The 143079-nt window shown below is 51.8% G+C and overlaps 2 protein-coding genes across 2 annotated transcripts; both read left to right on the forward strand.

Annotated features, from left to right (window-relative positions):
* The first annotated feature begins 5436 nt into the window (after positions 1 to 5436).
* Positions 5437 to 8169, forward strand: LOC105419298 (C-type lectin domain family 4 member M-like). Its single transcript, XM_029846893.1, has 7 exons — positions 5437 to 5510; positions 5651 to 5735; positions 5981 to 6082; positions 6156 to 7301; positions 7434 to 7576; positions 7656 to 7765; positions 7830 to 8169. The coding sequence occupies exons 2-7, from the start codon at positions 5663 to 5665 to the stop codon at positions 7963 to 7965; spliced, it is 1710 nt and encodes a 569-aa protein (XP_029702753.1). The 5' UTR covers positions 5437 to 5510; positions 5651 to 5662; the 3' UTR covers positions 7966 to 8169.
* A 6041-nt stretch (positions 8170 to 14210) lies between these two features.
* fat4 (FAT atypical cadherin 4) lies at positions 14211 to 85976 on the forward strand. The gene is given in 18 exon segments (XM_011611004.2): positions 14211 to 18812; positions 18814 to 20037; positions 50311 to 50442; positions 54360 to 54621; positions 54698 to 55048; positions 55922 to 56844; positions 57816 to 57990; positions 65673 to 65853; positions 67729 to 67979; positions 68154 to 72503; positions 73354 to 73458; positions 74696 to 75003; positions 76948 to 77033; positions 77562 to 77741; positions 78010 to 78134; positions 79275 to 79492; positions 81071 to 81332; positions 82869 to 85976. Coding segments are annotated over 18 exon segments (14922 nt in total). The 5' UTR covers positions 14211 to 14933; the 3' UTR covers positions 84779 to 85976.
* Positions 85977 to 143079: the final 57103 nt, after the last annotated feature.

A 143079-nucleotide genomic window follows, 5' to 3' on the forward strand; every position in this document is an offset into this window, starting at 1 on the left:
ATGTGAACGTGAGGTCTGTGTTACACCATATAGACCAGAGTGCTAGCGCCAACAGCTTTGCTAATATTTGCCAGTTCTCCAGAATTTACTAGCATTTTAATGCTGTCACAACTAGCTAATGCAGGCTAATTGTACTGTATGCTAATATTGACATGATGATAACGTTCTGTGAGCCTGACTCTGGTAGGCTCTGGGTAAACCTGTTTTAGGTTACGTACACGCACACACATGCAGGTCTCCGCTGTGACAACAAAGAGCAGTGAGTCCTCTCTCAGATCAGCTGTTTTGGTGTCTCCTGCTGCTGTTTGTACAGCAGAGTCATGTTTCCACTCTGTGGGACGTCCATAACGAGCCGGCGGCTAATGGCTGTTTTGATAGACTTGGGTGACTTGGATTTGATGAAAACGAGTGAAAGGCAGAAGATTTTCAGACCGACGTGAAGGCGATGAAGACGGAAAAGATAACACATCTAACAGAAGAAAGAATTTGGCTGGGAACCAGGACAGAACCGGAGATCCTCCGGTCTAAACCAGACCACACTGGCAGAGCTGAAGCCCCCAACGGGATCATCACGGCTGGGTGAAGATCCTCCCCCACGGCCCCTCACCCGCCTCAGACAGGAAGTCGATCACACCGTTGGCCTGCTAATGGGAAGGATCACACATGGCGGTACAACAAGGGTGGGACAAGCTGTCACCGCTTCTCTGACAGGTGCAGATTTCCCAGAATGCACTGCAGCCATCAAAGCCCCCGGATCTCCAGCTGCTCCCTGCTGATGAGCCAAACGAGTCTGTTTATCTCAAACTCAAGTGGTTTTTAGTCAGGCAGGCAGCAAACTAGGTTTCACCCCGCAGCTCTACCAGCACGACTGCTCTTCTCTGCTCGTAGCTCAGGGTTGCAGGGGAATCAGCCAGACCCCCCCACCCCCACCCCCCAGCCACTCCCAACCGGCTCCTCAGGTGAAACCCTAAAGGGCCACCCGAGAGATATCATCTCTCCCATGTGCCCTACTTCTCCCCCAGGTTCTCTGACTGGATGGACATGCCTGAATCACCACCCCAGGGAGGGCGCGCTGGCTCCAACCTCCCTCAACCGGCTCCTCTCAACCCGGAGGAGTAGCGGCTCTATTGTTACCTCTAAATGAGAGGCACAGATGGGATGGAATCTTGTTGTTTTTGGCCATTTTCATTTTGTGTAAACAGGCCCTAAAACTCGTCCATTAAGGGCGGTATCGCCGATCCACGGTGGGCGATCCACCCAGATTTATCTGTGTATGTCCTGTTACTGAATACGTGACAGCTAGCTAACATCCGTACCAGATTACTGTCACGACAAACATCCGTCACGTAAGTCACAACAAGTTTCTCAGTGTTTTCGTACACCTACAGTTGATTCACGGCCCTTCTCCTGAAACAGGCAAACGAACCAAACCATGCTAGCACACAGTCTCTGGTCTGATGAAACGGCGGGAAACCATCTCAGGCCGCGACGGTTGAGATTTATGCTTGTTTGGTGCAAATATCTCAAAAATTTGATAAATGTTACCGCGGACTCGGGTCAGTATTCGCGAAGTCCCGGGTGCGAACGGACTTGAGGCGAACAATATGGATCCTGGTTTATTTCCTGACACACTTTTCTAAACAGTGGACAAAGAAATATGCAGCGAGCGCACTCCCCCTCCTCGGTTTTTAGGGCCGTTTGACGTAAGTAGGGCGACACTTGACATTTTTCGGGGGGATGTTTGCGGCGCAGAAGTGATGTTTTTGTTTCCCGCAGCTGAAAAACTCGTAAATCTTGTTCCGTGTTTTATTACTGCGGCAGATTCATGGGAGCAAATTTGTGTTGGCTCGTATTTTCCTGGCCGGAGCTCAACAAATATCGTGCGAGGAGTGGAGCTGTCGTTGGTGTTCTGGTGGATTCTCCTCCAGCAGGCGGTGACAGTCGGTGTGTCGGTGTGCGCGAACAAAGAAATCGCTCTGTTTCTGTTGCCTGAACCCTCGTTGGCTCTCTTTCCGAGCTCTTTCTCTTTTTTGAAAATGTCTCAGAAAAGTTTCCGTCCGCTGCCGGATTTTTCGCAGCGTAAGCTTCAGTTTGAGCGACGACGTCGTCTGTGTCCGGCGGGGAAAAAAAACTTTTACGAAAACACTTTTCAGGCACAAAAATCTCTTTTATTATTCGCTCCGACAGCAGGTCTGAAAGAGTCAGTCTGAGGGAAATAAAAGTTGGGGAAACTGTCACAAAGCCTAAAGAAACGTCAGCTGTGAAGGGTGAAGAGGGCAAATAAAACCCTTTCATGATATATTAAGTTTATGTACGTCTGAGTCTAAAAAGTGACGATAAACTGGAATCAGAGTGGAAACTAGCGAACATGCGCTAATGCAACATAAACATTTGGACTTTTTTTTGTGTTTTTACACAAAGGAATTTGTGTTATTCTAAGCAACTGATGCGTTATAATCACTGAGATCAACATGCTAATCAGCTAGCTGACTCTGAGAGGCCCCAGGTGGGCAACAAGACCGTCATCCCCACCCCAAACGCCCAGTCTGGCTACGACCAAAGATAAGAAGCAGCAAGAGATTCAAAAACTCTCTGAGTTCCTAAATGATGCTGTAAATAAAGCACAGTCGAATTAAACCCGTTAGCTTTTAACTGAGCTAATACTGAGCTAAGCTACCATTAATGTCAGCAGGTCTGTTGTCCTTATGTATGTTCAGCTTGTAACAGATCATTTTACTTCCATCCCTACAGCTACGACTACTAAAATTAGTTCATTTTTAAAAACAAACATGACGAAGTAACACATGAAAAATCCCTTTTTTGGTGAAACCCTGAAGAGCGTGAGCGGCGTTAACGAGGACGAGCCGCTCTGCTGCCGACAGGCTCCATTAGGAGGCGGCTGGGCTGCAGATTGGGGTTAACTGGGGCAGATCGGCCCGATACGGCCGCTGGAGCGAGGAGCTCTATTGTCAGGAGAAGAGCCTCTAAAAGAGCAGGAAGATGGAACCATCCCAGCTCATCCCACTTTTACACCTTTATTAAAACGTACACACTCTGGTCACTCCGTGGATGCCGTGTCGGACCTCCTGCCGTCTCAAGTGTCAGGTTTGTTTCGCCACCTCGGAGTTGTTTTCCGCCGTTTTTGGGTGAAATCTGAGCCCGTGTGGTGGAGGCGGATTCACACTAAGCCCCGTCTTTACGCTCCGCTGGAAAATCCGTCAAAATCTGGCAGGACGGAGACGGTATCCATCAGAATTTTCCACAGACTTCCCGATTCCTTCTTCTCTCGCTTCAGGAATCCCAAATGTGAAGACCAGGTTTGACAAAAGCGTGTCAGAGGGATCCAGAACGGGTTATTTAGGACTCTGGGCCTCAGCGTCGTGCTAGCAACCGCGCAGCGATAAAGCTGCTGCTCTTTAACGCACTTCCCGACTCGGCCCAAACCTCAAAGGAGCGTTTACGTCCAACACAAAGAGATGAAAGAGCCCGATCGGTGAAACGGGAACCTTTGATTAGGATTAATGGAGATTTACGTCCAGCAGCCAGAGAGTCCGGTTGTCCTGGGAGGGACCCCGGTGTGTGCTAACGGAGGCTAACGAGCTAAAGGCGAGTCCCATCCATAAAAGGGTGAGTCGTCTGTGTTTCCGAGGTTGGACCGGCTCCCTCGCCGGCTTATCGCACTCTGGACTCGCGCGCTGATGAAAGCCGGCGGTCCTAATCGAGTTGTTTAGCGCCGTCAGACTGTCAATTTAATCCGGAGCGAGAGGGAGATTTTCGCAGGACGATTTGGAGAGTCGACTGATGGTTAATTACCAACGGGATCGTTTGCAGGCTGCTGGAGCTCCGGAGGCCGCGAGGGTCGCCGGGTTTGGGCTGAGTTTTGATGAACAAACGAGTCGTTCTGCACCGGCACTTGGTTCCAACAACCCGGAGAAGCCCTGGAAAATCATATTTTGGAGTAATTATTAATGTTTAGTTTGTAGTTTCACCCATGGGATTCAGAACATAATAAAAAAAACGATAACTTTTCTAATGGACTCTGAACACCATCGGGTCAAAGGTCACCAGCCAAGCTGGTTAACAATGGCAGAAAACAGATGTTTGTCTTCAGGCTGGAAAACAAAACACGTCCAGTTTTTAATAATTAATTCAATTAATTACAGTTAATGTGACACAGAGGGATTCCTCCCTGCCGTCTATAGAACCTTGTGTTGATGTCTCTCTGTCCCTCTGTCTCTCTGTCCCTCTGTCCTCTGACCCTACAGGTGACCTGCTGCGAGGCTTCCATACACAGCATGGCCACGCCCCCACCGCGTCGTTATCTCCGTCACCTTGGAGACGTCTAATTGGCCTCTGTGCCAGTCGCACCTCCCTCGGCTCGGGATGAACGACAGACGGAGGTCAACTCATAACCAGCCCCATGAATATGGACGAGGGCCTTCGGGGTTTTGGCGAGAGGACGGCCCAAAAGATAACGGCCCCTCCCCCGACTCCCCTGGGACCCAAGCGCTCACGGCTGTAACTAAAACAGACGCAGTGCATCATGGGAGTGGGGGCTGATCTCAAATCGCCTGACACGTTTGCCACAAACCCCCTCCGACGTCTCATCTCTCAGCTGCTTTTCTCCGGTTTGTTCCACCTTAAGATGAACACGGCTCTTGTCACTTGGCAACGATGAATGCTAATGCTACACAGCTGCTAACTGCTGCTAGTGGATGCGTTCCCTGTTTGACCGAAATAAATGAGCACAAATGCACCACTTTCACCTGTTTTGTTAAAGGCAGACGTGTTGACGAGTAGAAGCTGATTATTATGGGCTGCGCGGGCTGCGCTAGCCTGAAGGACGGACAGCCACTCTCGGCCATAGCCGCTTCCTCTTATCTCCACGGTGTCACCCTCTCCAGGGGTCGCGACCTGCTGCATTACAAAAACAATCAGCCGAGCGGCTGAGGCGACTCTGGCACGTCTGCGTCTGGGTTCGGGATTCTCCGCGATTCATGCAGACGTCCTCCATCAGTGGCTTAGGAGACTTTAAACATCTCCCACTTTAGCTCTGACCGGGCTAACTCTCTTTAGCATGTGCTTCATTCGCAACATTTTCCATAATTCCCTCCATCCCGCTAACAGATTAGCTTCAGAAACAGATGTCGGCCTTTCTAGGAATTCATGGAAAACTTTCATACCGAATAACAATTACACGTGTCAGTCGGACAATAAACCTCCGACCATGCTAACAGCTTTAGCCTGATCGTGTTTGGCATTCCCAGTCATCACAGCTGGGATGCGTGAGGTCCGGTGAGTGACACCAAGTGAGCAACCTTAAAGCCAGAGTCATGGAGTTCAAAGAAAAGGGAAGTAAAACCAGCAAAGCTGTAGATCTCAGGCCGCGGAGGGTAACGCCTGCCTGCCATAAGCAAAATTCCGTATCACATCCTGGTTTCTGCGCGATAAATAACGGAGCGTGATTTTAATGATGATGAATCCGACGCGGCGGCTGTGGTGGCAGCGGGGTGAGTGCAGAATTATGGATTTTACACTTCGGCTTCATTTTCTATAATTAAGTCACCGGGTTTGATGTCAGATTTATTGCAGAACAAATCCGCAAATGTCGGAATTAAACATCCGATCATCTATTTTTATTTAAAATTAGGGATTTGACAGGATGGACAAAATGGAAATAGATGACAGCGTGTATCAGAGGAAGAACCTGACGATGGAAGGCCTCATCCCCGAAGGTGCGTGATCACCTTCAGCAGAACCTGAAGAACCTTTTGCTTCTTTATCTTCTAGGATGCTTCTTTCCTGGTTTCAAAGGTTCTCTTTGGAACCTTTCCGGTTTACAGGATACAGATTGCAACAGATTATTGAAAGGAAAATGTTCTCATGAGGCTCAAGATCAAAGCAAATGCCCTTTTTTCATAGATCTGTGTCTAACTTTTCCAACAGAGATTCTAAATCTTTACCCTTTTTTTATTTTTAGGGAATATTCAGAGGAAAACGTCACCTTCCCGGTGCCTGAGCGTGTGTTTGTGGTTAACGTGCGCTCTCCTGCTGGCTGGAAACATCGGACAGTTCGTCTACTGTGAGCAGCTCTTCGTTTGGAGCCGGTAGTGATGAGAATCATCTCGCTCCTCATCAAATTTTCCCTTCCACAGATGAACTAATGGACCATCTCGCACCACCGGACCCGACCGCGAGCACCGTCTTGGGAACTCAAGAGAAGGGAGACCTTGAGGCCAGACTTGGAAACCTGACGGAGGAGAAGGAGCAACTACAGGAGACTTTGAAGGCGGCCCACACCGAACGAGACCAGCTCTCTGTTACCCTGGAAACCACCAGAGACCGACTGGAAGCAAGCTACAACCTCTCGAAAGAGGAGGTTGGAAGGTTGCGGACGCGGTACAACGATTCCCGTGAGGATCTGAAAGAGCTGCAGGCGAAGTTCAACCGACTGAAGACGGAGAACGACAGATCAAAACAGGAATTTCGGCAGCTCCAGGGCAACTTCTCCTCACTGGGGACGGAGAAGGACCAACTGCAGACGCAGCACAGGCAGCTGAGCGACGCTAAAACTCAGCTTCAGAGCAGCTACAGCTCCCTGGAGAAGAGGTTCACGTCTCTGCTGACAGAAAAGGATCAACTCCAGAGCAACTTTGCTGCCTTGAACAGGGAGAAACAAACGTTGAAGAGTAATTTAGATTCTTTGAGCAAAGAGAAAGGCCAACTCCAGAGCAACTACCAAAACCTCCAAACACAAAGTGACCAATCCAAGCGGGAACTTCAGCAGCTCCAGGGCGACTTCTCGTCCTTACAAGCCGAGAAGGACCAGTTGCAGAGGAACTACGGGGCTCTGAGCAACGGCAAGAGCCAACTCCAGAGCAACTTTGCTGCCTTGAACAGGGAGAAACAAACGTTGAAGAGTAATTTAGATTCTTTGAGCAAGGAGAAAGGCCAACTCCAGAGCAACTACCAAAACCTAAAGATGGAAAATGACAAGTCCAAAGTTGCCTTCCAGCAGCTCCAGGGCGACTTCTCGTCCTTAAAAGCCGAGAAGGACCAGTTGCAGAGGAACTACGCTGCTTTGGGCCACAGCAAGAGTCAACTCCAGAGCAACTTTGATGCCTTGAACAGGGAGAAACAAACGTTGAAGAGTAATTTAGATTCTTTGAGGACGGAGAAAAACCAACTCCACAGCAACTTTGATGCTTTGAACAGGGCGAAGACGGAAGTTCAGAGGCGCTACGACGACGCCGTCAAGGTCAGGTACCAGCTCCAGAAGAAGATCGACCAAGTCAGGAAAAGTAAATTGTGTGATGTTTTTGTCGCTGTTGTCCGCTGGTCGTGCGACGGCTGTGTGACGTGCGCGTGTGTGTGTGTGTGTGTGTGTGTGTGTGTGTGTGTGTGTGTGTGTGTGTGACGGTCGCTCTACGCAGAAATTGTTTGTGAGAATGGCTGGAAGAAATTTGACTTCAGCTGTTACTACGTTTCGACTACAACCAAAAGCTGGAAACAGAGCAGAGAGTTCTGCACCTCCAGAGGAGGAGATCTGCTCATCGTGAACAGCGGAGAGGAACAGGTGAGCAACATCACCTGTGGGCACCAGCACATCACCTGTGGGCCACTGTAACCTGCTCTTCTCTCTGGGTCAAAACCAGGCTTTTGTCAACACTCTGCTGAAGACGGACCAGAACGCCTGGATGGGCCTGAGTGACACCGTGACCGAGGGCAACTGGACGTGGGTGGACGGCACCAGGGCGACCACGACGTAAGAGTCCACATGAACCCTTGACCCTAGCTGGATCCGTTACCGATCGCCGTTTGTTCTGCAGGTACTGGCAGCCCGGACAGCCCAACAGCTACGGAGGGAACCAGGACTGTGGGGAGCTCCTGCACGACCTGTCGGGGGCGGGTCAGTGGAACGACGACGCCTGCACGGCCGAACAGACGTGGGTCTGTGAAAAATAAGAGCGGATCGGACCCCAAAGGAGGCGTGATCGGTCCGATTGGTATTGTTGGTGATTCTGGAGGCGGAGACTGAGGGAGGAAGGGTGGTCAGTCAGGTGTTAGCCCCACCCACGCCCCGCCCCCAGCTCATTGGATATGCAGAAGCTTGAGACCTGATCAACATTATTATTATTACATGTATTAAAATGTCAAATGTAACTTGAATCAAGGCTGTTTTGAGGTTTAATTGCTTCCATGTGAATTTTTTTTTTTTTACAATTGTTTGGTTTTTTTGCCTCCAAACACACGTTGAGAACGTTTCTGCTGAGTCGTGGCTCCCTCTGGTTAATGATTCTAACCCAGGAAGGTCCAAACTCACGTGTGAGACCGGAGACGACCCGTCTCTGAGGTCGCTCCGGGGTCGCGGAGTGGTTCGGGGACCCAGGTTGGGCGTGGCGGAGGTTAGCCCGGAACGCCACCGGTCTTCCCCTCAGCCATTAATCTGGACCGTTTCAGTGAGCGATGATGTAATGCAGCTGTGGTCAGGTGGTGAAGGAAGCCCCTCCCACTAACCTCGGCTATGCCGTGGTTACCTCAAACTGCGGCACCACAGAAGAAGAACCACCGCGGAGCATCTGCTACTGCTGTTCGGGGTTTACCCAGAATGCTCTGCTTCAGGACCAGCCAGCAGATCAAAGCTTTTCTTCACAGCGACGACCCCCCCCCCCCCCCCCCCCCGGCTGCTCATATCCACAGGTGCGTTTTCTGCCCGCAGGTGCGTCTGACTCAGCATCACGCCGCTGCATCAGGACGCCGCCGGCCCCCAGGACCACACAGCCTTGTTTACCGCATTCTTCTGCCACCTGGGGTGAACATGATTGACACCTGTGGTCAGTGATTCACCAGTACGGCTCCCCCTCGACCCCCCACCGACGCCGGGGGGCGGGGCTAACTATCTTGTTGCTCTTTTATCTCTCTTCTCTGATCAGAAAAGGCTAAAACGCGGCCAAAGATCTTCCATTTCATCTTAAGACTTTTTGTAGCACACGTAGCCAGCGTGCTAACATTAGCCAGCATGCTAACACAACACGGATAGATTAAAAGACTCGACACACCGAAATGTCACCATGAAGGCCTCATCGCCGCCGTTTGTGGGCGAGAAAGAGTTTAACGCGCCAAACGCCCCCTGGTGGTCGATCCTGGTAGCGAACAGGTTTATTTAGCAGTTAAACCGAAATAGAAGTTTAACCACATAATTAAGATGCGAAATATTCTGTTTTTAAAAGTACAAACAAGGTAAAACGGCTGCATTCCCCTTCTGCTGCGTGCAGCTTTGTTTCTGATCCAAACACGTGCAGACACGTCCGCAGCTGCCGAGTCCCGATTTCACCGAATTATTACACGTTTTATTCGTCAGGTGCGCTGCAGATTCACACCCGTCCATTTTCCACGTGCACAAGTATCACTGACGGGCTCCAGTAAATAGTGTAGTCACGCAAACGCACCGCGTCAGCGCCACTTAGTCAACACTCGTCTGTCCGCCGGCCTCCAGGAGGGAGGACACAGGTGATCCGACGCCCCCGCTAGGGGACAATCAGAGCTCCCACTCATCAGACGTTCCCGGCGTTCCCACCAACACTCACATCGTGTTTTTATGTAAACACCCTGAGAGGCTCGGCTTTAACCGCATCTGCAATAGCCAGGGATTAGCGTGATGACGGTTAGCTGAAAGAGCAAATGTGAGTCACCATTACGGAGGCTGAAGTTCATCAAAGACGTGTCGAACTGGTTTGAGTCATCAATCACCTGGAAGGTACAGACGTCACACAACGAGCCCATTCAATACAGAGAACACACCTGCTAACAGAGAGCTAACGGAGGGCGAACAGAGGGCTAACGGAGGGCGAACAGAGGGCTAATGGAGAGCTAACGGAGGGCTAATGGAGAGCTAACGGAGGGCTAATGAAGGGCTAACAGAGGGCTAACAGTGAGCTCCCGAAGGGCTAACAGAGGGCTAACAGTGAGCTCCCGAAGGGCTAACAGAGGGATAACAGAGGCCGAACAGTGGGCTAACAGAGGGCTAATGGAGAGCTAACAGAAGGCTAATGGAGAGCTAACAGAGGGCTAATGAAGGGCTGACAGAGGGAAAACGGAGGCCGAACATTGGGCTAATGAAGGCCTAACAGAGGGCTAACAGTGAGCTCACGAAGGGCTAACAGATCTGCCCCTCTGCTTTTACCATGGCAACCCCACAGACGGGTTATTTACTCGTCCCCACAGGAGTTGGAATTAAAACACAGCTCTGGAGATGGACACGGATCATTTGCCAGGCTGACAACACAAACTGGAGCCGGTCACAGGGCCCCGTTCCGTGTACGGAGGAACACGGGAGCGGCGGCGCTCCGACATCAGGGCAGATACGATAAACACGGCATTTCCCTCAGACGCCGCTTTTCAGCTGAAACAGACGTCTGAGGAGCAACAGTGTGGAACCACAGCGCATTATCCAGCCTGATGGAACTCCAGATATGCTTTCAGCTCAGGATGGGGGGGACACTTGAGACCCACAGCGTTAGCTTAGAAAGGCTAACAGCACAGGGATACAGAGTCATGTATTCATTTTCCTTTAAACATCAAGATAAGACACAGAATGTGCATTAAAAGCACAAAGCAGCACAATAAAAGCTGCACAGGTGACCCACAGGGGCCAACGAGGTACCCGTTGCTTCTCCCGTTAGCAAAGGAAGATGAAGTTCCAGATAAAACCAGTGTGCAAAACAAGCTAGATCACAGAGATACTGTATAAGAAGGTGATGGGAGAGATAGGACGGTGAAAGCTAACACCGCCTTATCGAGAGGACGCTAACCCACAGGAATGCTGCGTCGATAAAAACAAATTCATGGCCACATGTTCACATGCTCTAGCATGTAATAAATGCTAATGAACCCGAGCAACATCTAACAATCAACGTATTCCACATGAACAAAAGGTCACCTTTATTCATCCCTTCGACAGAAATGTCGCCCTCTGCTGGCGGTCAGCAGCAGTCTCAGAACCTAACGCTAACAACCTGACCAGCCCCGAGTGACATTCACTCCGCACAGATTAGCCTAGCATGAGTTTGGAAACTCCCTCCCGACCTCAGCGGAACCCTCTGCTTCCTGCCTTTTTTTCCGCAGATGTTCCCGCCACAGATGTTCTCCCGATTTAGCCGTTTTCCGTAGCTGAGCGTGGAGCTTCTGGCACCAGCAAGACCAAAGAACCCGCTAGTCCCAGTCAGCACGTTGCCGCACAGCTTTTCTTTCAACGCTATTATTTTCTGCCGCGACAACCTGAAATCGATCCCCCGGAGGCTTTTTAAGAGGCGTCTCATCGCACTGTAAAAGTCTCACGCCGCCGACGGCGCTTTGATCTTTCTGGAGCTCGGGTTCTCGCTTGGCTACAGAGGAGAACGTGCGCGTGTGTCGCTGTGCACGGAATGATAAGAGGAAGAGGAGGTTCCACCTCGGTGCTCGCAGGCTCATCATCAGCTAACACATGTGCGACTGCAGTTCCCGACAGATCCATCAGAACTCTGCTAGCTGCAGCTGATATTTAGCTTATTTTAGCATTAGCTGTGCACGCTAGTGGTGTTGCCCGTGTGTCTCTTGACTTCTAAAGTGTCGCCTCTGAACCAGCTGGGTCGGAGAATCGCCTGAATCTAAGACGATGTGATGGCGCACAGACGAGAGTCCCGAGGACGACTCGGCTCGATCAGGTGAGACGTCACCTGCGTCGGAGGAGCCGTCATAACGTGCTCTGTCGCTAGCTCCCTCATTAAACCGCCGTCTAACTCCTCTAACTACGTTCTCTACGATTCTTCTACGATTTTTCCGGCTCCAGCTGAGGTCACGGGACTCAAACTACCAACCCTGAGTCAAACGACCTGCAGATGTTGCTGTGACGGCCAAGGAACACGGCCGAGGTCAAAAGGTCGCTTGTTAGGCGAGAGGAGGGCGAGACCGGTTCTGAGACCTCGGGTCTGTCCCTGGACCTCCGGGAGAGACGGTGGAGGAGTTTGTTGTGTGGTGAAGATTAGCGCACGGCTCGCTGCAGCTAAGGCTAGGGCCTTATTTATCGCCGCCCTCCTCTGCAGCCTTTGTTTCGGCTTTCATCTGAACTTCAAAGGGATCCGAGGACGTGGCGGATGCAGGAGTTTAGAAATGTGATCCGGGAAAACTGTGGGTTCCGCGGCCGCATGGCTTCACAAAAAAACATGAAAGGGTGAAAGAGCGGCTTAGCAAGGATGCTATTTTTCAGTTCGTTCTCTTTAAATGAATCGGATCGACGCATCGGTTCTGAACTGCGATTTTAACCGGAGGTTCGAGTCCTGAAGCGGCTTCGACCGTGTTTCTTTAGGTGGCGAAACAGCGACGCTCAGCGGCCACAGTTGGTACCGCGCGTCTTTATCGAAATCGGATTTTTCTCCTTTTTCAAAACGTTTCTTTAAATTCGATTTAAATCCGAGCTCGGATCGAAAATTCGGATCGAAAATTCAGTTTTAACGGGTTCGAAATCCTCCAAACCTTCATCTGTTCTGGGACATCCTGCACCTCTGCAGCGGTACCGGAGCTTCACGAGTTCTGTACAGGAACCAGGTTTCAACCCAAAACCCAAAACAGATGCGCAGGAGATCTGCTGATGGTGTTGGTTCTGGTGCTGGTTCTGCTGATGGTTCTGCTGATGGTGCTGGATCTGGTGCTGGTTCTGCTGATGGTTCTGCTGATGGTTCTGCTGATGGTGCTGGTTCTGGTGCTGGTGTTAATACTGATGCTGGTTCTGGTGTTGGTGCCCAGCTACTGGTACTTGTACTAGTGCTGGTTCTGCTGACTGGCTCTGGATCTGGTTCTGCTGATGGTGCTGGTTCTGCTGATGGTGCTGGTTCTGGTGCTGGTGTTAATGCTGATGCTGGTTCTGGTACTGGTGCTGGTTCTGCTGACTGTATCTGGATCTGGTTCTGGTGCTGGTGTTAATGCTGATGCTGGTTCTGGTACTGGTGCTGGTTCTGCTGACTGTATCTGGATCTGGTTCTGGTGCTGGTGTTAATGCTGATGCTGGTTCTGGTACTGGTGCTGGTTCTGCTGACTGTATCTGGATCTGGTTCTGGTGCTGGTGTTAATGCTGATGCTGGTTCTGGTATTGGTGCCCAGCTACTGGTACTTGTGCCGGTGCTGGTTCTGCTGACTGGCTCTGGATCTGGTTCTGGTGTTGGTGCTGGTTCTGGCGTTGTCCCCATATGCGATGCTCACCTTTGGGGCGAGAGGTGGGCGGGGCTTACTGTCTGAGGTACTTTGTTGTGGGAGGGTCACAACCCGACCAGGTGCTCTTAACGAGCTAACGAGGCAGCTTTAGCTGTTGGGAGTTCTGGTTCTGCTGAGTTTCAAACCTGGGCGACGTGGGTCCAAACAATCCCAACGGACCTGGTGACCTTTGACCTCAGGTAAACTTCCTCAACAACCCGGTTGAAAAGCAACAAAAAACTGCCTCTAACAGGCAGAAACCGTGAGCGGAACCGCTTCGCATCAGTTGTGGAAGCTAAACCATGATGGTGCTGATGGGGTTTTTCTGTGGGCAGGTCCAGGTTCTGCGGTGCTGCCGCCCATCGACCCGGCTCAGAAAAATCACCAGTCGGCAACTGGATAGTTGTGCTTCAGCGCCCCCGCTGCTGCTACATCAGCTAACCTGATTAGCTGTAATCTACTTTGATGTTTCTGCTACTGACGCGTCCGATCCGGACCGGGAGCGGCTCCCACCGGCCCGACCCGGCCCGGCCCGGCCCGGCCCGGCCCGGCCCGGCCCACTCTGTAATTCAATCCCAAGGTCCACTCTCCTCCTTCCTGTGTGTGAGCTGATTGTGGAAGCCAAAAACTGTCCATTTAGCCTCTGGAACGATCTCCCATCAGCAACCTCCTCCTGCGCGAGCATCACATCTCATCATCGGATCCTTTAACGATGTTTTTATTTTCGTTTTCATTTAATGACGGATCGATCCACTTATATTAAAGTGCGTTACGGTGCAATATCGCGGTTTGACCGACAGAGGGAGCCACAGAACCACGTTTGATGAACCCTCGCGGCGTTCAAAATATCACCAGTTAAAATCTCCAAATGAAGCAAGAAAAACCTTCATTACAATCGATTTTTACTGTTCATCGATGTTTATTATTGAAAACGGTTACAATTTGGAAAAAAAAAAACGAATTTCAAATGCGCTTAAAAACGCACTTTTAACGGATCTTTCAGGCGCGTGGACAACATTCAACTGTTGAATGAGCATATTCATCGCATCTCGAACCCCACGTTTCTAACTTTTTATTACTCCTTTTGCCCCTTTAGGTGTTTACGTCTCTCGGCTGAAGGTAATCTATTACTGGCCGATGCCGCTGTTACCTGGACCGGAGCTGAGCTCCTCGTCCAGGCGGGGCTGCGCCGCGGAGCGGGCGGTGGGAGGGCGCGCAGGACCCCGCCATCCAATGGGATCGATGCTGGGAGGGAGTTTGTGCAACTCCAGCTTTGTTCTAACTTACTGGGACTCCTGAGCACAATATGCCTGCAGCGGCTGCACCGTTATTTCACGGGACGGTGCGTTCAGGCTCTGCGCGCACGCACTCCCAACGCAGCTCGGTCGCGTCCTGAACTTTCGGATTAAACTTTTTCCACGCAGGCACGAACTTTCCCCTCCGTTCGTGGATGCCAGGTCCTGCTTTTAAGCGCGGCGTGAGGAGTTAGAATGAAAGCGGGATTCTTTCTGAGGACTTCTGTGCGCCGACAAGCGCGATAAAGCTGCACCTCTGGAGTACGTGAAGAAGTTCTTGTTTGGATCCCCCCCCCCACCTCCGCTCTGCACATTTACTGGAATATAATGCTTCAGTTGCTGGTGCGCGCCCAGTGAAGTGGATGCGTCTGAGGCATGGACTCTGTCTGAGAACGGTGGAGTGGCTCAGTGACCATGGCGCTCGCAGGTAGGAGCTCAGGCCGCTTTCATTTAATTCTGCTGCTCTTGTGGACCCTGGGGCAGCATTCGACATCCAGCCAAGTCCGCCAGGAGTTTCAGGTGCTGGAGGAGCAGCCCGTCGGCACCTATGTGGGCACCATCGAGACCAAGCCCAGCTTCACGTACCGCTTCAGCGAGAGCCACAAACTTTTCTCCATCAACGGCAGCAGCGGGGTCATCTCCACCTCCGCGGTGATCGACAGGGAGGCTCTGCAGAGCGGCGTCATCAACGTGGTGGTCCTATCCAGCCAGCCCACCTACCCCACAGAGGTCCGGATCCTTGTTCTGGATATCAATGACAACTCCCCCGTGTTTCCAGACGCCTCCATCGTGGTGTCGTTTAAGGAGGACGCCAGTAGCGGCAGGCAGGTGATCCTGGACACCGCCACGGACACGGACATCGGCAGCAACGGGGTCGACCACACCACCTACAGAATAGTGAAGGGCAACGAGCAGAGGAGATTCCGCTTGGATATTACAGTCAATCCCAGTGGGGAGGGGGCATTCCTGCACCTCGTTTCGACTGGAGGGTTGGACAGAGAAGTCACTCCCTTTTATCAGCTGCTGATCGAAGTGGAGGACAAAGGAGAGCCCAAAAAGTTTGGCTACCTGCAGGTCAACGTCACCATCCAGGACATAAACGATAACCCACCTAGTTTTGAGCAAGATCAGTATCAGACCAGCGTGTTCGAGGACGCGGCCGTGGGCTCCAGCGTCCTGCAGGTCGCCGCTTCAGACGGGGACGAGGGGGCCAACGCTGAGATCAGGTACTTTTTAGACGAAGGCACGCCCTTTCAGATTGACCCCAAAACGGGTACGGTTGTCATAAAAGAGGGTTTAGATTACGAGAGTAAGAGGGAGTACTCGCTGACGATCCACGCGGTGGACAACGGCGTTCCCTCGCTGTCGGGCAGAGCCGAGGCCACCATCAAACTCTTGGACGTGAACGATAACGACCCTGTGGTGAAGTTCAGGTACTTCCCCACCACTTCCAAATTCGCCTCTGTCGACGAGAACGCGCAGATCGGCACAGTCGTGGCGCTGCTCACCGTTTCAGACTCGGACTCCTCCGCCGCCAACGGCAACATATCGGTTTCCATCCTGGGGGGCAACGAGCAGAGACACTTCGAAGTGCACACGTCTCCTGTGCCCAATTTGAGTCTGATCAAAGTGGCCAGCGTGTTGGACCGGGAGAGAATCTCCTCGTACAACCTGACGGTTTCCGTGTCGGACAACGGCCGGCCGGTGGCCAGGTCCTCCTTTGCTAGCTTGGTTATTTTTGTGAACGACATCAACGACCACCCGCCCATATTCCAGGAGACGGAGTACAGAGTGGACGTCAGTGAAGACATACCCAAAGGCAGCTACATTAAAGGGGTCTCTGCAACAGATGGTGACTCCGGGCAGAACGCCAACCTCCGCTACTCGCTGGTGTCTGGAAACGCTTTAGGCTGGTTCTCCATCAGTGAAAACAGCGGTCTGGTTACCAGCGCCGGGTTACTGGACAGGGAAACGACATCTGAAATTGTGCTCAACATCAGCGCCAAAGACCAGGGGCTGCAGCCCAGGGTCTCTTACACCAAACTCGTAATCAACATCACCGACGTGAACGACCAGGTGCCCACGTTCACCCAGAGCACCTTCCACGTCTCCCTGGTGGAGCACGCGCCCGCCGGCACCGAGCTGCTGGTGCTCTCTGCCACCGACGACGACCTGGGGTCCAACGGAACCGTGCACTTCTCCTTCGATGCAGAGACCCCCGCCTCGGCCCAGGAGCTGTTCCGTCTGGACGCTCTGTCGGGGCGTCTGAGCACAGCTGCCGAGTTAGACAGGGAGGAGCGGGCCTCCTACTTGCTCCACGTTCAGGCAGCAGATGGGGGCAGCCCTCCGCTGCGTTCCGCCGGGAGGGTCAACGTTACTCTGAGGGACGTCAATGACAACAGGCCCGTTTTCTATCCCGTGCAGTATTTCGCTAACGTAAAGGAGAACGAGCCCTCGGGCTCTTACGTCACCACCGTGTCGGCCACGGACCCCGATTTGGGTCGAAACGGCACTGTCAAATACATGATCACAGCTGGAGACACGGTCAAATTCCACATCAACGGCAACACCGGCAAAATCGGCACGCTGGTTCCCTTGGACAGAGAGGAAAAAACCACCTACCAGCTGCAGGTGGCGGCGGCGGACGGCGGCGGCCTGCGCTCGCACACCCAGGCCATAGTGACCGTGACCGTGATAGACACACAGGACAACCCTCCCGTCTTCAGCCAGAAGGTCTACAGCTTTGTCATGTTCGAAAATGTGGGCGTGGGAACGGTCATAGGGACGGTGTCGGCCACCACCGTCGACCTCAACACCAATATTTCCTACCTGATCACCTCTGGGGATCAGAGGGGGCTTTTTGGCGTGAACGGCGCAGGTCAGATCACAGCGTCCAGTCAGATAGACAGAGAAGAGCAGAGCTTCCACCAGCTCAAAGTGGTCGCCAGAGCCGGCGAGATCACCGGGGAGGCCTTCGTTAACGTCACGGTGAAGGACCTGAACGACAACGCCCCTCACTTCATTCACGCCGTGGAACACGTGAGTGCGGTGGAGAACTGGGGCACGGGTCACGTCATCTTCCAGGCCAAAGCTTCTGACCCTGATGAGGGCACGAACGGCGTGGTGGTGTACAGCCTGAAACAGAACCCCAGAGGACTCTTCCACATCCATGAGAAACACGGCCTCATCACGCTCACCGGCCCGCTGGAGGTCACCACCAGCTCCTACGAGGTGGAGGTCCTCGCTGAAGACCTGGGGGTCCCCAAGCACACGTCCAGCCTTGTCCTCATCATCAGCGTTTATGACGTGAACGACAACTCCCCCGTCTTTGACCAGCTCTCCTACGAGGTCACCATCCTGGAGTCTGAGCCCGTCAACAGCCGCTTCTTTAAAGTGGAGGCCACTGACAAGGACTCGGGTTTCAACGGCGAGATCATGTATGACATCACTGGTGGCAACACGGCCGACGTGTTCGGAATATTCCCGGACGGACAGCTGTACATCAAAGCCGAGCTGGACAGAGAGATCCAGGACAGATATAACCTGGTGCTGGTAGCCAAGGACCGGGCGGTGGAGCCGCTCAGCGCCAGCGTCAACGTCAGCGTGCTTCTGGACGACGTGAACGACAACCGCCCCCTTTTCAACAGCACCAACTACGTGTTTCATTTTGCCGAAGAGCAGAAGAGGGGCTCGCTGGTGGGCCGGGTTTTCGCCGAGGACAAGGACTTTGGGCCGAACAGCGAGATCAGGTACGCGTTTGAGACGCCGCAGGCCAACTTTGAGCTGAACGCCATCACGGGGGAACTGACCAGCACCGCCCAATTCGATCGCGAGTCGCTCATGAGACAGAGAGGCGCCGCCGTGTTCAGCTTCGTGGTGCTCTCCTCGGACCAGGGTCTCCCCAGGCCCCTCAGGGACCAGGCCAAAGTGCAGGTTTACATCCAAGACATCAACGACAACCAGCCCAAGTTCACCAAGGACATTTACCAGGCCTCCGTTTCAGAATCCGCACCGAACGTGACCCAGCTGCTGCGCGTCTCCGCCTCCGACGTTGACGAGAACAGAAACGGGCTGGTTCATTATCGCGTCGCCGAGGGCAACGAGGAAGGGCAGTTTATGATTGACGGCAGCTCGGGACAGGTCACGCTCGTAGGAAAACTGGACTATGAGACGACATCCTCCTACTCGTTAAAAATCATCGCTGTTGACGCCGGAGCCGAACCGCTGTCCTCCTCCTGTATGCTCAGTATCAGCATCCTGGATGAGAACGACAACGCCCCCTCCTTCCCCAAACCCGTCGGTGTCCGTGGACGTCCTGGAGAACATGAGGATAGGCGAGCTGGTGGCGTCGGTGACGGCCACGGACGCCGATTCGGGCCAAAACGCCGACATAACCTACAGCATCACAGCCACAAACAACCACGGCACGTTCAGCATCAGCCCCAGCACCGGCAGCATCTTCCTGGTTAAGAAGCTGGACTACGAGACCCAGTCCGTCTACAGGCTCAACGTCTCTGCGAAGGACAACGGCAGGCCGCCCCGCTCCTCCTCCATCCCCGTCATCATCCAGGTCAGGGACTTCAACGACAACCCCCCCATCTTCACCCCAGGTGACATTTTCAAGTCCATTCCTGAAAATCTGCCCGCTTCCACCTCGGTGATGATGATCACGGCTCACGACACCGACGCGGACATAAACGGCCAGCTGGAATACTCCATTGTCCAGCAGGTTCCGAGGGGAAACCACTTCAGTATCGATGCCAGCACGGGGGTCATCTACACCAACCAGGAAGTGGACCGGGAATTCTCAAATCTGTTCGAGCTGACGGTCAAAGCCACCGACCAGGCGGTTCCGTTGGAGTCCCGTCGCTTCGCCCTGAAAAATGTCACAATCTGGGTGACGGACCAGAACGATAACATTCCCACCTTCATGTCCCAGAACGCCCTCGTGGCCGAGCCCAACATAGTCATCGGCTCCATCCTGACAACGGTGGTGGCCTACGACCCCGACGAGGGAGCCAACGGGGAGGTGGAGTATGAGCTGGTGGAGGGCGATTCTGGTACCTTCATCATGGACCGGTACAGCGGAGACATCCGTCTGGCGTCCCAACTGGTGCCGTCCCGACTGCTCTACACCCTCACGGTGTCTGCCACCGACCACGGCATGGAGCGCAGAACCTCCAGGACCGAGCTGACCATCATCCTCCAGGGCCTGGAGGGGCCGGTCTTCTCTCAGCCCAAATACATCACCATCCTCAAGGAGGGCCAGCCGCCCGGCACCAACGTCATCTCCCTGGACGCCTCCAGCCTGCGGGGCTCCGGGTCCAAAGTGGAGTACTTCATCGTGGCCGTGCGCAGCGGCGGGAAGGCCGCGGGTCGCCTTTTCACCATCGGCCGCCACTCCGGAGTGATTCAGACGGCGGCGGAGCTGGACCGGGAGCAAGGCTCGGACCTGTACCTGCTGGACGTGTACGCCATCGAGAGCGACGCCAGCCAGCCCAGGACGCAGCGGGCGGAGGTGAGTACACTGCTGACTCGTCTGCTGCACGCAGGTACTGGAACGCCGCCCCGCTTCTGGCTCCGGCGGCCGTTTCGAGCGGTTCTGGCAGGCGCGGGGCATGAACTCACCCGCTGGCATTGTTGTAGACGCTTGGATGGAATAAGTGTAATAAGATCAGGCAGCGAAGTGGAAGAAAAAACAGGCGGATACTTTTCCAAGTCACACATAAATCAGAGGCACCTATTGCATCTGTCTGCTCGTTAAATAGAGTTTTAGATGCGTTCGGTCATGGTTTAGCTGCACGGTTATTGTTCTTTATTGTCCCGAATCAGCGGCGATACCTCTCGGACTCGCGTATCTGCCGCTTTCTTCACAACACACGTGATTCCAGGCTGTTGTTTCAGGCTTTGGGGCAGGAATGAGAACCAGAGCAGCACACAGGCTCTTCCAGTGCAGGTCTTCACCATCTGCTCCAGCATTAGCCGGAGCCCGGGGCCGTTTTGGTACTGGGGTGGTCCTGGGGTACCTTTATACCCCCAACAACTGCTCCAAAAGCAATAAGTGACCATTAAAGTCAGGTGACCTCTGTGAAAGAGGGACCAGGGCCGCACAGGGTGAAACCTAAGCCGGCCTCTCCGTGAGTTCTTTAGCGTTCTGTAGCTTTTTAGCCACCATCAGCTATTCTGAAAAAAAACCCGGCAAAATTCTCTGAAGCGTAGTTCTGGAACCCAAAACCAAGTTTTGGGTGGCTAAGGCTTTGCCGCTGGTCAAATCAAAAACACTTGTGAGGCTATATATGTTTTGGGAGTCTAACCAGCGCCTTAAATTGCCGTATTATTACAGGCTCGATGACACACTTATAGCATTCGAGCTGGACTTTTTTATAGCAGGAACTAAAATCTGACTTCCAGGCTCGACAAACGTGCTCGCTTTTGTCTTCAAAACAGGCGAAACCTGAAACGCGTACGGTTTGAAATGGAGGATCTGCTGGAGAAGTGGCCCGAGTTAACCTGGAGGCTTTTATCATCCAGGAGGGAATAATCACGTTTTCCTCGGATGAAAACCCGCCTCCCTGCAGACTCCGACCGTCCGCCGAATGACTCGACTCGGTACTCCGTTAACCTTAAACTCTAGATTAGCTTAACGCTGCGCTCCGACTTTCTCACCGCGCACAAATACGACTTTAGCAAACCAGCTGGGTTAAGTTTGAGAGGCGTGACACCCAAAACCACCGTCACAGTTTGGGCCCGTGTGTGTGTGTGTGCGCGCGCGCGCGTGTGTGTGTGCTCCGTCAGTGGGATGGCTCCATACAAAAGTGTAAACTTTCAGACTTGGACTAATGTTTTCCCAGTGCCCTGTTTATACACCAGATACCCAGTAGCAGCCGGGGGTTCACATCCACCCTCGGGGTCGTGACCCTCTCACATTCTCCATTTCCCATTTTCCCCATTGATTGGATGCACGAGGGAATGTTGGGACCCTCCCCCCACCCCTTACCTGATGTTTTGGAAGCAAAGAAAACTTGGCTGGTTCAGTTTTATCGATTTTCACGATGGCGGAACGTCAGGGTTCTTCTGACCCAGCCGATCCTGGATTAGATCCGTCGGTGGACGGCTGCTGGTGTCTGGGAATGACGTCTCCTTCCTGCTTGGCAGGAAGACGCTGCAGAAATGTAGGATTTGGTTTTTCCGTTATTTAGAAATGTTGAACAAATGACTTCATTACTCAGAAATCTTTGTTTCTTCCTCTGACTGCGAGCGGCTTGGCAGCAGGTCTGCCCATTGTTGGAGAATCCACATTCCATGGAGGATGTTTTTAATGGATCAGTCCATGTTCTGCTGAGGACTCGGACAGAAGCGCCCGGCCAGAACTTCTCCTCCCGATCTTAAGTGGCTCCACTTTTGGAGTGAAACACCTGAACCGAGGAGAACCGAGCTCTCCCAGTTGTTTTGGACGGACCGGTGACCTGAGCAGCACAGACACGTTCTTCCTTTAATCTTTCTCTTTCTTCCTTGCTTTGATCTTTTGGCTAATGCTACGACGTCGCTTTGCTCACTGCTGCTGCTGCAGCTCTCGTCATCCCTCCAGATGTTCCTCAGCTTCAGCTGGAGGTGCCGTCCTGGACCTAGAACGCCCCGATTGTCTTGTGGAACCTTCCAGAATAATTCAGCAGAGTTCTGAATTCTTTGGTTACTTTCTTCTCACCATTTCTTCTAAATTCCTTTCATTCATCTGCCTTCCCGCACTCCAACCTTCAGACTGTCACGCCTGTTTTCCTAACTTGTCTGAGAATTATGCTGGGGTTTTTTTTGGTGCCACATTGCCCCCCCCCCCCCCAAATTCATTGTTCCCTGTTTAAAGCAAACAGTCGGGGTTGTTCTAGGCCGCTCCTCTGGTGGAGCTTCACATCTGTCCGGACAATCGGATGCAGATGCTGCTGCTTTGGTTGCATGTGAGGGCACGAATAAACGTTAGCGTTCGACAGCTTTTGCTGGGAGGAAAGTTCAAACGGTGATCTCCCAGCCAACTCCAGCGGAAGTCCCGCGGAGTTTTACACCGATTTTTCACAAGCGCTGGAACGGGAACAGTGCAGAAGGGACTCTGATGTAATTCCGAACTTTTAACGTGGTGCTGAGAACGTTCGGTTCGGGCAGAGTTCCACGTGGATCCGAGCCTTCGAGGGGAAGGGAGGGTCTGGTAGGTGGTCGCTCAGGGGCCGACTGCTGTGTGACCGGGGTGGGGTCGTCCCAGGACCGCCGTTTTTGACCACGGAGAAACCCCTCGTGCGCGAGTGCAGGTATCGCCTCGTGCAGTTTGATCTTCTGAGCATTGGAGCTTATTCTTTAAGTGTTCTTTAAGAGCTGCGGGGTGGAATTGTTCCGCCGAGCCGTGTTCTATAAAGCTAAGCCCAGTGTCGCCTCGCTAATGAAAGAGCAAGTTTAACTTTGCTGCCGGCAACAACCCACAAAGGCCGTTAAATCCCACAATTCACAGCGTGTTTCACGACCGCGGCAGATGTGTAGATGTTCTAATCTACAGGATTTCTACGGGTTTTGTTATTGTGGTGCTGAAAACGCACAAAGATGAACAACTCTGAAGACCTGGACCACTTCGCTCCTGTTGAATTAGCAAACAGTGCTTGCTAAAAACAGCTAGCCCCGTTGCCTCCTACCCTACATTAGATGTTCCTCAGGTGGGTTTCTCTGGTTCTGAAGGGCCGGGATGAGCGGAAGCATGGTGAGGACTGTCCGGGGTGTCTTCCTGACCCGCGCCCCAGAGTTGCGGCGTTAGCCTCCGGTTAGCATCGTTAAACAAAAGAACATTCTTATTATTTGGAAACGAAGAGAAGCTGTTGCAGTATTTTCCATTTTCCTGTTGAATTCTGCAGCATCACCCAGGTCTCCTTAAATCAGCTTCCTGTTTTGACCCCGACCCCCCCCCCCTTCGCAGACCCAACGCGGGTTAAAACAATAAATGGATGCAGGCAGATTTTTACGCCGGTTTATTTTCGCACCAGAGATGCATTTTTCATGTCCGTTGACTTTGATTGTCACGCCTCATTTGGGAGTGGGGGGGGGGCGCACATGTTCGGACCAAATGGGCGACCGAAATAGTCTAAATCTCTTCTGGGAATTCTGGGGGAAAATATCGACGTTTGCACAGATCTAATATCGTCTCAAGGGGCGCCGGGATCCAGCTGGGTTTTCCGTCCTACCAGGCAGAAAACGCTGCACCAAGGAAAACGGAGCAACAGGTGGAGGCGCCGCCTACTGGGTAGGACGGGAAACCCGTCCGGATCGCGGCCCTCGTGGACTGGATCCGGGCACCCCATGACGTCAATCCGAGGTCGCATTCGTTCGTCTCGTCTTTCATTCCTGAAGTTCTGCAGAGTGGGGAAAAAAAAAAGTTCCACTGACTCAAAGTGCGAGGAGGAGGCTTAAAGGGTTGATTTTTGGCAAACGTTATCCGCAGTAAAAATGGCTCCGGGCCACGGAATGATTTGTTGTAACACGTGTCTCGCTGAGCTGCTAGCATCAGCAGACTTCCATCGTTCCCAGGGCTCCTCGCTTGACTCCGGAGACGCCGAACCCGCTCGCCCAGTTTGCGGATCCTCCCCAGCAGTAGCGGGACTTCCTGCTTCGTCTTCTTCTGCCACTCACTCGTGCTAGCGGTTTAGCTCGGGATCATAAAAGTTGGCCGTGACGACGTGCTAATCGGAGCTGTTGCTTGTCGGTCAACAAAACAATGCTGAGTCATTCCCGGAGGTCTGGATCTGATCTAAAGTCCAGCTTTTCCTGTCAGTTTTCGATTGTTTCTGCTGGTTCAAAGGTCACGGCGCTACACAAACGTACACAGAATTCCCAAGCAGGAGTGGGAATCTCCATCCGCTAATTTAGGAGAGGAGGCCGGGGGAGGTCCCGCTGTTATTTTCTTATTTTATGAGTTTTCCATCGGAGATCCTCCAGAGTCGCCGCCCGGCGTGCGGCGCTCGCTCCCGACTCCATCAGGAGGTTTGGCGGCGCCGCGAGCCGCACACGTTTTCCTACGCCTGGATTGCTTCGGCTCTGCAGCGCCGCCGTCCCGAGCCAAACCGCAGTCAAATTGCAGCTGTTTTCCATTTCGGAATTGAAATATTTCTGCCTTCAAAATGTCCCTGCTCGACTTTTCCGGAACTGTGTGTCTGTGCGCGTTGGTTAATTTTCATGCATGCGCTCGCTGGCCGTAACTCTCCCCAGGCTCTCCGCCTGACGTCTCTTTGGCCTCGTCTGCAGCCTTGAAGATGCTCTGGCTGATCCGGGCCGCTCTTAATGGCTGTTTTTGGCCTCATTTAGCAATTTTTCCTGATCACTCATTCTTTTTTTTTTCTCCGCGCGGAGGAAACTTTAGCGACATTTTCACACCATATAGTACGATTTGCAGATTTGCTACACAAACTGGGAGGCTAATCGAGCGTTAGCATAACGCGGCCCATAAAACGTGGAGCGATGACTCCGGTGGGCGCTGACGTGGAACTGTTGATCTCATCCCTGTGTTATTGGAAAACGGGCTAACAGGTGCTCCGTATCAGGTGTTCCCGCTCCGCCGTCGGCGCTGAAGCGCTCCACAAAGCCGCCCCCTCATTTAAACGGCGTGTCCACATCCTCCTCCTCCTCCTGCGGGCGGAGAGGCTGCGGTTCTTTGAGCACGTAGCCGAGCGGAACGGCTGCAGGGAAAATAGCCTGTGGTCAGCGAGACAATAACTGCAGCGCACGAGCCTCACGTCAGGGGATTAGCATCTCGCCCGGGGCTCTTTGTCAGTCCTAGAATATCAGAGAGGACCCCGGTGGCCTGCAGAACCATCTGGAACGGGAGTTCTCCAGGAATAGCCTTCTAGACCGGAGCGAATGGGAGCCGAGAAGGCTCCATGTGGAATGGAGGGTTCTCCTTGAGGAGACATGGTTGTCTTTTTATTTTGAAGAGATCCTGGTCCGAACCGTCCTTCCTCTCCCTCCGGACCCGTCATTGATCCAGCTGGCGCCGGTTCTGAGCGGCGGTCCGGTCTGAAGCCGTGACCTCCACCAGCAGACCCGAGTTGTGTCTTTATTAAAGCCGAGAGAGGGAAAAGATGTGAGACCGGACAAGAAAGTGGCAGCGCTGCTTCCAATTACACCCAACATGACAATGTGCTATTTTCTCCTCTTTTCTTCTTCTCCTCTCTCGTGTCTCCTCTGGCCCGATTCCTTTGATGCTGCTTCAGCTGCAGTTTAACTCTTTTTCATTCTCTATCAACTCCCAAGTGTTTCAGCCTCCTGCTGGAGGTCTAACTCGCCACTTCCTGCATTCTCCTAGCAACATTCCCGGCCCTCTCGTCACTCTTTTGGTGCAGTTTTCCGGCCCGGCGTCTCTGGTGCTGAAGCTCTCCGGCACAATCAGAAATCTAGTAAAGATTGTGGCAGCGGAATTCGCTAGCTTCCCAAAATAGCATCCACCTAAACATTTGATTCAGCTCGATTTGGAAGGTGAGCAGAGGCGCCGCTACGTGCTACATGGAGGAGGACCCGCTTTAAGGTTATATTCATAAAGCCACCTTTGCATATGAACCCAGACGTGATGGCTAGCAGTGGTTAGCTAGCGTGTTACATAAATTAGCTAGCGGTGGTTATCTCCTGTTTTAGCTCCGCCCCCTCGCAGGCCTGTAAAGGGGCTCCATCTCACTCATTGCTCTTTGATGGAGGAGCGGACCTGCTCGGTGACCTCTGACCTCACTCCCCAGAGCCTTTGAGCTGCATTGTTCTCTTCTGGCTTTGCGCATCTGAGCGTGCGTGTTGGTGTACATCCCATAATAGAAGGTGTGATTGTGTTCCACATGGCGGGCTCAGATGTGTGACTGAGTGGGCCGGTCCGGCAGAGCCTGGCAGCCCGCGTGTGAACTCTGCACGCTTCCTTTATTCCTCCGACGTCTGACACGGCCCGAACGCCGCTGGTAATGATGTGGTTATTACTTCCCATCATGCCTCACTGCGGGCTGGCCCGTAAAACAGTGTGGTGCGCCGCCTTTGTCCCCCCGAGACCGCCGCTCTGCTGAGCGCGACCTCATTCACAAAATCCGTGCGCGGCATTTTTTTCACCCGTCAGATGAAGTTTGAAGCGTTTTGTTCACCTTTATTGATGTTGATCCAACACAGAGCAGCTAATCGTTGCTAATGCTAATCTGTAACCACACTGGAGCTCTTGGTTATTGATTAGATAGAAAACTAGGTAGAAAATTAGACATAAACATTTCGTCCATAGTGACAAAAACCAGAGAAATAAAACATTTAAGTTACTTTAGCATTATGCTAACTAGCGTAATAGCCAAATTGTGAACTTTCACGATTAAAAATAATACAAATGCATTTTTTGGGGGGGTAAAAGGATACATTATTTAAAAAGGAAAACATAGTTTTTACACATAAATCATCATTTTGAAGGTAAATTAATTATAAATGAACTTTATTTTGTGGTTTTTTTGGTTTAATGGTTTTTGTTGTGGGGGGGTGCAGCCTTATCTCACAGCTTCTCCTTCTGAGCTCTGGATTTGCTCTTTAAATGTTCCTCCTGGAAATTAATGTGGCCCAAGTTTTAGATTTCAAACATCCTCTGAAACCCAAGAGTTGCCCTCAGGCTTTATGTGCAGCCCCCGCTGGCGTGCGGGGGCCTGTCGGGCGGCGAGGAAGCCGCGGTTTTGGCCCCAGCCAGCTGTGGCCGTATGGAAACGTTTTGATCCCCCGGCTGTCAAAAATGCCCCGACTGCCCCCTGCATGCGACTCCCGACGACTGTACGACCCCACTCCCTCCCCCACCTTGGGGGCGGGGCTCCGGTGACGGCGTGGTATTTCACCGGAGCCGTTTTCACCCCCACTTTAATTAAATCCACTTTTGCTCCCTCATTAGTTGCTCTGGAGCCCCCCCAGAATAAAATTCGTACCATTATGACACAAATTAGACGGCGCCATCATTAGCCCATTGTGGAGGCTTGTTTACACGCCGCCGCCACCGCCGGTTCCCTCCCGCGTTAATTAATTCGTGCAGTGAAGTTAACTCGGAAGTCCCGGGACGACTCGTTTGGGGTGGATCTGATTAGGACCGGCCCGGAAGATCAGAGGATCTTTTTAATCTTTCGCGCTGATGCTAATTCATCTAGCATCGACCTTCCGATCTGCCCTCCCTCTCTCCATTCTTCCCTGCCTTGTTATTCTTTCCAATCATAATTCCCCCCCCCCCCCCTTCATGGAATCTGTGTCAGATGGAAATGAGGTCTATCAGGTTCTGGGATGGGTCGGGGAGATGGTGGATGGAGGGGAGATTGCGCGAGTCTGGATCGGAGGCTGTAAGAACTCAAACCCTCCAATGGCAGAACCTGAGCCCCCCCCCCCCGGCATTGTTAGCCAGGGATTATTCTTTAGGTTGTTATCCTATTACCCTGTAATGGCGGCAATTTTCTGCTTTGGAATTCAACTTTCTCTTATAAAGACACACTAGAAAGTTCATAAAGTCCCACCACCATTTTCCTTTACGAGGGGGGGGCTCTTTCAAATGTTCAAATACTTCATTTATGTGTGTAAATAGTCTATAAATGGTTATAAACTGCATAAATGCGATGGAAAGCAGGTGCGACTGGAATCCTATTCCAAAATTTCCATTTCATTCAAATTCCAGGGATATTTTCAGTGGGACTTTTCAAAATAAAGCGCCCAACAGGTCATTAAGTTGTTTTTTTTTTCTCTCCCTCTAAACACTAAAACCTTGTGTCTTTCGGGTCTGATTAGTGACACTTTAATAAAGTCGTTTAAAGTTCAGCGGACTGAATTTTCCAGCTTTTCTGCCGTTTCCATGGTCACGAGGAGACGACCCGCATTCAGACCGGCGCGGAAATCTTTTAAATGCAAATGGCGGAACAGTAACTGTGTAATTCCGCCTGTGGGGACTCTCCTGACTTGGCTGCGGGGGAAAGTGTTTTCCTCTTTGTGTTTTCCACGGCTGTTTCCCTTTCTGTCCTCCCGATCTGACAGCAATTGACTGAGCCGGTCCTCAAAGTCGCCACAAAAGCCCGGCGAACTCGCTCTTTTCTCCGGCTCTTTGCTCCGCCCCCTCCCTTTTGGCCAACTCTCCTTGGATGGGCACAAGTGGCCAAAGGCCGTCTTCTCTTCCACTCCATTGGGTCAGAAAGCTGGAGATCCGCGTTTGCTCTGAGCATTCCCGGCATCATTTGGGAAGACTGTGTCCAATCGGCCACAATGGCGTCATTTACGGTGAAGCGGCGGCGGAGACGCTAATGCGTCTTATACGAGGATGCGGAATCTGAAGGAACATGTGGGAGAACTTCCTCCTGCTCTGTTTCGCCGTTCGGAATTATAGCTGCCACCCTGTTGAGGAGGAGGAACGCCGAAGGAAGCAGGTCATTGACTTGATTTTCATGGGAAGGCTGATTCAGGCCATTCAGGCTCTGATAGGTTCGGTATTGACAGCCCTTTTTCCTTGAGGGAGGGGGACATGCCGCCTTCATTGTGCCCATGGTTTGCCGAGGAAAAACAAGAGAGCGGCGGGGAGACAAAGGGCTGAATGGGAACAGTAGCCCCTGTGTCCCCCTGCCTCCGACTGCTGCTGGGAGGCTTGTGTCTCCCATTCTGGACTCAAGTGCTGCTCCCACCCTCTCCGTGCCCTCCCCAGGCTCCTGCTCTTTTCTCCCTCTTCTCCTTCACCCCCCTCAAGTGGCTGCAGAGGTGTTGCCGTTTCATTCCCTGACCCCCGACGCCCCTCCAACCCGCGTCCCCCGTCGTCGAGGTTGTTTGTCGTCTTCATTTGGAGGAGTGGGCCCTTCACCGGGACACTCCAGACGGGCGCTCGCCCTTCGCGGGGAAAATCAAAGCGGCTGTGTTACAGAACGCCAGGGCGGCGAGCAAATATGCTAAACGGGTTTAATATGTAGCCCGGTTACTCCGGGGGGTGGGGGGGGGGGCAGAGGGGTGAACCCTCTACGATCCGATTCCCTCTAAAAAACACTTTAGCGTCGTCACCGTAATCTGTGACCTCACCGAAGAGCCGTCTGAAAACGTTTAACAAAGGAACATCAGTCTGGACCCGGAGGCGCGCGCCTGTTTTCCCCCGTCGGGGCGAGCGCGCCGTAATCTGGCGGCCCGTCCTTATCGCGGCCCCTCTTTGAAGTGAGCCCCGGCTCGGCTCCGGCCCGATAAACGCTGCTGCATGTGGGCTCCGTCTGGGCGGACGTCCAGGGAGCGTGAAGGATGGAGTCGTTCCTTCAGCGCCGCTTCCAAAAACGCCGGCTAATATATCGCCGCAGATTGCCAAAAATAATCTTCGACCCGGTTTCTTTTCTGAAGAACGCTGAACCGTGTCGCTGGAAACTCTTTCCACTTGTTGAACCCCTCTTTTTTTTTTTTTTTTTTAAAGGAAAAAAACAAATACAGGACATTCGTTTCTGTTTCCAAGCATCTTTTACGACTCGGGGGTGAAAAATCGTGCAGTGAGTGTGTTTAGAAAAGAAAATGGCAGCAGCCGGGGTGGGGGGGGGTGAAGTCGGGTTTTTACTGGCCGGAAAAAAAGGAACACAACGGCATCGGTTGAACGTTGACCCCTCCCGACCTCCAGGAGCACCGTTCTGACCCCTCCCCTCTCGGCTCGCTCCCGGTAGCCACTGCTGCGGCCCCCCCGTCGGGGGCCGTGGGCGCCACGGGCCCGGTCAGGCATCACGCGGCGTGGACAGTGGGGCAGCACAGTCCATGAATTTCAGGCTTAAGATGTCAGGACGGCGATAAGCCCGACTGGTAACCATTAGGCCGTTTGAAACTGAATCCCTCAAAGAATTTCATCAACTCGCCCCAAAAAAACCTCCCCCCGTCTGTTCTCTTGGCGACCAATCGCCGTGGCGACTCACCCCCTCCTCCCACGTTAATACCACCTTCGTTTGAAGCGTGGATTTCGGAGAAGTGTCTCCCCGCCGCCGCACCACCCAAATCTGTCCATTGATGTATCGGGGACCCTCGATTCTGGGTCTCGCTGAGCTCTTTATGGTCATTTACTGTATCAGGGGGTGCTTCTCTCCTGGTATGTGGGGATTGAGTGGAACGGTCATGTGCTGGACTGATTAAGAAGTCGGCGGTGACCCGAGGTTAAACCCTCGGTGGGGGGGGGGGGGGCGGGTTAGAGCACAAAGCGGGCCAGGCGAGCGCAGGCTGGACCCGGAGTCCCGCTCGAGGAGTGAAACTTTGCAGAAACGGAGGTCAAGGATCGGCCGATAATGCCGCTAAAAGCCACCTCGGAATTGTCATCTTGTTTTGTTAAAGCCTCCCCCCTTATCGCAGCCCATTAACTGAAGATTACCTCACCCCCCCCACCCCCCGGCCTCCTCTCGGCTGCAGCCATCTCCCCATTCCAGGCACCAGCGGGCTGTTTTTGTAGCTGGCTTGTCTCTTCGCAGGACTGGAGTTGAACTGAATAGTGACAGCTTCTCCTGCCAGGCGAGCTGTATGGTGGACCCCCCCCCCCCCACACACACACTTCTCTCCGTGTATGATGAGAATCAGACAGATTTAGCCTGAGGCTGAACATCCCCGTGCTAACAGCGCCGCGGCCTGGCGGAGACGTCACCAGTCGCCCTTTTTGGTTATCAAACAATAGAAACGAGCGAACCGTCTCACAACTCTTGTCTCGTCACATTTTATAGCCGTTTACCGTCCCGGAAAGTCTGGCAACGACGGGAAATTGAAAAGTACTGACCTCTCCGGATGGTTAACCTGGCCCAGGTGAGCCGAGCTCAGTCCAGCAATCTGATGGAGCCGATTCCTCTGATATTATCTGGAAAGAGTGCGTTGGTAATGATTCCTTTGGGGTTTGATGGTCATAAGTTGGATGACAAACACTGGAACCTTGTGTGTGTCTGTCGGTCTGTCACTCAAAATCTGTCGCGCGTGTGTGTGTGTGTGTGTGTGTGTGTGTGTGTGTCTGTGTGTCTGTATGTCTGTGTGTGTTGCTGTATCCAGGTGATGACAGCACTTTTTCCTAGGAATCCCATTGTTATCTGTTTCTACATTTTTGGCCTTTTCGGGCATTAAAACCGGACACTAGGGGGCGTTTTCTGCTTCCTCCAGAGGTCTTCACAACAAGAAAAGTGTCGACAGACAAAGATGTCTCAATGCAGCCTTTGAGAGAATCTCTGTCAATTGCTCAATGCGGAGCGTTCAAAATTGCGCTAAGTGGAATTAATGAGCGAATTTTACCCCCGCGACCTTAGCCGCCTCCGTCTTTGTTTGTCCGATTGAATGTTTTCGCTGCCCCCTATTCGGCCTGGCAGGGGGGCTTGCCAAGATCTCTTGGTCGAACAGGTAATTCCCAGGCATCTGCGGAAGGAAAAAGTACCCTTTCTACCCATCCCTGTGTGTTAAAGTCATCAGCAGGGGCAAAAAAAAAAGAACAAAAAGGACCCAGAAAGTTGAGGTTAGTGTGTGCGAGAGGCTCCTTAATGCTCATTACAGCACTGAGAAACGATGTGTCCCGTCCTGGGAAACGTCTTAAAACAGACCCGGTGAAACAAAAAGGGATAAAAGAGGCCTGTCAGCTAAATAGTACTTTCCTTTCTGTATCGGTCAGGATACATTTAGCTCCATTTAATGGAATTAAAGTTTACTCGAGGAGACATGTATGTATTAAATACGAGCGTTTCCATTTGCTTCTGTGTATATAAGAAGAATAAATAGTTCTTTTTCTTCAGCTCAGATCCTTTTTCAGAGTCCTCGAATAAAACTGCCATTAATTTGATGTTGTCTCGGGAGTTTTTGTTCCCTTTTTGTGGGTTTTTGCTGCTGTATCAAAGTGTTGGCGAGAATGTGCAGTGTATGTAACATAAACAGGTTTGTGTGTGTGTGTGTGTGTGTGTGTGTGTGTGTGTGTGTGTGTGTGTGTGTGTGTGCAGCTTTGTGTAGCTTTGTGTCCCGTGGGGGGTGCCGATCCTCCCCGGCCCCACTGAGACAACCATAAAGCCTGGTGTGACACTGATTCGCTGGCCTTTCCACGGCCCTGAAAGGGACGCTCCCACTCTGGTGGTCTCGCCTTTGGCAGCGTCTAATAACTGTATTAGCAGCTAAGAGAGGCGCTCCGCGGCCGCAGACGGCCTCCGGCCCGTCCGCCGCTGGACTTAATGGGCCGCGAGATGACTTCATCGCTTCTATCCCTCATCCGTGGTGTTGGGGGGCTCCGGAGAAAGTCACGGGACCTAACGGGGTCGCCCGAGGGGGTTATTTTATCGGTACCGGGCGGGTGATGTGTGGCCCGGCGTGGGACCTCCTGAAGGATTGTGGGTAACGACATTAATGTGCTTCAGCTCTGACGCCCTCTCAGAGGAGTGTTTGAGTTCCAGTCGTCTTGTCTCCCCAGAACCGACGGGCAGAACCTACAGAACCTCCACCTCTTACATCCTAACCTGCTGCTGAAGGTTCTTCAGGGTTCTACGTTCCCAGAGGTTGAACAAATTAGCATCTTCATGCTTTTACCCTTCTAATTTTACATCTAATTTTATCTCCTTAGAAATTAAGGCTATTTATAAATCGGTGCCGTGACTTCGGCGCCGAGCCTCATTAATCCCAGCGAACGCGTAAACAAGCTTAAGTTCGAGTCGTAAAAGCTGCAGTCGACGTTTATTGCCCCGTTTTCTGATGCACGTGGGACGTAATCAGCTCCCGTCTGAGCGGGAAGAATAATGGAGATTATGCTGGTGCTGCGGAAAAACGCTTGTTCTGTTGGGAAAACCGGGTTTTTGCTGCTCAAAACCCCTCAGAAAGAACCGAATCCTGCAGGTTCTCCGGCGTCTGTCTCCTTCTCTGGTCAGTTTAGAAGTTTGAGGGGCACACTGACTCCTCTGATCCCCCCCCCACCGGTCCCACCTTCCTTTATCCCATCCTAATAGGAAATCATGGAGATTCATCCCCAATCCCCCCCCCCCCCTCCTTTCACCCTCAGAGGCCCATGACTGGAGATGTGTATGGAGGGGAGAAACCAGGGATGACAAATAAAGGCTGAACTCTTGAATGGCGAGGTTCTGCTTCCCGTGGCTCTGTTTGCAGCGTGGACCCCGGAGGCCGTAGCCCCTCCACCCGGGGGGTTGTCAGTTACTGATGGCACTGTTGTTGGTTGCAGTGTGAACGGGGCCGAAGAAGCCCCGCCACAATCCCACTTGTTAAATAGCATGAATTAATGAAGTGGCGGAGCTGGGAACTTCCTACCCCAGAGCGACTTGGAAGGAGGGGAGAGAAAAAGGGGGCCACTTCCTTAGCATTTCTATGGGCCCCCAACTTCTTTTCATCCTGTCGGCTCCTCTGTGAACCCCCCCTGCTTTATCCTCCGCCACCCTCCCACACCCTTAAAAACGTTTTTTGAAGTCCTTTAATCCTCCGGATTTATGCTGGGCTGGGACCAGCCGCAGATAACTGGCACCAATAAGCAGGAAGTCAGCGGCGTACGTCCATGCTAGCATGGTTGCTAGTGGCCAGGGAGGTTAAGATGGAAAGATATTTGGGTAAACTCCCGCTTTTGTCTCCGTCTGGCAGGTCAGGGGGCAGCTTTGAGTCCGGGCTTCAGATATCTGCTCGTCCGACCCGGCAAAAGCTGAAATAAAAATGCCTGATCAGCGGGACGCTTTTCCCATGGTGCAACAGTCTCCGCTTTTATGAGCGCCCCACCCTCTTAGCATACGCTATTTATGATGCGCCTTCAGATTGGGTTGCTGGTTTTATTAGCGCTCCGTTACGCTGGACATCAAACGTGCACGCACCTGATTTACAGACAGGTAGAGACTCACTAACACTTTTATAGAACTGTTAACGGTTCTGCTGACAGCGGCGGTCGAGCGGCGATGGTCCCACGCTGCCGGTGCTGCTGATACCAGCGCAAACAAATTATTTCCATGTGGTTTCCTCACTTCCTGAATCATCTCCAACTAAAGAGCCACATGTCCTCCCGCTGTCGTGAGGCTCACAGGGCGTGGTGATGTCATTTGCAACCATACTGTGTGGTAGTAGCCATTAGCTTAGCTGTCATGTAGCCGATAGCTTAGCCGTCCGATGTTTTTATCCCATTTAATCCCATCCAAACTGACTGGTAAAATTAGCGCATTTAGCTAAGATGGCAGGGGGAGACTGGAAGGGGCTTAATTCTTCCAGAGAGAACAACTCAGTTTTATGGAGACGAATTGGACTTTCAGGACCCAGCTGAACCAGAACCTGGCTCATCTCAAAGCTCTCCGCAGCCGTCTCGGCGGTCAATCATCTGGATGGGGATCGAGGCCGTCTCGCAGATAACGCAGATCCGTTTGAGGTAAAGGTTGGTCGGCGGCCAGCTCCCCTAATGGGAACGTGTTTATTCTGGAGGTTTTTATCTCCTGACAAGCGTCCTCCACCGTGCGCGGGATGGAGTTCCTCACGTAGAAAAGCTCACTACTGCCATTCCAGCACGTGAGCGTGCACGTGTAGTCGAGGTGCGCGGAAAGGCAACGCTATACTCGTCACATGCTAGAGCGAGAGAGCTTCTGATGCTATCTGCTCCCTGGTGTTCTGGCTGGCCTGACCTTGGATACGATGGCCAGGTTAGATACGGATGTTTCCGTGTTAGCATTTACACGGTGGCTTGTGCTAACTGGATAACTGATGTAGACGCCTCCGCGTCTGGCGACCTGCTTTCTGGCGCTCGTTTTTACAGTTGGTGACTTTGGGTTATGAGCAATTAATCTTTCGACAGGTCAAAGGTGGGAAATCTGTCTTCAGGCTAATGTAGCGTGAAGCTAGGCGGCCTCTTGGCGCGAGTGAGTTTGAAATGTTCGGCTTGCTGGAGAATATTCATAAGCAGGGTGACTGTGATAGAGTTCCGCCCTTTTCCTCCCTATCCCTGTCATCTCAGACGTGATTATGAATTTCTTTTTATGTAACTGCCAGTTTTATGCGGCGCGGCCACACAAACACCCACTCGGCTTGAACCGAATGAACTGGGAAAACGAGCCCGCTCGGAGCGACTTCCCGACCGCGGTTGCAGCCGCGCTATCACAGCAGCCTGCCGGACTCTCAGGCCACCACCAAAGACCTGCAGGTAGCGCCCCAGAACGGCCTTCTGGTTTTCCCGTCAGGAGGAGGGTGGGCTTGAGAAAACGCCCTGCGAGAACTTTATGAAATTAACCAATTAGGACCTGCAGGGTTGTGAGACGGGGACAAGAAAGGAGAAGAAAGAGCCTTCTCTTTTTCCTCGGCCTGTCCCAGAGCCCAGCGTGGATTAATCACTCTGTCTGGCCGAATGAATGCTCGTTCACATTGCCCAGGCCTGTTATTTACCATTAAGTAGTGGGACAATAAAACTCACGCCATGGAGTCTGCCCAGTCCTCCACGGTTGGCTCTCACAGCAGAACCTTCTTAATTCTTCTCCCCTTTATATGTTATCACATTTTGTTCCACACCACCGAGTAATTTCAGGGTCGTAAAACTGAAGCGAGTCGAACTTTTTTACGCTCTTACAGTTTTACCTTCTATATCTTTCATCTTTCTCATCTTTGTTTTAAGATTATGGGAAAAGTTGTAGCTCTTCTCTCTGTCCGCGGCCCGCTGGATGTTTTTAAAGCTCCTGACAGGAGGGAAATTAGTCCTCTGGTGTCCAGCTGTGCTGTCGGGGTGATGGATGCAACACGAAATGATCAGCTTCAAACCTAATAAAAAGTCGCTCCAGCAGAAGAAGAAAGACTCCTCGCTCTGTACGGCGCCACGTTTGAATCCAGCTCTGTGCTGCAGGTGGGGGCCAGTTCTTTTTTTTTTATTATTAAAAGACGAGTCCAGCATCTCTGGGAACAGCAGCACCGCTCACATCTGGGATTAATCCGGGCCCCTGTAACGTCCAGAGGTGCGTGCGGGAGCGGGCGCGATTAGATCGCTCCAAATTCACCATTAACTGCTCCTGAATGCACGGATCAGACTCTGGAAACAATGAAATGATCCCAGGAACACATGCCCTCCAAGCTGAGGACAGACGGCGACTTGTGTCCATCCCCCATCCCCCCCCCCCCCCGAGTCAGCATTTACTACCAAACAAATAACAGGAAGTTATGCTAGCTGCGCGGCGAGATTCCCAACAATCCCCACCCTTGTGTTCCGTTCCTTCCCCTCCTGCTGCTGACTTGACTTTACGACCTCCCTCGGTCTCGTGTCGCCCCGGTCAGATGTGGGCTGATGTGGTTTGACACCAGGCCGGCCCGCCGGGTTATTGTTCCCATCACATTGTGTTACTCCAGAGTTGTTTTTTCCTCCAGACCCCCGCCCCCCCTTCCTCGTTGAGAAGGCCAAAGAAGAGAAGCTGGTTGTTTCTATTTTTTAGGAATCGTTTTTTTCCCCCCCTGGCCGAGAGCCTTTTGGTAATTTGTTAAAGTGGTTCTGGCTCCGTCCGGAGCGTATTTGAGTGACGTCATGGTGAAGTAATGAACCTGTCGAATATTTCCTCCGCCAGGACATTCCTCTGATGGATGATTCAGACAGCTGTTGCCTCCAAACTTCCCCCGGATTTCTTTTTCCTAGAAGCCGCCTTCACAGCGGCACCTTCGTACAACCGCGGTCCGGTTCTGAAGCCCCCATACTGGTTGAAGGTTGGTTTGCAAACACGGTGGCCACGTCGTGCTCCGTCCTATTTGTCTTCCAGATCCGATCTGGACAACGTTTAATTAGCATCAATAGTGCTGTCATTATTCCCGTCGTTGGCGGCGTCCTGAGCAGCGTAATTCCACCGGTGGAATGCGAGCCGGTACCCTTAAATCTGACAGCTCCACCCTCGGCCAACCGATGACGCTCAGACGGGGAGTAAAAGTACGTTTTGGCTATTTAATCTTTACAGAACACAGAGCTGTTTAGACTTTTCTTCGTCAGGAAGGAAGTCCTGATGTTTCAAACCGGAGCAGGAACCAACTTTGTGTCAGCGTCATCAGGGTAGAAATAAACAGACTGGCCGGAGCGAAGGCGGAGAGCTCTGGAAAACTGATTACAGGCCTGTGATTTCTAACCCACACTGACCAGGAAAAAAGAATGTTTGAATATTTATTCAGAAACAGAAGAGACATTGGAAATAGCTCTGTTTACCCTTAATGTGACCAGCAATATCCCGAAAAATTGACTTTTTTTGGCATCTTGGCTAGTTTTTCTGCACTCGGTTTGACTCGAGGAGGAGAGTTGGCTTGTGTGATCTGTGTTTGTTTGAGTGTGTGTGCGAGCATAGGTGAGATAATGGGGATGACGTCAGGCCGAGCCAGATTAGGTCCAGGCCACGCTGACTGATGCATCACGGGTTATCTTAATTCATTCGGATAAGGTGGACGTACTACGACTCCCACACTCTTGCTCTTCCTCCGAGTCCACCTGACGTCTGGACGGAGGGGATATTTGAGTAACCGTAGCAACATCATTCACTTTAAGCACGCCCCCTTCCCAAGTGCAACTCTTTCCTGTCTTTCCTGAAAACCTCTCCCCGCCGGCCGTCCCCGCTCGCGGTGACGGACACATTCATTAGCGTCGCTGCGTTTGTCCGAGTCGTTTGGCCGCTTTTAGCCGGAGCAGACGAAGGCTGTCAGCGTCCCTAATGGTCCCTCCAGCTGTTGATGCATCAATTGTGCCAGGGGTCTATCTTGTGGGGGCCGTGATGGATCTATTAGAACAGTTGCAGGAGAGGCCGGTCCCAGATGAGGCGGCACATGCTCAGCCGGGGTTACCTCAGAGGGGCTTGCATATATCACTCAACATTTTTGATTAATAGTTTCCTTCCCTAAACACAGCTGCTCCGTCGAGTTTTGATCCCATTTTCCATCCTCTCTCCCCCCCCCCCCCCCCGAAAAAACCCAGGAGTTTGAGTATGGATGTTAGTCTCAGTCCCACCTGACGTTGCTCAATAGAAGTAGAGTGTGGGATGCATTATCCATGAGCGTGTCCGCCTCTGGAACACCGTTCCACTGTCATCAACTGTAAATTATCACACTGCAGAGGTAAAAGCATAGGATGGCTCCCCAGGAGAGCTGGAGGACTGGGAAGGTCAGCTTCAGTTCCATGAACAACTTCGCAAACGGTTGTAGCTACTATTCACTTTATATTTCATTATGGATCAGCTTTCGGCACCTGCCCCACCCCAAAAAAGTTACATACGAGACACAAACATCCAAACTGTGCAGTCCGCAAGCATGCTTCGCACCTAGCTAGCTTACAGCAGCACCTGGTAGTGTGGTTCTTTGTTAGCATCTTCGTTGGCTGTAGCTAAAATTTTAATAAAATGTAAAACATCACTTCTGTGGTTGAGGCACAAGATTCTGACTCCTGTATTATAGTCAGATGCAACGACCGCAGCATTCTTTACATTCTGAGGGTATTACTGCATACCGGAGGAGAGCGGCTAGCTAAGGTCCTGATGCCATTTGCTAGAGTTCAAGAAATGAATCCAAGTCACCGACAAAGCCCCTTTTATGAATGTGGCGCCTTTTTTATTTAGTGCGCCGTGCTGATATAAATCAACAGAAAAGCTTTTCCCCCACATTAATTACAAGGATAGCACCATTTTTCCTAAATACTGCAAACTTCCCACAAAATCCACGACTCAAAACCCCAGTTAGCATCAGCCGGCCGTGAAAACTAAATCGCTGGAATTTGATAATCTGGGATTTAGAGTTGAGCATTGCAAAATAAAGCTTGTAGATGGATTCTTTTGCTAGTTTATAGATTTTTTCATATATATTTAAATTGATTTTGAGGGAACCACCTCAGACTGAGCAGACAAGAGCAAAAAATATGTTTTAAATGGCCCCAAATCAACAAGATTCTGGTCCAATCTAACGGGGTTTTGATTTTGCATGTGTGACAATGACCCGCCGATTCTTTCTCACACTTTATCGGTATTCAGGCGTCATGCGAACCCACCAAATGTCCCGCTGTGCATTGATGTGCTGAACGCAAATCTTTCCGTGTCCCGGGAGAATGGGACGGTTGCCGGAGCAACGGGGAACCATCTACTAATTTTGGTCTGCGACCGCGGCTATAAACGTGCGCGATACTGTCGGAACGTTCAGGAGGAAGTGTTGAAGCTTTCTCCTGTTTTGTAATAATCTCCACCTGTTCGGATCCAAGCCTCAGGGTTCCGCACGGATCCAAGTCTCAGAGTTCCGCACGGATCCAAGTCTCAGGGTTCCGCACGGTTCCCCCCGTGTTCGGGTTTGCAGTAATGAGCTCCGTCTTTGAAAAGGTGCTCAGCAGGCAGGAGAGTCGTCGACCATTCCGTCCCCCGTCTGGCCTTCCTTAATCTGGATTAGTTGATTTGTTTCCTGGGATTAACAGTGTGGGGTTTAATCAAACATCACGCAGCCCAGTGAGTCTGAATGTTGGGATAACTGGATTCTGTGTGGAGCTGAAAGAGCTCAAAGTTTAGTGTTTCCATCACCGAGAGCTTCCACCGTCCACCCCGACCAGCTGGCCCTCACACTTTTATTTATTGACCCCTTCAGTTTTTCAATGCAGAGTAAATCCCAGGATGTTGGGGATTCGTGCCTAGCCGGTAGCTAAAGAGGCTAAAGTCTCCACCGCAACACATTCCTCGGAACTTTCCTCCGTCTGAAAGTTTTACATGTGACGACGGGGAGATGTTATAAATTGGATCAGCAAAATTAGTCTGAAGTCCAGGGAAGGCAACAAGAGTGGGGTGCTAACGTCCTTTTAGCTGCTTTAGCATGTGAAAGTGCTAGCTATGGCATTGGGAGGGGATTCTAGGACTCTTGTTACATTTTGGAAGAGCTAAGGGTCAAAGTTTTCATCCAGAGGGACACAGCTGCGAACAGAACAAACTAAATATGAAACACCTCCTCGCTAAATAGGACGGAACCTCCTCCCTGTAGCTAGCGGTAGCGGGCAGCTCTTATGTGTGAAACTACTGACGAACGACACTGAAACGATCTGTGATGAACTGAGCTGTCAGCAGATGTGGTTACGTCATTCCTTTTATGAAGAGATACGAGGAGGCGGCGGCGGCAGGTTAGCTAAAGAACTGGAGGAATCTGAACTAAAAGTGTTGCTTTTGGGTGAAGCCGACATCACTTTGGGGGAGGCGGATAAGGGTGAAGGATGTGAGCGACAGTGTTTATTAAAGGAGGACAGCGCCGATAGCAGCAGATCGCTTCTTCGTTATCGCTTCTCCGCAGAGAGTTTTCCACAATTTAGCTCTCGCCAGGTGCTAAAACGATGTGCTACACTAATGTCGAAAGGGGACTTCGGCCTCTTGCCTTGACGGACCAATCGAAGGAATAATGAATAATCCAGATTGATCACAGTGAGAAAGAGGGATTTTTTCAACCGAACGGCGAGTGTTGCTGCGCTAGCGGCTAAAAGGGTTGATTTGCTGTCATTCCCAAGTGAATTTACAATCTGGACAGTTTGTAACTGAAACCCTCTAATTATTTCTGCCAGATCTGCAGAACAAGCGCGTTTTCTTATCTGATTCGTCTGATTACTGGTAGGCTGCCAATGTTAGCAAGCAAGCTAATAGGCCGGGCTTTAGTTACAACAAACATCAACACGTTAGTGCCGAAAGTGGACGTTTCTCCCCAATAAAACTCCAATAACTGCATCTGATCCAGGACCAGCCTTCATGCAGCCATGTTGACTCAACTCCAATGGAATAAACATCTTGTTGGCTGTTTCTTTGGAGGCCTCAAACATTTACGGCTGGTTTTTGTTCTCCTTCACTTCTGGCTGAGCGTCGGTGTCGGTTTTTCTGTCGGTCTCGGGTTTCTCCGCTGCCTGATAGCGGAAAACGAAGTGAAACCAGCAGCGAGGAGCGTTTAATTCACTGAATAATCCCGGGAACGCACATCTGTCGCTAGCATAATTTATATCCTGGCGCTGCGCTGAGTGAAGCGCTAATATCTGCGCCGCACGTCAGTCGCACTTTGAATTACGGTGGCGAAAAAGCTGCAGCTGATGGGGAGAAAAAGAAGGGATCCGAGATCCGAGAGGCTCCGTGGCCTTCGGGGCCTCACTTGTCCTCTTCCCTGGGGGGGTGGATGGGTGGAGGTGGAGGTGCTGACGGGTCCTGTCAGGGACCAGATCATGTGTGACACCCTAAGTCCTCTAACCCCAGTAGATCCCCTCAGCTCTCGGCCCCACAGACGTCCTCCAGCGCTTTGAAGGCTTTTGTTTTCCACTTCCCGCCATCAACCATCCGTAAATCCGAGCTTTTTGCGGGACGGAGCGGAACGCCGGTCGCTTCTGTCCCCCCGCAGCCACCGTAGCTGGACGTCTCACCGGCGAAAGTTTCGGCGTCATCGGATCCCGGCGAGGATCCGATGTTCGTGCGCTCGCTCGCTCTTGTTTGTGCGCGTGTTTATTTTCCAACAAGACTTTGGTGTCATTCCCAACCGTTCCGGTTTAAACAGCACGCAGCTTTTCCCCCCAACGCTCTGTTTGGAACGCTGAGTAAATGTTGAAACGAAGCGTCGGCCGTCGCGGCTCTCCTCGCGTGTTTACGCCGATTTCAACCCTGCGTTGTTATAAACAATTTCCCGGCCCAGCGAATGCCAAGATTGATGGAATTTGGTGTTTTTCAAGCTCTTTTGTTTGGAAATCTGCTGACTCCTGCGTTCAGGCCGCGGAGCCTCGGAGCCTTTCAGAGTAAAAGTCCGCCGTCTTACGGGCACTTTTTTCCCCCCCAAATTAAGTTTTTAGGCTGGAATTTTAAAAGTAAATGTCCGCAAGAATATTTGATCTAAAATCCAATGGGTTTAAATATCGACGATATAAGTGCAGCGAGGAGAAACGACGTTCCCAAACGTTTTTCCTGGTCTGCCTGTCGGAGCTCGGCTAACAAATGGCAGCCTTGTGTTGAACCGGGGTTCTGACCCCAAAGTAACCACGAGCTCCCACAATGCAACAGCTCCCAGGAATTAATCGCCACCTTACGACCCGGCGCTCCGACCCCCGAAACCCTGGAGAAAACCTGAAGGTGTTATAGATGCTAGCAGAGGAGGGGGCGGGGGGGGGGCAGTTTCCTCTCTCCGGGGGTGTCCGGGGGGCTTTTATGAGTTGACAATTAATCGTCTCTGTTGGTTTCCTGAATGGCGAATTGGGAATTGTCTGGCCGCTATTCAGCTGCGTTCAAGCGTGTCGTGACACGAGGTTTAAAAAGAAGATGGCTGTGAAGCGGAATTACCCAGAAGGCTTTGTGTTCCCCAAGGTTCAGAGGCCGGGGTGAAGGGAACCACTTCAAACGCTGGTCCGGAATGGCCGCACGAGGTGGGAAAACACCCATTTTTGCACACTGCGGGAGATGTTGGACTTTTATTGGTACCATAAACTCGGAACAAGAGCTAATCGGACCCTGTAGCTGGCAACTGGACCAGCCAATCGGGGAGGGTTGCTGCAGGTGTTAGCTTCTAAAGCTACCATCGCTAATGGGGAGCGTTGGTGCAACAACTGAAGGGAGAAGGAAAGTCCAAACGGGCTCCGTAGAACCGCCACAACAAAGATCTCTCGGCTCTTCCTGCTGCGAGTCCTTCGTTACGGCAACGTTGACGAAAAGCAGATCCTATTGGATCCGACATTTGTTTGTTCATGCCTGACATCTGAAGGCCGAAATTATACGCAGCCATCTCGGTAGCCACGGAATAGCCGCTAGCCGAGCACAGACGGCCGAGCATTGATGTCCCGGCCGGTCCGTAAATCCCCCTGGGCGCCTGGAATGATGCGGCGCTGTGAAGGAGCGGAACGTGAGGCGTTCGCTGCGCGTGTTGATCTGTAGACTGAGAGGATGAAGCGCTGAGATAATGAAATGTGCAGAAGCCCATTGAAGCCTTTTGGGGTTTTTTTCCAGATCCGCTAATGATGTCTTGGAGCCTGTAATTCCTCTTTGGCCGCGGGATTTCTTCCCATGCTAGCTTACAAACGGCGCGCTAATTAAGATGGATGTTACCCCCGAAAAGGCCCATCTTCATGATAATAAGGGAGTTAAACGCGGAGCCTTGTAAGGCGTCCTCGGTGGGTGGAAGTGTGCGCGGAGGTATGCGGCGTGGGGGGAGGGGCGCGTCTGCCACCGCACACGTTTGAATGAGCGTAGCCGCCTGTGTGATTGGCGCGCGCTTGACATTTTCGCCCATTTGTGCGTGAGAAAGAGGAAACAGAGGTCTGGTTCTCTGAACGGCCTCAGCAGGGAAAAACTGTCCAACTGCTTCTCTTTTTTTTTCTTTTTTTTTTCTCAACTCCACCTCATGTTAAATTCATCAACTTTCTCTCCCTCTCTTTCCGCGCACGTAGCCGCTGAGGCTAAATCGACCACGATAGATATACGACGTGCTCGGAGAAGAACAGCAGAACTTTCTGTTTACGGCTCCCGAATGTGGCAACAATTAGCAGAAACTCTGTCCATCGCGTCTGAAGCGGAGCGGCACCATTGCTGTGGCCGCTCTCGGGGCGTTTTTTTTTTTGCTGAAGTGCTTTTGTTAGCTGGTGAGCCGGCGTGGGAACGCCGCCGCCGCCGCCGCGGCGCGGTTTAGGGGCTGCAGAATGTAGCGAGCTGAGCAAAATATGAGCCTTCGATTGTTCTGTGCTTTGGTTTGGAGCACAGAACCAGATCAGCGCTGACGTTAGCCGAGGGTTTAGCTTAGCCAGGCTATGATGCAGGCTAGCATGGTAGCTAGCAAAGGTAGCCTGACCTGCTGGAGCGTTCTGGGCTCTGCGGTTATTAAACGGTTCTTAATTAGCTCCAGCTGAACGCCGGCTCGTTTTCGTGTTTCCGCTCAGACGACAGAAACGAGCAACGTCGCCGAAGCTCTCGTGTTGTTTTAGCCTGATCAGCAGTAGTCGGACGGGAGCAGAGGTCAGGAGGTCGACTGCTCCACGATGACCCCCCCCCTCCCCACACACACACACACACACTCTTTAGCTCTCCTCCTCCACTAATGTGTGTTTTAAAGCGTTATTTCTGTGTTCGGACGCTTCAGCGTCTCTACAACAGTGTAGAAAATAGAAAACAAACGTTTATGTGGTTAAACGAGACAAACAATCTGTTTTGTTTTTTTTAAATTTTAGTTCTTTGGTGACATCACAAGTGTGTGATATGGACTCCTCTGTGCTTGAAAGAATATTTTCACTCCAGAAGACACCAGAAAAGTCCTGGAAAAGCCGAGCAGATGAAAAGATTTAAGGGAAATATCGGTTCATTAAATTCACTCCGTCTTTTTGCAAAAATCACATAAAACCTTAAAAACCACCTTAAAAAAAGGAAGCGTGCGGGAACCAGGTTTCCTCTGAAACACGAGCCACATTTATTCCAAATGTCGGCTTATTGTTTCATTTAAATTCCTCGATGGAGAACTGGGCTCACAGTTGTCGGGGGATGGGGTCAATAAGTCGGTCCGATCAGTGGAATTCTTCTATTTCGGGCCCCTCGGCTCCTGGAAATCTCACACATTTACCACAGAGTGACGACAGCTGCGAAGAACCGCCTTGATAGTCCTTGAAAAGTCCTTGAAAAGTCCTTGACTTTGGGATAAAACGTGGCTGCTGGGCCTCCTGAAAAGGAGTTAAAATCCGACCTGCAAGAATTAAAGAGACGTTTCGCTACGTGAAATTTAACGTTTGAAAATGTTTTTAAGCTGCTGCTTTTTCCGCGCTAATCTGGTAGCATCTTTCTTTCCTGAAATGGAAAAACTTTGGGAGCTTGTTGGTGTTGACTTGGCAAACTAGGCGATTATTTTTTACCTCTAGTTTTTCTCCCGGTGCTTTTAATCCGAACAACATAATGGCGGTAATTGAGGAGCGGCGTCGTGATAACGACACGGAGTCAGCGCGGCAGCGGCGCGGACGATAGCCGGCAGATACGGCTCCGGTCTGCCTGCGCTATTTAACACGCCGCTGATAACAAATCTTTTTCTTTTCCTCCGTCTTCAAAGCGCACTTTTCACAAATAGGCTCATTATGTTGTTTTTGTTTCTACCTTTCATCCCACGACGTGGAGAAAAAGCTTGTTTTGAAGCTAACGCTAACCTTTAAAAGCAGGGAGACGCAACCTGGCGGGATTTAATGGGTTATGCTAATGTTTACGCCGACGCCTTCGAGTCGTGGCGTTCGAGGTGAGCTCGCTCCCGCCGCGCCTCCGTTCGCTCTGATCTCGACGAGGTCTAAAACTTAAAATAGTATAAAATAAAAATAGTAAAATTCTGGAATTTTTGAAGGATCTCGGCGCCATCGGACGTTCTCTCAGCACGTGTTGCGGGGCACTGGGGACCCACTTAACCCGAGCCTCTTCTTCAGAACCACTCGGGTTACATTAGGCCGAGCCTGTTGATGCGTTGTGTCTCTCGCCCTCTCTCACTTCATTTCTGGGGGGGGGGGGGGGTCACGACTTCCCCATGTCCCAGCTCCCGTCTCCGGAGCCCACTTGCGCTTCTCCGAGGCCCGATGCCTGCGGTGGGAAGAGAAACGACTCTGCCGGCTTTTGTTTGACAGATCGAGCCAATCGCCATCCTACAGGCTTTAAAAACAACACGCGGTTCTGCCCCCCGACCCGGGCCTCATCGCTCAACCGCGCTTCCTCCTGTGGCCTCTCCTGCCCGTGTCCTTGACCTTTCCACGTCTGGAATTCCCAGAAATCTGAAACCAAGAGCGCTTAAGTGGGGCCGTTTTGACAGGAAATAAGGTCGACACAGGTGTTCCCGTTGATACTGATAGAGATTCTGGTCCGGTAGGAGGTTCTGGACCCCGTTGGGTCAGAGGAGACGGCGAGGACGCTCCTTTCCCTGCAGTTCTCAGGAAATGAAATGTGTTGAATCGCCTGTGATGGTGCCGCTCCAGCAGCTCCTCCCGCGGAGCCAGGCATCCATCAGCCGGGCCCGGATCGGGGCATACGGTTTTCAGATCAAGGAACCCAGACATGGGCCTGGGCTTTCTCAGACGGTCCGTAATCCATTCTTAAATTTGGTAGGATGACGGACTCCTCCGCTCGGAGCCGCGTCTCTCCAACGGGCTTTGTGGGAAAGTCGGATTCCAGCCGGTTCGGTCCGATGCCCACGGGAGGCTAACGTCTGGTCACGCGCACGCCCCGGCTGACCTGCAGGTACTGCGGTTCTGGTTGAGGTTCTCGATGTCAGGGCCTGGAAAGGATGTCACTTCTCAGGTTCTGTGATGAGAAACCTTTGTGGTTTCTCCTGAAATGCTCCATTAAGCGGGCCGAGCTGCCCGGACTTTGGCGCTGTCCTCACGTTACCGGGCCTGCTGGAGACATTAGCCTAGCGTGGAGGCGCACGGCACCGTCCTTTGACTCATTCATTCATCACGCCAGTGGAATCTCTTTTTTTTTTTTGGTGACTCTCATGTCAGCGCAGGTTCTCTTGAACCCAAGTTCTTAAACACGGTTCTGGCCCGGGTCCCTGATGAGGTGCTACATTTGGGTCGTCTCACGATGGCGTCGTTGGGCCTCCAGGGCCGCGTCTAATGAGAGCTGGAAGAGGGCGCTTCCCGTGACCCCTGACCCCGACTCGTCGACGGCATCCAATCAGATATCCCATAATTTCTCCTCGATGGGATGAGTTCGGCTCCCCGGCCAAATGTTGCATCATTCCCTTCTTCAAATGACGGGAATCTTCCCGGTGAACAAACCGGATATCGGAGCGGAGGAGGGCCGGTACGTCAACTTTCCTGATGTTGGAAAACCGTCACGACTCGCTCCGTCTGACGGACGTTTATTCCTAACCAGGCGCTGCTTGTCTCTCCGGGTTGGGAATGGCGTGACGCGAGCTTCCTGCTGTCTTCTCGGCAGCTGAGTCTTTTTAAAGACGGCTAAATGCAGAGCGGCGGCGGCGGAGCTGTGAACGAGGTGGAGGTTAGCGGGATTTTTGTCAGCGTTCCCAGAGCAAATTTAATTGCCACACGTTCCTGAACGTTTATCTCGCCGGAGCGTCGCACCTAAATTTCCAAACCACCTGCTCGTCTGTGGCGGGAATGCTGAGTTTGTGTTTTATGACAAAAGCGTCTTAGATTACACCACCTGATCCGAAAGGTCTGAATCGCCCCTCCGGACTTTTCGCGGAGTAGCGAAGGAGCTGTGGGAATTTCAGACGAATCAATTCCGGTGCTCGCAGTCGGATACCGTCCACCACAGGCGTGCTGGTGATGGGCGGCGCTCGGGAACGCCATGAATCATTCAGAGAAGCACATAAATAATAAACAGCTGGAGCTCCACCTGCAATCTGACAGAGTGGAGGCTGAAACTCGAGCTTTTACCTGGTAAACTAATGTGTTTAACCTGCCCCCCCCCCCCCCCCCCATCACACACACAGGAGCCTGGTTCAATGATGCATAATAATTAGCTCTCAAAACCCCAATTTTCCCCCTAATTAGCTCACTCCTCAGAAGTGGGCCGTGCATTATTTACACATCAAGGCGACGCTAGATAAATATTCAGTGTTGACTTTGCCCCATCCCTCAGCTGGGGGGGTGGGGGTCGGGGGGGGGCTGGGAGTCTCTGCGGATCCGAGCGACTTTGCTGGGCTCATTCCTGCCAGAACCACGTCCTCGTCCAGCAGATCAGATGGACGGACGACCTTGAGCTGACCTGCCGATGAAGGCCGACCCTGCTGGTGACAAGAGAAACGGACTCTTCGGACTCTTACGGAGCGTTTCCTGCTTCTGTTAGCCGCCACACGGATATTCAGGACGCACGCGAAGACGGTTTTCCTGTCGGGCATGAATAGGTGGCGACGCCGACCCCCCTCCCAGGTGGCCACACGGCCTTGAGCTCCATTGTCTGCTGTGAAAACGGCAACTCGGGGACAAAAACTGCTGCAGCCGTCGTTTGTTTTCAGACTTCTGTGCGTGTTTGTGGAGGAGAAGGTGGGGAAACGTCCCTCCCGGAGCCAAAATTACCATAATCACCCTCCAGATTAATGGCGATTCCATCGCTGGAGAATTTAAACACGGCTTTTCCATATTTATGGAGGCAAAAAAAAAAGGGAACGCGCAACAAAATAAGTGTTTACTGGCTTTGAAATGCATATTTGGGTTAGTGGATACGAGTGGAAACGTAATATCGCCGCACAAGAACATCTGAGACCATAAATGTCTCACTCCCGCCGTCTCCAAGGTTTCCACTTTCTCCCCAACTCCAGCTTATGTAACTCCGGCTCCGCCTCGCAGGGTTCTCCTCAGGAGGGTGCCTCAGGGTTCAGGGTTGAGTGTTTACACGTTCAAACAGGAAGCGGCGCCGCCACAAAGTTGGACGCGTGTATGTAAAATGCTGTATGGATTTACACCAATTAGCCTGAAAGTGAGGGCGGCGTTCCAAACAACGCGACAAAAGCGAGCCGTCCGCATACTTTCGGCCCGGCGGGGTAATTGTAGGTTCGGCTGGTGGTGGTGGTGAGCTCTGCAAATGAGGTGGAAGAACCTTCGGAGTCCCTCGTGGGGGCCGTATCTCCTCTAAATAAGAAAATGTCGCTGTGATTTATGTCGGATGAGTAATCACAGCTCTTTCTGTTGCCACGCCGCTAAATTTGGATCATCAAAGTCTCTCGACTGGGTCGAGATCTCAGCACGCCGGGGGGGCTGGGGGGGGGGTCTGTGGCCCGCAGGAATGTTTACTTTGGCTTCGGAGGACATTAAAGCGAAAATCCCTGGGCTCCAGTTAGTTTGCGCTCCCGTTACACTCACTGTAAATCTCTACGGAAAAGTGTCTCCAGCCAATTTGTGTATCATATACTTTCCATGAGCTCCAGTGACACCGAGGTATGTGAGGTCTACCATGGAGCCGCAATGTTGATCTGCAGATATGTTTATGGCAGCCCCACGGGGGGTGGGGGGGTCTCAGACCATCAGCTCGGCTCCTCGCTGCTAATATCACAACAAACAACTGTTTGACGATTTCCCTGTCGAACGACTTAAAGGCTGAACAACCGTGAAGACGGATGCGGTTGTGATAGCATTGCTAATTTTGCATCCTTGTCCTCCATAACTGCTGATTAGCTGCTGGAAGCTAATAGAAGATTGTGAGTCGAGGAAAATCCTTCTCGGAGAGCTGCAGTGGATGGAAAAGTGTTGGAAGCAACGCGCCGGCTAGCTCAGGGTTGAGGAATGTTTGTGCCGTCGGGGTCATTCCGAACTCCGTCCAAGCTTGTGTGTCAACAAATCATCAGTTTAGCATGTTTCAAAATAACCTGCAAGATGTCTTCAACTGTGAAAACCCGAAATATGCCGCGCTTGGCGAAGTCGTCGCGTCTGCTTTCTCCTTTAGTTGCAGCTTCTTAACAATAATGCCGACACTTGACGTGGAGGATCTTGTTCCCGCCGTCCGCGGCCGTCTTTGATGCTTTCCTGCCGCCACGTTTGAGTGCTACAATTAACCCCAAACGTTAGCTGGAAGAGACAGAACATTTTCTCCACCTGTCAAGACAGATTTCCCTGTTCCTTCGCTGCCTTTTTAACATTTGTACGAGTTGCCTCGGGGGTCTAATCCAGCGCTCCCGCAGGCCTGGATCCCGGATGTTCTCCACCCCTGGTGTCCAGACGCCACGTTTTAAGCGCTCTTGTTCCCACAGCTTTCACGTTGTACTTACATGCTGTGTCTCTGACAGATGTGGAAAGACCCAGATGTTTTGGCTGGACGAGAGAATATTCGGTCAAAATGAGTTGACTTTGGATAAAGTCGTAATTTGCCCAGAAGTTTCACCTGCTCTTCATCATCTCAGGCTTTTTGGACACCGACTGTTGTTCCCTCTCCCCACACAGGTGGAGATCACGCTGCAGGACGTCAACGACAACCCGCCCGTTTTCCCCAACGACATTCTTGACGTGACCATCGAGGAGAACGTCGGGGACGGCTTCAAGATAATGCAGTTAACAGCCACAGACGCAGACGAGGTAATTGCTCCCCGCCTTTCTCTTCTGTCTGACAGTGTTTCTGCGCTTCCCTGCGCCAGTTTTCCTCTCCACCACTTTCCAAATAGACGTCCCGGGAACGATTAGCATTAAAAATGCTCTAAATGTTCCCCCCAGTAAATTGAAAATCATTGTTTTAGGCCAGAGCAGATGTCCCTGTTGCGACGGAGTGCAGTCGATACGGTATTAAGTGTTTATTTTGGACCTTTCCGATGCCAAAAAATTGGGATATTAAGACAGAAAAACAACTCTGTGGAGGTTGTGGCAATTTAGTAGTAGCAAATATATCAAGGTAATTGAATTCTAATTCAAATAAACTGTAAAATTGTTGATAAAATTCATGTGCGTTTCAGAAATGTGCCTCTAACGTCGGTTCAGATCACGGCTGGACGATTCTTAGCACCTGTAAACGTTCCTCAACGAGTCGGGGACCAATAAATTCAATTAAAAGTGCAGAATTGGCACGATGAGAACATCTGCGGCTCTCCGTCGCCCTCTGGTGGTTGGCTGCAGTGCCTGATAAAGGCCTCGCCCCTCCCAGTAATCCTTTAGTCTTTGTTACCTGTCTCCATCTTCCATTCCATTGATATGGGAATGAAAAAGGTTGAAAGAGAGCAGATTTAACGCTAACACGTGAGGCTCTTTATCGCTCGGCTGTTAGCGCGGCGCTCTTTCAGCGGTGGGCGTGAGAGGATTCTCCCTCCTGGCTCATTTCTGGTATGAGATTATTACTTTGACTGTAAATCTTCAACCCATCTTTAAAGATACCGTTTGATTAGGTTCTATTTCCAGCGCCAAACCTTTCATGTCTTTGATCCTCAGAAGTTCAGCATATGGAATTGAACTCCCTTTTGTCTGCCGGCCTCAGCCGTGGCTGCGAGATCAAACTTTTGTCCTTTTCCTCAGAATTTATGGACACGAAACTCCCAAATGGTCAATATTAAAAAAAATCTTGTTAAGAAGCTGCATTTTACTGAAGACAAAGAGAAGAAACGGCGTCCGCGCACATTAGCATCAAAGGCCGTACACGTTCAGGAGCATCGGCGCTAATGTGGCTAAAGAGAAGCCTGTTCCTGACTCCAGCTTCTTCCTGCCAGATATGGTGCCAGCCAAGTCTTTGCCCACATCCTCCGACGGGAACCCTAAGTCGTGCTGACATCGAGCACGCCGGGCATATTTGGCGCCTGCGTTGGGAAAACCACATGTGGGAGCCAGCAGAGACCAGCCAGGAGAACAAGCTGTTGGCCAGCTGAATTCAGACATCAAAATCAGTCCCGTTTAACAGCTCCACGTGTGGGATTCAAGCGTCCGGGCATTAAAACTCCGCTTCGGAGCATCCGTTTTTATTTCCACCCCGAAATTCCATCCGCGTTTCGGGACAAAACTTCCCGCTCAGAATCTTTGAAATGGCAAAAGGAACTTTTAAGCACGTTTGTTGGTGGCGTTGACTCTAAAACCACCTAGGTTGAAGCTGAATGGGCTACGGGGGGGGTTCTAACGTGCTCCGGCCCGCTCGTCTATCCAGGAGTGTTGTGATTGGCCCGCTCATTTGCCGCCGTAGCGTACAGGAAGCCGGCCACTCCGCCGCCGCCGTCGGCTCCTCCCACCGTGCACGTGCAGCGTGCTTCCAAAAATCACTCATCTGCTCAATGAGTTTCCTCCTGCTGCAGTCTGGCGCGCCGGAACGCCACCATTTAATTGGCCCGCACAACAAACCCGGGGCGTCTTTGGAGGGCTGTAAAGTGGTCCGGCCCTCGAGTGCAGGTCAAGAGGGCGAGTGAGTGTTTGAGCGCGTGTTTGGGTCCAGAGGAGCTCTGTTACTTGTGTTGGCTCAGCCGGGCCGGAGAAGAGACGGAGGAATCAGTGCTCTTTAATGACAGTTAAGGTGTTTCTGAATGTGTGTGTTGGATCCGGGCCTAGACGGGCCCTCCTGCTCGGCCCCTGCCTCCTCCCTGCTCTGCCTTTGAACCCTATCAGAAAATAAATTGGCAAACCGTGGGTGTTGGGTTCCGGACCGCGGCCCAGGTGGCTGATGGGATTGCCAGACGTGCACGGCTGATTAATGACAGCGGGGTCCTTCGATGAGCGCAGCCTCCCTCCGCCGGCTGCTTTATTGGGCCCTGGCCTCTGCTAATGCAATGAGAGTCTGGGTCGGGACGGCGGAGGTTTTATCCTTCATACGGGAAACAGATAAGAGCGAGTCATGAACTCGGACTCCAGATATTGACTCTGCCTGAAGCCTTTGGCAAACGTTAGCGGCGCCCGTGTTTATTCTGATCTTCCCACCATTGAAAAGAGTGTAAAATTAAAAAAAAATGGTGCCGCTCTAAGGAACCCAGGCTCCGCTATGAGTAGGTTATTTAAAAAAACGGCTTGGTTGATTTTAAAAAAAGCTCAGTGGGAGGGACGACTTTTAATATTAGAGGACTAGCAGAAATATGCGCGACTGTGCTAACATTTATCGCTCTGCATCGCAGCAAAGAGGGTAAAACGTTCCACTGCAGAAGGGAAAAGCCGGATAGAGGATATAGCAAAGTTCAACGTGCACGTCGCGCACGTCAGGTCCACCAGGATATTCTACATCAGCATCGATCATATTAACCGAGGCAGTAAATTAGCAGCGCTGCTGCTCAGGAGCTGCGTAACAGAAAATACTGAGCGCCCCGGGCTTCCACGGAGGTCACGTGACATCCAGCGTTCCATTGTCTGAAGGATCAATGCGGCCGCTCCGTACGAGCCCCCCCCAAGATCAAAAAGCGGCACGGCGGACATCACAGAAAGTGTCTTTTAGCCGAGCTCCCGGGGAGCCGTAACCAGAGCTTCAGCTCGCTCGATGGCAGCAGCGTTTTGATCCTTTTGGGCAGAAGACGGGAGGAGAGACAGTCGGCCGCTCTCTTTGTCCCCGTCCTCGGGCTCTTTCCTCGGGCTCTTTCAGCGGCCCTATCGCTTTTTCTTTCTCCCTTTCTGACCTGCGCATGTGTCACGGCTCTTGTTCTCGGCCGAGGTAACAGAGGCTCCATTAGCCGCGTTTCTAGAGAAGCGCCAAAGCACCGGCAGTTCTGGGAGAGCATCCTTATTCGGCTCCCGTGTTCCCTTTTGTCCGTCGGGCAGCATTCTTTCTGTCGGAGCGAGGCCGTGAATGGATGTGCAGTTAAAGCGTGTGAAAGGTATTTTCTTTATCGGGCAGGCAGACTCGGCGGCTCCTGGACCAGGAAAAGTGATAAAACCCTTTAGTGCGTCAATCACAACCTGCCTGGGGTTTCCAGGTTGCAAGAAGTAGCAGAATTGGGAATACTGGGAATACTCAGCTGAGAAGAGGGGGACTCAGGTGCGACACATGCCTGAGGGAAAAGCAACCACGCGGCTGTGAAAGAGAACGGGAATGATGCCGGGCTGTTGCTTCCTATCTCAAGGGGAAGTCTCAGATCGCGCCCGCCGCCATCTTGGCCCCTGATAGTGTACGTAGCTGTTGGGAAGCGGAGCTGCGGGGCGGCGTTCCGCCCACATGCCGTCCATGAAGACGGATTTATGACTTCACATTAATTAAACCAAAGCACAGGAACCAGTCAAAAGGTGGCCTGTGTGTGAAGAGTCGCTGTAAATTGAATCACTCAACAGATTCAGATCAAAAGGAGACAGATTTCCTGAACCCTCGCGTGATCCCTCTGAACTTCTGAACTCCTCCTTTTTCTGGCGTGAAGAGGTGAACATGGACGGCGTCCTTCAGGGGCCTTTGATCTCCAGACATGCGCTAACCAATCTGATTTGCTGATGTCCTGGGTGGCTTTGATGCTTTTAAACATGGGAACGTGTCCTGGGAACGCTCGGATCTCGCCATCCCGCAGCCTTTTCCTTTGGAACTGAGAGGGAAACATGAGGTGTTTGTCTTTTCTTCTCAGGGTCCGAATGCTCTGGTGACCTACACCATCATCAGCGGGGCAGACGACAGCTTTCGGATCGATCCTGAATCCGGAGATCTGATCGCCACCAAGAAGCTGGACAGGGAGCGGCGCTCCAAGTACTCCTTGCTTGTGCGCGCGGACGATGGGAAGCAGTCATCTGACATGAGGCTGAACATCACGGTCAAGGACGTCAACGACCACTCGCCCAAATTCTCCCGGGCCACCTACTCCTTTGATATTCCTGAAGACATGGCAGCTGGTAAGTCCCGGTTGGTCGGCATCACCACGAAGGTCTTCCTAACCGGGTCGGTCAACTCACTTCTCGTATCTCGCAGGCTCCATCGTGGCGGCGATCCTGGCCAGCGACTCTGACTCGGGGATTAACGGCGAGGTCACGTACTCGCTGGAGGAGGACGACGAGGACGAGACGTTCCTGCTGAACCCGGTGACGGGGGTCTTCAACGTGACGCGGCCGCTGGACTACGAGGTGCAGCAGTTCTACATCCTGACCGCCAAGGCCCGGGACGGCGGCGGCCAGGCCAGCACGGTGAGGGTGTACTTCAACGTCCTGGATGTGAACGACAACCCGCCAGCCTTCAACACCAGCGTCTACAGCACGTCGGTGTCCGAGAGCCTCCCGGTCGGATCCAGTATCGTCACGGTGGGGGCCAGCGATGCCGACGACGGTACGTAAGCGAGCAAACACACTGAAACCTGATGAGGTCCAAATCTTCAGAAGTGGGGACCTGGCGTGAAGGGCTGTAATTGCAGCTTACTGGACCTAAGGTGGTTATCGTGACCTACATTCCTGGAAAATTCCCTGTTTCGTTCTCAGCCGGAGTCTGGCATGTCCCTCCGCCATCCACCGTATCTGACTGGCAGCGTCCTCGCTCACGTATAGTTTCCTCCGTTAAAATAAAACACGGCCATTGTTAGAGCTTCCTAAGCTCTGACCTCCCACCCCCCAGAACGCGACCCTGGTGGCGTAGTCCAAACTGGGATGGAAGTAGCTCTCAAGCTTCTGATAAGGGATTACTTGTGTACTGTAAATACATGTGGGAGTGTGGGAAGGTGCCGGAACGTTCCACTTGAATACCCCGTTGAGTTGAATTACCGACGCTCGATTTAAGCTCATTCTGGGGAGGGGGGGGCAACAGCAGCTTAGGCCAGATTTCAGCATCGGGCTCCTCAGGCATCCGCTTCATCTGACGCGGCCGTTTTGTTCAAATTAATGATGCGATCGAGGGGATTTTCTTAGTTCACAGCACAGAAACAACAGCAAAATATACAATTTGTGGAAATGGAAGTTGATAACGTGTTTAAGTATCTGATTCAGACACGGGCAGAAGATGTGGAACAATGGTCAACAAGCACTAAAAATATCACCACATGTCATCTGCTGCTTATCTAACCCACTTTTTTTAAAATCCAAGGTCATGAAACAATAATGCAGATACTGTTTGTTTTTGCTCCGGTGACGCGGCTACGATTTCCACCTGTTCTGAGTCCGAGCAGCGTTAATCAGAACTGACTTCCTGCTTATTTTCTTGGGTTTCCAGGTCCAAACGCGCAGCTCTTGTACAGAATTGCATCTGGTGACCCTCAAAGCCACTTTATCATCACCAAGGACGGAGTCCTCAAAACTCAGAAGGCCTTGGACAGGGAGAGCCAGTCCTTCTACAACCTCGTGATCACGGTCAACGACCTGGCGCCGCCGCCCATGACTCGCTTTACAAGCACCGCCCAGGTGTCCGTCATCCTCTTGGACGTCAACGACTGCCCGCCGACCTTTACCTCTCAGAAGATGACGTACATCCAGGAGAACACGCCGGTGGACACGGTGGTGTTTGCGGTCCACGCCTCAGACTCCGACAGCGGCCCCAACAGTTATGTGGAGTACTCCCTTCGTGGACCCTTCAGTAACAAGTTCAGCATTGGAACCATCGATGGAGATGTCAGGTTGGTTGGGGAACTGGACCGGGAGGAGCTCTCCAACTACACCCTCACAGTCGTTGCTACAGATAAAGGAGAACCTCCTTTGTCCTCAACCATGGACGTGACGATGGTGGTCCTCGACGTCAATGACAACACGCCCAGCTTCTCACAGAACATCTATGACATCGAGATTGAGGAGAACACCTTGACCGGGACTGATGTCATCCAGGTGTTCGCCACTGATGCGGACGAGGGAACCAATGGGCAGATCCGATTCTCCATCCCAGGAGGCAACACCAACTCGGACTTCAGGATTGACTCTGTCACAGGGGTGATCTCCGTTGCCAAGCAGCTGGACCGTGAGGCGCGTTCCTCCTACTCTCTGGTGGTCCAAGCCGCCGACCGAGGCAGCAGCCCCAGAACCGACCAGGCAACTGTCAACATTGTGCTGCTGGATGTCAACGACTGCTCGCCCGTGTTCGAGCTCTCTCCTTACACCATCGGCGTTCAGGAGAACTTGGAGAACCTGCCGACCAACATTCTACAGGTTAGATGTCATTAGAACTCACAAGGCAGGTCCACAACCTTTGAATGACAGTTCTCAGACCTCCAATAAGCTAAGACCTTAACCAAATTTCTCTAACAGTAACCTAATAAGTGCAGGTATGCGAGCAGCGGCGTTTGAGCGATTCCCACATCGGTCTTGCTTTGCGGGACAAGGGTAATGGGACCGAATCGATAAAGACGTGATATATGCGCCGTAATTTGCTCCGCACGATTAGAGCTTTGAATGAAAGTGGCTAAACTGCACGTCGAAGCAATTAACATTCCGACCACCCTGATGACTAAATGAGCCGTGCCGACGGAAAAGAGGGGAAAAGCTGATTCCCAATGACAAGGTCGTTTCTTATGCTTGTGCTAGCATACCTGGTGAGGAAATGGGTCCAGAACCAATGGGTTCCAGGGTGGCTAAGAGGCTGACTAATGGGTTAGGAGGCCCTGCGGCTACCTGGCATGGAGACGCCCGGCTTTTCTTACCATGGACTCCCTGGAAAAGTCTGATTGGGCGAGGGGAATAAACAACATTCTCTCCTCAACAATTACTTTCCCGATACTGCGGCAGTGGAAAGATGGCGGTTCTGCTGGGCTCCTTCCAGTTATATTTAGCTGCAGGAAGCAAACACGAGCTGGTGCGGGGAGGAAATTCAATTTTTGCCTCCCATATTTTTAAGTGATTACGCTACAATTTTATCCAAGAAAGACCCAAACGGACAATTTGAGTTGTTCCCGTTACATCACAGTGGGACAAAGTGGCCCTCTGGTGATGCAAACTGAACATTTTTATCAACTTTTGCAGCATAAATAGAATAAATAGCCCCCGTTAGCCTCCTCAACGGCTGCCAGCCGCTAGATTTCCTCCAGACAAGCCGCTCTGCTTCAGCCGGAAATGAAAAACACACACAAAATGAAATCTGAGCCCGGAAATCTCCTCAAATCTCCCGTCTTTGTCGTTTGCAGGTGGTCGCCAGAGACGACGACCAAGGTGCCAACGGCCAGCTGAGCTACATGCTGAGCGGCGGGAACGACGAGGGCGCCTTCAGCCTGTCGTCCAGCGGCCAACTCAGCCTGACTCAGACGGTGGACCGGGAGGCTCGGAGCAGATACGTCCTCCTGATCACAGCCACCGACTCAGGTGAGAGCCGCAGGCCGTCGCCATCTTGGACTGTGTAGAAGAGGATTTTATAGTGTTACCGTTCACGTTACAGAGCGGTTTGTTGGGGGGCGCCGGGCTGAGTGTCCCAACATGGCCGCCGTTGAGGCCTGGGTTAAAAAAAGGAGTGTTTCGTAATCAGGAAGCAAAAGGAAGCTTCGCGACGGGAATGTCAACAAACAACGTTGTGATTCCCGAGCCTCTTTTCGTGTGGTGCAGGAACCTAAACATCGGGGCTTTTTAACCGGGCAAAATAATGGGCGCCTCTGGACCCGTTTCCCTCGCAGAGCATCCCTCCGAGCGGCGTCCTCCATGTATTTGTAAACGGCGGCGGGGCTTGTTATACTTAGATAAAAGCTTGACTTGTTATTGCGTAGAGGCCACTTAATGTGCAGTTAAATGAGCACATGCATATCCCCGCTGCAGCCAAATCACATGGTTAGCCATTTAAAGATAGGTTAGCGCCCGCTGCAGCGGCGCGGCCGTCATGGTCTGAGGGTGGTTTCATTCCTGGACGCACCACGTGAGCGCACATAATGCGAGGTATTTTTGACTCGGTGAGAATCGGAGCGCTGGCGTGGGTCACCTTGTTGCACGCTCGCTTCAGTTTCCCGCTCTGTTGCCGACGCACGGCGATAGATTTGCCCAGATTGTCGCGCTCGCTGTAGCGTCCAGAGGTTTGTGCCACATGGACAAAGTTAGCCAACGAGGGAACGTACTAATTAGGATTTTTCGTGCTTCGCATCAAGTCCAGATTTAGAAGTCTTGACAGTTTCCAAATATTTTGACAAGATGTCTCGGTACTGTCCAAAAAAAGAGGCATTTGGGGGAAGAATATCAAAATCTAAAAAAAAAAACCTACCAAAAAACGAATTACCCTGGAGCATTTTTCTCACATTTTTTGAGGAATTGGGCTGAGACGGTGCAGGGAAAGGGTTCTCCCAGCCGCTCTCTGGCAGGACGTCCTGGAGGTGGCCGGTGCCGTCACGTCTCCCGCGCTGCTGTCTAGCAAGGCCCGTTTTTAACCGCAGACGTTGGCCGTAGCATGCTAACGCCTGCCTGTATCCTCCCTGACTGACATGTTCAAGCAGCTTTACTCCAAGACTGGAGGAGAAAAAGGTTCTGAGAGGATTCGTCACTCGCATCCTTCAGACTATTTATGTGCTAACCTGGTGCCGCGAAATAATCAAGAAATAATCTCGTGTTTTAAATTATATAATAATCCAAAAACGGCCTTTGAGATTTTTAAAAAACAAAAAGTTCAGTTTGTGAGGATGTAACTGCAATTTCAGTTTCTTAAAGTCAAATATCACCCGAATTTAGTTCCAAGACATTTAACAGGAAAAAAAAAAAAAAAAGTTTGTTGCTTTTGTTGTTCGTATTTACGACTCCACGTCTGAGCGTTAGCTTCTCTCTTTAGCCGCGGCGAGACTGCGCGTGCTGGTGAGAGCCGCCCGGGGCCGCATTGACATGCAGCGTGTTTGGGCGCATTTATTAAAGAGCAGGCACAGTAAATCCCTTGGCCCTCGCCCATTACGGCTGATGCATCGGAATCCCTCGTCTTTCACATGCTTCTGGCACGTCGCGGCTCGGCGCTGGACTGTTTGTGTAGGTCCTTTAAGCCGTGGGGGGGCGGGGGGGGGGGGAGCGAGGGGAAGTTTTTAGGGAGGCCAAACGACCGCTTAGCAGATAAAGAATTTTAATGACGGTCCCTATTTAAAAGCCAGATCTTCATTCTCCTTCAAGGCTCCCATGAGCAGGACAGGAAGGTTCCTGTCCTGGCTCGAGTGTTTGAATAAACCCGTGTCCCACCACGTTTGTCCCAACGCCGCCCAGATGCGGCTCCATGAGCTAACGTCCAGCTGCTGAAATCGCTGCGATACCGGTGCCGTGTTGGAGGCATCGCCTGGCCGCCGAGCTCCCTCCTGCTCATTAACTGTGAGAAAACCTGTGTTTGCGCTGTTGTCTTTGGCAAACGGAGCAGCGGGACACCCCGCGCCGAAGCCTTTCACCGCCTCGGTCGGCCCGCATTAAAAGCAGCTTTGTCGCAGAGCAACAGGTTCTCAGACGCAGAAAAATGCCAATTTCGCCTTCGGTGGTGGCTAGTTCCTGCTCCTGTCTGAGTAATGATGTGGCTTGTTTACGCTCTCCCTTAAGAGCACAATCTAGCCGCAGTCCATAAACCGTAATTAACCATGTAGCCTTAAGCCTCTGGCTACAGATGGGCTGTCTCCAACATTTACACATTCATCCATCTTCCCTCGGTCAACCTGCGCCAGAGCTGCCACTTTAATGAAGCCAGTTGTTTGGACGTTGCTCTTGTTTGTCTGTTTATGGGTGAAACATGTGCTCGAACACGCTGGAGAACAGGATGGTCCCAAGTGCCAGAGGAGACGCCCTAACCTGCTTCTTAGCACGGCTTTAGCCTCTTTCCCAGGAGGTGGGCGCTGGACCCCCTGCGAGGCTGTCACAGTGGCGCCCGACCACGTGGCATTCAAAAACCAGATTAATCCTCATTAGCATGTGTGTTCCCACCCCCACTCTGCTCTGGAAAGTATGTCCGCAGCACCTTGTTGGAGGCTAATGTGATTTGTCTGCTGGTAATGTACACTAATAAGGCGCTTAGAGCCGCCATATGTCTGCGCCAGACAAAACTCTCCGGGTTGAGAGGCTTACGCAGAAAACTGTCTGTGGAGGTCAGAGGAGGAAGTGGCAGATGGTCGGCTGCCGGGCCCTCAGGGCTCGGTTCTTCTCGGGGTCGTTGGCGTCCAAACGGGATCGCCGGAGATGTAACGTTAGCCGTCAGCGCTAACGACGCTCACGTCATCTGTTCTCTCAGTTCTGTGCAGGCAGGTTTTCCTTGTCCCAACTGTGTCATTCCCAGATCTGAGAGGCGGTGCTGTATTTAATTAAATCTTAATGGTGTTTGTCAAACGAGGGAGGAACCCTCATGTGGCCGGAGGGCCCTTGTCCTCCCGACAGATTCCATCGCTGTGTGAAACCATGTGACGCTGGCTACGTTAGCATAGCTCTGATGAGAAACACCTATCTGAATTCCATCGGTCTGACGTGTTCCCCTGGAGGATCCCCCGGGCCTCGGAGACGGGGGTTATCACCAGGACCGCCTGGATTTATCTTTTATGGTATCCATACCACTTCACAGCTCCGTGACCCCGGTGCCGCCCTCTGGGTCAGAACCTGCCCCCCGGGTGCAGGTTTTTTCTGGACTCGACACCAACGAGTGAGGTAAGAGGGCGTAATCCCCGGAAGAATCGTGTCAGGCGCTGGTGGCTCCGTTTCCTCGATGACCAGAGATTAACCTCTCCAAATGAGATTATGCTCGCGGCACCATGTTCAGACAGAGGTGAGCTAACTCCCTGGTTCCTTCCTCGCTTTGGACAAACAAATTACAGGTCTTAGAGCGCAAACATGGACTGAACTCTTCCTAAAGACTCTACGTCTGTGCGCGTGGTCCAGGTGACCGCCGCGTGCCCCCGCCGGCGACGCTAATGTAGCTAACGCAGCTGTCGCTGTTGGACCTTCGCGTCAGATCAACGCGTGCTGATCCAAAACACTCCAAGCTGCGCTGAGCTAAACTCCTGAGCTCAGAGAGAGTCGAAATGAACGATGAGTCATGGCCGTGTGCGCTGTAAACCACCGGCAGCCTTAATCTCTTAAGGTTATTTAGCATTTTCACGACGTCTAATCACATTTCAAAAGTCAGCCAGTCTAAGTGACTAAATTGGGCCGCGCGGGCCCTTTAAAAAGTGAGGTCGTTGTGAAACCGACCCCAGAGTGAAAGAATAAAGGCTCCAGAGTCGCTCTAGCCAGCGGAAAAATACTTCAGTAACCACCGAGCATGGCAGCCACCAGGCGGTAGCCAACCCCCCTCTGCAACTTTCCACCAGCTCTCTTTCCATGGCGCGATGATGTCATCCGTCAGGAGGGGTGAGCCAAGTTGCACATTGCCAAATTTAGGCATATTTCCTCGCCAGACCCCCGCCACTACAGCCTGGAACCGCGAGGCGCGAGGTGACCCCGGCACCACGCCGGGCTCCTTTTGGCGTCCGTGTCGGCATTTCTCGGCGCTCCGGAAGAACATTCCTCTCCCGTGGAGTCGCTCCCCCAACAAAATCGGTAAAACTCGAACGGATCGGAGGCTATTTCCAAGGAAATCAGCCGCTCCTCCTTCAGTTACGGCCTCAGCGCCCGGATGACATTTAAGAATCGGAACCGAACCCAAGCTGAGGCGTCCGCGGCGCCGCCCGGCGACCCTGAGGAACGTCTCAGCCCTGATGGAGACGACAACTGACATTTACATAGATTTGCATAGTCGCTGTGATATAATGTTCGGCGATGACCGTATCCATCAGCCCACGCCGTGTAACAAGAGCGAGCTGAACTATCAACACGCCGTGCAGCAGGTACGGGGGGGGGGGGGGCAACAGCTGCCAGGGGTTATGTGATATCGGCCAGCCCCCCCCCCGGCTGCACATGATGCTGTGAGAAGTGATACGGCAGCAAAGATGTGAAAAATGCGCCGTTTGAGCCCAGTCTGTCAGCGAAGGCGGGGTCAGGGGGGGGTCAGGACCGCGGGGACGGGCGTCGGGGGACCTGGGGGCCGGGCCGGTCTTTGCCGAGGAAGGTGTTCGGGGAGGGGGGGCTTTGCTCTGCGCTCACTCAGGATTAGCGCTGGTAACAGTGTCCCCCGCTGGGGCTGCTGACGCGCGGGTCAAAGGTCACACAAGCGGTGGCCCGAGGAGGTTGTTTGCTGCGCGGGGACGGTAAACAGGTTATGACATCACATCCTTTTCCAGGACCCGCAGACACAATAGCCGCGGCTTCGCCTGCTTCCGTTGGAGTTGGGTGAAACAATGCTGCCGACCGTCTCGATCCGTCCCCCCCCCCCCCCCCCAGAACGTGGACGCAGTCGCCGCTTCCCCACGCGGGCGCTTTAAGCCCGACCGATACAGACAGACTGGGATTGCTCTTTAATTAAGAGGATCGTCCCAGGAGGAGTGGGGGGGGGTCATCTGTTGCCATGACAACACGGCAAGAATGACTCGTGTTGATCTAATCTGGTTCTTGTGTGTCGCAGCTGGTGGATTATAAAGACACCTTTGAGGGCGTTAATCAGTTAATCCAGGTGTCGCATTTTGGTGACGCAATCGAGCGCCGATGTATAGCCTGCGTAGATCTGACACGTATAGATTAGAACTCACTTTAAAATGGGAGATTGTCATTTTATCGGATCATAAATGGTAGTCCGATATTGCAGAGTCAGCAGATCTTCTTCTAGTCAAAAGTATTTGTCGTTTTGGAAGCGGCGCCATGTTTCCTGTATTTGGGAATAAGCGGCGGGTTGTTGGGCGGCCCGAGCGACCTGCGGAGGACTCGGCTCTCACCGGTGACTCACTCCGGATTAGCTGGATGATTTCTGAGCCTGTGCTGAAATTAAAAGCATGTTTACTGTTTCCTCTGTTTGTTTCCTTTCTCCGGCTCCTGGAATTCCGCTCTGTTTATCCCGAACACGCATGCGAGCCACTTCTGTTCCGACCAGAAAACCCGGGACAGCGACGAGTCGAGGGCCAAGTGTCTGTTTCGCATCAGAAAGCCGCAACGTTACAGTAAATCTCGGGTCTCATTCTGGGAGGAATCCCCTCCACCTCCTGCGCGGAGCCGCGGTGGTCTCGGGTGGTGCTCGGATCTGGGGGGGGGGCGCTCGGCCCCTGTGCCCACGGGCAGGTCATTTTCATTCCTCTGGATGCTTGGAAAAACATTTGTGACGCGCTAATTCTCCTCCAGCCTCTAAAGCGGGTCTGGGGCCACAGGACGGGGCTTTGGCCAGGACCTGGTTCCGGTTGATTTTTATTAGTTGGGTTTTTAGGGGGGAATCCAAAAGAGAAGAGTTCGAGGCCCTTCTTCAACCACGCTGTCGCACCTTCGCTCCATCCGATGGAAACTTACGTAACGCTTCATCAGCCGGAATTTCTGCCCTCTTCCCATCTGCCGTGACCAGCGGGACAGGAACGCGTCGTCCCACCGACGCTGTAAACGCGTCGTCTCCGGGGAACGCCGTCCGAAACATAAACCCCCCTTCAAAGAGGAGAATTGGCACAAAAAGCCGGCGCGCGTGTTGTCCTGATTTGATCTTATTCATAAGATAATCCTGGCTGGCGGAGCAACAGAGCCGTCCCGTCCCCGGAGACTCCCCCTCTCCTCATCACCCGCTTCTCCCCGATGCCTGATGTTTTGATTCCGCGACGCTCCTGGTGGAGAGACGGTTCTGGTGGCCACGGTCCAAGTGTTTTTTATTATCTCTTATTAATCCGGGCCCCCGCGGGACGCGGGTTCAAGCATCTGATGTTTTCCACAGCTGCACATACAGAAACGCCGGCGACGGCGTGTTTTCCATTTGATGTATCGGAGCGGACGCACTCACAGGGAATCCTGCGGAGCGCTGCGGACGTGTCGGAGGTGTGAAAGTGTAAAAGACTCCAAGGAAAGAGGTCCGAACCCGGGCTCGTGAGACAGAACCCAAAGTCCTCTCATTGCACACGTTAGAGGCAAATGTTGCCCCTTTTCCAACTGCTTTGATTTCAAAATCGCGTTGTGGTTCCTGTTTTTTTTAAATTGGCTGTAAAAAATTGGTGCAATCCTGGAGAAACGTGTCGGCGGTTTATTTGAATTCTGGTTTTCTGATTCTGGGTACAAAAAAAAATATGGGAAACCAGATGAGAAAAATGTGCACCTGCCTCTTTTCCCTGTGGAAATTCTGCTTTTCAACCTCAAATAAACATGTGACCCCGTGTAAAACAAATGTTTTGAGCAGCAGATTAGCCATATTAGCATGATGCATGTCTATACTCTTCCCTTTCCGTCCTCCTTTGCCCTGCCCCCCCCCCTGTTTAGAGGCGTCTGATAATAGAACATTACACATGTGGGTTCTAAAACTCTCTTTCTCAGATTAAACACAATCAGGACGATTCGTTACCGGATAATTTAACAGTTTTACTTCAGCATTGGTGAGTTTTCACTCTGGTGCTGTCAAATCAGCCACCTCATCGCCAGATGTCTAATTTTCTTCTTTTTTCTCCTTTTGGTTCTTCTGTGCTGCAGCTTATGTTCATCTGCTATTGATTTAACCCCCCCCCCCCCCGGTGGGGGCGGTGGTAGTGGGGGGGGGCAGCAGGCCCCGTTTCATCACACGCGCTCTTGGAAGAAAAAAAAAACCCTCCTATTTTTGCTGAAAATAGCACTTCTCTCTGCTCAGATTCCACAGACTTAACTCGCTGAGCACTGCACACCTTTAAATAGATTCCTGGCTGTGGAAATTAAATCTGTGCCGGTCCAAGAGCCCAGGAAGGGACGCCTGGAAGATTTGGTTTCACAGACATTGAGCCCTTTTGATGTGTTCTGCATTCGTGCGCGTTGAAGTGGCGCTGCCCGGGCTGATGGAAACCCAGAGTGATGGCCAGGCAGACGCGCTGAGTGAGGGGCAGCGGGAGCATTTGTCAGATCCGTCCTCACGGGAGCACAAATTAGTTGCGTGTTGATCTCGGAGCGAATGACAAGTCGTGTGTCCGGTGTGGCGTTCCGCCTTCGGTTCACCTGCTGTGGTTTAAGGGAATAACTCCCGGTTGTGCTCTCCTCTCCATCTCCAGGCGTTCCCCCTCTGAGCGGAACGTGCACGGTGACGGTCTCCGTGAGCGACGTCAACGATAATGCCCCCGTGTTCACGGCCTCCTCCTTCCACACCACCATCACGGAGGACGCCCCCACAGGGACAGATGTGCTTCTGGTCAACAGCTCTGATGCAGATGTTGGCAACAACGGCGTCATCAGGTAATGCCTCTATAGCGCCGTCGATTCCCCAAACCGGCCACTAGGGGCAGGGTCGTGAAAACAGCCCCGATTTTACCCGTTTAAATGCTACAACTTCCAATTGGGATCCAGATCTTTTTGGTTCTTTAACATTAGGAGACAATGTTTCAAATGTTTAAATAAAATCCTAAAACAATAAAATAAAACCTAGCTAACATATTTTTTGCACACAGCTGCAGAATCAAATAACTAGTGTGACTAGTTTTTTTTACATCACCTCTGGCACCAGTAACTTTCTTTAAGTTCCTTTTTTTTTTTTTACACCCACCCAGTGATTTTAAAAAGCTAAATATAAACTGTTAGCATGTTTCATGGCGGTATTGTCATGCGAGTGAGACGTGCCCTACTTAAAGCCTTAAGCTGTTTATGAGGGTTTATTTTTACAAAGAGTGGCGAAACGCGCTGTAGTTTTAAGCCATTTCCTGAAGTAAATGTGAATGTTATTATTTGCTAAAATCCCTCTAACGTTTTCAGCATTAGCTCAACTTTTAATGACAGATGGAACGCCGTTCGCTAATAAACAGGAATGACCTCATAGAGTTTTCCCAGCTTTGTCTGGAGGAGCCGGTTGCGCGTTGCATGATGCATCCTAATTTGACTTTATTGCACACAGACAAGGACAGTAATAAAGTAATGAAGCCGTTTTTACAACTCAGCAGAGATCTGTGTCGCTCTGTTCCAGTAACTACTGTGAGTAATCGGGTCACTCTGGGTTAGCTTTGATTCAAGACTGGGGTTTGGCTTTTCTGAAGGAGTCGGCCAATCGTTTTCCTTAACCAGTGTGGTGAAATTCCAGGCCAGTGCTGCAATTGTTTAGAGCTTCTGAGCAGACTGGGGAGTTTTAGCCAACACCCCGAGTCTTTGTTTGTGCCGCCATCGCGAGCTGGTCGACAAGCTGGTTCACACCCGCCGTCCCCGAGATGGGAGAGCTTGAAAGAGTTTGTGATCGGTCCCTCTCACGCCGGGCGCTGACTCAGGTCTGACCCCTCCTCTATCTCCAGTCGCCCCACCAGTTGCACATTGGGGGGTACAGCAGCACGCTCCAGATTCCCAAAACACCGTAATGAGGATATTAATCATCTATGACAGTGTGGGCTGTGCCCATCAGGGGTTCCAGGGGCTAGAGGCCTTTAATGGAGACCAAAACCTTCGGATATTAGTTTGGATTCTCACAGCCCATTAAATGCTAGTCCCCAAAGTGGACTTGTCCCTGGACCGGGTCCAGACCACGAGCGTCGGTGGATGGTTTATGTTGCTTATGATGTCAAAATAAGCCGTGGATCCACTCTGCTTACACAGATTTCTGTGCAATTTGTCCTCCATTTCTGGAGCGGATCGCCGCTTCAGGAGCCTTTTTAAAATATGCACTGGCGCGTACACGTATGCGTCAGTTTACATTTACGTCTGGGTCCCGCGGGAGCCCTGTGAGATACGTGCTGAAACGTGATATTTGTTTGGCAGCCGAAGACTGTGCCCCCTCGTTGCACAAGAATTTAAGGTTTATGTGTTGTTATTTATGTTTTCAACATCGGTAGCATACGTAAAACACATGTAAGTTACATGTTCCGTAGCTAGTGATGTTGTTCTTTCTTTTAGAGCTATGTTAGAAGGATTTGAACCCAAAATAAATGAGGATATTCCAGTAAATGTTCAAACTAGGCAGCGAGTCCTCAAACTGTGCTGGATTAAAAAGAAAACAGTGAATACGTAAACGTGAAGGTTGAAACAGTGCCCCCTATGGGCCACAATGCAACAGATCTGAGCACAGTTCAGGTTTTACAGGGCAGTTCTGCACGGACTAAAGGCTGATGCCAGAAACCTCCATCTTTCCCACAGTTACAGCCTGAGCGGCGGACACGGCCAGTTCTCCATCAACCCGGCCACAGGGCAGATCATCACCAGCTCGCTGCTGGACCGGGAGGAGAGGGCCAATTACCAGCTGCTGGTCGTGGCGACAGACGGGGGGCAGCCGCAGGGCCTCTCCAGCTCAGCCACCGTGTCCGTGACGGTGGCCGACATCAACGACAACCCTCCACGCTTCCACCACCATCCTTATGTCACACATATACCCGCCTCCACCGCAGCAGGTTTGGATCTCTGTTTGAAGTAGTACTGCGATTATAGGGCCCAATAAAGAAGGAATGGGAATAACAATCTCTCCCTACTGCATGTATGAATTCGTAGACCCTATAATTGGAAAAAGTACAGAATTCTGTTCCGACCGCCCAAATCTGAAACCAGAATTTCACTGATGTCTTCAGGGTCTCTGGTCTTTGCCGTCACCGTCACCGACGAGGACGCTGGAGCCAACGCCCAGCTGCACTACTCTCTGGTCGGCCGCAGCTCCGAGAAGTTTAAGATCGACCCCGTCAGAGGCGCCATCACTGCCAACGAGAAGCTCACAGGGACTTCGGAGGTCACCCTCTCGGTCCGAGTGAAAGACGGCGGCGCCAACCCCAAAATGGACATGACGACCGTGACCGTCCGTTTCGTCACCGGAGGAAGTTTCCCGGTCATCAAACTGAAGGAGCGCGCGTTCACCTTCCCAGAGAGCCAGCCGACCAACCACGTTGTCACCACAGTCACCGGATCCTCCATGAGAGGGGGACCTCTGTCCTATTACATCGCCAGCGGGAACCTGGATCACGCTTTTCATATCGATCAGCTGTCAGGAGAGTTGTCCATCAGACATCCTCTAGACTATGAGCACATTCAGAAGTACGTTCTGTGGATTGAGGCCAGAGATCAGGGCTTCCCGCCATATTCCTCCTACGGGAAGGTGGAAATAACCATACAGGATGTCAACGACAACCACCCAGTGTTTGATAAAGATCCGTTCCAGGCTGACATACTGGAGAACCTGTCCCCTCAACGGGTGCTCATTGTCTCTGCGCTTGATCTGGATAGTGGGCCCAACGGACAACTGGAGTATGCCATCGTCGACGGCAACAAGGACAACAGTTTCAGCATTAATAGAGCAACTGGGGAGATCAGAACCACCAGGCCACTGGACCGAGAGAAGGTGGCCCAGTACGGGTTGAAGGTAAAAGCCACAGATCGGGGACTGCCTCAGAAAAACATGGCCGTCAGAGTCTTAATTAACGTTTTAGATGTGAATGACAATGCTCCCAGGTTCTCCAAGATCTTTAGCGCTACGGTGGCTGAAAACGCCCCAGCCGGTTACACCGTCACAAGAGTCACCACCACAGACGAGGACGCCGGCTCCAACGCTGTCAGTCGCTATTCAATCGCAGACACCGGCCTTCCTTTTAATATCAACCCAAGCACGGGAGACATCACAGTCAGCCGGCCGCTCAATAGAGAGGACACGGATCATTACATCGTCAAGGTGTCCGCCCACGACTCCGGCTGGACGGTCAGCACGGACGTCACCATCTTTATAACGGACATTAATGACAATGCGCCCAGGTTTAGCCGGCCCTCTTATTATCTTGATTACCCTGAGCTGACTGAAGTGGGCTCGCTGGTCACACAGGTCACCGCCACAGACCCCGACAAAGGCGTCAACGGGAAGATCTTCTACTTCATCCGCTCCCAGTCAGAGTACTTCAGAATGAACGCCAGCACTGGGCAGATATTTGTGAAGCAGCCGTTAAAGTATCAGAACTCAACAGGTGCTGGAAGCCTAAATATAAATCGGCACAGCTTCATCGTCACGGCCTCGGACCGAGCCGTCCAACCCTTGATGAGCGAAACTACGGTAATCGTAAACATCGTAGACAGCAACGATAATCCCCCCCAGTTTGATTTGCCTAATTACTTCACTCCCGTTACTAAAAGCGTGAAAGTCGGCACCAGGCTAATACAGGTTGTAGCTAACGACAAGAAAGACTTTGGACTAAATTCCGAGGTGGAGTACTTGATAACGGGAGGCAACAGCTCTACCAAATTCAAACTGGATAAAACAAGTGGATGGATCACTGTTGCCTCCTCCCTCGTGTCGGATGTAAATAAAATCTTCCTCGCGGATGTCACAGCCACCGACAGAGGAAATCCTCCTCTGTCCGCTCGGACCTCGGTGCGAATCGCCGTCACCGAGGAAAACCACCACACGCCCGAGTTCTCCCAAAGCCAGGTCTCAGCCACTGTACCTGAAAGCATCGCCGTGGGGACAGCAATCAGGACCCTGTCGGCCAGGGACAAAGATAGAGAAATGAACGGCGTTATCACCTATAATATAACTTCCGGGAATGACAGGGGTCTGTTTTCCATCAACAGTAGAAGCGGAGTGTTAGCGCTCGCTCAGCCTCTGGACTTTGAAGAGAAGCAACAACACAATCTGAGAGTTTCGGCCACCGACGGCGGCTGGATTTCTAAAACAAGCTATGTCTCCGTGACGGTCCACGTGACTGACGTGAACGACAACCCCCCTGTGTTCGAGCCGGACGAGTACTTCCCTGTTGTCCAGGAGAACGTTCCCAGCGGCACCACTGTGGTCAAAATGACCGCCACCGACGGCGACTCGGGAGCTAACGCTGTCATGGCCTATGTTATCCAGTCATCTGACAGCGATCTGTTCGTCATAGACCCCAACACGGGCACCATCACCACCCAGGGCTTCTTGGATTACGAGGCTAAGCAGGTCTACCACTTAACAGTGAAGGCCTTTAATGTCCCAGACGAAGAGCGCTGCAGCTTCGCCAACGTCAATATTCAGCTAAAAGGAGCCAACGAATACGTCCCCCGATTTGTTTCCAAACAGTACTACTTTGAAATCTCTGAAGCCGCTCCAAAACGCACAGTGGTCGGGGAGGTTTTCGCAAGTGATCGGGACCAAGGAGATGATGGAGTGGTGTACTACCTCATTTTTGGAAAGAGCAGAAAGAAGGGTTTTGGCATTAATAGGACAACCGGCCAGATTTATGTCACAGGTACTTTAGATCGTGAGAAAGAGGAAAAGATTTCGCTGAAGGTGTTAGCAAAGAACGCGGGCAGCATCCGAGGAGCCGACATCGATGAGGTGTTTGTAAATATCACAATCCTCGATGCTAACGATCCTCCTGTTTTTACACAAGAGCTGTATGACGTGCAGGTCAGCGAAGGCCTCTCACTCGGTGGTCTGGTGACCTTTGTGAGTGCTGAAGACTCGGACTCAGTCCCGAGCTGGAGCAGGTTCTCATACTCCATTGCTCCAGAGTATGACCAAAAAATTTTCTCTATCAATGCTAAAACGGGCCAAGTGTCTGTGGCCGCACCGCTAGACAGAGAAACAACCCCCGTCTATAACCTCACCGTTCTGGCTGTGGACACTGGCACACCTCCTGCGACCGGAAGCACCACCGTGATCGTGAACCTGGAAGATATCAACGATAATGGTCCAACGCTGACAACCTCCTATGCTGAGGTCATGGAAAATCAAAGGGCCGGCACCGCTGTCACAACATTAACAGCATCTGATGCTGATCTCCCACCCAACCAGGGCCCTTTCTTATTCAGCCTTCTGAGTTCTGGATCTGCCAAAAGCTACTTTAGCCTGAGCCAGAACGGAGTGCTAACCACTAGCCGTGAGATTGACAGAGAACAGATCAGTGACTTCTATCTCTCCGTGGTGATCAAAGATGCCGGCGTGCCTCAGATGTCCTCGACGGGAACAATTCACGTTAAAATAAACGATCAGAATGACAATCCCTCAGAGCCGAGGTCCGTGGAAGTCTTTGTCCACTACTTTGGAAACATGTTCCCTGGGGGCTCGCTGGGAGAAGTCAAACCCCAAGATCCTGACGTTCAGGACAGGTTTCACTGCTCCCTCATTCCCCCCTCTTCTGGCCTTTTTAGCATCCCTACTGGAAGCTGTAACCTCAACTCGAAAGCTCGCTCCACGGATGGAGCCTTTGAAATAACAATCCGTAGCAGCGACGGCGTCCACGGTTCAGTCAGCAACACGGCCCGAGTCCTCTTCATGGGCTTCACCAACGCCACCGTGGACAACAGCATTCTGATCCGACTCCAGTCCCAAGGAGTGAAGAGCTTCCTGACCAACCACTACCTCAGTTTCCTACGCATTGCCAACTCTCAGCTAGCAGGACTGGGTACGGGGGTGCTGCTTTACGGAGCATTTGAGCTGAACAATCAAACCTTCCTAATGGCAGCTGTGAAACGGAGCCACGGACAATATGTGAACCCAAGCGGCGTGGCCACATTCTTTCAGAGTATCAAAGACATTTTATATCGGCAAAGCGGGGTGCAAATAGATGCAGTCGACTATGATCCGTGCACTCATAACCCTTGCCAGAACGGAGGCAGCTGCAAGAGGCGTCTGAGTGTCGGGCCCGACATGAAGACTGAAGAAAGCGTCCCAGTGATCCTGGTTTCCAACCACCCCCTGCAGCCGTACGCCTGCAGCTGCAGGCCGGGCTACATGGGGGCTCTGTGTGAGACCGACATCAACGAGTGCCAGCCCTCGCCCTGTCACAACGGCGGAACCTGCCACAATCTGGTGGGCGGCTTCTCCTGCACCTGTCCCGAAGGCTTCACCGGGATGGCCTGCGAGAGGGACGTTAACGAATGCCTTTCCAACCCGTGCAAGAATGGGGCGCTGTGCCAGAACTTCCCCGGCGGCTTCAACTGCCTCTGCAAATCCGGATTCGCAGGTAATTTACACATCGGAGGAGCATTTTTTTCGCGGCTTATCTCGAGTTCAGTGCGGGTATTCGATGAGTCTGTCGTGGGTTTGAGGCCACTTAAGATATTTGCTTCAGAGTGTTTCTGAGGTGTAGCTTTAGCATCCAAACTGCCAAGAGTAGTTTGTTTTTCAGGTGGCCCATGGAGGGTATCAGCTGTGCTGTATATCATTCCACCATGTTTGTCCTAATAAATACAGCGATGCACAGCTGAACCCGTCTGGACCGGAGTCTAGACTCCCCCCACGGTCCACCAGTATCACATTTCAGTGTGTGTCCAGCAGTTCTGACCACACACAGATACAAACCCAAGTGTATACACGAGGATTTATTAATCGGGGCCCCGAGCTGACAAATGAGCAGCTTTGTTAAGATCCAATCGGACTCGGTGGCCGGCTAATGTCACTGAAATGTCTCATATTAACTGACGCTGAACTTTTGATGTTCTCTGCCTGGTTTTGAAATCAGTCCAGCCCGACACAGAGGCTTCAGCTGTAGGTGCACGTCACCCCTTAGTTTTGAGTGTGTTTCATGCATGAATCATTCGTCCTTCTCATGTCTTTTGTGCAAGTTTGAAAACCTGATTAGCGTCTACGTCCCATCAGACGTTAGAGGACATCAGATGTTAACGGCTCTTCTAGCTTCTGTACATTACAGAACTTTTCAGATTCTAGGAGTGTTTTTGCTGTTGGAGTGTGTTCTGGAGCTGGACGGAAGGACCCGAGCGTCTGGGCCTGATGGCTCAAAGGTCCCCCGCAGGTTCCCCCTCGTGCCATCCTTCACCTCATCCATTTTGATTTGTGTTGTTCTGTGAATCCAGGCAAAACGTGTGATTCCATCATCAATCACTGTGAGTGTAACCCCTGTTTTAACGGCGGGTCCTGTCAGAACCGGGTGGATGGATATTACTGTCACTGCCCGTTCGGTGAGTAAAAGCAGGAAACCGTGGGCGTTCCGTGAACCCTGCTTCATCCAAGCTTGCCTCATCCTGCTGTTTTTGCTTTCATGCTACATCCTCATCTGTTGCCAGTTAGCTTTTATTTTAACCGGGCTAATTTCAGGCAAACTATAGTTGTTAACAGCCTTTCCGGACCACCACAGGTGGGTCTCGAAGTTTTGACGTAACGTTTGACACATTACTTAACGAGCTAATTCTTTTCTTACGAATGCTAACTGAATGTAGCGAGCAGACCCGATTTTCTTCCAGTAAACACATGCAGCGGGTTGTTTTGTTTATAACTACAGTTGAGATCAGGTGATACGTCGCTTCCTTTGGCCTGAGAGTCAAAACAAATATCAATATCTGATGCTTTGCTCTCTAGCATTAGCACGTCTGAGAGCCGATTATCTGTAAAGTTTCTTAACGGGGCTGTACTCTGCCTTCAGGCAAAAGCTAGTTAGCAACTGTTTAAATATGAGCGATGATCTGATCACCCTAACCCGATGATCTGACCCTAACCTTAACCCGATGATCTGACCCTAACCCTAACCCAATGATCTGACCCTAACCTTAACCCGATGATCTGACCCTAACCCTAACCCGATGATCTGACCCTAACCCAATGATCTGACCCTAACCCTACCCCTAACCCAATGATCTGACCCTAACCTCAACCCGATGATCTGACCCTAACCCAATGATCTGACCCTAACCCGATGATCTGACCCTAACCTTAACCCGATGATCTGACCCTAACCCTAACCCGATGATCTGACCCTAACCCGATGATCTGACCCTAACCCTAACCCGATGATCTGACCCTAACCCAATGATCTGACCCTAACCCGATGATCTGACCCTAACCCTAACCCGATGATCTGACCCTAACCCTAACCCGATGATCTGACCCTAACCCAATGATCTGACCCTAACCCGATGATCTGACCCTAACCCGATGATCTGACCCTAACCCTAACCCGATGATCTGACCCTAACCCTAACCCAATGATCTGACCCTAACCCGATGATCTGACCCTACCCCTAACCCGATGATCTGACCATAACCCAATGATCTGACCCTAACCCAATGATCTGACCCTAACCCAATATCTGACCCTAACCCAATGATCTGACCCTAACCTGATGATCTGACCCTAACCCTAACCCATCTACCCCTAAATAAAGAACGGCCTGATCCCTAATCAGCTTCTTCTGTCCTCAGGAGTTTTCGGCAAACACTGCGAGCTGAACAGTTACGGATTCGAGGAGCTTTCCTACATGGAGTTCCCGTCTCTGGATCCCAACAATAACTACATCTACATCAAGTTTGCCACCCTCAAGAGCAACGCGCTGCTCATGTACAACCACGACAACCAAACGGGGGATAAGGCGGAGTTCCTGGCCCTGGAGATCCTGGAGGGCCGTGTGCGCTTCTCCTTCAACTTGGGGAGCGGAACGTACAAACTGATGACCATGATGAAGGTCTCAGACGGGCAGTTCCACACCGTCATCGCCCGGAGAGCCGGAATGGTGAGAAGGTCTCCTTCCTGCTTTTCACGCATCCTTGAGAAATTTCCCATTTAGCGGTTTAACGGTTCCTCCAAGTGGAAAATCCGAGCTTCCTGAGGCAGAAACCTGCATCCCAGTTTGTTTGTGCGCCACCGTCCGGCAGAGAAAACTCCAACCAAAACCGGGAGGAGCCCAGCTTATGTTCCATGATTGGGAATATCATTCCAATATCTGTGCCCCGGCTTCTGAAGTGGACCTCTTCTGCTGGACTTCAAATCTGTCATTTCCCACCGTGCTCCGAGACTTTCATAGGAAGCTGGTAAAATCGTTAAATCGTCGGTTTTCAGCTGGTGAGGAGTGACGGGATGGAAAGCTGCATAGAATCCGAGGAGTTCTGTGATACTGTCTGCGTTCCGCGCACGGCGTGCACGGCCTGTGCGCACGTGTGTTTGTCATGTCTCAAGTGCCAAGTCCCCTAAGTGGTGTAAAGTGAACCCGATCGCTCTGTTTGCAAAAGCTGCTGGGCGTCATTTCAGGGGTCGGGACTGAGGTCTGGTCCGCTCGCCCGTACGTTAAACACCGGCGCTGTTAAACTCATCATCCTCCTAATGCATTTAATTGTCAAATAAAATAAATCACACATGGAGTGAGAACGTTCGCAGTGGAAAAAGGTCCCGCTTTCCCCTCGGAGTCGACCGTAGGCCCCCGTGAAAACGACTCGCCTCAACTTTGTTAGCATAGCGAGCGCGGCGAGTGTTAATAAATGCGATAAAGTTAGCGAACGGTTGGGTTATGTTCCAGGTTGCGTTCAGTCCGAATCAAACGGGGAGTTTAAAACGGGAGTTGGAACCCAAGTTAAATAAAAAGCCTGCTCGAAACGAGGTCTGACAGCTGGAGCTGCGCTAGCGGCGGCGGCTAAAAAAGCTCTGGAACATCCAACCCTGGAAAAAGTAAAGCAGCCGTCCTTTGTGGCACTTTCCCTTTGTTCCTAATAAAACTTCAAAGTCATTCTTTTAGGTTTTGTTGGGATTAATGAGATAAATATGGTGTGAGACATTTGGGGGGTTAACTGGGTACACGTCTGTGTCTCATTCAGGAGTGTGTGTGCGTGCGTGCGTGCGTGCGTGTGTGTGCGTGTGTGTGTCTGCTGGATGATTTGTGTCAGGGCTCCGGGTCGGTTTGGTCCTTGTTTACTTTAGACCCAGAAGAGGTGGAGCACGGTTGCTCCGCTTTTTTCAACACTTTCACACACTTTTCCGGACGGTTTCTTCACCAACTCGGTTTTTTTTTTTCCCCCTCTCAAGCGGGAGAATAACCCACATCTGGTCGAACGCTTCTGTGCCATTAACGGGAAATAATAGGACATTTCCTGTGATGCATGGCGCTTTTGTGCACCAGCAAGCTGTGATGAATTGATGAAAAATATCTGGCGCTCATGCCAGCCGGTGGACGAAGCTCCGCCCACAACTGCTGCAGAATCCTGCAGCACAAGTTCGGTGCACTTTCATGCAATTCCCAACAAAAGGAATGTGCATAAAAATACTGTTGTTTTGTGGTTTGGAGTAAGTTTTCAACGTCAGCCTTAACGAAAGAGGCAGATGAGTCAGCAGTTTAGCCTCCATGCAAGTTCGACACGATCCCTTGCAGCAGAAAGTCTCAAAATAAACTAGCCAAGTCGTTGTTTTTGTTACAGTTGTTGTTTCTGTTTATGTGGTTAGGAGGAACACTTTAGCCGTGACACCGCCCGAGAACAAGCTAGCTGCAGGAATGCGTTGTGGGCTGCGAGTCATTTAGCATGGCTAGTGTGTAAATACTTTGCTAATCTTTTAGCTATGTCTTTTCTGTTGCTGCCTCCAGGTTCCTGACCTGTGGTGGGGACATTCATGTTGCCTTAGCACGCTAACACAATCAGCCTTTAATATTCCCGGTGTGTGTGTGTGTGTGTGTGTGTGTGTGTTCATGCAGGCGGCATCCCTGACCCTTGACTTGTGCGGCGATGACCAGGAACCAGGTTATTGCGCCGTGAGCAATGTGGCAGTTCACACCGACTGGTAAGGAAAACACACACGTGTGTGTGAGAGCAGAATTAGCATGAAATGATGCGGTTTCACCTCGGAGGCTTGTGAAGCGGAATAGTACCAAACCAGTAAGGATTTGTTCCACTTGCTTTGGGTTGAACGTTCTGAGGCCCCCCTCTACTGGTCCCTGACCAGTTAAGGTTTTAGAGCTGCAAGTGACATGATACAGACGTTAGCCGTAGCCCTCAGACTAACCCGGGGAATGCTAGCAGAACCTAAAACGTAAACACATGCATCTCTGCAAAGAATCGAAGGTTGTTGTTGTGTGTGTGTGTGTGTGTGTGTGTGTGTGTGTGAGAGAGAGAGAGAGAGGGAGAGAGAGAGAGACACTTGGCAGATGAGGGAACGCAGGGAACACAATGACCTCCAGCTTCTCTCAGTGTTACTGTGTGTGTGTGTGTGTGTGTGTGTGTGTGTGTGTGTGTGCGCGCGCTGTGAATGACATTTCTGTGCATATGTCCTTTTGTCCTGTTGTGTATTGAAGCTTCCCTCCGTCTGCAGGATTCTGGACGTGCAGCCCAACCGGCTCTCGGTCGGTGGCGTGAGGTCAATAGAACCCGTCCTCCATCGGCGGGGGCAGATCGCCACCCACGACTTTGTGGGCTGCATCATGGAGTTCGCCGTGAACGGCCGCCCGCTGGAGCCGAGTCAGGCGCTGGCGTCCCGCGGCATCCTTGACAGGTCGGTACCATCTGTCGCTCACTTCCCTTTTCTGCCCGCCGTGGTCTCGGCCCGTCCCGCCTGCTCGCCCCCACTCTCGCTGTGGGACATCTGTTCTAGCCCCCAGGAGGACTCAAAAGACGGTTTTCTCCTCCTAAAAGCAGATTTTTATTGCAGAATTCCCGAGAATTTTCCCGTGAATGGCGAGGACGGATCCTTTAACATGCAAATTCCGCCCCCCCCCCCCCCCCCCCCACGCCGTCTGATTGTGGGTTTTGTGTGTCTGCAGATGTCCGAGACTGGAAGGAGCCTGCACCGCCAGCCCCTGCAGACACGGGGGCACCTGTTTGGACCACTGGTCCTGGCAGCAGTGCCAGTGCGTGGACGGCTTCACCGGCAGATTCTGTGAGAAATGTAAGCGCAGCTCCTCTGGAGTGTGTGTTCCCTCCTGATTCTTCCTGATTCTTCCTGGTTCTTCCTGGTTCTTTCCTCGTGACTCGTGGATCCGCGCCCCCGCCTCACAGACGGCGTGATGAGCGTTGCTTCAAAGCCTTTTGTGTGTAAATACCCGTTTCGAGAACCTCGAGAACCTCTGAAGGTTCAGCGCTACCAGTCGTTAGCCTTGCTGTCAGGGTGTCCTCCAGTCCGGAGGGTCAAAGGTCACGGTCGCCTCCCCAGACACCCTAAACTCGACTGCGGTTCCCTCGGCGTTCCTTCAGCGCCTCCTTCCAGTTGTTCCTGTGTATTTTCCCAGCAGAACTTTGCAGTTAATGGGCTGTTGGTGGTTTCGGTGTTGCGTCTGCTCGTACCCAACAATGGAGCCGAGCCCGTGATGCAACGCCGGGCCACAATGGCTCTGACCTGCGTCTGACCCCCGAGGTTTGGATCAGGGATGCAGGTCAAACGTGGCTCTTTCACACATTAATCAAGAACGTTTGAGAACGAAATCAACACGGATTTCAGGGACACGCGTTTTTAGCTAGTGCGCATGAGGCCATCCTCAAAAATTCCGAAGCGTTCTCAAATTCCCCGGTAATTTCTATGTTTATCTGCAGATGTATCTGGATTTCCTCCACGCAGCTAAACGGAACACGACCTTAAAAAATAAGGAATTTCCATCCCGAGTGGCTGCAAGTCGACTCCGTCTGTCAGTCTAAATCTGAAAGGAACTATTTTATTTGCCACTTGGCGTCACGGTCGATTCTTGCGTCGGTGGCGAGCCAGCGGCCAACTTGGGTCCAGCTCGACAATGAAGCGTGAAAAAAAACAGCGATCCGAAAGTGGGCGGCGCCGCCGATGTTGCGCTGCAGCTTTAAACACGCGGCGTTTCACCGGGGTTGGGGGGCGCCGGCCGCCGCCGCCGACCCACATCTCTCAGTTACGGGAAGGTCTTTGTGACCGCTGGTGAGAATGTAGGAGGCAGTTTGTGGTTATGGCAGGCGGATTAGGAAAATCATTTAGTCCTGAATATGCACCAGCACCAAAGTGGAAACATCAATTTTACAATGGCCTGTGAGAGACGGGCGCACTGACGAGAATCTCCTCCCCCCGCAGACGTGAGCGTGGACACCGCCCTGTCCCTGGACGGCACGGGCCGCCTGGACTACGCCCTGAAACCAGGTCCCAAACGCGACGTGCTGTTGAGACGGGCCCTGCCGGGGGCGGCCTCTGACCCCTCGGGACCCAGCAGGCTGGAGGTGAAGTTCAGGACTCGCGGGAAGAGCGGAACCCTGCTGCACGTGCAGGAGAGCAGCAACTACACCACCGTGAAGGTACGCGCTCCCATTCCTCCTCCTGAACCTCCTTCAAGCCTTTTTTTGGACATGAATTCAAATCAGAACCAATGTTTACCCACTCACTGATTCCTGTAAACACGCATCCTAGAGGTAATCAAACACCCTGGAAGCTGCTTGGACGTTGGGAACGTCTTGAATGTTTGCTAGCCCGGAAGCTAACTCAGAAGCTACAACACTTTAACAACACTCGATGCTTGTGTGTCCTGTTGAACCATTTCTGTCCTCTCTCTGAAGACTTCCTGTCTCCTCACACCATTAGCTAACATGAAAGTCACCATTAACGGATGTTTTCTTCGCCTCCCGGACAGTTTGGGAGACCCGATCCGATCCGGGAGACCCAACTTTTCACCTACTAACAGTCATTTGGCAGTTTATTCCAACTCCTCCGTCTCTTCCTCATCCGGTTTTTGATCCCGGGCAGCAACCCAAACAGGCCTCAGTGCTCGTTCATCCTCTCCGATATGTCTTTTTGGACACCCCCACCCCCCCGGTGCTCATTGAAAGGCCGTCGCAGCTTCCTGAGTGCTGAAAATCACCAGCGCAGCTAAAAAAGTGGAGCAGCTGCGGCAGCACATGCCGTCCGTGCGCACGTGTCGAGAGTCCGAACTAAATATACTGAGATGCATTAAACAAGATGTTTAAGAGATAAACTGGCTAATCTCTTTCCCAGGTTTGGAGCACTCGGCGTTCTTTGGCAGGGGGGACTTTCCATTTTCCTATTTTAAATCAGCTCTTCCGGAAACGACTTATCATTACTGATTTTGTGAGTCTTTGAAAGACGGAGAACGGGATTACTTTTCCATGGAAGTGAAGAGTGCACATATGAGATTACCATGCGCAGCATAAGCCGCAAATTTGTTGTCCATGCCAGAGTGAACTTGATTAATTTCCCTCCCTCTCTCCGTCGGAAGGCCCCCGTGGGCGGACGAAGAGTGAATTTCGTTAAATTTGCTGTTCGCGGGTCGTGATTCGGTTCAGTCCCCTCAGCTGCGCCGACAGCCGGCGTGATGATGACATGATTGACTGCGCGGCCTCCTGCTGGCAGGGACTTTCAGGACTGCCAGCCTTTCAATCTTTGACCCCCTCCTTTGGATTCTGACGGCTGAGTGGTGAAAAGACCTTCCCCTCATCGCCCGTGATGGATGTTGACACCCGGAGCCGCGATGCGCCCGTCTGAGAGGAGTTATGGGAGTGTATTTGTGTCCGGCCAGGGCTCAGCTCGCCACCCGCTTTCATTTAACCAGCGATTTGATCTATTTACATACAGCTTCAAATCTTTTCCTTCTAGCTGCTCCTAGCATGCTAGGCTCAACCTAGTGCCAATCTGAGCGTTATGTTGCTTGCTTTAGCTAACGGGCAGAAACCCGATCTCTTCAATCTCGACGCCGGGCCGAGGCGCCGCGCACGTGTCGGCTCAAAGAACCGCGGTTCTTCCCCCGGCCGGCCTTTCGTCACATTGGTTCAACCCCAAATCCGAGTCTGGAAGGTTTTATAGGCGTGAAGTGACGATAGTAACAATTGTGCTGCATGTGTTTCTGTGTTTCCACCTCCCAGCTGAGGAATGGCAACATCCAGTACATCTCCGACGCCGGCGCGGTGGGGAAGGTGGAGCGGACCATCGGCGACGCTCCGCTCTCCGACGGCCAGTGGCACACGCTGCAGCTGGTCAGGAACGGCTCCGCCACCCTGCTCCAGGTGGACGGCACTCACTCCAGGGTCGTCCAACACACCACCCAGGACTTCGGAGGTCTCGGTGTGCTCACCTTGTCCCTGGGAGGGATCCCACCAGGACCAGCTCAGCAGAAAACAGCTGCAGGTGAGCCGAGTCCGCCCCCGAGGACGGAAACGTCACTTCCAGTTTCACCACAGAATAAATACGTCAGTCTATTTCCTCTCCATCGTTAATGCAACCGAAGAGCCGCCGACCTCAAAATGGTCCCGACGCGTGTCCAAAAACATCAAACGGCCGCGCTCGGTTTTCAGTCCGGAGTAGCTAATGTATGCGGCGAGAGCGCTCCGTGTTCCCTTTAAGGATCCGGGGGAATGTTGTTATTCCGATCCACGGCGGACAGCTCCAGCATCCCACCACGACTCTAGAAGCTTCCTCGGAGGCTTTTCCGCCCCGCCGGGGGAAAAGACACCAGGAATTTCGGACATTTATCTTGTTTGCTTCGTCTCTCACACGTCTCACACACACACACACACACATGCGTGTGCTGCCCGTGTGTATTTACATGTTGTGTCAAACACGCTCGGTGAGGCTTTCGCCTGAAATTGCTAATGCAGCTCTGTTTTTATGTGTTATGGCAACCTCTTTTACACGCTGGGAGCGGGAACGCATGGATCCGCTCGTATACGCCGAGCTCCGGAGCTCCGGAGCCTCAGAAATCCGACTCAACCCCTTTTTTTGGCAGTGAATTATTTGTGCTGCGCAAACTGACCATATTTGGTGTCGGTCCAACACACTCGGCGATCCGAGGCCCTTCGACCCGGCAGAGATTTACCTGCCGTGAATAAATATTTCTTTATCAGAGCATCATTTACAGACAAAATAGCCAGTGTTGGTTTAATTTGAGTCTAATTGGGAGCGAGAACCTCTGAGAACCTCCACTGTTCTCCGTCCCATTGACTCTTTGATCGGATGTCCTGGAGCGCGTGGGAAGAGCAATTAGTAAGAGGTGAAGGAGAGGGTTTCCAGGGGGACGTGATGCAACACGGGGAGTTTCAGGAAACCTAATCGAATCTTCAGGAATGATATGGTAGAAACCAGCAATTCCAGCGATTTGTTCCACTTTTAATCTTGAGGACCAACACATGTGAAACCAGCCTCGTGGGCGGAGCGGCCGGCGCGTCCTGCTGAGAGCCAACGAAGAGTCGAGAATGGATTTAATCTGCAGAGGAATAATTGAATAAAACAAATCGATTTGCGCTAGTGGGGCAGCGCTGTCAGGCAACGCGCAGTCCCGCGATGATCCGAGCCAGATGTGCGCCCCGGAGCGACCACGCAGATAATGACGGCGGTGACGTGAAAATATCTCGATTGATTCGGCTCGTTTTAACAATCCCTTTTTTTTTTTTCCCGCGGTCCAAGCTTGAACCAATTAGCCATCCAAACAAAATTCCTTCAGCTCTGATTCCGTGCGCAGGTTCCTGTTGTTAGTACGGAACCAGTTGAAGCTCTGCAGACTCTTCCCTTCTAATGACGGTCTATAAAATGCCCAAAATAAGCTCCGCTGGTTAAAGGATCCGGCTACTTATCAAACTAGCAAAGTTAAATGACAAACAAGAGTCTTGATGGGGTCGCTACTGGAACATCTGTTTACTGAACTGCTTTCCTCTCATTGGTTCGCAGGTTTTGATGGCTGCCTGGCCTATGTGAGGTACAACGGGGAGAACCTGCCCTTCACCGGAGAACACAGCCTCGTCACCCTGACCAAGACCAGTTCGTCTGTCAAGATCGGCTGCAGGGGTCCGAACCTGTGTGAGAGCAACCCGTGCTGGGACGGCTTGATGTGTGTCAACCAGTGGTACACATACCAGTGTGTCCCGCCCGGTGACTGCGCCTCTAATCCCTGCCAGAACCAGGGCAGCTGTGTGCCGGGCCTCCACTCAGGTTTCACTTGTGTCTGCTCCGAGTTCTACACAGGAAAGAGTTGCGAGACTTTGGTGGCCTGTTTGGGTGTCCAGTGTCCCGAGGGTACCGTCTGTAAGACGGCTAACAACGGCGCATTTGTGTGCAGTCCAAACCCCACAGCAGAGACCATGGTTCTGCCCATTTGGGCGGTGCCAGCAATCGTTGGCAGCTGTGCCACTGTTCTCGCCCTGGTGGTGCTCGGCCTCATCCTGTGCAACCACTGCCGGGGCCGCAACAAGACCAAAGTGCCAAAGGAGCCCAAGGAGAAGAAGCCCAAGGAGAAGAAAAAGAAGAAAAAGAAAAAGGGCAGCGAGAACGTCGCGTTTGATGACCCAGACAACATCCCACCGTACGGAGACGACATGACAGTCCGGAAACAACCGGAAGGGAACCCCAAACCGGACATCATTGAGCGGGAGAACCCTTATCTGATATACGATGAAACGGACATCCCCCACAACAACGAGGCCGTCCCCAGCGCTCCGTGCGCCCCCTGTAACGGCCAGGAGGCAGACATCGAACACTACGACATAGACAACGCTAGCAGCATCGCCCCCTCGGACGCAGACATCATCCAGCACTACAAACAGTTCCGCAGCCACACGCCCAAGTTCTCCATCCAGAGACACAGCCCACTGGGCTTTGCCAGACAGTCCCCCCTACCCCTAGGAGCCACCAGTTACACATACCAGCCTCAGTACACCCAAGCACTGAGGTCCACTCCGCTTAGCCACTCCCACTCTGCGTGCCCCACCCCTAACCCTCTTTCCAGACACTCCCCTGCACCATTTACCAAACCTTCTTCTTTTTACCGGAACACCCCGACTAGAGAGCTGAACTTGGCCCGCCGCGAGGGCAGCCCGCTGGACCTGCACAATGACATGTGCCAGCCGCCACCCATGTTCAACTACGCCACCCGGCTGGGGAGGCGGAGCAAGAGTCCGCAGACCATGGTCAGCCATGGCCACACCTCCAGGCCCAGCAGTCGGCTCAAACAGCCGATTGAACAGATTCCCCTGGAGACGGGACCTCCCGTGGGGTTGTCCATCGAGGAAGTGGAGCGGCTGAATACTCCGCGGCCACGCAACCCCAGCATCTGCAGCGCCGACCACGGGCGCTCCAGCTCCGAGGAGGACTGCCGCAGGCCGCTGTCGAGGGTCCGCAATCCAGCCGACGGCATCCCTGCCCCAGAGTCCTCCTCAGAAAGTGACTCGCACGACTCCTTCACTTGTTCCGAGATGGAGTACGACCGGGAAAAACCGGTGTCCTACAGCTCCAGAGTCCCGAAGCTCTCGCAGGTCAACGAGTCGGACGCCGACGACGAGGACTACGGCGGGAGGATGAAGCAGAGGAGATATTCGAGTCGGAGGGCAGAAGGAGGGCCGGGTGTTGCCCAGATGCCTCCGACGGACCAGCACTACACCCTGCCCCACAAGCTAGGCCAGCAGACTGGGGGCTTCAACTGGGACAATCTGTTGAACTGGGGCCCAGGTTTTGGACAGTATGTGGACGTGTTCAAGGACTTAGCCTCGCTGCCAGAGAACGCGGCGGCGAAGGACATTGAGATGAACAGCGGGGACGGCTCAGTGACCATCCTGAACGAGGGAGAAGCCGAACAATATGTATGAGAATATTTATTTGGACGTTGTAGAATACGAAGCTCTCCGTTTAAAGAAAAAAAAAGGAAGTCTGTAAATTTCAAGAGAACTTGGACTTTGTGTTGTTTTCGCATTAATCAGAGTAACGAGACGACTCTCAGCGCGGTAAGGCAGCGAACCTGCGGGGCGGCCATCTTGGAATATTCTGTACAGTCGTGCGCTCGCGTCTCAGAGGCCTCGTTCCCATTTACACGCACACATGAATCCCATATAGGTCCTTTCACAATATCTCCATCAAACACTTCTGGTTTTTATTACCGATGCGGCTGCTCCTCTCCAAAAAAATAAAAACAGAGCGGCCTCACAGCTGCGAGATAAGACTGCCGAGAACTTTAACACGGGAAAAGAACTCCAGCGATCCAAAAGGCAGCACCGGTGTTTTCGTCTTTGTCGGGGTCCATAGTGAACTTAGCTAAAAGGAAGCAGGGGTCGAATGCGGCCGCACCTGCCGACAGGACGCGGCCCAAAACGGTGCCGTGGCGACTTTTCCCGTCCGTCTTTGCCGGTGTTTCCCGTCCGTCCGTCCGTCCGTCCAGTCCCTGCCTTACAGACATTTGAGGATAATGTTCTCCTGGACTTCAGGGGGTTCTTTTCGGATTTGCCATGTTTTTTTTTCCTCCCTGTGTGACGCCATGGTGACGATATGTGGATCCTGTAAAACTAAAACGTGTACATTTTTTAATTTCACGAGAACTCGTGGAGTCGTTGGTGTGTGTGTGTGTCCACCATTTTGACATGTACGGTTTTGACATTTTTGTACTGTTTATTAACTTAAATTACTTAAGCTGTGTTTTTATGGATATTTTCATATGCTGAAGTGTAAGTTCTTGCTTTCGGGGAAAGTAAGTTTGAAGACTTATTTTTTACATTTGTTACATATGTAACATCAGTATTTTCCACTTTTGATAAACTATAACATGCTGTATGCTTTGTACTTGTAAAAAGCCAATAACAGAATAAAAAAATATTTATTTAAAGGCTGCTTCAACGGTCACGTTTCCATCGGAGTGAAGCTAAAACTTAGTTACGTTTGTGCTGCTCTTGGTCAGGGAAGGGTTTCGGAATTCTTCTGCTGCTAATTTGTTGCTATCGAATGGAAAATTTACTTGATTAATGTCCAGTAGAGAGCTGCACGCTACTGCTCGGTGGAGGGTCCAAGCCCACTCGGTAGGCTAAATTAACGCTAATTAGCTAACGAATGCTGCGTGCTCTGGGTACTATTTTTTAGCAACTTAGCATGGTGGAGGTGGTGTTCATGAAATACTCTGTCGGTTGGCTCCAGACTCCGTGTTGTTAACGCGTAGATGTCTCCTCTGGCTGGTATCAGATGTTCTGACTGTCCTTGTTTCAATTTCCGTCTTTATTAGCTGCAGTCGTGAGCACCTGATTCCCACTTATTTACCATTCCAAGCCGACGCGATGCCATTTTTAAATAGAAATAACAAAAATGGCACATCGGGATCATAGGGAGGCTAATCCCCCTCAATCTCAGCCAAGTCAAACAGCCAGCAGAGTAAGCTAGCCGGGTCCGATTTTGCTTTCAGCCATTATTTACATCTGGTTTATTGAGCAGAACCTGTTTTTTGTCACAGCTCACTGAAGCGGCGTGCTTATCTCCTCCATCGTCGACGTGAAAGAGGCCACGAGAGAAAACGCCGGGAGCCGCGAACCCGGCCGAGAGCGACAGCCCGAATCTGGGTAAATTACCGCGGGCTCGGTCCCACGGAGAGACCTGCTGACCCAAACCTGCCGGTCCGATAATCCCAGCGCCGTGATAATGAGGTAAAGAGGAGAGTGGATGCAAATCAGACGGCGCTCCGAGAGACGCTGGGCCGACTCCACCACCTCACCTCTCCCCTCCCCCCTCCCCCGTAGGTGAACAGCACAAAGGCCACATTGTTCTACAGCACGTTGGGATGTAAAACACTCGCGAGCACTGACATGAATCTGTCTTCCTGATTTTCTTGGGGGCAGGGTTGAGGCTTGGGGGGTGGCGGTATGTGCTGTTTTTGGATGTTTTCCAGATGGCTGCTGGACGAATGGCGGAGGATCTTACGATGTGTTTAAGGATTAATTGCGGCATATATCCTCCGTGCGAACATAGCATGTGACATTATGGGACATGGCCCTTACAGAAATACCACATGCGTTATGTCTGTCGGGGACGAGGACGGCTCGCCCCAGCAGCCAGTTATTTGTGGGAGATGTGAAGCGGCCTGATGGGAACGCCGAGCAGCCGTTGAAACCTGTAAAATCGCCATCAGACTCCAGCAAAGCGGTTTCCGAAAGACGCGCGTCCATAATGTGTTTCTCAGACCCAGGGAAGGTGTGAGGGAGCCGTCTTTTCCCAGGGAGCTCAGAAGCAGTGCTGACTTCTTTCTTTTTCCTCCGTGTCATCGAAACACAATTCCCATTAAGACGGTTTTCCATGTTGACCTAAGAGGTTCTCGAGTTTTTGGAAGACGGATGTGGCTCCGAGCCTCGATTGACATCCTTGAAATAGAAAGTTTGAGACCGCAAAGGCCCAAAAAGCCTTTTAATTAAATAAAGATTGATTGTTGTGGGGCGTCTTCGCACAGCTGCAGCGCCTCCCTCTGTTTCACTTAAATGATGGTAATTAAAAGCACATTCAACCAAACGAGGAATGTGTTGGCTCGTGTCCTCATAGGTCGGTGGTGCTTCTAATTTGACTGTGAATGTGTGTGAAACAAGATTGACCTTTTTAGAAACTCCAGCTCACAGAGAGAGCGAAACCAAATCCGAGATTCTCTCCGTCTATCCCAGAAACTCTCGGCTTCTGAGGATATTTTTCATGTAACAGGTTGGAGCGATGATCATTCCCAGATCCCTCCGTGTCCTCTTCAACTTACTTGTTTTTATCAGAGCGTCCAAAAGCCAAGAGACACTCCATTAACAAAAGCGAAGAACGAGGATAAAATCTGGAAGTGACTGAAGCTAAAAGCTATGAAAACATGTGAAACAAAAGCTCCACTTCCTCTGGGTTCAATCCTAATCATTAAAATCAAATCTCGATTTTGCAGAAGGCTCTGGATATTTTTTGTCCTAACTGAGGTGAATTGGAGGCCATTGCCCTCGCAGAGCACCATTGATGGGTTTTAGCATAGATGCTAATTCAACAGTATGGAAAGGGCTTCCTTTTTTAGCCTTAGCTGACAGACCAGCTCGGCTCGAAAAGAAGCTAGCTGTAGCTGCTAAAACAGCTAAAACAAGCCTGGCTTCATACCCAAACATCTGCCTCCCATCCTCCAATATTTACAACACCATCTCCGATATTACAAACACAAAGATGCAGCTTTGGTGTAAATATTAGGAACTTTCTGGGTCCCGACGATCCAACAACTCAGTAGCATGTAGGCTACCTGGAAGCAGGAGTCCAGGGTAGAGATGTTTACTGTCCAACGTCTCCGATGGGGAGGACACAGCCGTCTCTTTGGTTACGTCCTTTGTTTCATGCTCAAGGAAATACGTGGCCATCGTCTGCAAACGTGCGAATAAGACAAAACCTTTCCTGGGATCTCGTTCCCCTCGGACCGCCCTTCTGGACTCGTACTGGGCAGATGTCGGGTCGCCCCTCCGAGCCCTTTACGTGTAAAATAACGTTTAGCACTTCACAAATTACCCCCCGATCCTTGTGGCACGCTCCGGATCCCATCTGCCTCAAAGCTGAGCAGCTCCGAACATCGAAGCCACGATTCCGTCTGAGCGCCCGCCAGCTGACGTCTGTCGAGGCACATGAAAGCTCGGCGCTGCTGTGAAGTGAAAGAGAAAGATGGATGTCGGCGTGAGTAAGACGATGACATCTCCGGATTAGGAGCCTTTCTTCTTCCCACTTTGTGGTTTGTTCTTCTTCTCTGGTGCCGAAGAACGTTGATGAAGCTGGACTCCGCCGGCTTGGGAGCGTTCGTAACCTGCGCGACAGATGCTAACCAGAAAGCATCGCCCCGTCCCGTCCTTCGCATCTGGTTCCGATCCCGCCTGTGACATTTTGCTCTTTCAGTTATTTGGCTGTTTTGTTTTCTCATTTGCGGGCGAACTCGCCGCCGCCGCCACCTGCTCCGCTGTGTCACAACGGACCTCGGTGGTGTTTCCGCTGACCTGAGTTCAGCTGAGAGAGAGAACGATGACAGCCTTCACGGGGGGGGGGGGTTACAAGATGAGGACACACACACACGCATCACCTGTGCATTCACTCACTGGGACGCTAAAGGGGCGGAGCCACCCTGAACTCTGACCCCCGAGTGGAACAACCAGAAGTAGCGTTTAATCGTGAAGAAATGAGCAGAGTTGATAAATGTTGATGTGGAACAGATGAGAGAGCTGATTTTTGTTTTCCAGAACATTTGACCACAAAAATCAGACTTTTCTGCCTGAAAAGACCCGAAAACACAGTTTGTTCCCGCCAGAGAGATTTTGTTGCGTCAATTTGACCACAGTCCTGGTTCTGAACTCCGAAAACTGGACTTTCTCTTGTCAGTGATTGATTTTCAGCGTGTTTTTAGGGCCAGTTTAGGCATCGTTTACTGTGTTTATTTACCTGTAAAGACTCATTAGCACCGTTGCTTTGCAGCATTTTACTGAGTTTAACTGGGCAGGAGAAGGTTGGCGCCACAGAGATCGTCTTTCCCGCCCTTTTTTATTAGCATTCGCTTCTTAGCTTAGCGTAGCCTTTGGATTTTTGATAGAACAGAGCAAAGTTCCGTGTCTGGTGGCTGTTTATCATTACAGACCCACAAATCAAACTTGTTCACTCAAACTTGGTGCTGATGGACCTTCCTAAATGTGTTTTCCTTATCAAACGTTAATCAAGCTACAGAAGAAACTGCTGCTAACGCGCAGAATGTTTGGCTGCGTGTCCGTTAGCGACACCAGCCTGATCCTACGGAGGCCTGCAGGGCTCAGGTGAGAGCAGACAACTGATGCAAATTCATGACAGCAGAAATGTTTGAAGCTCTGAATCTTCAACGCTCCCCTCATTGCTGTTTTTTATGCTAATTAAGTCTTTTCGGGCCTTGAGGTCGGCACATTGTTGCTTGATTATAAAAACCTGGAGCAACCAAAGCATCTTTCCAGCTCTGGAGACACTCGGATTGTTGTGTCTCCAGGCAGTGACGGCATCTCCTTCACAAATGTAAAAAAATCATTTCAGGCTTTTTTAGCCTCGCTAGCACAGCCGATGCTCCGTGCTCCCCTTCTGGGCTTCACGGTGCCGCGGCCGGTAGCAGTTCTGGTGCTGTGGCGAGGCGGTAAACGGGCCGGACCCTTCTCTCTGAACAACAGTATTTGTTTACCTGATAAACAGACCTGCAACTTTTCTTCCTCTCCAGTCTGGGAGTGCTGAACCCTCTGGGCAGCTTCCACGGTCCTCCCTGATCTTAGCGATCCTTCATCATGTAGCATTTTCCAGCATGTGAAGGCGCTGGTGGGTGGAGCTCCGTCCCAGGAACAACTGGCCTCAGGACAAGGCGGGCCGGTTCTGTCTGCTGGCCTTCATCATGGTCGCTCGGGGGACCCCAGCGGAGCTTTCAAATCCCCCAATACGGAGAGGCTAATAGATGCTAATGACGAAGCTAACATACACCTGCAGAGCTCCTGCACTGAAATGTGATTTTAATAAATGGAAAAGGCAAACGTGCACCTGCAATAGCTCCAAATGGTCGACACAACCTCCACGTTGCTTTCAGATTTGACAAGAAGCGAATCGGTTCATCAGAAGCCGACGGCCCCGAGTCCCACCAGAGCTTCGCTATTTACATTTCAGATGTTTGCGCATCGTTTTCCACGGAAAACAAGCAGAGCCGAGACAGCTTCTACCTCCAGGCCTCCGCAGAGTCGCAGCTGAAACCAACAGAGGAGGAAAACAACCAAACACAACAACTTTAATCACATTACGGTGTTCCACCAGGCCGGCGGCTCCAAAACTTCACAGGAAAACTCCCCCGTCGCTCCGTGACCTCAGGAACACGTAAACAGGAGAAAACCAAAGTTCTTCTGAGGAAACCAGACTCTGACTTTAATAAACACTCGTCCTCTTTTTCAGGTTGTTTTACGACCTCCACACAACAAGCCGGGCTAACGTAGCGCCGTTGTAGCATGTTTATGGAACAGCTGCTACACTGAATTACCGCATATTTCTCAGCAGACTCCATGTTGGGATTTTTCCGCTCGTACGTGCGCGCAGGTGTGCGCTCGTGCGGCGAGCGGCTCTTCGCTCCTCTTGACCTTTCCGCTGCTTTTCCGGGTCCTGGCCCCTCGGACGGTGATTGGATCTGATGCCTGGAGGAAACGGCAACAGGATAAGTGTCACAATCTGCAACGCCGGCGTGGATAAGCTGTTTCCGACATTCCGACTTGGCAGCGCTGGGAGAACTGGGAGTTGGCAGCGCTGCGATGGGGCCGGGCCGCTATTATCTGAACCGATCCGGCCGACCGAGTCCGTACGGACGTGTAATAGATGATCTATACGCTCCCGTGTCAAGAGCGGGGACGCCAGATGTTACCTGTGAGGGGGAACAGAACCGTGTGATGATTGATGGGCGAATAGAAGATGAAAAATATCAGATTAATCTCAACATTCGTTTGTTCCCTCCAGATGCAGTGAAATATACCGTCTGTCCGACCTTCAACCGTTAGCATAAAATCTAGAATATTAAAAGTGGGGACGTAACGTAGCACCAAACCAGCAGGTTCTGCCTTGGATCCCAGCTCTTCTCTACTTTTAGGTTAATGGGAGACCGGAATAGGTTGCTGGCACAGGCTCCGCCCCCAACCCCATGCTAGCATCGTGCTGCGCCCCCAACCCCATTCTAGCATTGTGCTGCTCCCCCAACCCCATGCTAGCATCGTGCTCCGCCCCCAACCCCATTCTAGCATCGTGCTCCGCCCCCAACCCCATTCTAGCATCGTGCTGCTCCCCCAACCCCATGCTAGCATCGTGCTCTGCCCCCAACCCCATGCTAGCATCGTGCTGCGCCCCCAACCCCATGCTAGCATCGTGCTCTGCCCCCAACCCCATGCTAGCATCATGCTGCGCCCCCCAACCCCATGCTAGCATCGTGCTCTGCCCCCAACCCCATGCTAGCATCATGCTGCGCCCCCCAACCCCATGCTAGCATCGTGCTCTGCCCCCAACCCCATGCTAGCATCGTGCTGCGCCCCCAACCCCATGCTAGCATCGTGCTCCGCCCCCCAACCCCATGCTAGCATCGTGCTGGTCAGTGATAATGTTCAAAAACTCCAGCGAGACCTTTGACCTTTGGACCTTTGTATATGGAGCCGTGTCCGTTGTCGTGCGTGAACGGAGCTCCAGCTGGCGAGAAGCTGGCGCCGCGGTCAGATTTGGGCGCCGGTAGCTTAAAGAATGATGCATTTGCGCGATATTTTCAGAGGAAACTGAACCACAGCAGCATCTCATTAAAACCATCCTCACAATAGGGGCGCTAACAGCGTCTGCTGCTAGCAAACACCTGGTGGACTTCTCCTCCGTGAATCGTTTGTGTTAGGCTCCGCCCCTTCACTCCGCTGACAGCTTTCACACGACGGGGAAAAGAACCAGCCGCCGCCTCATTGTTCGTGCGCTGGCTCCTTGGGTCGGCCGGTTCCTCCTGGATTTTCCCAGGCCCTGCTATCATTCTCCAGTCCTAATCTTTTCATTCTCCCGCACCACTTCCAAAGCTCCGGGCTTCATGCTAATTGTCCCCCAATAGCGCGGTTACCTCCCACCTACATAATGCACCTTGTCTCCTCGGCTCGGCCCGGGCGGCGACATCCCAGCTCGTTAAGATTCAGGAGGGACGAGGGCGGCAGAAGCAGCACCTCAGGCTGCAACCGGGCTGGAATTAGACGCTGGAAATGCTATTAAAGCCACATTCTTGGCATTTTTAGGCTGTTTTCTGGGTATTAACGTGAACCTCAGTCAGGTTCTTGTGAGCTGGCGGCGGTGAGATCACGGTCGGGGGAGAACGGGCCGGCGTCTCCGGGTCAAACAGGAGCGCCGTCGTGAAAGCCGCTCTTAATTTGTGCTAATTGTGTCCACGTAGACCCCTGATTGGCTGCTTTTCTTTGGCTCAGAGAGGTTTGACCCACTCTGTGAGGACAAGCGAAATGCTCGATTAGCATCTATTCAAGGACTCACGCTTTGATCATGGGAGAGAGACACAGAGACGCAGAGAGAGAGGGGGGGGGAGAGAGGGGGGGGGGGAGGGGGGACGTCAACAATTCAAATGTGGCCAATAATTGGACCATAAATAAAAGCCTAATTAGCATCAATTGCTTCCACATTGTTGCTATTTTTGCATGTGCGGCGTTCCGTGTGTGTGTTGCTGTGAGTTATGAAGGAGATGCTTCATTTCATAGGCAAATCGTGGCACTAATTAAACCCGCTGGGTAAATATTTGCTTTCTGCCCCCCCAGGTCCACAGGCAGGAGATCCCACGTCGTCCACAAACCCGATTCAAGGACTTTCCAGGACCGGCTCAAATTCAAGGCACTCAAAAGAAGCTTTGAAAGAGTTTTTGGAGAAGAAGAATTCCGGATGTGTCATTCCGTGGTTCCTCCTGACCAGTGAAGAGTTTTCCAGGACCAGCTGATCGATGACGTCATCACTGCCTGGTTCTGGTCCAAAAAAGCACTTGAGGTTTGTGCTGATCCAGTTCCACTTCCTTTACAGAAACTTTCAAGGACTTAAAAGTGTTTTAGGGATTTTCGGAAGGAAGTGGAACTTTTGATTAAACAGAACTTTCAACCACCTTCGGCTCAGAGGCTCTGATCCGTTTCAGCCATTAAATAGGAAAAATTCAGAGTTCCTCTGAGGTTTCGTCTATCATGAAGGAGACCGGCCGGGCTGCTGGGTCCGGTTCGGGTTATGAAGTGGCTCTGGAATCCAGGAACACGGCGACGCGGATCAGGCCCGATCTCGGCTCTCTCCCGCCGTCCTCGGCGCCAGAGGTTTGGATCCAGGTCGTCCAGGAACAATACCTCACCACTTCCTTAATCCTCCATCCACGGCCTCGCCTGCAGTGCCTGCTGGGAAATAAAGCGGCTCTGATTGGTTCTGGTCCCGTTCCTCCATCAGAGGGTGGTTACGATGGATGGAACGCGGCCACCGTCCCACACAGCGTCAACGCCGCGGGTTCGACTTCCAGACCCGTTTGTTCTCCCGCCCCAGCCTTTATTACACACTCCGATTCATCTAATTCCAATTTATTGCAGTCGGATGAGGCCCAGAAGATTCCGATAACAAAGCAGAACTCCTCCGCGGTCCGAGTGTTTTCCTTGGTCACTGCTGATGTCACTCGGACATTAAGATGCCAAAGATGACTCAATTGTGATTGGTCCAAGTCCTGGAGGGAGGGAACAGAGAATTCCACTTAATATCCCGGCGGATTAGCGGAAAAGTGGATGTTTCTGGGTCAAAGGTGGTCGGACGGGCGTCAGGTGCCGATGGACGAGGAAATCTGCTGGAATGTTGGGATGAGGCCTTCAGAAACGGGGTTTTAGGGCCGCGGGCTTCATTAGCTCCGCCCCCTGAGTTCAGGGGGAGGAGCCGAGCGGTGAGGAGGGTTCAAAGGTCGAGGGTCGCACCCTCCGATCACCTCTCCTGTCTCACCTGCTCCACCCCGACCACATCCGACCCCCCACTGAGCCGTCCCCACGCCGACGCCTCTCCGGCCTCTTCGGGCGTCTTGTTTACGACGCTCGAACCCTTTAAAAGAGTCGACGGCGTTCCGATTGGCTGGCGGAGCCGCTGGTCTCCAGCTGGGAAGCTTCACTCCTCTGAACTTTCCAAAGCAGATCTATAAAATCCTTATAAAAGACCTCCCACCTGGAAGTGTCAGGTTAGCCATAATGCTAACAATAATTTTTCCTTATCAGGAAGTAAAGTTACGTGAACAATGTCCAGATTTCTTTCATCCTTTATCTGATTGATTGATCAAAGACAAGATGAAAAGGCAAAAAAAAAAGTATGAAAGTGTTCCGAGGAGCCAGTTTTCATCCATCTTTTAATGACTTGGAGAGGCTAGCTAATAAAATCCATCATGTGGGCGTGGCTCCCCGTGAGTAATGTCTCCTCTTTTATCTCTTTGACTGATCAAAGAAAAGATTAAGATGGGAAAACTCCAGCAGAGGTTGGAAAAGTTTCAAAGAATCAGTTAGAAACAACAAAATCCATCAGGTTCCATGAACCTGTGGTGACATGTGGGCGTGGCTTAATGCTTGCTGGGCAGCCACGCCCACTGTTAATGGTAACAGCTAGCGTTAGCAGTGGCAAAACCTGGAGAATTCTCTCGACCGAAAGGCAGAACCTGCGTCAAAAGTGTCCTCAAACACTCACAAATGTCGGAATAATCGAATAAATTGGGAAACGACGCAACCGGATTGTTTTTTCCAAGAATTTTTTCCAAGGATTTTAACTGGATTCATCTTCCATGTATTTATTGACAGTCAAAAACCAGAACTATAGCTACCAAACATAAGGAACCCCCCCCCACAACACCCCCAGGCTCCATCCCAGCCGTCAGTGAGACATCGGAAGCCTCCGAAAATTCCAAACTGCCTGGATACGGTAACCGGGCTGCTCATTCCTCCGACCCATGAACGTGTGACGGGCCCGACGGGCAGATGTGCCGCGGCGCCGGCCATAAATGAAAACTGCTGGACGCGTGGCGAAATGAGCTGCTAGCCCGTTAGCGTTAGCACGGTTCTCCCCGGGATGGTCTAGATTTGGGATTCTAGAAGCACTGGGAGGTTCTTAGATAGCAGAGAATTCCTCCCCTCTGAGTTAGGGCCGGAATAATGGAAGCTGATGGCTTTACTGCTCCTCTAAACGCTCCTCTGGCTCCGATCTCGGAAAAGCTGCATCTGCTGGCAAAAACAGGGCGATCCATCAGAGACGCGCTGATATCCAAGTCATCAAGGTCGGAGACGGCGGACGCTGCTGTCAGCGGCGCCGCCGCGCGTCCCGGATAACGAGGAGCTGAACGGGGCTCCGCCAGCGGATCCAGGAACCAGCCTCCCTCGGGTTTGATCCAGCCCATCAAACCGACCTCCTGATACTGGGACGCTAACATTTTAGCTAGGCTAGGCTAATGTTTTGGTGTATTTCATGTCAGATTTCTGTTTCACCTCCTCTTGATGCTGCGGTTCGTCGCGGCTCATTTCCACACGCGACCTCTAGCGCCTCCCGGTGGCCAGGTGAGGTGCGGCGCTCCTTTCTGCTCCAGCCACACCTGCACAACTGCACCCACTCAACAGTCCGGCCCAGGAAGCAGCCATTTTCTGTGTCAGTCTGCTAGCATGCCAACATTAGCTTGCCTTTGCTAGCATCACGCAGAAGGTTGTTGGCTAGCTGCTCGTCATGTTCCCGGATGGTTTCAGGCCATTTTCTGGTTCTGAAGGAGCTGATTCGCCCTTCGGTGCTGTGCTACATCCTGGTGAGTTAGCTTCTTCATGCTAACTGTGCTGGTTGTTATGCTAACTGTGCTGGTTGTTATGCTAACTGTGCTGGTTTTTATGTTTCTCTGGTTTGCTGCTGCTGATGTCAGGATGCATTTTGATTGATGGTTTTTGTGACGATTGTTTCCTGTAATTACGCACGGGGGTCGGCCCAAACGGGCCGGTTCCGATGGCGTTTATATAAATGGTTCCCCTGAAAACCGAGACTTTTGAGAGTGTAATGGGAGGCGATGTCTCACAGATGTTGGAGCTTTGCTCTTTCTGGGAGCCTGAGCGGGGGGGGGGGGGTCATGTGACCGGCGATGTCGTCCCACGTTTACAGTAACGGGACGTGGACGCGGGTCATGTGACTGGGCTCAGTCATTTGGGCTTCATGAGGCCCTTTAATTCTTATTCCAGGTCCCATCGGGGGCTGGAATCGCTGGGATCTGAACATACGTCCTTTATACATTTATTTCATTTGACAGTCGAGTGTGTTTTTGTTTTTTATGTAACCTGGAGATTTTCACTCTAAGATTTTCCACCACTTCAGAGCTCCTATTTTCTTTGGTCCACAGTGGCCTCGTGTCAGGTTCTGGTCACGGTGGAGAATATGTGATATTTGGTGTGTGTGTGCGTGTGTGCGTGCGTGCGTGGACACACACATTAGTGATAATGTGAAATGACAGTTTATATGACAAAGGCTCAGAGGTTAGCGTCACCATGACAACAGAGTTAGCGTCACTATGACATCAGTGTTAGCGTCACCATGACAACAGTGTTAGCGTCACCATGACAACAGTGTTAGCGTCACTATGACATCAGTGTTAGCGTCACCATGACAACAGTGTTAGTGTCACTATGACATCAGTGTTAGCATCACCATGACATCTGTGTTAGCGTCACCATGGCATCAGTGTTAGCGTCACCATGACATCAGTGTTAGCGTCACCATGACATCAGTGTTAGCGTCACTATGACATCAGTGTTAGCGTCACCATGGCATCAGTGTTAGCGTCACTATGACATCAGTGTTAGCGTCACTATGACATCAGTGTTAGCGTCATTATGACATCATTTTATTCCCCTATTAAAGGATCAACGGTCAAATATTAATTATAATATAAGCTAAACATGCTAAGCTTGTGGTTCCCCCCCGGGACGGTCATGAAACAACGTTTGTTGTCGGCTGTTTTTGTGTTGTTTGCGTCGAGCCCGCAGACGTTTTTAAAGGCTTCTCTTTACGTTCCCCTCTTTGATTCACTGTTGTGACTTTAAACGCGACCGCAGAGCAGCAATTACAGAAGCAGGAAGTGAGTTTAGATGGTCGAGAGGAAATGAAAGCGCAGGCTAACCCGTTAGCCATCGACACGCTAACCCCCGAAAAGAGACTGTTTTTGCTTCAGAACGTCTTGGCTATCGCTCGCTAAGCTTCTCCTGGAGCTCCACTTTCCTCCAGGATCTGCCCTAAACTCTCTCCGGGGACACCATTACGGACCGGGAGGCTCCGCCCTCCACGCTGGAGCGGGTCAGCGACGGCGTGGAGGGCGGAGCGATGCTTCCCTGCTCCTCTCAGGAGGAAGACGTGACTGCTGGAAGCTCTGCGCCGCGTTAGCGGCTTATTGATGAGCTGCAGCAATGAAAAGCTTCCTCTGACAGCGCTGTGATGTCTGCAGCCAAGCTCCGAGGCTTCCCGGCCCGGATCACGGTCTCATGTGACTTCCCAGATCCAGAACCACTCCTGGTTGAGGACCTCTTGGCTGCCGGTTGGATTTTTGATAGTCTTTTTTTTGTCAAACGGAGAAGTTTTGGCCGCGTCGGGAGGAAGAGCGATCTGGTGAGCGCTACGAGGAGCACGGCCCAGGGAGCTCATTACGGGATCTTTAGTTTTTCCAGGCCGGAGGAGACACGAGCTCGGGTTTCTGCCTTTTCCTGGCACACAATAGCAGGAAGCGCTGCCCCGCTATAAATGGAGGCTGAAATGGTGGCGAAAATCCGTCGGCTAGCTTGTTTTTTTTTATCCAAACACTGAAAACGAAGGTCGGTGCCACAAGAATAGCAGGAAAACAGTTTTCCCAGCAGATACCGAGCCGGAATCTTTGATCGTTCTCCGCCACCAGCGCGCGACGGCTTCCCTGTTACGATAGAGAGCTTTAGCTTTAGCCGCCGTTAGCTTTGCACCAACAGTTCTGGGAGCCAGGTCAGTTCTGAGACGAGGAGGGCGAGGAGGCGGATCCAGGAGGTGTCAATCAACCAGATTACGTAAACCTAGCCTAGCATAGCAGTTAGCATTGTGCCTCTCTTGCGTGCCTCTTTCCTGCCTTCTCTATTCCAACATTAGCAGCTTTCTGTCTGTCCCAACGTCAACATTAAAGCCGTTGGGAGCTCTATCGAAGGATGCTAAAGGCTGCAGTGGCGGCGACCTTTGACCCCTGCGCTCCGCAGGAGCTTCCCTTGACCTCCTGGAGAAACTGAACCTTTTTAAAAGAATGTCAATATTTTAAGCTTCCTGCAACTGGACACAATCATGTCGGATGAATCTCAAACAGACGCTGAAACCTGCGGCGTTATTCCGTCCAGATCCGGAGGGTTTGTTCGGCTCCGGCGAACCTCAAATGCTCTCCGAGGGGGAAAACTGGGACACAGCCGCAGCAGAGATTATTTAAAAAAAAAAAAAAAAAAAGGACTTAAAAAAGTACAGGTACCGAACTTTTCTGCTGCTCATACGAAACAAAGTTTTTATTTATTTTGCCGAGCTGTTTAATATCGGGATCTCTGGTGCATCTGAATTCCAGCTCTTCTGGAGGACTCCTCCCCCCCATCGTCTCCATGGCAACGCGCCTCTGCCTGACGTTAGCTCCTGCTAAATTTGTTTTCTACTGTGGTCGTTTGAGCCCATCGCTAACAACCTTACGCTAGCACCCACTCGCGATCTTTGAACTCGGACATCGGCACTTTCGCCCGTGGCGCCCTCTAGTGGTGGAAGATCCTCTTATCTTTAATCACAGAGGAGCTAATCTGAGCTGCTAGCCGAAGCCTCGTCAATCCAAGTGTTTGCGTCCATAAAATCCAAACTGCGTAGAGAGGGGGGGGGGGGGCGGGAATCCCCCATAATTCCGGACGCCGGTATGTTGGATGTGCCAGGCTGTGATTGGTCGACGATCAGGTGGTGGATGATGTCATCACTGCAGAGCAACCGTGAGACGAGCGAGTGACAGTGAAACTTTAGCTTCAGCGCTAGCCCGGCTGAACACGTGACCGGGGTCCTGAACCCTAGTTAGCCGGAGTGCAACATCTCTCCGCCTCCAGCGGCACCTCTGCGGGCTCGCGGGAGGATGTTCCGCCAAATTGCCTCGTGACAACCGCGTAATCGAACGCTAAAACCCGAAACCGTTTTTTTTTTTTTTTTCCCCTCTTACTCCAAATGGAAAAAGTGAAACGTGGCGGGTCTGGTGGGGGGGTGACCCAAGATGTTGACATGACAGAGGTCCAGAGTACATAAAAGTGCACTCCTCCTCCTTTACGTTGCCATGGATACGCCAGCATCTACGCCGAGGTCGGCGTTCCGGAAATGTTCCGTATCGTAGAACCGCCTCCTGTTTCTGGTCGACGACCTTCTTTTCGTTGTCTCGGATGAAACCCGGAAAAGTCTCAAAGGTCCACGTTCGCTCGCCGTCTGCTGACCTTTGACCCCTCCGGGTGTGGCGGCTGGCGAGGAGCCTGACGAGGTTGGATAATGATTCCGCCCGCTGGGACTCACGCGGGGGCGGGGGGGACATTAGCGTAGCCGCCGTGCGGTTCTGGCCTGGTCCACCTGTCTGCGTGTCACAGGCTAATTCAGAACTCCTGAGGAACGTTTCAGCCTTAAACGGGTCTTCTCCTGGAATTATCTCCACACTGCCGGGCTGTAATAAGACGTGGATCTAATTCCAGCCATAAATTAGCCGGACCGAGGACGTGATAAGTTCGTTACTGCCGTGTCGTCATGGAGACACATCTCCAGTGTTCCTCGGATCCTTTAAAACCTCGTGGTTAATCAGGTTCTGTGGCGCCGGCCTGGACTTCAAAGGCCGGCGCGGTGACTCCAGCATGTGGGAGCGCTCCGGCCTCGTCGGGAAGCCTCTGATTTAACGGAGCTGCTTGTGTTCGACTAAATTGTTCTCATTCAGGCTTCCTGGTAGGAAATTAAAGGCAAAAAGGGGGTTTTGTCGTAAAACTAAACGTCTTTAATCTGGATCTTCGTGATGACTTTGAGGCGTTCCGAGGACGTTAATCTGAACTTCCTGTTGGTTTTTGTCTCCTAATCTGACACATTAACGCCTGATTGACGCTCCGTTGGCTCCTCCCCCTCAAAATAACTATACGATAAAGTTGTTAGCCTTGTTTTAGCGATCCGCTAGCTTTGTCTCCCACCTTTGCGTCGATGGACTTTTGCCGTTTAAACGTCGAAACTGTTTATTTCTGTTCCAGATTTGCAGCTCGTATACGTCCGCTGTTGCCAGAATCGCATCTTTACAACGACAATTGCAGCTCAAACGTGGGACTTTTACACTGATGCGGAAAATTATGCGCCGAAACTTCTTAAAAGAGGGTAAAGTGTGTTTAAACCACCGGTCCTTCCTCTGGAGTATCGAAGTACCTTACAGCATCGTTATGTGGCTACATGCTAATGACGGCGCTTATTTTCACAGATGACTGAGCTCGTCATGGTGACGCTTTTCACTCCTTTTAGCCGCGGGGCCGACACAAAGCGCCGTCCTCTCTCAATAACTTTGAACTCTCCTCAAAACGGCTTTAAAACGCCGGTTCTCACACACACGGCGGCCCCAGAGGTGACGGCGGTGAATCGGGCTATAGATCGAGAGCCCGGACCTCCCCGCATGCCGCCCCGGAAGAAAAACGCTAATTAGCTCGCCCGTGGAGGCGATGGAAGTTTTCATCCCTCGACCTTCGTGGCACAAAGGGAACCAGGCCGGAGCGCCGGGTTCTGGACCGGATCCGACCGCAGCAAAGTTGATTTTGATGGTTCGGATCAAAAGGGGACAGAACGCAGGGTTCAAAGCCCCCGTCCTGCTAATCCCATTTGGATTATTTAATTAAGAGCCCGGGAATACCAGAGACAACGGGACCGTGGTCACATGGAGCGAGCGCTGAGGAGGCGGCGGCCGCGACGTCAACGCCGGCTCACCGCCATGTTGGGGAAAAACACATTTCTGCTCTCAGGTCCCGGAAATCCGGCCGCGGTCGCTTCGCTCCGGTTCATTGAACAGATTCCACCTTTAATCGTCATTCCAGGGAACATTCCCCAGCTTTGGTTCGGATCAGTTCTACGACGCCTTTGTGACTGAGCTGCTGAAGCCCAAACGTGGCGGGTTAAGGACGGAGGTTGGTTGTTGTTGAGCAGAGCCCTTGTTTAAGCCCCGCCCACTCCGGGGCCAAGCCGGCCGGTCCTTTTGTGGGTCCGTGCGAGTGTCCGGCCGCTCGGTGACGTCTGTTTATCTGGAATAATCGCGCTGTTATGTCTCGAAGATGAAAAATCCGAGTTACTGCGGTGACTCATGCAATAAATTTGAAGGATTTACGGCTAAGCCGTGGCGGCGGCGGCTGGCCCCGCCCACGGATCAGTCGGACTTTAGGGGCCTTCGGAGATCTCAACGAGGCGTTCAGGTGTCCGACGACGGCTGTGCTTCAGACGTTAACGACGGGAGGTTGATCATCGCCGGGCCTCTGCGCCGGTCGGTGCCGCTTCCATTAAAATCCCTCCGAATATACATCGGGAACGTAAACACACTCGACGGGAAGGGCCTGCTGACGCTCCAGACTTCCCGACTCTTTAGTGCGGCGAGGTTCAAACCCTGAAGCGCGGCTAAGTTTAACAATAAAGCGAGCGGCTTTGATGTCTGCCGGAGCTTCGGGGATGAGACGTTTTTCCCGCTCTCTGAATCATTAATCACGCCCTTGAAGCCGGAAAGTTTTCGGCACTGATAATAAGGAGGATGCCGGTTGTTCATCTAGGCCAGGCCGCAGTGGGAATTCCATAAAATAAAGCCTCTCCGGCTGGACTGGTGGCGGTCCAGCATCAGCAGGGAGGACGATCTGTGAAAACACGGAGCAGAAATCGGATCCCGGCCGCTGTAAACGGACTGGCCGCCTATTTCGGATGAAATAAACCGGATCGTTCTTCAGTAAAAGCTGCTGAGGTGGTCCAGGACCAGGACCAGGACCAGGACCAGGACCAGGAACAGGACCAGGACCAGCTGCTCTGGTCTGGCTTTAAATCTCCCTTAGCTATATAGTTTGACTGGATGTCGGATCGTAAGCGTGTGGAGTCCATCGGCGCTCCGAGACCGTTGGGTTCCTGCTTCCTTCTCATTTGAAGTCCCACTGCGAGAATTCTGTCTCAATAAAGTTTGTTTTTGAATAAAATGCAGAAAAGAACATCTGAGCCTGAACAGCATTTCTGGAGCCCTGAGGGACGGACCTCATCTGCAGGTTTTTGATTAGCGTAAGGTCATTACCCCCCCCCCCCCCCCCCTTCCCTGAGTAAACACAATGATTCCTAAATTTGGAATCTTCAGTTTTCCTTTTGAAGTCTCTGAAAATGAGGAATCAATTAGGACGCGAACACCCATTTATTTACGTTAGCGTTCCTCCGTCGTTTAACTGTGTCGGAGCTCTGGGGCCGATTAGCGCACGTGCACGTGCACGTGTGCACGGCCGCCAGCTTCCGCTGGCGTTCCCACCTGTGCCTTGGAGGGTACCTGGACCTGCTCCCTCCTCTTCCGTCCGCCTGTGTTGGGATGAGGCCGCCTGCACCGAGTCGCCACGGTAACGTTCGCGTCAACGACTCCTTTCGTCAGCGTGCACGAGAACCTGCTGCTGGCTGAGTGAACGCCCTGGACTCCTCGGACCTCGTGTCTGGTCCTCCTGTGTCTCAGCACACGACCTTTGTGGAGCTACTCCGGTTTCGGCGTTCCCAACACTTCCTCCTCCACCTCCCTCAGCCCGCTGCTCTGCTCACCTCCACTGGAGGAAGTCGAGGAGTTTCCTACAGCTTCAGATCCTTATTCTTGGCCTCCCTGATCTTTCCTGTTTCCAGACTATTGTTGAGCAAACACAAAAATCGCCCCACGCAGCAACAGGCGCCGTCAAACGTTCCGGGCCACCGACCTGTCATCTGCCGCCAACCCCTGGTTTTTTTCCGTGGACCCCGTCCGCTGGCCACGCCCTCCCACGCAAACAACTCTGGCTGTGATGAAAGAGCCTTAATCCCTGAACTGGCCAGTGGGATTCCGGTGTTAAAGAGCATCACCGTCACCGCGGTACTTCCTGCTCCCCGTGGCAGCCGGGCCTCTCCCGCTGGGCTCCTCCTCTGAACTGTGCGCTGACGGATAACTGGAGCCGACAGGTTAACTTGGGCAAAAACGACCGCCGGAACGTGTGAATGATGCATTTTAGGGCTCTTTCTCCCACTAATTGGTGGCTGAATGGGAGCGAGCGCTCCTCGTGTTCGGGCCGCCCCGCCTGGTTTAGACGGGAAGACGGGAACAAGTGGAAAAACCCTCTGAAAGTGGTCAAAACGCCACCTGACCTCCGTTCCCAGATCCACGGAGGGACCGGGAGCAGCTTCCAGAGAGAGAGAGACATAAAGGCTGATTACGGTTTGATCCTTAAATATTCCGAAGTGTTGCCTCGCATGGTGGGATTCAGTTTCCTCTGTGCTCCCGATCCCGTGGCGGCTCGCTCTGGTCAGCACGGATCTGTTGGGCCACTCCCAGTTAGAGTGGAGGAACGTTCCCAGGATGCAACGCTGGGCTGGCAAACGCACGCCGCTGCTTCAAAACTGCGATTTCACCGTCAAAATGAGCTAAAATTACGAATGTTTGTCCAAAAGTTCCCCCCTGTTTTGTTCCACCACGTCTCCAGAAATCGCCTTTTTCTTTTCCAGCTGATCTCATAAATCACAGGCCCGAGATATTACGTTTGGGAATTAGACTTAGAAATCCAAGACGGTTGGAAACGCACGGTCGCTGGTGCACGTTCCGAGTGTGATCGTCTGGTGTCATCAGCACAACACTCAGACGTGACCTCAGCGGGAAAAAGGGCCAAAACATCTAACAAAGAGGGAATAAACGGGAATCGGCTCCGTCGAGGTCGCGCGACCAACAAAATGGAGGAATATGTTTGAAAACAAAGAGGGAATTGTTTCCCCGTGCCTTCTCCGCCCTCCCTGTGGGGATTATATGATGGCACCACACCAGTTTAATAAGTCTTATTGTTGCCACAGCACAGCCATAAAAGCACAAACATGCTTTCTTTCCGCCAGCGGAACCATGAAGAGGCCGTTCCCGAGGCCCAGTGGTCTGAAACAACGAGAACAATGCTGGTTCCAGTCTGGTCTGGGCCCTTTTATTGCACGTCAACACGTTTCTCTCCCTCCAAATTCCCGGCTCCCGTTGGATAAAAGCGTGGAGATGAAGCAGCGGGTTTTCTGGAGATGGTGGAGGGACCGTGAAACCTTCCTGGATGATGGTAGCAGCGTCCCGGAAGGACTGAGGGACCTGGTCCATCAGGAGCCAGCGGGGCTTCAGGAGCACGACACGGACGTGATCGGATCCATCAGCTGGATCTACCGGCGTTCCCTCCAGATCCAGAGCCAGCAGGCCTTAAAGGACTCTTCCCTAATATGGTTCCCAGTCCAGTTTAGGGTTCCTGTAACTGGGGAGCTCCTGGTGACTCCTGGGATCATTCATGCTGTATCTATAGGAAAAGTTTATTATAGAGCCACGATCCCATGGATCCTGACACAGGAGCTTCTCTTCCTGTTTGGATATTTCTGTCCAACTTCTGCTTCAGCCCGGCGGGCTGCAGACGGGTGGAAACGTGCCGAGTCCTTTTTAAACAGGCACGAGACTGTGACAAATCCGTATTAATCCGCAGCAGTCCCGGTTCCCCGAGATCGGCGGCGTGACCTAAACGTTCTATTTTGAATCCGGATCTCGCCGGGCTGCTTCCACTGTGAAACCGGAGCGGCATGTGTGGGAGACGCGTGTCACAGAGCTATGCGTCGGAAGAGCCGGCCGTCATTTATCAGTCTCAGGCTCGGGGGCCACGGCGAGCAGGAAACCGGAGCGGACAGCGGAGCTTAACCCGCGCAGGTGTCCCTCGGCTAACCGCCAGCTGCTGCTGCCACGCCAACCCCTGCGTCTCGCTAACGTTGGTGCCTTTAGCCGAGCTGCAAATGTTGCCGCCGTCGCCCCGAGAGGTGGTGATCCCGTGATCCAGATCGCGCAATAGTCGGTAGCTAGCTAGCACGCTAGCAACCCGAGGGAAACTGGCATCGTTTTGCTCCCTTTCTGTCTGCTCTAATTTGCATGAGGATCAGATGTTTTCTCCGCGTCCTCCTCTGTTTACCTGTTGACGTGCTACCGGGTCGGGATTTGGCGCCGAGCTCAGGAACATGTGGAAGACAGCTGGCCCCGTCCCAGTCCGACGGGCGTATAAACACGCTGGAGTAGATCGACTTTCAGTCACACCGTCTGGACGACTTAGCTCAACTTTTAAAACTTCCATTTCAGTCAAGCTAACATGCTAGCGTTCGCTTTCAACATGTGACCTTGTCATCACGCAGGGGTCGCACAGGTCAGGGTGTGAACCAGGGTCCAGGTCCAGGGTCCAGGGTCAGTGGTGTCAGTATCTCAGGCCAAGTTTTACAGTTAATATTTGAGCTGCGGTCGTGGTTTGAGACCACATCAGCCTGGGTTTCGATGCGTCATTAGCATCCAGGTGGGTGTTTGTGGGAACCGGCTTCTGTGTTTGTGCTCGGACTGATTTCAGACCGCTCGGATAAATCCCTGTTTGTTTTCCCAGGCGTCCTCTAATGTGGCATCCCAAAAAAAGCAAACGCGCCGTCCAGACTCGGCAAAGATTAATAACGGCACGAAAAAACAAATCTCTCCTCCAAACCCCAGAAACTCACGCTCAAGCGAGCGAGCACAGAGACAATGTGGTTTTGGACGGACTGGAAAAGTCCCAGTGGCGGACTGGTCCCGCTGGGGCTGAGCGGTCGTGGACTGTGGAGTGTACGGAAAGGTCACGCGCTGTTACCCCTTTCACTGGGTTTGTTTTATGTCGCTCCGGGGACGGCGTATCTGGGGGCGGAGCCTCACATCTGCGTGCAGCATGGCGCCCCACCTTCTCATAAATCACCTGCTGAGGATTTGTGGAAGAACAGTAGCAACATCTGAGGACGGCCTCACGCTGAATTTGAAGCACAGCTCTGGGGGCCAAAACCTGCTCCAAACTCCTGCTGGAGCCACGCGTGGAACAGCTTTTTTTACCAGGTCATTTGAATGACCTTTAACCCCAGTGGGAACGTTTGGGGAGAACCACTTCTTCCACCTGCTGGTGACGGCGTAATGTGTCGTCTTTAACGATTTCCTGGAGCCTCCAGCTTGTCCCAGACTAAGCTGGCGTGCCGGGAATTTCTCCTGTTCCACCATCAGGAGCTCCTGATCGGGGTTTATCCCTGTCTGCAGCACGGAGCGAGCCGACCACATGGAATCCCTGGTGGGCATGAGCACACAACTTCCATTCAACAAAGTGACTGGAAGCTTTGTTTTTTAACATGAGCGTACCACACACACACACACACATCCTCACTTGTCTAACTTTGTGGGGACTTTTACAGACTCGTCATACTAACTAATCATACTAACCCAGCTCTGTACCCTAACCAGTCCAAATATCACACTCACCCTGATCGAAACCAAATTGTGACATCAGCCTTAAAAACATGACTTAACCCTCTAGCTATCCTTTGAAGTAATGAGGACCAGCCAAAATGTCCTCACTTTGTTATTAGAACGAGGATGTGTGTACCCAATATGTAGTGAATGTGAGGACGTGTCCGCACACACACACACACACACACAGGAAAATATGTGCCCAAGTATTTGGAATAATGAGGGATCACGGCTGGTTTGGCTTCAGATAAAACCGTCGATTCTCTTCCAGTGTGTTTGGCTTTTAATGTAGCTAAGCCTACATGAAGGCTGCACAGAGCTCCGGGTTCTCCGGAGGCTTTGATGACCTACCGCATTGCATTTGCCGCCATCAGTAGTAGTTGGGCGCCGACGCGTGCCGGGTGGCTGGAGCGTCACCGAGCCGACGCTGGATCAGGAGGCAACGTCACCTGATGAAATCTGCACGTTCCCACATCTCCATGTCTGAAATATCTCCCCTCCCATCTGTCTCCTTCAGTTTCATGCTCCCTCAACTTCCTCTCCGGAATAACCAGAAACAGTTTTCCCAAGCCAAATTAACTTAAGCGTGGACCTGGATGGCGAGCGCCTCTGCGCTCCCTGGAGTTCGGTCCGTGGCTCCGGACTCCGGTTCCTGGCACCTCTCGCGTTGTTATTTAGGTTTGGACGGGCCCAAAAAGATAGGTAGCAATAAAATGTCCTCCTGAAAGGTTTTCCTGCCCCGAGAAGAGCCGGTGGGGTGCAGGATTAATAAAAATCTCCTCTTCTAAAAGCAACACTGACAGTCTGGAACAATAGTCTGGCTCCCAGCCCGTTCCCGTTGTCTCAGAGCCTGATTTAAAGCACAGAAACAGTTTCCATTTGTTTCTGGAGAGCTGTTTCCTCTGAGTCCTGCTGGCCTACCCTAACCCCCCCCACCCCACCCCACCCCGGCCCACTTCACTTTATTAGCAGCTGACAGCCCACCCCGCGCTGGTAGCGGAAGTCCGCTCGAACCAGCAGGGACAGGAAACCGGCGTCCTCGTCGCCGTGCCAGCTGCTTCCAACTTAATTTGTCTGATGTTTCCTCTCAGCAAATGTAATTTTGGGGGGAGATACGGGTAATAATCCGCAGGCTCCTGCAGCTCGTCAGGCTGCCGAAGAGGGTCGAGCTTCTTCACGTGGGCAGGAAGTGGAGGGACCCAAGTGCCTCCGAGAAAACAGGAGATTTGTGGGAAAATGGTTTCGTATAAACAGGAAACAGAATACCTTTGTCCTGTTTCGCCTCAAGTTTATGTTCCTGGTGGACGAAACCGAGCGAAACGGTAGCTAACCGCTAACCTGCTAAAGATAAGGTGAACAGAAACGTCACATTTCGGTTCAAGAATGTCAGAAGCGAGCGAGACCTCCTGTCAGGACTCCAGTGTTGAGGAACGTGGGATAAAAAGGTCCCGAGGACTCTTGTAACTGCGTCTATAATGGTTTGAGTAGAGACCGATTAGCAGCCTGTCTGGGCTCCATGTTGCATCTGTACCTATAGAGCTCTTTTATTTTTTCTTTGTTACTGGTTCAAGGCAAAAGATGTAATCTTGGATGGAGGAATGAGGCCTAATCCATTTTCCATAGCTGGAAGTCTGTGTTGTTATGTTTGGCTAAAAAAAAAAGAACAAAAGAGCTTTCATACAGTGGCTAAGGTTTTGTATTTCAGGCTTTGTAGATTGTGTTTACGTTTTCACTGCTTCGTAAAATCTCTCTTTTATCCGTCACAGATTTAACGTTTACGACAGCCATTCAAAACCAGGCAGGCGTGTGGTTTCCACGGCATCGGACTGACAGTCTGATTGGATTTTGTCAGCATTAATTCAACTGTAAATGTAAAAAAAAAAACAAAAAGGAAAAAAAAACAACATTGGTGTGGGAGACGCTGGGGGCCGGCTGGATCCGGTTCTGACCAGATGTAACCGGCCGTAAACAAGTCTTTTACATGACCGTGAGCATCGTTAGCGAGTGCTGAGAATCATCGTTGTTGCTGCTAAATGTTCCTGTGTGAGTTTCTGTTTCCGTGTCGTCACACTTAACGACTTTATCTCCGGAATAATTTCATTAGCGTTGTTTGTTTTTGGTATCGCGGCCTCCAGCTGTGCCGCCGTAGGCGTGCGGGATCTCCGAGCTCGGTGGAGTGTTTCCATTTAAGCTGGTTGGAAAGACGCTATTGACCTTTTTTTCCTGTTCAACTGGTTCACCAGCGGATCGATTCGGTTCCACGTCTCCACTCTTCCAGGTTTGTCGTGGACTTTACCGACTTAACTGCAAAAACACATAAACTGTTTGGACAAGAATAATGAGAAAATCGCTCATTGTGGGATAACGAATGTTCAAATCTCCGAGCGTAAACATCAAAAACCAAAGTTTGCGTAAAGTTTTCGGCGATCCCTGCTGTTCAGCGCGACTCCGACTCTCTTCTGTCCTGTTTCCAGGTGAAATCCCAAAATGTTGCTGTGTAACAGGGACGTTAGCAGAGACGAGCGGCGTCGCTAGCAGGAGGAAACAAATCATCAGAGCCTCTTTCTGATGTTGCTCCAGGAGCTCAAAGGTAGTCGCGGAGCGGCGAAGACGCAGGATGACGCGGAGACGGCGAACATGTGCTGCTAATGACCAGCATGTGCCACGTCGGGAGGATTTCGCTCCTCCAGCCGTCCTGGAATGAGAGACACGTGCGTGGCGGCGGTTTAGCTGCGGTGTGACTGTCCTCTACCGCAGATGAGGAGTCAGTCGCCACGGAAACAGCTGCTCAGGGCTTCAGGTCCCAGTTCAAACACCAGAATGGCGTCTCTCCGTCCGTCTTTAAACGTGAGCAGTGAGCGTTTGCTGCTGTTCCTCTGGCTGTTTGAAGCTGAACGCCGACACTCGACGCTAAAATCTGCAGATGTTCAAGTGGAAAAAAGTTCCCACAAACAGCCTCTTCACATTTGCTGCTGTTAGCATCTGGCTACCAAACATCTGCTGTCTCTCTCCATCCCGCCGGGGAAACACTTTCCACCTTTTCTTCGCTTCATTGCTGCATTTCCACTTTAATCTCTCACCTGTGACTTCAGTTCCTGTTATATGCATTAAACGCTGTAGCGAGCGGAACAACGCTGCGATTCCATGTTCAAGAAAGAAGAAAAGCTAAGAGCGGCGGTGCGTTCAGGGTCCGCGGTGTAAACTGGCAGAAACCGCATCCGTTTCTGACACTTTTATCGCTGTAATCGTCGTGTTTTTCCTTCCCCTGCCAGACGTCTAAAACAGAGAAGGTTGACGCCATGTTTCTAGCAGCCTGTCCCCCCGCCACTAGTCACCGCCAAATCTAACATGGCGAAAAGCATCTTTAAATCATCTTTAAATTACATTCATCTAAATCGACAAACTGGGACCCTTCACAAATACAAGTAATTTCATTGAATTAGGTTTCTCTCGTCCACATAGTTGTGAGTGTTTAACGTGGAAATCAAGGCACAAGAAAACAATTAGCAGTGAGAGGCTAATTCATCCTCCCGCGGCCGCTGATTATTCCTCATTAGAGGTTCTGGAGCTGATCCCAGGAGAGGTGGGAGTACAGTCCAGACAGAGGGCGCTAATGAGAGGAAGGTCCTCATTCACTCCAGGTCGTTGCTGAATATTGAGATTCCCGAGGGGAACGGGGACGCGTGGATCTGCTTCCTGTCGCGGCTCCTCTGAGCCGATCCGAATCCGAAGAACACAACTGGTGCATGACGTCCCCGGGAAGAGGTCTGAGGCCGGTTCGAATCTGGTGTTTTCAGGAGTCATGGCGTAACAACCCGGTCCGTAACGCAGGATCCCCGCTGCTTCTGATCCGAATGGATCGAAAAGTGAATGTTTGACAATCCCAAATGAGGCAAATTAGCACCGACGGAGAAGTTTCCACTGAAGAGGCGGATGAAGCCGAGGGCAGCCGAGGCCGGAACGGGAGAGAGAAACCGCACGATTCTGCGCAACACCAGATACCGGTTTAAAGACGCGCGCTGCCAGAACATCCAGCTGCGTATTGAATTCACATGAAGCTGGTTGTGAGGTCTGGAGCTGACGATTGTTCCAACCCTTCTGGAGAAGCTGTGAAGTGGCTGACACGAAGATCCCTCGGCAGAGCTGCCAGACGCCCGTGCCAGCGCCTCTTCGGGTGACCGGGAACCTTCATCGACGCTCCGCGAACAAACGGCGGGCTCAGGCGCTCCTGCCGCTCTCCTCGCCGTGGAGTCGATGCACTTTTCTGAGCAACTTCGGCAACGGGTGTTGTTGCTTCAGCTCCGGAATGAAAACAGTCCGGAGCTGACGCATCGCTCGCATGGAATCATCTGTGGAAAAACAGGCAAATGAAGAGCAGGACCCCCCCAGGGGCGACGCTTCCTGACGCCTCCTCAGATATGCTGGAACCATCCCGTTCGCTGGTGTCTCCGGAACCTTCTGACCAGTCCCAAACACCCAACACAGCCCGTCCCAGTGGCCCCAGTTGCTTCCTTCCTGCGAGCGGCCCACATCCTCTGGCTTCCAGGGCCGAGGGAGAGGAGGCGTCGGGATGCAGATCCCAGCTCCGACAAGGGAGAGACCCCTGGTCCCTCATCTCTCATATCCATCCACTTTTATTAAACGCACCCTCACAAAGTGTGTGTTGGGGCGGAGGGGCTGCCTCCACCTCCACCACCACCACATGGAGTGGCTCGGCTCCAAGGCAAACACTCCCGCCGGTGTGCACGTAGAGGCAGATGTCTGCAGGACTCCAGGCCTGGCCGGCGCTACGTAGCCGCGCTCGCTATTTATTTTCCCAGTTCAAAGCGCTGGCAGCGGCCCAGCCAGCGTCTGCAGGCCCGTCCAATGTGCTCCTGATTGCCACACTGAGGCTTCCCAGCCCACAGACTCATATAACGTTACATGTGCCAGCTACTAAGTCCACATCTGCAGCATCCAGCCGGGGAGGAGGGCAGGCTTAAGGGTAGAGGGGTGGTGGGGTTCTTCTGAAACCACACTTTGCTGCGGCTTGAACGGCTGCTTTGTGCAGCCTGGCGCGCTCACACGGGCCACATGAAAGGAGCCGGGCCGGTTATTCCGCAGAGCGGCGATAAGTTACGTCTCCCGGGCCGCGGATCGAGCGCTCCGCTGCTGGCTGTCAACTTTATCGCCCGCTCCGACTGGATACGGTGACTCCCGCCCACGCACACGGCCCCGGAGACGCAGCTTCAGACGTCTTCGGACCGCCGTCGTCCCCCGGATGTGTTTTACCCGCTGGGAATTCCGGAGGTCTGATGACTGAAGGTGGAAAAGCTGTTAATCGCTGAAGGAGCCGCAGAAGGTTTTTAGCTCCTGCTGAAACTTTCCGTCCGTCCGTCCAGCTGATACGGAGCAAACTGCCTCGGCGGTGCCGATGAGGCTCCAACGGCGGCTATCGGCTTTCCCACGTGTCCCTCTGCTCGGATCACACGTGTTTGCTTTCGTCCGGCGTTGAGGGCAGAAACGGTGAAATGCAAATGTTGATCTTCGGTCTCTCGCTAGCCGCTCTCGGAGGTGTTGCGGCATCGGCGCGCGAGTCCCAGGGTTCCAGCTCCCTTTAAAGTTCAGATGCAATAAAAGATCTGATTGGTGATTTGCATGAACGCAGCAAAACCAAACAAAGGAGTGGAAGCAAACTCCGCACAACCCCGCCAGCGCCAAAAAACATCTTATGCTTGGATGGCAAGAACTTCAGCTGCATCCAAAGTTCTAATTTAGAAAAGCTTTCCTGTGAAATTAACCCAAACTCTTCATTCCTCGTCCAACTGACTTTATGTGTTTGGTATTTTTAGACTAAACAGTCGACTTGGTGCTTTGACCTCCAGTGTCCTTCAGCCATGCGACCATGAGGCTAATGTTACCTTCTGTGCGTCTCCAAGCTGGACTGTCACCTGCACTTGCTAGCTCATATGCTACACGTCAGCTAGGGCTATTACTCACAATAACACCATCAGCTTAGCTGTGTTGGATCACCTCTCTGTGGTTATTAGTCTGGGCAGTCAGGACCACATGACACAGCTTTCCCTTTTCTATCCCAGTTCATTTTTCGGGAAGCGTCCAGAGCAAACGCAACATAGATTTGGTTATTTCCTCTAAACTCTTAACACTGTTATAAATCAGTAGTCACAAAAAAAAAAGGTTTCTAGAGATGTGGTTATTAGCGAGACTAGCCAGAGTAATTTTTGTTAGTTTTTTTCCAACATTAGCGGGCAAATGCTAACCTACCAGGCCAGCGTTTGCTTATCCAGCCAGTCTGCAAAGCATGTCAAACTAACTGTGTAGCTGTTAGCAAAGAAAAGCAAATATTAACAAAGTGGAAACTCCAACAATGAGCTCCGACCACCCGGGAGGCCGTGACACTGGCGCAGTAGCTTTAGCAGTGATCCCCCAAAAGACACCTGGGAAAATCTACTCGGAGCCAACTTGGAGGGAAAAAGCCCCTTTTGCTAGTGTGCGCTAACAACCAATTAGCCAATTTGTTATTGTAGAGCGTTTGGTTGTGGGACCAGATTTTAGGTGCTCCGGACCAACCGGACTTGATTTGACGTCTCCTTTTGACAACATAGCATGAAGCTAAATTCCATCCTAATGTTCCTTCTTCAGCTGCAGAAGACTTAAAGGAAAAAAGTCGTTTCAGGAAGACCTCGGTCGGTTGTGAGTGCTTGTTTCAGGGAAACGTCGTGCCAAGACAGAACTAGCTGCCAATAAATCGATGAGGAAATAATCCTGCTGGGCAATCCCGGTCCAAAGGAATAGGAAATTGAGTTTCCCAGCACCGCGTGTGAAGCAACAACACAGAGTTTGATGTGAACAGGTCCAGTTGGGCCTCTCCTGAGCAACATACAGGCTGCTCGCTGGCACAGATGCCGATTCAGCCCCAGAACTTCTCTTATTCCACGATAAGAAGCGAGAGCAGAACCGTATCATTCAGACATCAGCGTGTTGGTGGGCCTGAGGCAAACAACAGGAAGTGGTTCCATCCAGACAGCCATTTAACAGACTGTGTCGGAGTGGGTCTATAAAAGCCACATTTCAGGTCTGCACTGAGTGACAGCTGTGCACAAGGCGTGTAATTCCACATGAAGCAGCAGCCCACCCACAGCCGAGCACGTATCCTTCCACGGGAGCGCCCGGCCCGCCTCGTGGTGGCCGAGTGGTTTAGATTAGACGGCACGTCTAGTCCTCCTACAACTGTTCATGTTTACACACAACTGATATAAGAGGAGATGAGGAAGCATGTGGGGCATTTGTTAGCATTAGCATTGAGCAATAAGTGTAGTATTTAGGAGTATCTGGGCTATGGTCTTTAATCAACTGCGCCTGGACCTCCAAAAAGCTCCCAAGATGTTCAGATTCTTAATTTTATTTTTTTTCTGTTGTCGTCCAAAACCTTTTGTGGGTCATTTTACGACATCGCAGCCGAGTTGCTAAAATAAACAGTGGAGACAGAAACAGCAGATAGAAGTTTGTGTGAGAAGCCAAAAAAAAGGGAGGATTTCTTCTGTAAAACTGTCAGAGGAACCAAGCAGTCGAAACCCCAGTGAGATATCATCAACTGGAGGTTTTCTGAAATATAAATGCTGATGGCTGCTGAGACGCGTCTCCAGTCGTCTACTGGACCAAACAGCAGCGCCGAGGTGTGACGCGTCCCAGAGGTGACCTCCTGGACCTTTCAGGACCTCCTGGACCTTTCAGGACATCATGGACCTTTCAGGACCTCCTGCACCTTTCAGGACGTCACGGACCTTTCAGGACGTCACGGACCTTTCAGGAACCCCTTGCACCTTTCAGGACCTCCTGGACCTTTCAGGACCTCCTGGACCTTTCAGGACCTCCTGGACCTTTCAGGACATCATGGACCGTTCAGGACCTCCTGGACCTTTCAGGACCTCCTGCACCTTTCAGGACGTCAGAGATGATGTCCGACATCATGAACATTACTCACATCAGGCAGCGGCGCTCCAATCGGATGAGATTTTGGGATCATCCTGGGGCAACTGTGCGACTCTCGTCTCCATGGGGACATTCTCACCCTCCACCTGCTGAATGTATCTGCCAGGAGATGAGCTAACAATGCTCCAGGGAGGAGGCTGCTGGGGAGCTTTGGAAGGTCCCCCGCGTGATCAGACAATTAAGAAACGTCATTAATTCAGTCAGTGGGGCAGGAGAACGTGTGAGTTGATCATCTGGGGCAAATATATGTGTAAAACCAGGATGAGATGCCCTCTCAGCTGAAGATAATGTTTTAATCAGATACGATAGGAGCACAAAAAAGGATCGGTTCATCCAGTGGAGCTCCTAACCAGACTTCTCCTGCTCCTCACACATCATCAGTCTTCATCAGAACTTCCCGAGCTCCATGATCCAGACGATGATCTTCAGCCCTACGAAGAGTTCTGCTAATTCCCAACATCTTCTGACAGAGGCCACTGAGCTCCTGAAAACCTTCAGTCTTCTCCCAGTCTGATGTTGTCGTCCTTCCGTTCCACAGGTTGTTCCAGCTTCGGTCACCTCCGGTGTTGACGGTGGAGTTTATTTCGTTTTCAGGCAGCTCTTTTTTCCAGATTCTCCCCAGCTAACTCGCAGCGCTCCCGGGTCCGTGGTGTGTTCAGTGGGCGGGTGGAGAATCCGAACTCCCTGACTCAGCACTGGTGTTTATCAGCTCCAGCTTCCACTCGCTGCTGTGGAAGAGACCAAAGTTGGAACAGGTTCCTGTCTTTCCCAGTGTGAAGCCTGGACGCCCAATTAGTTTTCCACCCATCGTTATTTAAGCAGCGCTCAAATATCACCGAGTGCGAAAGAGAAACATTCAATGTGACACTTGAGAAAGAAGAGACCAAGTTTCCCACTGGGAAAAAGAAAATGGAACGAGTGGATCACCTGCTTCCAGGGGTGGGGGGGATGGAACAATAAGTTAATCATCATGTCTTCATTTGAAGCAGTGAGACAGCGTAAATGAAAGCAAAGATCATCATAAATCCTTGGACTCAGCTCAGTTCTTCAGGCAACTACATCCCATAATGAGCGGGTTGGGGGAGGTTTCGGGGGGGGGGGGTCCTCCTCTAATAAGGAACATCTGAAGGCATCTGAAAGTTGTGTCTTATTTTCGTGGTTCTTTTACTCGTCTCTTCTAGTGAGGATGACTGGTTTTCCTAATGTCTCCCAGCTGCACCCCCCCCCCCCCTACACACGCACACAAACACACACACACACACACACACGCACACACACACACACACACACCACCATCCCCGCTCTTACCTTCATGAGGTGAAGTTTCCACTTGCTCCGGGCGGAGATCACAGTTCTTTTTCCTGACTTAGGTGAGCTCCATTAGAGGATCCTGGATCACGTTTCAGCCGTATCAGCTGATGAAGCTGAGATGAAGATGAAGCTGAGATGAAGAAGAAGCTGAGATGAAGAAGAAGCTGAGATGAAGATGAAGCTGAGATGAAGAAGCTGAGATGAAGATGAAGAAGCTGAGATGAAGAAGAAGCCAAGATGAAGATGAAGCTGAGATGAAAAGAAGAAGCCGAGATGAAGATGAAGCCAAGATGAAGATGAAGCCAAGATGAAGATGAAGCTGAGATGAAGAAGAAGCTGAGATGAAGCTGAGATAAAGATGAAGCCAAGATGAAGATGAAGAAGCAGAGATGAAGATGAAGCTGTGTCTTACGTAACGGTGCTCAGAGTCCTCCAGTGATGACCGTGAGCAATGATCTGTGCAGGAACCCAAAGGTTGGAGCAGCAGATGGTGAGGACCAGCTGATGTCTCTTTGAGGACCAGGGTGCTGTTGAACCCTGGGATTCACCTGGATGCATCTTTGATGTGTGACAAGTGTCCGCAGGCCCTGTAGATCTTGGAGTCAGTCTTGCAGACGGACCATCCACGAGGAGCACGGCGAGGTTCCTTCTCCCAGGCCAAATGGGCCCTCAACAACTGCGTATGGACGCTACCGTAGCACTGGAAGCTTCTCCAGGACCTGCTGTCCATCAGTTTAACTGACAAGCCCGTAAAATTCCTCTAAATTCTTTTACCAACTGGGAAAACTCACATTTATGAAGTGGAGACTTGGCTTATTGTTCTTGTATATCGTAGTCACAGATCCCAACCCCCCCGTAAGGGAAGCTAATGTTAAGTAAACGCCTCTAACTTGTGGAAATTACCTTTTTTTCCAACCTTCCCAGTCTGTTGTGAATGTTCTTCCTGCTCTCCACGTGTTCCTCGGCCCTGATTTCTCCGTTTTCATGTCAGGATTCTCTCATCCACTGAGATGAATCCGTCTCTGTTTTGACAGTAATTAGAATCTCATTTCACCACCTGGAAGTTGGAGCAGCGCCGGCGCTTCCTAGGACGTCACGCTGTGGAATCATCAGGCTCCGGGATCTGGACTTTGTTTCAGGAGCTTTTTGAAATGAAAGCATCATGACTTTCACAGCGGTGGAACAAGTCGGACTGGAACGAGCCTCCCAAGACCCAAACTCGGCCCCTTTTCAGCTCCCATGAACAGAAACAGTGATGAGAAGCCAAGTGAGAAAATCTCCTCGTTTCCCTCCAAACCGCAACGTTCTGCCGAAAGCGGACGAACACTTTAGCATTCGATGTTTTGGGTCTTTGATAAGCAGCCCGTCGGATATGGATCAGGCCTCGAGGGGCCGGGATCGAGGACCGTTCGACTGTGACTGGTCACCTCACAGATGGAGGGGGACCAATCGGTGGGCGACACCGCAAGGAGAACTCGAACCTTCCCAGCTGCTTTAGAAGGTGTGAACGTCTTTACAGTGTTGAATCTGGTGGGCGGAGAACTTCCCACCTGGATGGGATCAGCAGTTCTGAGCCTTCCTGCCTCCGGAGCAGGTCTGCCGGATCGCTACATCTTCATCTTCACAGCGATGCGTGAAGCGGCGCGGACCTCCACCGAAGCCTGGACCTGGCCCACCTCGCCAGATGTTGTGTGTAACGGCCGGAGGGAGGGGAAGCTGCCGCCGCTGCCGCCGCCGCCGCCGCCGCCGCTCCGTTTCAGGGGCTGTGATGTGGCAGCTGAGAGGAACACAGCGCACGAACGTGACGCGTCCACGTCTGATTTGGCAGGAGGCAAAAGAAGCTGTCAGGCATCAGCAGAAAAATCCAAGCCCAGAAAGAGGTCGCTGTCATCTCCACCTCACTCTCACTTCACACACATTAGCCAGAGAGAATTGATTATCTCGCTCGCCCGCTAAACAGAAATCAATCACCTCCCGCCGCCGATGCTGCGGCGCTCCAGGACCAGGCGGGTTTGTGCAGCTGCTCTCTGCTCCTCCCTCCACTAGAAGAAGAGCACATCTGTCGAAGCAGCTCCAGCGTTTTTGTCCCACTAGCTCACAGTTAGCCGCCGTAAGCTAACGCCTAAATGAAAGTCGTTTAAAGTTGGCGGGGTTTCTCCAGCTCATCCCCATTTTCTACCCGCTCTCAGGGGGCTGATGTGTGTAAGAACGTCTGCCTCCTCGGCTCGTGGGACTGGATCAGATTTGGATGAGCAAATCTTTCCAGGCACGATTTGTTTATTCGCTAGCTCGACCTCGGCTTTGCAGAAATTGCCGCCGTGCCGAGCGCCAGATCTGTGGAGGGCATCTTCATCATCAGACTCGTGCCATATTCGTTTCCTCGATCTGAGCTCCTTTGTGAAAGTATTCGATTCAGTACTTGATTCTTTAAGACCCCCAGCACCACCTCCGCGGGACCTAGCAAACAAACGTAGCGTTTAGATCATTATTAGGGGATCTGTGATCGTCTAAGCCCCCCTGAAGGCAGGCTGAGGGGATTCCCTTGGATGGAAGCTGCTTTATCTCCTGTATCATCTCCGCTGGGTCGTCCACACGGTGGCGAACCTCCAGAATGGGCCACAGCTGCGTCCCCCTAATCGCTAATCCCGCCAATGATGGCCGACGGGAGGGCAAAGACCACTTTATTAAATCAGGACTACGGCAGTTTGAGGATTGAATGACTGTCAGAACCAGTGAGGAGCAGCCAGTTGGTTCAGGGTTTGGCCCGATTGGATTGTTTGGGTTCCTCACATGCGTGAAGTTAACGAGGAGACGCAGCGATGGTCACCGTAGACGTCTGACTCGGTCCGATTGATTCAAGATGTCTGCCAGTGGACGTTGAACCAAAGCACGGTTAAATCGAGTTAGTAGATATTAATTCAATATGAAGGCCTATTTGCTTAAATCCTTTGCGATTCCCCTCAGACGGTTAAGCGTAATTGTAAATGTTCTCCCAGAAGTTTCATTTCCCACTGCAAAGTCTTCCTCAGCCGTGCGCGGCGGCGCCCGAGGCCGAGGCCGAGACCCGATACCCACGACACAGAAGAAGAGAACGGGCTTGGAAATATTTAAGATTTGCTCGACTTGCGGAGGTTCTCCCGTTCCCGAACTCCTCATTGTCCTCGCCGCCTGACCCGCTTTTGTCTCCAGTGATGCCAGAAGGTCGGTGGTCGGAACCACCAAGGGGACCCTGGGAGGATGCTGACCTGGAGACCCAACCTAAAGGTGTGGACCTCAGCTGATCAGACTGTGCTGGCCGGAGCGCCGCGGCCGGCCCAGGAGAGCAGGAAGAGTGGGATAAAAGGGAGAAGAGGCTGGCAAACGAAAAGCCCAACGGTGGAAATCCCTCCCGTTTGCATCACTTCAATAAACAGTTAACAAAAGAAGTAAATCTCAACATCAATTTGCTCCTTTCTCAGCTCAACCGCAGCCTTTTTCTTTCCCTCCTCAGCAGATTCCAAAGTTCGAGCGCCGGTTCACAGTCGGACGGGATGCAGCTCCGAGAGTTCGCTTCGACGTACGGGGAGACGCGACCGTGACCCAAGGAAGTGGGAAGGAAACGGCTCAGCGGGTCCTGGCGCTCCTGCAGCCTCGACCTTGAGCAGCGTGCCTACGATGATGCTAAAGGTTAGCCGCTCCTGTTCTGGCGTTAGCTTAGCTGCACTGACTCTAAAGACCGAGCCTTGTCGGCCTCTTCTACCCGGACAGGAAGCAGATTTAAAGGTTCTGGAAGCCACAAGCAAACCGTCACCCTGGAATTATGGAGTTTTTGTGCTTCAAACGTACTCCGTCCGCGGCCGTTAGCCTCTGAGCTGATTCAAACTCCAGACATTAAAGTTTTGTGGCTTTTGCAGCCCAATTCAGATGTGATGAATGCTGCAGATACGGGCTGAAAGTTTTAACATTCTGGAGTTCTGTTTCAAAGCGGAGCTCTCCCAACTGTTTTCCCAAGAATGTCCGATGAAGGACGGTGGCGAGCTTTGTGTATATCCATTTCAGGCTCGTGTTGTGCGTCTTGGATGGGTGTCCTGGACCGTCGCGGTGAGCTGGACTGACCCGTGAGTTCCTCCACACCATCCGAGAGGTTCCTGCTCCGGTTCCAGCTCACAGAGTAAGAAGAAAGGTCACTTGAGCTGATCCGAGGAGGAGGGAGAGGCGGGTCTGTGGCTCCTGGCTCCCCGGCCCGGCTCAGACTCGTTCTGTTTACACCAGCGAAAAAAGCTCGGCGACCAAACGTGACCTGAGATCTGCAAAGCGCACGTAAACATTCCACCCTCCCGTCCACGTATTTACCAGACGGCTGAATAATAATTCCCAACTCTCAGGAAAAACATTTGCGGTTATTCATCAAGACGTGTGGACGCGACGCCATTTCTCACAGATGTTCGGCAATAAGTGCATATTTCCCCCCCCCCCCAAAAAAGCCGGTGTTTATTTTGTCCCTCATGACGAACGGCCGCTCAATGGATCACGGGGACATGCTGAAGTGGGATCCTGTCAAAGTCAGGCGTATCCCATAAACATCTGGCTCTGGCCGTGCAGCTGGGAGCCCGGCGGGCGCTCCGCGTTGGCCACGCGTCCTCCGGGATGCCGTCACGACTGCGGGGGGGTCGCCAGAACCACCCAGGCCAGAAGAAAGTCCCTGGGAGCTCCATCCTGCTGGTGGAAGGGCCACTAAAGTGACCCCCAACCAGGGCTTTGAAACAAGGATACGTCCACGATTAATTAACGGATGAAAGTTCCTCTTCCTGTTTGGAAAACTGACTCTCTGCCGCCCTTAAACGTGGCCCGGAGAGCTGCTCCAGGACTGAGGTAATAACAGAATCCCATCAGGATTCTCCAGAAACATAAACTGGCTTCGCTCTGATCCCCCTCTAATCCCCTTTCTATGGGTCGCATTATGTGACAGTTTGTGTAAACACACGTCCGCGGGGCTCATTTTTCCGTAACGGCGGCCCGGCTAAGAGCGCTCCATCCCGTTCTGCTCTCTGCTTTTATTTAGACTGAACCGTCAGCGCGGGAGGACGTGCAAGGTGCTGAGACGATCCAAAAACGGGGGAATCTCCGGGTTGTTGTTTAAACAAGAGCCTCGCAGCAGCTCTGGACATCTTAGCTTCTCTCTAGCTTTGCTAGCATCGCAGGCCTTTGCTAGCATCGCAGGCCTTTGCTAGCATCGCAGGCCTTTGCTACTGGCTGAACGGCTGAAACAGACCCAAAACGCTGCTGCGTTGCGGCGCTGAGCGTTTCATCAGAGCCTTTCTGGGAACTGGACTCGGTGTTCTGGTTCTCCAGAGTCGCGGCTGTTTGTCAGGACGCTCATCTGGTCCTGAGTGTTCAACAGAAAAAGGGATTTTCTGTCCCTCGCGTCAGACTTGTGAGCTTCATTCATGCGGCTGTGAGCACATCAGACGCTGGCCCGGACGGCGAGTCCTGGCTGCAGAACACAGGGCGCCGGGAACACGTTCCCTGTCACACACTGGCCACGTGCTAACAATACAAAGCTAGCTGAAGGTTCCAAATGTTCTGTTAGACTCCAGGTCCTCTCGTCCACATGTGGCGGGAAGAACAGAGACAAACAATCATTTATTCATTATTTTTTTTATCTGAATATGCGTCACGAACCCGCAGAGGCGTTCGGGAACTTCTGGGCCAGTTTTGGGCTCCGGCGTCTGGCCCAGACCCGTTGCCATGGCGACGACCACAGGCAGAGAGGGAGTCGTGGGTCCTCTGTTCGCGGGACGAGCGTCCGCACGTCTAAAAGGGTGGCGACGGAACTTTAACGCGTTCCGGGCGAGCGGCGACCCGGCGGACGTCGGCTCGAGAGGCTAAGAAACGCGGAGCGGAAGAGGCCTCGGAAGTTCGGAACATTTAACGGGAAAAAGTGCTGATACGCAGGCGGAGCCCGAAACTTCTGGGTTTTCTACTTAGCGCAGCCACTTTCACTCCGAAGCCACATTAAAACCTAATCTGGAAGTTTCGCCCGCGATGGCTCCGGAGCTTTAGTCCTCCTGAGTTCTGATAAAAGCAGGTGCCGGTTCCATCGATCAAAGCCGAGGACGTTCCGTCTGCGGCTGGGAGATAGAACCGACACCGCCGCCGTCTCCGGGGCGCTCTGAGCCCCGCGGCCTCCGCCGCCCCTCCCGTTCTATCCCGTCAGGCCAGGCGGGATTTACACCTGGCAATTTAAGACATAAAAAAGAAGAATTAGCTCCTCCGGGTTGGCGTCCAAATGCCGAAATGGATTTTTTTGATCCCGTTTCCTTCTCCTCGTATCGCGCCCGGCTGTCGGAGAGGGCATTATGCAAAGCCGTCTCCTGAAGCGCAGCGTGCACATGGCGGATTAATCAGCGCACCGCCGCCGCTCCCAGCAGGTCTGACCGCGAGCGAAGGTGTGGGCGATTCCCTTTCCCTCCCGGCGGTCCTGTTTTCTGCAGCCCAGAAGGTGGAAGAGGCGTCCGGCCTCTTCTGTGTTTACAATTACCCGCTCTGTTGTTTTTATCCAGAGGTTCCCACCGTCGCCGACATCGACTGCGTTTGCAATCACGCCGCGCCGGCACATGCTACATCCATCCGCACGCCTCGACCACAAAACCTGAAGTGCTTTCGGAAGATCAGGCGACACCTCGAGGAAGAAACATCCGCCCACTCGCCGCCTGTTTTCTGCGTCAATTGACTCCAGCTTCCTGTTCTCGGACCTCCTGACACGGCCGGATCTGCGGCGGCACCAACGCTTCTCCTCGTCGGGCGAATCACCGCAGGGGGCGCTGGCGTCTCCACGGGCTGAGGAGCAACCTGATGCTGCTCCTGAGGAACGCTCATGACCTTTGACCTGAACCTCCATCTGACGGGGCTGTGAAGGACCTGACGTGAGACCTGGGGCAGGTGAAACGCTTGTTTTGTCATCGTTAGGCTAGCATGTAGCATGTAGCGCCTGGTGACCGCAGGACTCCACAGGAGGTCGGAACCAAACGCCTCCGTTATGAGCCGGGATACGTGCGGCGCTGATCCTTGAGATCCAGGTTTTCCGGTCTTCCGCAGCTCCACCGTCTGGACTCTGACCTGAGGGGGGTTCTCTTCAAAGCCATCACAGAAACCTGGTGCTGACAGGAGAAAATCAGGCCGCTTCCAAACTTTCCGACTTCTGGGATGAAGAAAAGAGGCTGTTGAAATGCATTCGGCACGTCAGCGCGGATACATCCCAGCGTGAGGAAAAACAATTCCTTTACGACGTGACGCAACAGTTTACATGCGGAATCAATGAAACGCGCGGGAGCAGCGACGGCGCTCCGGTTTTACTTCCAGTCTCTGGGAACGAAGAGGAAAGCTGAAGATGCAGGTGGATGAAACCTCGGAGACGGCGTTCCTTCTGCCAGCTCCGCTCCAGCGGACCTCTCAGCAGGGATTAGAACAAATATCCATCATTTCCACGCTGAATTATTTACCTACATTCCAGCATCATCGGATCGGACGGGAAGATGGAAACGGGCGCTCCATCATCCTTAAGCTCTTGTTTGGGGAAGTGCACAGTGAACTTGCCGCTCACTCGATCATGACAAAATACCTGCTGCGGAACACGGACGGGAATCCTCCACCAGGAACAAACGGGAGCCTCCAGCTTTCTTCCTCATCACTCATCCTCTTCTTCAGTCTAATATGATCCTGCCTGAGGGATCCAAATGATATCGTTCATGTTCGGAGGCAGAGCCGATGAAACACGCCCGTTAGCTGCGCTACAGGCCTAATTCTGGAATTCTGGCTCCCATTTTAGACCCGGTGTTGAGTTCTGTGGGTTCAAATCCCCCCAACATCCATCAGGACGGCTTCATCCTGCAGGTCAGATGTTCCACATTCGCCTGCTTCGTTAGCAAAATGATGGTTCCCAAACTTAAAAGGTGGACTTGGAGAATCCCGGAAGCTCCGGAGAACCGCCGGAAACGTGCAGCTGCTGATTGAGCTTCCCGGTCCTTGCTGGAACGCTGCTGTCCGTCCATCCGTCAGCAGCCTGACCCGAGCCGACCTTTAGCCGCACCGTGTAGCAGAACCCGAAAGCGGGATCTCGGAGCAGGCTTCCCTCGGACCAGCTCGGAGAACAATCACACGTGTTGGGAATTTCTGGACAGCTGCAGTCGATCGTGTGGGGGGAAAAAACCCTGAAAATGAATTTTAAAGTTAGCGAGGGTGTGACGGTTCCAGCGGCTACGGATGCATAAACGCCTCAAACGTGGATTTATCGTTTGTGTCCCGGAGCAGAATCAGCCCGGCTGTCAGGATGCTCCGGGATTGGCTGATGAAGATCCTCAGCTCCTGGATCCGGAGTGTTACCGACACTACATGTGTTTTAAGACAGGAAAGACATCAGTGAAGAAGAACTCGCTCCGGCTTTGGACTCCGTTTGATCCTGATTCTGTTCTAAATCTTCCGAGGAAGGTGGAACAGTTTCATCGTCCGCTCCTCCCGCGCTCCGTCTCCGCTGCGGGTTGCGCGCGATCCAGATGCAACATTCCTGCTGGCACCTGCGCTAAGCACATCTGGAGCGCCAGCTCGCTGCGGCGCTCATCTGTTTGTGTTAGCGGCGGCCAGCGCGGCTTCGGGCCACAGGCTTCAAAAAAGACAGGCGGGGCGGCGGGATCGATCCAAACACTTTCCGAATGGGATTTCTGAAGAAAACGTGAAGCTGGAGCCGGGAGGCAGCTAGCCTAGCCTAGCCTAGCCTAGCCTAGCCCGGCCTAGCCGAGCAATACAAGATGTACAGTAAAGGCAAGCCTCCGTCTGCTGACTCGTGATTCCGTCTTTCCTGTTGTGTCGGGGGCTGGAATGTGGGTTAAACGCTGGATCGCCTCTTGGCTGGGGGGCCAAGACTCCTTTGATTCCAATCATCAACTTCCCAGAGAGCTCTTGTGATCTCCTCTCCCTACCCTGGGCAACAATGCTAATGAGGGCATTAACCAAACTGCCAAACTTTTCCTGTGAGTGAAAGTGAAGCTTGATTAAAAGGTCTCCTTTGTTGGTTTTGTTCCCGCTCCAGGAAAAATACTTTAAACTCCCAAATTGTCATATCTGGAGTCTCCAAGCGATGACATTTCCAAGTGGGAGACGGTCTGCAGAGCGAGCTTCTCTCCTGACTCATTTGATGCTCGGGGGTCTCTGATTCAGCGGCGATCATCTGGGCATCGACCGCACGGCTGTGAGATTTAGCATTTCCATTCACGGGGGGGGGGCATGAAGGCATCTGCAACGTTTTCCCTCTCCTCCGTGATGCGTTCAGTGGTGTAGCTGCCTGCACGCGTGAGTCATGGTGGGCTTGTGTGGAAATATGCAGGATGATCAGCCACACATGGCTGGAAATTAATCACTTGAGACCTGTGGGGTGAAGTTCTCAAAAGTGCTGCGCCGCGCGTCTGCTGCCACGTACGCATCCGCCCACGGAGGGTTGTTGCGCTTATGCTAATCGGCTCGTTAGGGATCTTTTGTGCTAATTCATGGGGAGGAATCGTCTCCTCGTCTCCGGGCCGTTTGTTTCTTAGCTGCTAATAAAGCTGTGATGCAAGGAGGTCTTTCATGTCTGGAGCGCCGCTGCTCCGCTCAGCACAATCCGTCTGTCGCCTCCTCGGGCGCCGCCGTTTCCATCCGGAGGTCGTCGGGCGGCTCCGGTCCGACCTGATCTGCCGTCCGGACCTCGCTGTGAGCCATCGCCATCGCGATCCAGAGGTCAGACTTGGACCAAAACCCGAATCTGAAGCCAGAAAGAGAATCTGGTGTCGTGGTAAATAGAGATGAATAGTATAGTTCCAATAGCTGTTAGCTTGCTTCTGCAGCTAGCTTCCTGCAGTCCAACACCGGTGGCGGATTATTAGCAGCGTGTGCATTGTGTTGCTACGACAGCGTCAGTTACCATGGAAATGCAGACTCCCTTTTTCTCATCCTTGAGGTGAGACTGGCGGTACTTCATTACGCAATCGACCTAATAAGGTTCTCTTTAGCATGTTAGCATTAAGGCTAATGAGAATCATACTGGTTTTTCCTAACTGGAAATGTTTGAAATGATCCAGACGGGCTCTCGGCTGAAGCTGCGACGCTGCTTTAGCTTTAGCGTCTTTATTCTTCTTCTTTCTTTTCTCAGGTATTTATTTAACTTGTTGCTGCGGTCGGTGTTTTACGGGTCAGGCTTCAAACAGGTTCCGTCCTCATCAGTGGTTTGTGTTTCGCCCTCCGTTTGTTCCCTGAGGAGATCCAAATATTTTCCCCTCGGACGCCAGATATCGGAGTCCGAAACACACCTACAGTGACCTCTGACCTCTGACCTCCACGTTAGCCTGGAGGTCAGAGACTGAAAGGAACCGTGTGATTGTTGTGTTGTGCACCTCACAGTTGGCCGCCTGCAGACACCCGGGGTCAGTTTTCCTGGGCACGCCGCTCCTCGGACCTTCCAGGCCGGCGGCTCCACAGCTGCTTTGTCCTACATTTCTTGCTATTACAGATGTTTTGGCCAAATAAGCAGCAGCAACACGCCTGAGTTTGGGCCTAACCTCATCTTCCCCCTGCAAACATTCTTTCCTAGTGAAGCTGCTCACTCTTAGATTAGTCCAGCTTTCCCAAATGCCAAAAACTTCTTCTGTAGGCTTCAACATGTCCCTGGCGGTCAGTCGGAGGTGGGGGCGGGGCTTTTTGGACTCATAAAGCCCCGCCCCCAGGTGCCGCAGCGAGCAGGGAATCCCCGACAGAGAGGCGAGTTTCCCTTGACCGATGCTCTGATCTCGTCTAGGAGATTATTTCATTTGACTTAGGTCAAATTTGTCGTGTCGTTTTGGGTTTTAACGACCGAAACGGATCAAATTCAAGACGGCAGCTTCCACCAACACTTATCGAATCCCTTAGCCTGGATTTATTTACGATTTAGGAGTCAAATGATGGCGGCGAGCGAAGGTCATGCAGCATTTGTAGCAATAAGATCCGTCATGAAGTGTTGCGGCTGAGCCACACGAACCAGCACGAAGGGTCTGGAACAGACACAAACCAATATTCCATTAAAAAAAAACACAAAACAAACACTGGCTTTAATTGTCGGCAGCCCGACATCTGTTCTGTTCCAACTTCTCCAAACAATCCGAAGGTAAATCACGCCGCTGACGTCTGCAGCGAGTCCAACGCTCAAACGGAGAAAATGTGAAATCAAAGAGCTGCGATTTGAAATTTACTGTCTTTGCTTCCACAGCCGACTTTAATTAGCACAAACAGCATCTTTTCCAGCTCTTATTTACTCTTAACTGCAACTTCAGGCCTGGTGATGACGTGTTACATTAGTACGGTCCTGGTCCTGCTCACGGTTTCTTCCTGTTAAAGGGAGTTTCTCATGCGACTGCTGCTTGCTCAGGGGTCCGGCGTTGGCTGCTACAGATGCTAAACACTAACAACGCTAAACAGTAACATCATGGCCGCTATGACTCCCGGTTCACTATTCTAGAAGCTGTAAGTTTGAGTCAAGATAGCGTGTTACATGCTAACAACAGGCGCGGCGCAACTGAGCGTCGACATTGCTAACATTGCTAACCAACAGGGACATTTACAGGAGAAAATGATGCGTCTCGAGTTCAGTTCGAACAAAAGTCTGTTATCAATTAGCAATCTGCTCCTTTGGTAATGGTGTTGTGTTTCGTGCTAACATTAGCACGCTTCCATCCTTTATGCAGCAGGCAAATCTTCAGGCCCCTCAGCGTTAGCAGATGCTGAGTGACAAAACCAAAACGTGTTGTGCACACCAGTTTGAAACCAGTTGGGACGCAATGAAACAAACTGGTGCTCGTGTAAACGCTGCCACATGTGACGTGAGGAGTGACGGAGTTCGCCCTGGTGAGCTTCTGCTCCGCAGATGCTGCTGCTAGACATGCAGAGCGTAAACACGTCCTACGCTAATGCGCTCACCTGCTGCCGCACTTAGCTTTGTTGTTAGCATGACTCGGCTCTCTTTAGCTGGAGCTGTAGCTGGATATGGCCTTTTATAAAGAAAATTGTGATAAATCTAGGAAATAACAGAAATAATAGTATGAATGCTATTTCATAGCTTTTATTAGCTTCTTGCAGCTCATTGAGATAAATATTCGGTACTTAAGAGATTTTAAAGCACGAGTCAGGTTGGAAATCGGATATATTGGGCGTCTTTTCTCATTTCTCTTTCGCTAACGTTAAGTTCAAGACAAAAACAGTTGCAAAAACTCCACGATAATGAGGACGGAACACTCCGAGAGGAAAATCTTGGACTCGCAGCTGCTTTTAATGATATAGTAAACAGTCAATACAAAATTAGATCGGATAACCCCGTGGGGGTGAGCTAATTACCTTATTTTTCAAACACAGCGAATGTGCACCAGGACATCTGGTCCTTGGTTAACGCCATCATGAATATCTGTAATATTTCAGATGGAATCGTGAATATATTTAAAGAATTTTGCATAAAGTATCTTGTCTGTTTATATTATGCTGAAATCAAAGCTAATCACAGCAGGGAGGAGACATTTTCTGCATCTATTAGCATTTGTACTTTTGATCTTTGTATCCTTAAAGTTGATCCTAATCTTGTGTTAAATCTGTAGAAATGATCTTTAATGAGACCACAATTGTCGGCGGTAATCAGTCCATAAACAACGTTAGCTCACAATGGAGAAATGTGCTACGTGACAAATTACGACGTCTTGTTAGCTTTGGGAGGAGGACAGCCTTTGAGCGGGACGTATGTGGACGGATCCAGCTTGGATCTTTGTTGAATGAGCTGTTGCTTCATTTGTAGCCGATAAAAGTACGTTAACAGGAAGCGGCTGAAGGACGACGCCAACGCCACCAATCTTATCAATCAAATGCCAAATGTGGCTGAATCCCAGAATTTTTCCCATGAGCCCTCTCGTCAAACGGGATGGAAATGGCTCAAATCATTAAGGCCCCTTTGTAGTTCTGTAAACTTGCTTTGATTGAAAACATCAAAGCGTTCAGCATCCTTTGATCTCCACATACAGAAGCCTTTGTTCTGCATCAAAGAAAATCAGTTCAAAGTGACGCCCAATCACGTCACATGAGCCAGAGTGACCAATGTCTGGGATTCCTTCGGTTGAGAGTGCCACGCCCCCACCCCAGGACCTGTCCCTGGTCCCGCCTCGTGTGATGGATTAGCCCCCAGTCATGAGACCGCAGAGTGATGGAGCGCTAACAGAATCAGCGAAGACTGACCCTGGACCAGCGTCTCTTTGGGGGTGTCCACATGCTGGGACATGTGGACACCCCCACAGAGACGCTGCAAGCGGCCACAGTCGGAACATTTCGGCTTTTATTTGACGTGAACCACATCTGATCAACATTAGCGCGTCTGTTCGGATGAACGAACGCTTCCTCTCCGCCTGCCTCCGCCAGGGTCGGATCTCTCAGCGCCGGGGGATTAGGCCCGTGCGGCTCGGACCATCTCTCACTAATGATTCTGAATGTTCTGGGTTTCAAACCGGGCCAAACCACATTGTCAGGCTTGCGCAGACTCTGGGGCCAGCTACCCCGGAGGGATGAGCCCCATTTCCCAGCGAGACCGGTTTCGGGTCGGGCGCTGGGGTTTAAACTGGCGTGATGAATCGTTCCGAGGCTCCGGAGTCCAAAAGGCATCAATAAATGCCACCACGGGGGCAGAAGGCCTCAGGCGTTCATGAGGAAAAAGGGGGAACTCCATGTGGATCCCACAGATCCTCCTATCAGCGAAACTGAGGCCACTTTTCCCATTTCTAGCAATGTGGATAAAAACGGCCTCAGCACCACCACAAGGTGACCTTGGGAAAGACGTGGGGGGGGGGCAGACGTGGTTGCTGAAGGTGGAGCCTCCAGGTCGGGGCCGCAGCGTTAATGTCCTGAGAACAGCTGATCTCGGCGAGAGCCTTGAAGGCAACAGGCGGTCCGCACAGCTGTGCAGGCGTTGGAACCACAACAGGTGTTGGTCCTTACCTCACACCTGGACCACGGCGGCGTGCGGCGGCTCAGGTGCGGCTGGCACCGGCTCGGACCCCGCCAGATGTTGGAGGTGTGAGAGGGGATGGAGTCAGCGTGCAAGCATGTGAAACTGGAGTTAACGATGGAACCCTGAAGGCACCAGCGGGAATAATAAACAGAAAAGCTTCAGCCGCCCAATGAAGCCGGATTTTATCCGCGAGGAAACGACAACAACTATTGAACCAACTGTGAGAGTCTCAATCAAACATCCACGAGGAGGAAATCAGCTCGTCTGTGTCACATTTGCTGACGTGGCTTCTGCCTCCGGGGGGCAAAACTACCAGAGCTGTGATTAATGGAGCAGCTCTTCTACAGCCCCCCCGCCCCCCCGCTCTAAATATTGGGCTTAATCTGTGGGCTCTGACCCGCTCTCGGGGTCGGCGGGTCAAGTGTAGCCTGAAATATTTTCAGCCGCAGGTCAGTTTACGTCGGCTTAAATAACCGAGCGTGATGACGGAGCGTCGCTGCAGGATGTGCGGCCATAAATCAGTGATGCCACGAGCACGTGCACGTGCACCAGTGTAGCACCCCCCCCCCCCCCCCCCCCCCCCTCCCTCCCCCCCCACCCCCACCCATAACAATGACTTCAGAGGTGAAGATTGATGGTGGCTGCAGTTATCGAAGGATCTGATTGGTTCACGGAGCGTTTCAGTGCAGCCACGCCCCCGTGGCCACACCCTCGCTGCAGCCACGCCCCCGTGGCCACCCTCCGTGACCCCGGCCACAGGTCGCACCCGTGAGGTCGTCAGAATCGAGCTCTGTCCGATTGGGAAAGAGGAAACCAGGCTATGTTCTTCTGCGATAGGAATAATCTGGAGCGTCACTCCAGGAGTGTTTTATGGAATTTCCACTTTAAAAAAGTGATGGTTCCTCTCGTGGAGTCGGAGCGAAGCTCAGATTTTGATCTCAGCTCTCCTCTTTAGCTAAACAAACACTTTTCGCCCATCGAGAACGTTCAAACACCCTGAGTTCACGCCGCTCTGTCTTCCTTTACTCTCGCGTGTTGTCCCGGGAACGCTGGTTTTAACGGCAGCTCCGTGTTTATTCTCCAGGTTCTGTCCGCACGAGCAGATTTATGGTGGCTGCTCCTCGGCCGTGTTCTTCTGCGGGGTGACCTCAAATTCCTGCAGCCTTGTTTAAACAGGGAGTCGAGCAGAACCCGAGTGGTTCTGAGGACTGGGAGCCGTGATGAAAGCCAGACGTGACGTCCCGTCTTATCGTTCCTGGGTGTTTCCACTCCAAACAGCGGTGAGGATGATGGAAGCGGAGAGCGCTCCTGCCACCTTTTCCTCCCCTTCTCCTCCTTCCTTCCTTCCTTCCTCTGACTGGACCAGGAGCGCTCACCCCTTTGTTTTTCTCCAGGATGTGGCCGCGTTCATGAAAACAGTGGCGGCGATGACAGGCGTCGGTGTCTGGCTGCTCCCTCACACCCTCCACATTCCAACTTTTCCCATCTTTGTCCTTGAAAATGAGGTGACACTTTTACTGGTTCGCCTCCTTTTTTCTGCAGAGGCGCTCCAGCCCGGTTCGAGCTCCCAGTGTGTGCTGCTGCCATCTAGTGTCAGCACGGTGCCAACCTGGCCAAGGTTCCACCATGTTCCGGCCAAGAACCTGGACCAGAACCAACAAATATTCCCCTAAAAACGCTGTTTAGGAAACTAGAGACACATAAAAATGGGACAGGGTCCACATTCTGAGTCTTAGACATCAACGGGGACACGGACACGTGAGCGCGTGTGTTTGTGGGTGGGTGTGTTAGCGTGTTAGCATTATGTGGGCAGAGGTCAGGAAAACCCGTCCCCTCCTGGACTGGTCTTCAGATGTAGGTCAAAGACAGTACTTTGGGTTTGGTGAGGGGTCGTCCTTCCTCCGGTGGTGACCTCCCCCACCACCCGTCCTGGGGGGTTACTTGTGTTATTGTAGCATCTTCTGTTGCTAACAACGCAGATCTGGGGTGTCTGCTGCCAGAGAATGATGTCATGTTCCAAATCATCTGATTTTGGCCCAAATGTGATCACTGTCCAATGTCTTTTTGAGACAGCTGCTGGTCAGCTGGACGTTGGACGGCAGGAGACAGGTGGAGCTAACAGGACGCTAATTAGCCGACAAGGATGATCTGAAATGGAGCCGAACCACCATTGAGGCCTGAAAACAAAAGTGTGGAGCTGCAGCAGAGACAGCTGTGAAATGTGTCTTCCTGGACGGACACTGTCGGCCCTGGGACATTGTCCCCATTTCCCTGCTCCTGTTTTCCTTGCATATATTTTCCCGGGACGGGCTGGCCGGGACGGTCGGCTCCAGGGGTTTGGTGACAGAGAGGCTGAACAGCAGTGAGTTACATCCTGGACCGCGAGTCCAGAGCTGCTGCTGCGACTCCACGTCTCCGCCAGCAGGATTGAAAAGACAACCAGTCTGTAGCCTGAACCAGAACGAGGAGGGACGCGGTTCACGTGGATGCACGTCGGAACCGTTCACATGCACTGTTGGAGCTGACGCAGCACGTCTGCTTTTATTTTAGCGCTCGCTTTTGGGAGGTTTTATGGCGCTTGTTGTGATCTGGCTTTGAAGCCTTCATAAATAACCTTCGGATGATATTTGGTGGGAAACATCAGGCGGGTTTGACGGACAGGGTCGTCGGTTTAAGGAAAAGCTGGGATCAGCGGCGGCCGCGTCTCACTTCATCAATATTTTCCGTGAGACGAAGACGCCGCTGTTTGCACAGAGATAAACAGCGGCTCTATCGGTCCCAGCTGTTTACATCGGCAGTGGGGCCAAACTGGGCCGGGCCAGGCTGCTGCCGCCGGAGGATGATAGATGTGTCGGTACTGCGGGCGGAATCGGCAGGAGGCAGCGAGTTAGCGATTATCTGATTTTACAACAATATACGGTGGCAGGGGCCCCCTCGATGTCAAGGATCCTGATATTTGGGTGATTATTCCCAGTGTTTTGTTTGGAAATGACCTGTTTCTCCGTCTGACACTGCTGCCGACCTCCCGGCAGAGGCCGTGTTACCCCCCTGGCGGTCGCGTTTTTACCTCCGACTGCGTCGCACCTCCGCCGCCTCGACCCCTCACCTCAGGTAGTAAACCCGTGGCTCCTTCAGGGACCGCAGCGAGACGATCCCGCGGGACCCAGGCGGCTCCGTTAATCGCGTCTCCTGGTCTCTGCGCAGACGTTTGTGGCACCACGCTGGTATAAATCTGAGGACCTGACATCGAGGACCAGCGCCAAGAACTATAACTGGGTCTCTGTGGCGTCCTTGAACCCAAGGACCAGAGTGGAGGGGGTTCACGGCCCTGCAAACTGGTCTGAAACTTGTCAAACTCACATACCCGATTATGTGGAATTCATTCATTCTTTGTTAGCGCAGCTCGAGCTGTTGCTAAGAGGTCGTTTCCAAGGTGATCCTGTGATCCAAGGTGATTCGTTTAAGCTCCCTTGGTTTTGCCAAACCGCATCATTATCATCTGACCAGCACATGTTCGGTCTTCAGATGGTTCCTCCCGGTTCTGGGCTGTGCCTGTGTGGACTGTGCTGAAACAATGACCTGGGTTCATTTTGCCAGATTTTTACAGACTAACACTTCCTCTGACAGACTTGTCAAACAGAAATACACTTTAGAAGTGTCTGTGGAGGTGAAGAGACAAAAAAAACCCCGCTTCTGTTCGTGCGTCACTGATGTGACCCGTTTGCCTGATACTGACTGCAGCGCGACCCTTGTGACTTCAGAGACACTCGACCTCGTTCTCGTGGCGGCGCTGAACTTGGGAGAAGCTAAATAAACAGCTCAAGCACGAATGCTTCAGTTTAACGGGACAGGAATGAGTTTCGGCGAAAAGCTCTTGGTTCCGTGTATACAGTCGCCAGAAACAGCTGTGAGTTAAAGACTGGTGGCGTTAGCATGCTATTAGCATGCAGAATCCTCAACATCATCCGCCAGTCTGATCCAAAGACCCCACAGAAGGTCGCCGTGATCCTTAACTCTGGTTCCTCCCAGAAGCAACCATGAAATTCAACAGCTTCGTAAACCCAGACGGGTCCTAAATACCAACACGATCCTGTGGGATCGGACCGGACAGGCTAGCATCACTCAGCTAGCTTTACGCCTCATTTTATAGAGTTCCACCCTCCTGCCTGCCGTTCAGGATTTACACACGCACACATTTACTCCTGTGATTTGGTGTCCTCGTCACACAACTCTAAGGTGCCGCTTCATCTTGTCTTCATCTTGCCTGCGTGTGATAAACGTGCACTACTGGGCACCACGAGTGGAAACAGCGTGATTATGCGCTTATCCGTCACACAACACGAGTAGCCCTGGATCGGAGAAGGTATTGGCCGAGAGCTTCGTTCACATTAGTCACGTTTGCTGACTTGTTTCATTGTTGTCTGGAAAATGCAAGTACACAAGTCAGGAAGCAGTCAGGAAAAGGTTACCGAAGTTTATAGGAAACATGTGTGGCAGCTTTGTCTGTTAGCTAAACGCTAAGGCTAAATCCGTCCCCCAGGTCACCATAGCTGCTGAAGAATTCATCTCATGTTTATTCATCGTGTTCGAAACACCTTTCCACGGTTTCGTCTTTCGCCGTCGCGATAATAAAAGTCAGGTTGGATTTTCCGCCTCCTCCTGGGCCGTAACTCTTTACCATCCTGTCATGCAGAGCTGCTCCTCTGACCTCACGCCGCAGCAATGCAGGAGCACATCGTACGTGAAGCGGCGTCCGTGCACGCACCTGCTGGAGGCCGTTCAACAGCCGTCTGATAGGGAAGACAGATGCGATGCTTTATTGCCTGAAATGATACTTGGCCACGGAGCCGCTCATCGCATTTGCTGAAAATTAATTTCTGCCGGAGCCAAAGCGTTTGTGAAATCACGCCGCGACGTTGTGCAGATCCCACATGTGGCTTCCAGAACTCCAGAACTTTTACATAGGTGTTACCGCGTTACGTGGCAGCGGCACGCGTGCCAAAACGGACAGAGCTCACGGGGGAAGTCTCCAAACGCCGACTCTGGATCCTCGTGTGGGTGACGGATGGAGAACCAGAGCTGAAGTTCTCTTCTACATCAGTGTGAAAAAAACTAGTGATGGGACATTTGTGTGATCGACGCAGGGCCGGACAGCCAGACGTGGAATTCTTGTGTCGCGTTGTAGCGTTGTGCGGATCCTTGGTGGAACACGCCGGTCGGATGTTCCACCAAGGATGGGATGGTGTCTCATCTCCACGTTACAATTGATTTTCCATGTGGCACGAATGTTTTTATCTCCGTTCGAGCTCTGTGGTTCTACTGTCCATTTTTAATGCTTTTGAATGTCTATGGCTGCTCCTGTTAGCATGAGGGAAAGATTTGGCTGTTAGCGTTTAGCTAAAAAGCTCTTACAGTGTTGCACCTTTTCTATTTTTCCAAATATTCGCGCATCCGACCCAGAGCAGAAAGTAATAACCGACCAGACTTAATGGATGTTAACGTCTTTGGACAGGCGAATCCTTTCATCCACATTCGTCCAGACAGTTTCCACATTTTGGCCTCAGATTTTTCTGCTGGAGACTGAAGGAGGTGAAAACCTTCTCGTCTATCGTGAAAACAGCGTCCAGAGTTTCGAGTCGGCTCGGGGGTTTGAGCTCACCACTCCCTCTCTGAACCCCGGCAATAACACTCGCCGCCTTCGGTGCCAAGTTATTGTCTGAGAGGGTCAAAACAACCGGCCGCCAGTCAATAGCAGGAAGTGTGGGGCTGGCCGACCTCGCGCCGCTCACACAACAGCGGGGCTGTTATTAAATACGCCGAGCTGCACTTCCAAGAAAGTTCTGATTCTGCACAATATTTGTCGAGTCACACTGGCCGGACAGACGCTGCCCTTCATTGCGGCGCCAAGGACGACAAATCCCCCCCGAAAAGGGAGCGAGATGCTCCGTTTCACACGTGGTGACGGCCAACGTACACAGGCTTCAAGCGTCGCCGCGCAGGGATACGTGGGTCTTATTGACCTGGTCTCAGCGGTGGTCTGCTGCGAGAGGAGACCCGTGTTCTCAGCTGTCTCATCTGGATGCGTGTACTGTCCAGTGTTGAAGGGAAGCACGCAGAAGGGTTGTGATCCTTTCAGATGATGCAACATGTGTGTGGAACTCGCGTCTCAGCTCGGTGTTTAATGTGAATCAGGCTTCAGCGTTTGATGGTCGTTCCGTGGGTCAGAGGTCGAGTCAGTGGTCAAATGTTCTCTCGTCAAAGGAGAGAGGAAACCTCCAAAATGCTGTTTTTCAACTAGCGTTAGCATCTTTATCCTGCTGTTATCATGTTTGGAAGGTGATAATTGAACACATTCTTCAGGAGCTGACGACCTTGGCTGGGGGGTGCCGTTCTTCACTGTTTGTGTGTTGGTGCTTCCACGTGTGCACGCCTGTTTAGACTGATTTCCTTATCCCCTGCAGGCCTCCTTACGGTAGTCCTCACAGTAGTCCTCACGGTAGTCCTCACAGTAGTCCTCACAGTAGTCCTCAAGGTAGTCCTCACGTAGTCCTCACAGTAGTCCTCACGGTAGTCCTCACGGTAGTCCTCACGTAGTCCTCACAGTAGTCCTCAAGGTAGTCCTCATGTAGTCCTCCCGGTAGTCCTCACGGTAGTCCTCATGGTAGTCCTGAACACCTCAGCCAGTGAGACGTCAAAGCAGATTTCTTTTGATATATTTCCATTTCTAACATTATAAAATGTCTTTGCGACACTGGACCAGCTGATCGGACCAGGTTCTGCTGCAGAATGAGTCTTCTTGCAGATTTGAGGGCAAAACAACAAAAACCCAAATTCACACCGGGTGGCATCACCGGCTGTGCTCAAACGGCCTCATCGGAGCCCCGTTTCCTATTAATTCCGTCACTTATAGTTGATTCCCAAACCCACAGCTTTGGTATTTAGTCTTTTTTCACTGGGATCAGAGTTTACACCTTCTACCCAACCAAAGCGGGTGTCTGTTGAGGTGTCGGCGAACACACCGGGCCATGAATATGTACCTGTTCCCAACACAGGAAGTAGTCCAGTTCATAACACTCCCCAGGCCCCCACAGCTGCCCGACACAGATAGAAACAGCCCAAACTGACGAATAACCTTTTTATTGCTCATGTTTTGGCTATACCGCAATTGTGTAAAAGCCGTACCTGCGCAGAGACCAGAACCAGCGGCGTCCTTCTCCATCACGCCCACCTCATCAATCACAGACATGAGAACATGACGGCATGTTGAGCGCTGAGCGGTGCCAATCGGATTACGGCTGTCGGTTGTGATTAATATCGCAGCCCAGATGTTGACAGATGATGGTGAGCGTGTTGAAGAATTCCAGCTCGGAAAAATATTAAATCTCCGACTTGCAAAACTGGATTTTAGACCATAATCTTAGATAAAATCAGAATAATATCAAGGATGTTTGTAATTCAGTTGGTAACCACCAGTAGATAATAATATTACTATATTATACTACCGATTTAAAAGATCTGTCACATATGTTGGGCAGTAGATTTATTAGAGGGCGCTCCACCCCCCACCCCCCCAATCCCCATCCCTGGAGGGTCAAAGGGCAACGTTCCCGACAGGGTCCTGAAATTCATGTCCAAATATGGAGGACAGAAACCAGAAGCAGCCTAGATTATTTTCATACCGACTCTCATTAAATGGACACCGAATATTCGTAGAACTTGATCACACGTGTCAGAGAGAAGGTGGAAACTGGAGGCCGGGACAGAACTGATGCTGCCACTGGACTGGTTGATCCAGACCCAACCTGGAACCCAAGACATGAGAATTTTCAGCCTCTCACAGATACAGGAAACACCAACGTCGGTGTGGCTGAAGGTGTTGGCGTTGGTGTTCATCACTGATGAAGTCCTCTCTCTGGTTCTGAAGGTGCGGATGGACGACTGATGGAGAGGTGAGATCACAGGGGACCTCCACGACAGTCTCTTTTTGGTTGCCCTTGACGACCAAAGTTGCAATATAAACCAACCTGGAGAAACTTCCTGTGAAAACAGGAAGCCACCGCAGGTCCTTTAATGACAGTTCATGTGTTTGTATCTCGATTTATTCAGGACTCTGGAACTGGTCTGGGTTCCGTGTCGGTGGCACTCGGCTACCTTCCCCTCGGTTCCTGGCGGTGGAACGCTGAGATGATTCATCCTGGACCGTCACCAGCGGAACGCTTCTGCTTCCACGAGCGCATCAGCCATGGAAATGCAGCAAGTGCAAACGGCTGCAGCTCCAGTCCGAGGCGTTTTCATCCAAACCATGGTAAATATGGAATATTGGAGCGCCGCTGGCGTTCCGTTCTGTATGAAGTCATGTCTCTTTGGTGGATGGATACCTGCCGTCGGACTCCCACATCCCAAATCAGGAAGATTAGTCCCACATCGGGAATCTCCGGCAGAATTCTGATGCTTTGGTTGTGTTTGTGCCTCCATAAATCTGAGTTATTCCCTCCTTTTCCACGGCTCGATTCCCTTCAGCCCCAGTAGTTTCAGCTAAATTTAGCCGAACAGTCCAGGCTTGTAAAAGGCGCTGGCGTACAGTTTTAATTCTCTCCTTCTGCTTTCACGGTTCCAACTTGAAAGGAAACATCTGCACCCTTGTTGGGAATAATCTCTCCCGAGTCGTCACCCCGAAGTGTCAAAACGAGGTTTTTCTGAGGTGTCGACACCCTGAATGTGTCCTCGGCTGCAGCGTGACATGTCACAGCTCAGCTGTTGTGCCGTCAGACGCTCGATTTCACCTCCTGCTGTTATTTCTGTGTTTCCCACTTTGAATAATTCCAAACTGGTACGGAGCAGCGGCCAATGTTGTCTTTGGCCAGTAAGCTACTGGGCCAGTTTGCACTGGCTGGACTACCTGAAATACACCATATAAAGGTGATAAATTGGTGGTTTGATAGCAGATGACAGGCAACAGTAAATTTTGGTCACATGTTAGCGCTGTGTGCTAATGATGGACTGGATTATCTGTATAAATATGTAAAAGTTTAAATAAGTTCAACAGTAATAAATCATAAGTTTGGAAGACAAACTGTTATTTTGAAGGATTCTGGGTCGTGGTTGTGTGTCTGGGTCCAACCTTCGTGGGATTCAACGTTCTAGCAGGTGCTCCTGGCAGCTACGGCGCTAACAGCTAAAAAAGAAAAATACCACGAGGTTTATCAGCCCGTGCGGCTTTCATCGGGAACAATCACGCTGAACCGACGCTGTTTTTTTAAGCAACCGAGCCGAAGAAAATCAATCAGATCTAATCATCAGAGGGTGGAATTTCTGGGTTCCACTGGAACAAACGTTGCAAAGTTTATACGCAGCAAAGTTTCAAAAATATGGAAAAAAGAATTTAGCCTTTTCGTTTCTCTGCTTTTTGACGGAAAAAAATCCCCTTCTACAGTCGACTGATGCAAAAATGGACAGTTCGCACAATGGAGGCCGGTGTTGCCATGGCGATTGATTTAAACAGGCATCATGTGTGTTTTGTGTTTAAGCGGCATTCAGGATGCCACCCTGAAACTGTTCCTCAGGCTTCCAACAACATCTGAAAACAGGGCCACGAACCAGCCGGTCGGGGCCCCTGAACGCTGCAGCCATGGTGGGCCGCCGGTACAATCGAGCCGCAATAATTAATAATAATAACGCAATAATTCAAGAGGCGGAGCCTAAGTAAACAAATGCGTTGCGTGACCACACCAGCAGGTCTGGACCTCCTCAAGATAAAATCTCACAGTTGTGTTTGGGTTTTATAGCAACAAAAACATCCCCTTCCCTGAAAACGTGTGTGTGTGTGTGTGTGTGTGTGTGTGTGTGTGCGCGTGTGCGTGTGTGTGTGTGTGTGTGTGTGTGTGTGCTCATTAGCCTGTTGTCATCACTCACTTTGTTGTGGACAACCTGAAACTGGAGCCGTCCTTGTCGTCCCCGCACGTTGCCATGTGTCAACGGTGGTCTGGAGAACTTCGGGGGCCTGAGCTGCGTTCAGGTGTTCAGGTGTTCAGGGGTGTGGACCACCCAAAGGCTGATGGGAATGAAAACGCTTTGACCACTTCAAAAACAAACTGTTAGCCCTGTTAGCCTCGGTTTACGCACAAATAGGGCAACGTTAGCCTTTTAGCTTGCACCCAAACACCATCAACTCTCTGGAGCCGGTCGGCTGCTCATTTCTCCCGCACTGTCACCTGCTAACTTAGCATACCAGCTAACCAGCTCTTTTGTTCATCCTAATCAACCTCTTCTCAACCGTCGCACCGCAGCAGGAATCCAAATCCTGGTAATTGCGACGATTCTGGGGGTCATTTGCTAAAAACATGCGACGCCTCTAGAAGGGCTTCCTAATTGAATCCGTCAGCGGGACTTCACCTGCACGTTATGCACATTTGCCTCTTTGTTCAGGGAAAAATACGCACTCCCGCATGAACTTTAGCCCGCGAGCGCTCCCAGCTAATGTTTGCTTTTGCACACTCTGACACAAGGACCCACTGTTTTATATCACACAGCACTGAAACGTGAGGCCCTTTAAAGCAGCTTTTATAAATCTTTAAGGTTCGAGCAAAACATCTGCAGAATACCGAAGAACTGGCATCTCAGGTGTGGTCCAGGCCTGTCACCAGTCCGAACTGGGATCAGCCGTTAAATCTGGAGATTTACCAAGCCTGTTAAACTGCTGCCAGCTTTACGGGCCTGAGTTATGTGGCCTGTTTGCAGAAGAACAGGTAGATGTAAGAGGGCGAGACTGAGACTTGCCAGCCAGACTGTCCCCAGCTGGAGCCACAGCAAACTGGAGAATAACCAGTAGATCTGGAGGCTCTGCGTCGTTTGCAGCGACGGCTAATTTTCAGGCCAACAGCTGGAACAGCGATATGCTAAAAAGGGTTAGCCGCAGCGGATTTCATCAAATGAGGGAAAATCAGCGTGATGCAGTTTATCCTCCAGGATATTCCACAGATTAATTTAATATCCAGCTAATGTTTATGCAACAGATTTGATACTTTATTGCTGTCAAATTGTTGCTTGTAGCTTCTTCCAGTATTGTAATATCAGGAAATACGTTCATTCCTTAGTTAAGTAGGAGCTCAGGCTGGAGCCGCTGCGGAACGGAGAAAGATGGTTGACTGATTGGACGCCTCCCAACGCGCTCCCTCTCCCAGGAGCCCGGTCAGTCGGACTTGGCTTCAGTTTGTCCCAGAACATCTTTTTCCATGAGGTGGTCCTGTGATGTTCTACTGGGAGACCAGAGGAAGTCTCAGGTATAAACAGATGAATTTAAACAGTCCTACCAGCTAAAACAGCTGGATACTGGTACCAAAGAGACTCTATACTGGTACAGAAGAGACTCTTAACTGGTACAGAAGAGACTCTATACTGGTACAGAAGAGACTCTACACTGGGACAGAAGAGAATCTAAACTGGTAGAGAAGAGACTCTATACTGGGACAGAAGAGACTCTATACTGGTGCAGAAGAGACTCTATACTGGGACAGAAGAGACTCTACACTGGGACAGAAGAGACTCTACACTGGGACAGAAGAGACTCTACACTGGGACAGAAAAGACTCGATACTGGGACAGAAGAGACTCTATACTGGTACAGAAGAGACTCGATACTGGGACAGAAGAGACTCTATACTGGGACAGAAGAGACTCTATACTGGGACAGAAGAGACTCTACACTGGTACAGAAGAGACTCTATACTGGGACAGAAGAGACTCTACACTGGGACAGAAGAGACTCTACACTGGGACAGAAGAGACTCTGAGAGAACAGAGAGTGCCGAATTATCCCACACCGCTCACATTCTCATGTCTCTGTTGAAGGAAAGTTTCTTACTAAAACCCCAAGTTGTATTTATTGATATCAATTTTGAAAACAGGCTAGCTAACACAGCGGCATCTTCCCCAAAACCCCTGAGTTGCTGTCATTTAGAAGACGTGAACTTCTGCTCCTCTGACACTTTTTCCTCACGTAATTCTACTTTGACATGAAAATGGCCTCCGTTTTCCCTCCAGCGAGGGTTCAAGCTAGTTAAGTTCGATCAAACCGCAGGGACAAAAACTTGGAAATCCACCATTACTCAATGGTTGGCAGACAAAATAAAGATGGAGCAGAAGAGTGAAGAGTAAGTAAAGTCAAATTGAAACCAGAGTCTCCGAAAGCTGTTGGAACATCTGTCGGGGTGTCGGGTTGCTTTCGCTCTCGTTAGGCCTCACGAGGGCTGCTGCCAAACGCCCCGCTAGTCCCCTCCAGGCGCTGCCCACTGTTTTGCAAACAAGCTCAGGGCTGCGGCCAAGACTTCATGTGTGCTGTCACCTTATGGTGGACCTCTGCTGTCCCTGAATGCACTCTCCACTCCCATATCCGCGGTTTCGCTGGGACGAAGGGACTCCAGCCTCGACGCTATTTGCGCGTTCAGTCGTGTTAGATTAAGAGCTCAGATAATCCCCCACAGGAAAGGCCCTGTTTCGTGCAGCCATCCGAGTTCCTTCTATTAAATATTTCCACCGCTATCAGACACGGTAGCGCTTTAGCTGAAAGCTTGTGGGGGAAGCGCGCTTGCTAACCCATGAGGAAGAGTTTCTGGTGTGTCTCTTCACACGAGGGGGACGTTCGTATTAAAACGGGTCCAAGTTCGGGTTGTCAGATCGATAAGACGATCGCCTCTGACGACCAAATCCCCTCCGACGGGGAACTTCCGAGGCGCAGATGTGTGGGCCGAGGCCCA

This window comes from Takifugu rubripes, chromosome 14, assembly GCF_901000725.2.
Source record: "Takifugu rubripes chromosome 14, fTakRub1.2, whole genome shotgun sequence".
In the NCBI taxonomy this organism is placed as follows: domain Eukaryota; kingdom Metazoa; phylum Chordata; class Actinopteri; order Tetraodontiformes; family Tetraodontidae; genus Takifugu; species Takifugu rubripes.

Excerpts from the sequence above, each read along its gene's own strand:
- LOC105419298 (XM_029846893.1), top strand. The coding sequence starts at position 5,663 with ATGGACAAAATGGAAATAGATGACAGCGTGTATCAGAGGAAGAACCTG. Across the intron at positions 6,083-6,155 it reads CATCGGACAGTTCGTCTACT|ATGAACTAATGGACCATCTC; the intron begins GTGAGCAGCTCT and ends TCCCTTCCACAG. Across the intron at positions 7,302-7,433 it reads GATCGACCAAGTCAGGAAAA|AAATTGTTTGTGAGAATGGC; the intron begins GTAAATTGTGTG and ends CGCTCTACGCAG.